At 41.3% G+C, this 120,176-nt stretch overlaps 8 protein-coding genes across 10 annotated transcripts; 2 read left to right on the top strand and 6 right to left on the bottom strand.

Annotated features, from left to right (window-relative positions):
- The first annotated feature begins 3,780 nt into the window (after nucleotides 1–3,780).
- rab3il1 (RAB3A interacting protein (rabin3)-like 1) lies at nucleotides 3,781–8,689 on the top strand. The gene is made up of 9 exons (XM_074678367.1): nucleotides 3,781–3,809; nucleotides 3,923–4,018; nucleotides 5,745–5,822; nucleotides 5,923–6,153; nucleotides 6,544–6,672; nucleotides 6,755–6,867; nucleotides 7,365–7,464; nucleotides 7,553–7,619; nucleotides 7,704–8,689. Exons 3-9 carry the CDS (start codon nucleotides 5,757–5,759, stop codon nucleotides 7,787–7,789), a joined length of 792 nt encoding a protein of 263 aa, XP_074534468.1. The 5' UTR covers nucleotides 3,781–3,809; nucleotides 3,923–4,018; nucleotides 5,745–5,756; the 3' UTR covers nucleotides 7,790–8,689.
- Nucleotides 8,690–8,719: 30 nt separating this feature from the next.
- On the bottom strand, nucleotides 8,720–15,854 carry epx (eosinophil peroxidase). The gene is made up of 17 exons (XM_074678377.1): nucleotides 15,711–15,854; nucleotides 15,544–15,628; nucleotides 14,585–14,675; nucleotides 14,330–14,505; nucleotides 14,067–14,199; nucleotides 13,774–13,903; nucleotides 13,488–13,694; nucleotides 12,984–13,350; nucleotides 12,752–12,912; nucleotides 12,423–12,681; nucleotides 12,168–12,338; nucleotides 11,821–12,058; nucleotides 11,532–11,743; nucleotides 11,298–11,462; nucleotides 11,063–11,146; nucleotides 9,482–9,578; nucleotides 8,720–9,352 (listed from the first exon to the last, which is right to left on the bottom strand). The coding sequence occupies exons 1-17, from the start codon at nucleotides 15,726–15,728 to the stop codon at nucleotides 9,295–9,297; spliced, it is 2,652 nt and encodes an 883-aa protein (XP_074534478.1). The 5' UTR covers nucleotides 15,729–15,854; the 3' UTR covers nucleotides 8,720–9,294.
- Nucleotides 15,855–16,906: 1,052 nt separating this feature from the next.
- Nucleotides 16,907–26,355, bottom strand: hps5 (HPS5 biogenesis of lysosomal organelles complex 2 subunit 2). 3 transcript variants are annotated; one of them, XM_074678331.1, is made up of 23 exons: nucleotides 26,158–26,355; nucleotides 25,021–25,150; nucleotides 24,828–24,938; nucleotides 24,675–24,739; nucleotides 24,380–24,572; nucleotides 23,623–23,753; nucleotides 23,307–23,525; nucleotides 23,140–23,211; nucleotides 22,960–23,048; nucleotides 22,617–22,795; nucleotides 22,191–22,349; nucleotides 21,771–21,930; nucleotides 20,737–20,854; nucleotides 20,191–20,337; nucleotides 20,034–20,102; nucleotides 19,364–19,953; nucleotides 19,100–19,220; nucleotides 18,863–19,012; nucleotides 18,654–18,773; nucleotides 18,369–18,482; nucleotides 18,180–18,286; nucleotides 17,810–18,101; nucleotides 16,907–17,300 (listed from the first exon to the last, which is right to left on the bottom strand). In XM_074678331.1, the coding sequence occupies exons 2-23, from the start codon at nucleotides 25,126–25,128 to the stop codon at nucleotides 17,240–17,242; spliced, it is 3,375 nt and encodes a 1,124-aa protein (XP_074534432.1). In that variant the 5' UTR covers nucleotides 25,129–25,150; nucleotides 26,158–26,355; the 3' UTR covers nucleotides 16,907–17,239. The 3 variants fall into 3 exon arrangements, with proteins under 3 accessions (XP_074534432.1, XP_074534431.1, XP_074534433.1); XM_074678330.1 differs by having other exon boundaries at nucleotides 26,184–26,355; XM_074678332.1 differs by lacking the exon at nucleotides 26,158–26,355 and adding an exon at nucleotides 25,647–25,876.
- A 616-nt stretch (nucleotides 26,356–26,971) lies between these two features.
- Nucleotides 26,972–32,021, bottom strand: gtf2h1 (general transcription factor IIH, polypeptide 1). The gene is made up of 15 exons (XM_074678351.1): nucleotides 31,831–32,021; nucleotides 31,322–31,490; nucleotides 31,027–31,219; nucleotides 30,442–30,607; nucleotides 30,227–30,320; nucleotides 29,953–30,102; nucleotides 29,760–29,839; nucleotides 29,497–29,630; nucleotides 29,332–29,419; nucleotides 29,155–29,243; nucleotides 28,716–28,833; nucleotides 28,422–28,512; nucleotides 28,107–28,222; nucleotides 27,721–27,813; nucleotides 26,972–27,638 (listed from the first exon to the last, which is right to left on the bottom strand). The coding sequence occupies exons 2-15, from the start codon at nucleotides 31,473–31,475 to the stop codon at nucleotides 27,552–27,554; spliced, it is 1,653 nt and encodes a 550-aa protein (XP_074534452.1). The 5' UTR covers nucleotides 31,476–31,490; nucleotides 31,831–32,021; the 3' UTR covers nucleotides 26,972–27,551.
- A 2,143-nt stretch (nucleotides 32,022–34,164) lies between these two features.
- Nucleotides 34,165–69,948, bottom strand: LOC141796253 (mucin-2-like). The gene is made up of 37 exons (XM_074677250.1): nucleotides 69,870–69,948; nucleotides 69,689–69,730; nucleotides 69,338–69,599; nucleotides 69,122–69,236; nucleotides 68,470–68,557; nucleotides 67,989–68,231; nucleotides 67,739–67,864; nucleotides 65,298–65,415; nucleotides 65,064–65,202; nucleotides 64,847–64,951; nucleotides 64,692–64,761; nucleotides 64,478–64,615; nucleotides 64,205–64,369; nucleotides 64,024–64,118; nucleotides 63,790–63,916; nucleotides 63,444–63,690; nucleotides 60,941–61,097; nucleotides 60,687–60,838; nucleotides 60,435–60,573; nucleotides 60,250–60,357; nucleotides 59,977–60,156; nucleotides 59,651–59,890; nucleotides 59,395–59,551; nucleotides 59,128–59,256; nucleotides 58,801–58,951; nucleotides 55,966–56,009; nucleotides 55,609–55,746; nucleotides 54,856–55,146; nucleotides 42,526–42,576; nucleotides 40,834–41,013; nucleotides 37,467–37,507; nucleotides 37,187–37,309; nucleotides 36,566–36,667; nucleotides 36,319–36,447; nucleotides 35,970–36,009; nucleotides 34,440–34,563; nucleotides 34,165–34,324 (listed from the first exon to the last, which is right to left on the bottom strand). Exons 1-37 carry the CDS (start codon nucleotides 69,946–69,948, stop codon nucleotides 34,165–34,167), a joined length of 4,995 nt encoding a protein of 1,664 aa, XP_074533351.1.
- Nucleotides 69,949–83,908: 13,960 nt separating this feature from the next.
- LOC141797009 (intestinal mucin-like protein) lies at nucleotides 83,909–88,333 on the bottom strand. Its single transcript, XM_074678378.1, has 19 exons — nucleotides 88,181–88,333; nucleotides 87,843–88,069; nucleotides 87,561–87,735; nucleotides 87,215–87,462; nucleotides 86,914–87,097; nucleotides 86,606–86,816; nucleotides 86,337–86,512; nucleotides 86,175–86,244; nucleotides 85,926–86,026; nucleotides 85,805–85,836; nucleotides 85,532–85,709; nucleotides 85,327–85,431; nucleotides 85,203–85,243; nucleotides 84,986–85,108; nucleotides 84,800–84,898; nucleotides 84,557–84,685; nucleotides 84,433–84,472; nucleotides 84,230–84,353; nucleotides 83,909–84,119 (listed from the first exon to the last, which is right to left on the bottom strand). The coding sequence occupies exons 1-19, from the start codon at nucleotides 88,218–88,220 to the stop codon at nucleotides 83,909–83,911; spliced, it is 2,514 nt and encodes an 837-aa protein (XP_074534479.1). The 5' UTR covers nucleotides 88,221–88,333.
- A 65-nt stretch (nucleotides 88,334–88,398) lies between these two features.
- On the bottom strand, nucleotides 88,399–102,668 carry muc2.1 (mucin 2.1). Its single transcript, XM_074677249.1, has 28 exons — nucleotides 102,593–102,668; nucleotides 102,255–102,510; nucleotides 102,056–102,170; nucleotides 101,376–101,466; nucleotides 101,152–101,279; nucleotides 100,849–101,065; nucleotides 100,399–100,524; nucleotides 100,198–100,312; nucleotides 99,964–100,114; nucleotides 99,773–99,886; nucleotides 99,615–99,684; nucleotides 99,377–99,514; nucleotides 98,663–98,827; nucleotides 98,456–98,550; nucleotides 98,240–98,366; nucleotides 97,897–98,152; nucleotides 97,752–97,804; nucleotides 97,559–97,656; nucleotides 96,872–97,023; nucleotides 96,607–96,745; nucleotides 95,694–95,804; nucleotides 95,429–95,608; nucleotides 94,925–95,164; nucleotides 94,677–94,833; nucleotides 94,322–94,450; nucleotides 93,908–94,135; nucleotides 88,556–93,667; nucleotides 88,399–88,436 (listed from the first exon to the last, which is right to left on the bottom strand). The coding sequence occupies exons 1-28, from the start codon at nucleotides 102,666–102,668 to the stop codon at nucleotides 88,399–88,401; spliced, it is 8,877 nt and encodes a 2,958-aa protein (XP_074533350.1).
- Nucleotides 102,669–107,987: 5,319 nt separating this feature from the next.
- Nucleotides 107,988–116,860, top strand: saal1 (serum amyloid A-like 1). The gene is made up of 13 exons (XM_074678357.1): nucleotides 107,988–108,145; nucleotides 108,593–108,774; nucleotides 109,545–109,646; nucleotides 109,961–110,044; nucleotides 110,141–110,220; nucleotides 110,292–110,351; nucleotides 110,429–110,544; nucleotides 111,827–111,995; nucleotides 112,141–112,223; nucleotides 112,327–112,512; nucleotides 112,995–113,152; nucleotides 114,034–114,126; nucleotides 115,394–116,860. Exons 1-13 carry the CDS (start codon nucleotides 108,142–108,144, stop codon nucleotides 115,469–115,471), a joined length of 1,395 nt encoding a protein of 464 aa, XP_074534458.1. The 5' UTR covers nucleotides 107,988–108,141; the 3' UTR covers nucleotides 115,472–116,860.
- Nucleotides 116,861–120,176: the final 3,316 nt, after the last annotated feature.

Below are 120,176 nucleotides of genomic sequence, written 5' to 3'. Positions count from 1 at the left end.
AACTTCAAATTGTCAGAAAAATCTGCAGTGAAACTACTTGAAAATCACCACAGAGGTAGTTGAGGTCATGTTGAACAAGAATCTGGTGGAATTTGTAAAAAAAAATATGATTTGATTTCAATTTTATATTAATTTTTTAGTTTGCAAAAAGAAGCATACATTACATTGTATACAGGGCTTGACTTTAACCTTAAACTGTCAGAAAAATCTGCAGTGAAACTACTTGAAAATCACCACAGAGGTAGGTGAGGTCATGTAGAACAAGAATCTGGTGGAATTTGCAGAAAACAATTTGATTTCTACTTTATATAATTTTTTTTAAATTCGCATAAAGAAGTGTCATTTACATTGTATACTGGGCCTGACTTTAACCTTAAACTGTCAGAAAAATCTGCAGTGAAACAACTTGAAAATCACCACAGAGGTAGTTGAGGTCATGTTGAACAAGAATCTGGTGGAATTTGCAGAAAACAATTTGATTTCTATTTTATATTATTTTTTAATTTCCTAATAGAAGCATACATTACATTGTATAATGGGCCTGACTTTAACCTAAAACTGTCAGTAAAATCTGCAGTGAAACTACTTGAAAATCACCACAGAGGTAGGTGAGGTCATGTAGAACAAGAATCTGGTGGAATTTGCAGAAAACAATTTGATTTCAATTTTATATTAATTTTTTAGTATGCATAAAGAAGCGTCATTTACATTGTATACTGGGCTTGACTTTAACCTAAAACTGTCAGAAAAATCTGCAGTGAAACTACTTGAAAATCACCACAGAGGTAGGTGGAGACATGTTCAAGAAGAATCTGGTGGAATTTGCAGAAAACAATTTGATTTCAATTTTATATTAATTTTTTAGTTTGCATAAAGAAGTGTCATTTACATTGTATACAGGGCTTGACTTTAACCTTAAACTGTCAGAAAAATCTGCAGTGAAACTACTTGAATATCACCACAGAGGTATTTGAGGTCATGTTGAACAAGAATCTGGTGGAATTTGCAGAAAACAATTTGATTTATATTTTATATTAATTTTTTAGTTTGCATAAAGAAGCATACATTACATTGTGTACTGGGCCTGACTTTAACCTAAAACTGTCAGAAAAATCTGCAGTAAAACTACTTGAAAATCACCACAGAGGTAGGTGGAGACATGTTCAAGAAGAATCTGGTGTAATTTGCAGAAAACAATTTGATTTCTATTTAATATTAATTTTTTAGTTTGCATAAAGAAGCATACATTATATTGTATACTGGGCCTGACTTTAACCTAAAACTGTCAGAAAAATCTGCAGTGAAACTACTTGAAAATCACCACAGAGGTAGTTGAGGTCATATAGAACAAGAATCTGGTGGAATTTGCAGAAAACGATTTGATTTCTATTTAATATAATTTTTTTTTAATTTGCATAAAGAAGTGTCATTTACATTGTATACAGGGCTTGGCTTTAACCTTAAACTGTCAGAAAAATCTGCAGTGAAACTACTTGAAAATCACCACAGAGGTAGTTGAGGTCATGTTGAACAAGAATCTGGTGGAATTTGCAGAAAACAATTTGATTTCTATTTTATATTAATTTTCTTAATTGGCCTATGGAAGTTACCTTGTATTGTATACAGGGCTTGGCTTTAACCTTAAACTGTCAGAAAAATCTGCAGTGAAACTACTTGAAAATCACCACAGAGGTAGTTGAGGTCATGTAGAACAAGAATCTGGTGGAAATTGCAGAAAACAATTTGATTTCTATTTTATATTAATTTTTTAGTTTGCATAAAGAAGCATACATTACATTGTATACAGGGCCTGACATTAACCTTAAACTGTCAGTAAAATCTGCAGTGAAACTACTTGAAAATCACCACAGAGGTAGGTGGAGACATGTTCAAGAAGAATCTGGTGTAATTTGCAGAAAACAATTTGATTTCTATTTTATATAATTTTTTAAATTTGCATAAAGAAGCGTCATTTACATTGTATACTGGGCTTGACTTTAACCTAAAACTGTCAGAAAAATCTGCAGTGAAACAACTTGAAAATCACCACAGAGGTAGGTGGAGACATGTTCAAGAAGATTCTGGTGTAATTTGCGGAAAACAATTTGATTTATATTTTATATTAATTTTTTCAAATTTGACTTCAAATTGTCAGAAAAATCTGCAGTAAAACAACTTGAAAATCACCACAAAGGTAGTTGAGGTCATGTAGAACAAGAATCTTGTGGAATTGGTAGAAAACAAAAAACAAAAAACAAACAAACACACAAACAATATATATATATATATATATATATATATATATATATATATATATATATATATATATATATATATATATATATATATATATATATATATATATATATATATATACACATATATATATATAAAGGTTTTTCTGACCAATTCAAAGAATGTTTTAATGACCAGTACATGTTTTCCAAAAAATGGTATAATAGCAAGTGAAACACATTTCTATACAGATTCCCACGTTTCCGAGATGTACTTGAATGCACCACAGAGCCACTGTAAAGCTTTACCGTACAAAGAGGTTCAAATGCGCACGCGAGTTTTACGCGTAGATAGCGCGACTGAGTGTTTCCAAAGCGCAGCTGGCGTGACCGCAGTATCAGACGACCGTTGGTGCTGCTGCTGCCGTTGTTGTCGGTTGACTACGTCAGCGTCCGCATTCCTCCGCCGTGATTTAAAACAGCTGAGATTACTTTAACAGAAACTAGCCGACGTAAGGTCAGTTGGTGCAACATTTGTCATCAAAAAGGACACAGGAGGGGTGAAACTGACAGACACCGACGGGGAGAGAGGTGTATCTGTTGTCCCGGACACTGACAGGGTAAGGGCGGATACAGCGGAGGGAAACCTCCTGTTAAAAGTTACTACTGAGAGCTAACAACAACTAGCCGTCTATGTTGACAGAAGGTGTTAGTATCAGTATGTTTAAAACGCTTTAGAAACATTCAGCGACATTTAGTGGACATCTAATGCTGCTTTCACAGAGACAGGGGGTCAGCATGAAGTGTTTTTCTGGTTATAGGGGTCAGTGAGGAAGATATGTTTAATATCTCAGTCTAAATTGATGGGTAGTTTATTGAATATAGTTTGATATATGGGGGGCTTAACAGTAATCTTCATGTTATGTGTTCTGTCCCATTAACTTTGTCATGACCTAGTTTGTAAAACTGATTCTCTTATTACAAATGTGAGACTTTGACTGTGAAACACATAGCTCCTTAAAGAGGTAAACTAGGTAAACACATATTTTTGACTTCATGATAACTCAGTGGATTCGTCCTGCTTATGATGAGAGTCACTTCCTGATTCCTACTAATACAAACACTTAAAACTCAAGGGTGCCAAGGTAATGGGCTGTGTCCAAGACAGATTTTCACATCTAAGATCTGCACTTGAGTTGTGCTTTAAACTTTTATATCTGTAAACTAAGATACCAACAAAACAAGGCATGCCGTGACCAGACATATTGCAGAACATTTTATTAACATCACACCCACCTGATATCTTAAACTGTCCAAATATGATCAAAATACTGGATGTGAAACCTCTGAGCCCAGAATAACAGCATTGATATATGTCTGCTTCTTTGAAGGTTGGTAGATCTGGATCCAGAACCAGACTCCAGAGTGGAGGGGGTAGGCCAGGTCCGTCCAACTTCAGGAAGAGACCATGGCAGCCTCTCCAGGCTCCGCAGCTCCTCGCTGGAGATCAAAGAGAAAGAAATCAGAGAAAAGGGCTCTGAGATCCTCAGGGAACAGCTGGATGCTGCAAAGAGGGTGTTGTAACCTACTTCATGCTGACAAAGAATTGTTTGACCTGAAAAAGAGTTGACAATGCAAAACTCATCGTTGCTGAATATGATTGAGACACTGTCTCCTTCACATTTCAGGAACTGAAACTAAAGGACAGAGAGTGTGAGCGTCTGTCTCAGGTCAGGAATCAGCTGGAGCAGGAGCTGGAGGAGCTGACGGCCAGTCTGTTTGAGGTAAGCAGTAATCATTGCTCTCTGATGAGTGTGCTGTAATTTTTGGCTCATGCCTGAAAACCTGATGATGAGAGAGGTGGCTTGGTGCTTTAAAGTCAGTATTTGCTTTGCACAGCAAACATTTGCCACACGCCAACACTGTAATGTATCACTGTCTTTGGGACAGGGAACCCAAAGATGTACAAGGAACTTTGGGAAACAGCAGCAGAAAAAGTAAAATCTGATTTTTTTTAATAATACATCAAACTACCAGTGGATCAATAATGATGCAAGAAGGAGTTGGAGTTACCACTGGCTGTAAAATTCCCCTCTAAACTCAACCCTGTGTTGCCTATTACTTTATATCCTGGACCCATATTTACAAAGGTTAATTTATAGGATATTATTTTACTGGTATATCAAAGTTTCTAAAAAACAATCTGTCATGATCTGCTGAATCAATGTACAACAACATACAAAGGCCCAAAACCTTCTGTGGTTGAGACTGAACTTTTATTCTTCGTTTCATAGCATAACATGCATTTCGTTTTCAAATGAAATATTCACGGTTGTATACTCACACACTGTAAGTTAAATATTCTTTCATTTACACACATTTTAAAGCTAATAAAAATCTGTTAATTGAAGGTCGGAAACTTTGAGCTTATAAATAGACTTTTTCTATTAACTGAGAACAAGACAGACATAATTTTACCAGACAAAAAATGAGGGAAAGGAAAGCCCGTTCTTTATAAATTGACATTTTTAGATATCAGTGTTTTTTTAATTGAATTTAAAACCAGGGAGGAGATGCTGAGGCAGTTTGATATATTCATTAAATAAAGCTGGTCAAAAATTACACATGCACAAATTGTGAAAAAAGGCCGCTACCCAAGCTTTTAATTATGTAAAAAAAAAAAAAATCTGATTATTTTATTTATTTGTTTATTTATTTATTTATTTTCAGTCGTGTTACAAGTGATAAGAGTTGATTTGCGTAAAAAAGTGCTAGTAGGGGTGCTGGCGCCTGGTGGTCTTCATTGTGGGAGGTAAGCCCTCGCGTGGGTGGCATGGATTTTACTCTAGCCTGTGGCACCTTTACTGCATGTCACTCCCCGCCTCATATCCACTGTCCCTTCCTCTCAGATTCAAGCATTGGCTGTATGATATATGTTAGTCTTTTCCTGATGCAGACTAATGAAGCCAATCATGGGTGGGGCCCATATTGGACATGCTGACTCGGGAGGCAGGCTCTAAGTACTAAGTCTCCATACTATCAGCTATAGGTCCATCACAGGAGCTGGACCTCTGATTGGACCAACTCGTCATCTTAATATCTACTAAACTGCTGAATTAGAAGAAAAATCACTCTGAACCTGAAAGGCTGAAAATAGGTTTTATGATGCTGTAAAAGGCTGCTTCTTTGGCTTCATGTAAATGTGGTTTACAGTCTCTCTGCAGTCATTTTTAAACGGGTGTTGCCCATTGGATTAAAGGCATGAAAAGCCCCCCAAAAAATCTTTATCACAAGTGACTTTTTTTTGCCAAATAGAAATGTTTTCTTACTCTTTCAGTTCTGATTATATTTATGTCGCTCTATTATAGTTAATTATTGTTTATATCAAGTTGGTTCTGACAATTCTGCTTTGTGAGTTCTGCCCCAAACTAGAAAGTAAGCCTATCAAAGTTATTGAAATGTAATCAACAGCTGTGGCTAATCTGACTTTTCTGACCCCTGTCACATCAGGAAGCTCACAAGATGGTGAATGAAGCCAATGTCAAACAAGCAGGAGCAGAGAAGCAGTTAAAAGAGGCTCAAGGAAAGGTGCGTGAGTTTTCACCTTCCTCTCTCCAGCACCATGAGGGATTTAGTGAATCTTTGTCTCATTTTTTTGTTTACTGTGATTCAACTTTCTCTGTGTCAGATTGATGTTCTACAAGCAGAGGTGACAGCGCTCAAGACTCTGGTGTTGACTTCAACACCCTCTTCACCAAACCGCCAGCTGCATCCACAGCTGCAGTCTCCAGGAACCAGAGGAGCGCACAAACATATAGGTCACATCCGTAATAAGAGTGCGAGCGGTGCCTTTCCCCCTTCACCAGGAAAACCTGACCCTTCAGTTTCTAACCAGCCTGGAGCCAAAGAGGACAGAGAGGTAACTGGGATGCAGTTTGCACATGAGTGTCCTTACTCCTTAAAGTGTGTTTCTCACGCTTGGTGCATTTCCTCTGCTCTAACTTTTCATCCCTGTTTGAATCTTTTGCCCTGACTCTCAGTACTAACTCCTCCTTGAGCTTTTCCTCCTGTCTGTCTTCTCTCAGCCTGCTGTTCCTGCTCTCCTCTCTCTGATACTCTGCCTGGTTCCTGGACAGTCTGTCAATGTGAACTTTGACTCTTACTGGCAGCAGCAGGGAGAGGGGCTAATTACAGACAGCAGACAGGTAACCAGGCCGGATATGTATCGAAATGAATCTGGGCAATAAAAAGAAAAATCACACATTAAATCATGAAGCAGTTAAATGATCTAAAATGTTTGTGTTTGCAGATGGACTCCATTCTGTATGCAGAGTTCTTGATGTGGAAGGAAAAGCCGAGTCTCGACCGCTCCTCTGCCTTCGTGAGTCGCATCTACAGGGAAGACATTTGCCCGTGCCTCTCCTTCACCAGATCTGAGGTCAGAATCTCCCTGCGTCCTCTGTGTCATGTGCTCATATTTCACAGTTTGTGTTCACATCACTGATTCGTGCCGTCCACAGCTTTCCCAGCTGGTGCAGAGTGCTGTGGAAAACAACTCTCTGACAATCGAGCCGGTGGCTATGTCGGCGTTACCCATGGTTAAAGCCTCAGCTGTAGAGTGTGGAGGCCCAAAGTGAGTCATCAAACTCTGTGCCAGCTCCTTGCTCATCATTCACTTTTCTGTTTTCTTCTTTGATGATTAATTTTTATTAAAACTAAGGGTTTCACTGTCTCACCACAAACCTGTGAGGGGTGTAATCAGTGGGCACATTTCTCATCACTGTCTTATTTCTAAATATTTTTTTCCAGTGGCTTTAGAGCAGCAATAGAGACGTAAGTCCTTACAGGAACCAATAACTTCTTAAGCTTTTTCACTAACATCAACACTGCTGCATGACACGAAGTCTACCTATCCAGACATGTGTAAACATACCCTCAATGTTGTGACTTCTGCATGTGTCTGGGTGTATTTAACTGAAAATGACTAACTTTCTCTGATTGTGATCGTACACCGTGCTTTTGTATGTCATTGTTTGGTCTTTGTCAAAGTCAGGACACAGATGTTTCATGGTGAACTCCTGGTGTTAGCTGCCGTCACACAGTAACCATGATTTTTTCTCCTGTCTGTAGAAAATGTGCATTGAGCGGCATGTCACGCCTCTGCCGACACCGCATCAAACTTGGAGACAAGGGGAGCTACTATTACATTTCTCCTTCTAGTCGAGCGCGGGTAAATCTCACTCTCGACTTATATCTGTTCTCTTCGTTAGATGCACTTCAGCTCCTGTCACAACCCTGTCTCTGCTCCTCCCATCCAGATCACAGCTGTTTGTAATTTCTTCACATATATCCGCTACATCCAGCAGGGCCTGGTGAGACATGATGGTGAGTTTCCTCTCACATTTTTCATTTTCTTAACGTGAGTTTCAGGTCAGGACAGTAATGTATCTCGTCTTGTTTCCTGTGCAGCGGAGCAGATGTTCTGGGAGGTGATGCGTCTTCGAAGGGAGATGACTGTGGCCAAGTTAGGTTTCTACCCCACAGACCAGGGCTAAAGAATCAGGGTAGTGTGAGCTGTGGTAAAACTGTGGTAAAAAAACAGATCTTGGAAGCTTTTTAGTAGAGGCTTGAACAGCATCAGCGCTGCAGCAGAGATCAGTCAACAAGGGAGGTAGATAAGGCCTGTTTTTTTCTTTTTGGTTTGTTTTGCAATAGGATAAAGAATTGATGGAGGTAACACTCAAAATGTTTGGGAATCCCACAACTTGTCATGGTTTAAACACACAATATTCAATGTATCATGTCCCTGGCATGGAGGAAAGATGAGGAAAACAAAGGAGGCACTCTTTAGAGATTTTATACCTCACATTTCACAGACTAAGTCACGGTGTAGCTCTGTTATAAGGTTGACAACATCCATGTTGCTTCATTTGAGTTGTTTTTGGATGTACATATTTTTATTTTTTATTCACAAGAGTTGACTTTTATTCAACATTTTGTTACAGTATGACCTTAACTTTATCTATGCACCTCCTACTCCAGATGCCTCGAATTAAAACAGAGGCTGAACACCATCATGTTACCCCATTGAATGCATGAACAATGAAAAAGCAATGACACCATACACATAAGAGAGTTACAATTTAAAAAAGCTTTAATATAACACAAGTGATTCAATACTCATAACTGTTATCAGGGTAGTTTTTTTAGAACAGTATGAATATTCACATCAAAAGCCATAAATGACTTAACATGAATGCAGTAAATAGCCATAATGATGCGTTTTGATTGTACCTCACAGTAAAGATCTTTTATCAAAAGGACAGTTTTAACAGAAAACTGTGTCTTGAAGATAAACAGAAAACTTTTGTTTCAGAAAGTGCAATATCAGCTTCTACGCCCCCTGTAGGGTCTTTGTGGTTCCTGATCTCAGAGTACTGGTGTAAACACTCCATTAAAGACAAGCCAGTCAGACTGTCTTTGTCACCTTTGTACTGTGTGCTTTATTGGCTCCCCTTTGAACTCAATCTGATAGCAGACGAAATAATCTGCTGGTTTTTCCTTCAGGTCTTTGTGGAACATAAATGACTTTGATTTGAGCGTGACCTTTCTCCCTCTGCACAACATTAATCCATCTAAGGTGAATCCAGGTCATCACCAAATGTTGACCAGCTGCCCTGACACAAAACGCTCCGATGGTTACCTCACAGATTCGTACGCAGGAATCAGGGCACTAAGATTACATCCTGCTCAGAGGAGCTTGAAGGTATAAAAATCTGTTTTTGGTTCCGACATTCCAGAAAGATTTTAGTTTCCGGATAGAGAGGTCTTATGTAAGGTTGCTATTCTTTTGTTATGCCCTCATCAGACTGATTACTTCCTTTAATATTACAGTTTGATGTAATGAATGAACACTCATTGTGATCAATGAGACAAAAATGTGTCAAGGGAGCCAGGATGTGCATTAAAAACAGTTACATGTTATTATCTTAAGAGGCAGAGACACCGATGACAGTGAGATGTTTTCATCAAGACACAACATCCAACAAACCCTGCCAAACTAACTTTTCCTCTGACAACATTGAGCATTAAGAAACTCTTCTTTCTTCGGGAAATATCTGCAAAAGAGACGTTTTATTATTCACACTTTAAAGACTTCAACACTTTTGTCACCTTCAGTATTTATAATGAAATTTTATGTTTGAGAACATGTAATTTATCAGACATTTACAGCTTTAGTGACTCACCTTCGATAACAGAGCATGATCACCAGCAGCATAGCCCCACCACCGATCACTACGACCACTGCAGTAACCACGGAGACAGTCGACAGTGAAGAGGGTTCTGGGGGTGTTCACAAAAGCAAAAAAAATGTGTGGTGCTTTAAAGCAAAGGTGCAAAACAGCAAATACCTGAAGAAATAATAACTATAATAAAATGATGATATTAATATTAATGATAGCTTTATCTATACAGAACTTTTAACCCTATGATACCAAATGTACCATATTTGATATCTGACTCTCAAAGACCTCAATCTCATCAGCATGATAACGTTTCCTAAAAAACTAGTTTTATAAAAATAAATACATGTTTTCTGCCCCCTTGAGGATCTTCATTCCACAACAGGCAGCTGAAGTTGTATTTGGGGGCTTTTAAAAATGGCTGCTCTCATAAAATCATCCAAATACTTCATTTTCACGAAGTCATTGCTAATTTTCAAGAAGTTGCAGTAAAAACAACAACTAAATTGTTACTTGTTGTTGTTATTTTTCAAATTGAGTATGTTTTACATTAAAAGAATGCATATTTACCAAAAGCTTAATAAAAAAATGCCAAAACTGTCAAATTTATCAAATGTAATTAAAAAAATATATCATAAATATAATTATATAGCAATGCTTTTTCTGTTAGTTTGTTTAAAGGGTTGAAAACATCTCAGCTCACTGCAATACATACACATACAAATATATAGTCAAGGAGGCCGATAACGGATATTTGAAGCCGATATTACTTTGCAGTCAAAGTAGAAATATTGGTGTCAAAATTTTGAACAATACAAACTCCAACACTTAACTTCATTCAAAAACCTTTAAGCATGAGTTAATTAAACAGCTCCAAGGCTTAGCAGCATGGTTTATAAAGTTAAATTTAAACAAAAAAAAAAAATAGCAAAAGTTTTCTACAGTAAATAAAGTTTTCCCAAGTTTCAATGTAACGCCAATAACTGTAATAACTGCACTGCTGATTGGCTGTTTCTCAAGCCATGGCTGTGCTTATAACCAATCAGACAGTACTGTGGGTGGGACAATACTGGAGACTGAGTAATGACTGCAGACAGCGGAGCAGCTGCATCAAAGCCGCAACAACATGGTTTTAAATTTGTTTCTTATCGGCCTTCAGATAAAAAACAAAGGCCGATGCCGATATAGAGAGCTGATATGCCTCAAAATGCCAAATATCGGACCTGATAATCGGTCTATCCCTACTTATGAATAAACAAATCAATATTTACTACCACATTAACACACAAATGTAACAAAAATTGGTACCGTTGAGCACGATACTGATTGCCAGGTACTGGGCATTGGTACCATATTGTTTCAAATGTGAAAAGTACCCATCCCTAATCAGGGACACACCCTCAGAATTTACAGTAAACACACAAAAACAATGGCAGGAGAGGAGAACCCAAGAAGCATAAGAATCCTACTTCATAGATTGAGACCACCAGGACCAGAGATAAGGAAGTAAAGAAGGAGATGGAAATGCTTAAAAAGATAAAAACATAAATGAAAAAGTAGATAAAAGAAATTATCTTAACCAACCTGAACAAATGAAGGAGCCTGGTGTGTTAAGACACTCCAGGTTTTGTGGGCAGACAGAACTTTGCTCCTCACATTCATTAATATCTGGGGTCAAAAAACAGCCAGCAGTGAGATTTTCATGTTTTAATCGACACATGAAGATGCAGAAAGAGAAGAAACCAGAAGTTTCATCTAAATGGAAACTTTGAGTCTTTAAAGTAGAAAGAGAGTCTCATCACCAGTTTAATCTTTGTACCTTGACATGTTGGAGGTCTTGGGTTCCACCCCAGGCTGTTTGGATCACACCTCACAGATGAAGAACCCAGCAGCTTGAATCCAGCGTGACACTGATACAAAACCTCAGAGCCACAGAGCAGAGAGTAGCCAGACTGGATCCTAGGAATGGCTCCACAGCTGGGATCTGGAAGAGGGAGGTCGATGGGTCAGTGTGACACACAATACAGACTCTGAGTCTTTTCATTTGACTCACCTGTGTCTGGTTCTTTCCAGGGGCTGAGGTCGAGGTGCGGGATGAGTGGGTGTGAACAGGCCAGCATGTCCTCTGGTGTCTCAGTGCGTGAAAAGGGGTCAGCGGGGACGTGGGTGATGTGGCTGTTGTCACAAATAACTCGGGCCAGAGAGACGGTGTGGAGGTGCATTCTCTGGGTGCTGGTGAACACTCCTTCCCTCTCCCACCAAAACCTCGGGAGACAGCGATTAGTTTAGATTCCTCTACAAAACCATAGTGATGATTTTACACTCAGAGTGTTTAGTCTTACCTGTCTCCGTCTCGCAGTGCTCTGAATTGTTTTGCCAGCAGACAGGACAGGAGCGGCCCGACTCGACCTCCAGGCAGAGCGGGTTCAGAGATGGCCCCCACCCACACGTCGATGTTGTGGGGTGTCCCGTAGAGGAGCTGGAGTTTATGAGCCAAAGTGGAGTTACCCAAAATTTCAGCTAGCTCAGAGGTAGTATTTGGGACAGATAGGTTGCAGAATTTTCTCCATGAGCTGTATCCTGTTTGGTTGAGATGGATCAGAAAACAAGAGATTAAATAAGCTACTGATTTGAGATACTCGTCACAAGATTTAATAGCAACATCTTTTAGAAGTGAGGCGACTCTTACCTGGCAGGCCGTGATCGCGGCCCCTCTGGAGGTTAAGGGCCCCAAGGTCCAGAGGCATCCCCCCCTGTGCCTGAAACAGCCTCTCCGTCAGCTCCTCCACCATCATCTGACCTGGAGTCTGAAGCTTGGCTGGAGACAGCAACAGTCCACGCAGCACCGGGTCGATACCACCTGACACACCAGGAGGAACAAAAAACACAAGTGAGTGATTCCTAAAGAGCTTTAATTCAATGCAGGACAGAAAACCTGTTTTACCTTCCTGTACAACCCTCCAAGAAGCAAACAGTGAGTGATGCAGAGGTAGTGGGGCATGCTGGGAGTCAGCAGTGTATCCTGGTCCCAGCCTGTTCACCACAGGCTGCACGGTGACGTGAGCAAAACGAAACGCAGCAGCTGCAAAAGCGTTAGCGATGCTGGGATCCACCTCAGGATTGTAACCTTTATACGGAGGTATCAGATGAGATGTGGTTTTCTCACCGAGGACCCGCGGCAGATAGTGCTCCCATGTTAAGATCTGGAACAAGAAAGAGAGCAGGTTCCAGAGCTGAGACAGCTCACAAAGCCAGAAAAGATCTGATGCATACCTGATGAATGGCTCCCATGATTTTGCGAGCCTCCTGATAGAGGGTGTCGGGGCTCCAGTGAGGGTTGAGGCGGTGCAGCTCTTTGACCAGCCGGTTGTGCTCTCTCAGAAACAGAGTGTGCAGGGCGATCATTCCCAGATGCTCATTGGCTCTTGAATCACCTGTGAGACATCAACCATGAACAACAAAACCAGAGACACCTGCACAGATTTCACTGCATTCACTTCCTCACCAGCATGAAAGCAGGATGTGGTGTTCTCCTGGTGCGCGGATCTGTCCCATGACCCTGAAGTGGTGGAGTTTCGGGGACCACATGGATCCAGATGGGCCTGCAGGCGTGGCATGAAGGGCATGTAAGCCAGCTCTTGGTCTGAGTGCTGGGAGTTGAGGGCCATCTCGCCCAGAAGAGAGGATTGGTTTCTCAGAGCTGAAGCCAGGTTGGTGGAGCTGCCATACACCATGCTGGCGTCCACAAAGGAGGTGATGGCGTTGAGCTGCTCTCGCTGCCGGTGAGACAAAACTCCAGAGACACAGCTGGGAGCTGAGCGGAAGAAAGGCATACAGCTCTGGACACCGTTGCGAGGATCTGACACAGGGATCTAAGAACACAGGAGTCTTTCAGCATTGAGGAAAATCAGTTTTTAAGTTTCACCAGTAAAATTAGTTTCTAAAGATTTGAAGTATTTCATGTAATAATCCCAAAACATGAATACATGAGTCTCTCAGGAATCTACACCTGTATGGGGAAGCAGGGTGTGTCTCGGCTGCAGGTGCGAGTACAGTCAGCTCCTGTCCTAAAGGCAGCTGTGCTGGGACTCTGCGGTGTCAGCACTAGGTCGTGGTCTATCCACTGCCCCCACTCCACCAGGAGGTGAGACAGAGTGGAGTCCAGAGAGATGTTGTCATTGTGGGTGAACAGAACTTCCTGAGACACCAGCCGCACCTGCGGACACCAAACAAATCCCTGGAGTTCCACATTTGACAGAGCAGAAGAGGAAAGAGTGCTGCTGCAGGAGTCTTACAGGAGGCAGAGAGGTGTTATGGTAGGTGTGATCTGGATCCCAGCCTCTTGGCATCCCCCATGGGTCCTCGTATTCTGGAGGAAGCCAGCGGGAGTATGGGATGTTTGCAGCTCCCCATCTAGGATGCCGTCTTGTCAGGAGAAGAAGACAACAGATTGAAAAGTAAAAAAAATCCACTTACATGTTTCTCAAAATGTGCAGACACTCACATTTGCCTGGTTTCATCTGGGATGTTATTTTCCTCACTGATCATGTTTGTAAGGGTAGTAATGTTGAGTGTGCTGAACACTCACCTGTTGTTACACTCTCCTGTGATGGATCTGTAGCGCTCGGACAGACAGCCAGACTCACAGCTGGGTGTTTGCAGCTCAACAGAGCAGCCGGTCGCCTGCAGCAGATTCTCTACATCTGCTTCACTGAGCAGCTCTGAGAGGAAATACATTCAAATACAGTGATCACATTAAAAAACAGCTAAATATAAACCATGAAACTAGAAAGAAGACAAAGGAATAAGTCTCCGCTGAGGAAAAAAGCATCATTGTTGAATAAATAGTACCATGTGGGCGGGGCTGCACCATGGTGTGAGTATACACCATCTCTCTGATCAGTTCCACTGTGTTGTCCAGCAGCTCTGCAGCCCAGATCTGTGCCCTGGTTCTGGTTTCTGTCTGCTTAAACTGAGCCAGCAGATCACTGGGTCTCAGTGCCCCCTCAGAGAGAGACTTCTTCACCCTGGAAAACATGAATCTTTATATTTATGTGGCCAATAAAATTTGTAATAAGCCTGAGTTATGTATCATCAGATTTACACCTTTCACTTGTGCGCCTGTAAGCAGCATCAGTCAGCTTGATGGCCCTCTGAAAAGCCTCCTCCATAAACACAGATCCTGGATATACAGCTCCTGAAAAAACCATGAACAGAAAAAAAACCTTCAAAGATTACTTTCTCAGTATCTTATGGAGGCCCTGAAGTGCAAAACACAACAAGAAAATAAGACAATCCAACAACAGAAAAAGAGACAACAAATATAAGGATACGATAATGAAAAGGAAATGCAAAAACAAAAAAGGAAAGATACAAAAAAAGAGATTGCAATGACAAAAAAGTGAACATGACAACCAAAAAGAGAAAACGACAACAAAGGGAATGTGAAATAAAGAAAAGAACTAAAAAAATGACGACATAGAAAAGAGAATATGAAAGAAAAAAGAAAACATAACAACCAAGAAAAGAACAAAAAAAAAAGAATTCAACAGCAAAAAAGGGACTTGAAAAAAAGAAAATACAGAAAAAGACAATACAGAAGAGAATAAGACTAAAAAGAAAACACCTCAGCAAAAGAGAAAACAAACCACAGTTCCCACAACGATAGAAAGAAAGCAAAAACAAAAAAGAGGATATGACAATAGAAGAGAGAATGCAATAACAAACAGAACGTGGCAAAAAAAAGAGAGAGAAAATACGACAAAAGAAAACATCACTACAAAAAGGAGAATGTAACAATAAATGAAAGAGCAGAAAAAAAGAACATACACAAACAAAAAAAAATTAGTGAAGCTTTTTCGTTCAGTCAAAAAAAAAAAAAAAAAAAATAGACAAAAATTATAGTCACCTGCAGGTGCCTACCTTTCCTTTTTTGTTTTTCTGGTTGCATTTTTATATTTTGTCTTCTTCTTTTTTAATACAAAAAACTCATTTTAACTCTTACTTCAGGGTTAGTGTAGTTCACAGTGCCTAGTCTAACCAGCATGATCAACATTTAATCCTACCTGAGGTGTTCTGGGAGGCTCCATCCAGTGAGGCATGCTCAGGGAAGGAGAGAAAGAGAGCCAGTCCAAACACAGAGACAGATACCTGAGACAGAAACACATCTTACTGAAGAAGACTGAACAAGTGATGTAAACGGATTGGAGTGAGCAGTGCAAATGTAACTCACCTTGAGTGTTGTGTCCATTTAGAGTATTAATACTGTCCGGTCTGTGAAGACGGAAATCACTCAAAGATCAAGAAAACAAAGTCACAATTTGAGCATCTTTCCAAAGCGCTGACCCTGGCTCATCTTGAGAGCCAACCTGGAGGGTGCATGTGTGTGTGTGTGTGTGAATTCAGACATGGAGGTGTCCATTTATACACAAGCAGCAAAGCCAACAGGTATGTGCAGAATCCTCTTATCTGTCCTTCTGGTGACAGGAGCTCTACATCAAACACTGGACTCACTGCCTCGACCTAATAACCTTTCAAATCAAATTTACTTCTGTCCTTTCAGCTCTGATGACAACCCTCTGTCAGGTCTGGGTCATTTCAGCTCAATTAAACTATTCTTCCCCACCGTGCAGCATGTATACACACAATATGCAACATCAAATGTCCAAAGGGCGATTCTATTAAGAGTGTTTGTCTTTGCCACAAGTTAGAAACTTGATCTGATCGTCCCTTTGCCAATGACACAGGGGGGGAAGGAGGGAGGGGATTTGGGGAAATGAGAAGAAGCAGGGATAAAGATAAAAGTAGGCCAGGATCCAACAGAAAGGTTTTAATTAAATCACAGTGACGTGTGCGATGACACTCCATGTTTATGTCCACTGTTATCCCAAATGTGAAGGTCTTTCCTCTGCCTGCTTCTCCCCCCTTTGATGCTCCAGGTGTGTGATAGCATCAAGTGAGTCATCAGTCCCATTTCAGTACGTTGTTATTAGTATTATCTCTGTTGTCCCACATTTTCCATCCATGGCCTGCTGTATGAGCTGAGCTGAAATGCAAAATGTTTTTTTTTTCCTCTCTGAAGAAAAGAGTTACAGGAACAAAGTGGGTCAGTTTGCCTTACTGCTTCCAGTCATTTATAATGGTCCCTCTGTACTAGGATTATTGTAGGTGGCTGTTATTGTTGGACTCTCATTTAAAAAATCTTTAACACCAAAAGTTTCCATGTGATTTTTGTGGAACATTGGAAAAATAAAGTAAAAAAGCTGAAACTCAGACGGTAAAGTGGCTTTAGGGGTGCTGGTTCAAGTTTGCAACACTTATAATAATGTGCAATAGTAATATATTTATCTGTTTTTTGTTCTTGAGAAACAACAACAAAAAAACAGTTTTAAAAACACAAACGTCCTTTATTCACATGTTATTACATAGTTAGAACATTTCACATTTCCTTTACACAGTTATCTTTTATTAGTTTTTCATTCATATGTTACTTGCTTTAGTTAATTTTTGCTTTAATGCACAAGAAGCCTTTATTTAATTATTAAAAACAGTGTTGTAGTAAAATTGGCAAATTAGAAAAAAATCTGTAAAGATTGTCGTAGACGCAAAGTAGAGTTGCATAAATAGTTATACTGCTTTACCAGAAGGTTAGAGCCTTCCTGTGGAGGCTCTCCCAAGGTTAGAGTTCATAAATGAAGTCACATCATCAGCAGCAGTTTCAGACTTACACACAGTGTTAGCTATCACACGCAGAGACCTTCATTAGGCATGCTGAGACCACAAGAAGCGATCGCAGCGCTCGAGCATCGTCTGGATCATTGCTCTAAAAAAGAAAAAAAAGAAAACAGTTAATAAAAAGAACTAGTGATGTCAGGCGATTTAAAAAAAAATCTAATTAATTACAGGATTTATGATTAACTAATTAATCATTCCAATTAATCGCAAATTAATCTCATATCTGCTTTAGGTCCCCAAATAAAGAATTTGAATTCTTGGACATTACCAAATTATGGTGCATAGCTAATCAAATGAAGAAGAAAAAGGAGAGAAGATTTGTAAATCCACATTCACAGGCCAATATTAAAATATCCATGTTTGCTGTCATTGATTGATAGATATCAATTTGATTACAACCTTTTACTGTTTCTGTAGAAGTAAATTGTGTTTTTCAACATGGGGGAGGCAGGGTCTGGCGGAGCTTGTCAATCAAAACCATGCTTGTAAACTACTGTGGGTGAGAGCAGTGAGCTCTTTGGATAAGAGCTCAGCATGGATATGAGGAGAAGATGTGAGATGACAGACCTAATTTGGCAGTCTGAAACCCCTACCCACCTCTGTCTCTTCTCAGCCACCCTCAGCAGCTCACAGACCAGTTTGGAGTGAGGAGAGAGGACCAGCTGCACCCCACACTCCTCCAGCACAGCCATGGCTTGGTCAGGTCCAGCTGTCCGAGCCAGCATCAGCGTCAGGCTCTCCGGGCTGATCCTTCCGCTGCAGTCGGCTGAGCCGTTGGACCAGCTGCCCCCGTTCATGCCTGTGACCTGCTCCGAGTCAACCACAGCCGTGCCCTGCTGACATAACTGGATCAGGAGCTTCCATTCATCCAAAGTCTGGGGCTCAACACCTGAAGAATGAGAAAGAGAGACTTTCTGTGTAAAAAAGGTCATCACGTCACAGCATTCAATTCTCTATGAAGCTTTACCGTCAGGCCCCTCCAGCAGACTGATGTCATCCAGCTTACAGATGGTGGAGAACGCCTCTGTGCGGCGCTGCAGCTCCCGGCAGAGATACACGTAGCCCATCCAGTATCTGCACACACATTGAAAGAAGGGGATTAGACTGTTTGTAAGTCCAAAACAAGTGATGGTGAGTCTGCAAAATAAGAAAGTACCCATGACTGCGGCAAGTCTCTGCCATCTTTTGCTTCGAGGAAAGATCAGCAGGCAAAGCAACAAGAAGAGACAGAAGACGTCCATAACCCCAGCTGAAACAATGAGAGCGCCATCTGCAGGAGAGGTACAATCATTTTAATTTAGAATTTATCTTTCAATTAACTATAAAACAAACTAAATGATACACTCTTTGTTGTCAGTCCTCCAGCTAAGTGTTCATATATTTTGATTCTTTTGACGCTTAGAGTGAATATTTTTAATCTCTAACTCGAACAGAGACAGACCTAGGCTGACCATCAGGAGTCAGGGTGTCACAATGTTGAGGGGCGTCATGAGTGAGTGCCAGCTCCAGCCAATCCTGTCTCAGAGATTCTGGTTCCAGGAGGGATTGCAAAAATGACGACCTGGAGGAGAACATAGAAGTCGTGAGATATAACAAAGTCTTTTTTCTCTTTTTTCCCGCTCTTTTACAAACAGGAAACTACAGATGTACCTGTGCTGCTCAGTTTGTGATTGGACCAGATTATCCAGATATGCCAGGAAGTGGCTCTGATGAGCCATGGTCATTACATCAGCAGGCGTTATTGTGGGATAGAACTGGGAAAAGGAGCGCACAGCAGCCTCTCCATGCTTCTCGTACAACCTGGATAAAACAGAAAACATACGTCACTGCATTGATCACAACTGTAGTTTCAATATTAATTTAAGAGAGAGAAGTTCTTGTGCTGACCTGTGAAAGTGAGCAAGGAGAGGAGGTGCACTCCAGGGCTGCAGCTCTCTCAAACTGCGCAGCGATCGCAGCAAATCCCCTCTCTGAATGACCTCAACCACTTTACTGGACTGAGTCAGAGCTGAGGAGGATAAAACAAATATTTCATGATGCATTTTTCTTTTCAAACACTTCCAGCTGCCATTTTAATTATTGATGAGCTGTCTTTTTTCATATTTCTCAGGCATATTTCGACATTAATGAATTTACTAAGTGGTGACTGACCTAGCATGGCCTCAGTGAAGGAGCTCTGCACCTCCGGCCGCTCCTGATGACACAACAGGCACATCCTCCTCACTCGCTCCTGGTCTAAGAGGAAGAAGTAGCGCCGCAGGAAAGTTGTGCATCCCAGCCCCTGTTGTTCATTCTCTTGTTTTCTAAAACAGCTCAGCTCTGTGTACAGAGTTGCCAGCTGTGTGAGGTTAGCCAGGAGATCTGGAGGTAAGGGCTCAGGAGCCATCACTCGCAGAGGCTCAGAGAGAGTGGCCCCGTTCAAAACCTCAGTCAGCTTCTCAGCAGAGTCACAAGAGTCCTCTTTTTCTTCAAGTGCGGGAGCATCCTCTTTCTCCTCTGTAACACTCTCTGGTGGTTCTCCTGATGAGGAGGGAGACCCCTCTTCCTCTTGTTGCTCTGAGCTTGTGTTCAGATAATCCCTCTCCCACTTCTCTTCCCCTGGTCCATCTGTGTTTGGCTCACCCACAGCAAAATCAAGCTCTACAGGTCCAAGTATTCGCTCCAGCACTGGCAGCCACTCCTGTAGTGTTTCTTCCAGGCAGACTGGATCCAGCAGCACCCAGGGATCTTGGATTTGAGATCTGGTGTTGGGAAAATGTAGGACACAAGTTAAAATTCAATTTCTACTAGTAAAATTGGGACAATGGCGTTTAAAACTTACATGGCTCGTTCTGTTGCAGATCTGAGTTCTTGCATGTCAGCTTCTGTGTTCGGCATGTCGTCATAAACTCTGTGACAACACATTATATTTACTGGTTTTGTCTGACTTGTAGTGGTGACAGAAAAAGAGGGTGTACATGCAGTAGGTTGTTACTTACTCATTGTCTATTTCCTCTGAGTAGGAGGCTGTGGTAGCTGACATGTCGGCTTGTCCGCCCTCTCTAAATTCAGGACGTTGCCAGAGCTCAGAGTTCATCTGGAGGGTGTTGATCTTCTCTGTTGTCTTCTTAACAAAACTGGAAACACTGAGAAAAATAAATAATAATATTAAAACAACCTCTGAGTTTTGAGATTGCAAAATATTTTAAATCTGAAAACCGGAGAGGCATATATCACTACGAACAGTGAAGGATGTGATGCTGGAAATGAAACCTGCCACATGTGTTCGACACAGATGATCATAGTGAATTTCAATAATAGATGTAGGTCTTCAGTGTAAAGAGGAAGTGTTGGCTCTAACAGCACAGCTGTGCATGGCTGAAAGTTTAAATTAGGAGTTTCAATCCTCTTGAGAAATAAAAATGAAGAAGTACAATCCACATGGTTTGTTTTGTTACTTGTTTTGTTCACTTCTTGTTACAGTTTTTCACATTTACAAAGAAAGATCTTAGCATGTTAGTCTGTTTTTCCCCCTAGATGTTCACCTGTCTTTGACAGCCTGCAGTGCGATGCGGGGGGGTTTAGGGCGGAATGAGAGGGGGAGATGGAACTGCAGGCCTTGCTCAGATCGCTCAGCCTCCAAACGCTCACTGCTCTGTGGATCTGAATAAAGATGGGAGCGAGAGCCAGAAAAACACAGATGGATGGAGCACTGAGGGAGAAGAATGATGGGCAGAGGGCAAAGTGCAAGCAGGTGGAGCTAAAATGCCAGACACCACTTCAAACAGACTGGAAATTAACACTGCATAGTGAATAATAACAAAAAATGGTGATATGTGTGGGACACAATGGAACAGACAGGACATGAAATATTAACAGTAAGATAGTATTTGCAAAGCTCTCAAGGCAAAATTCTGGACAACACTTTTGATTTAATGCTCATGCTTTCTTTTTTTCACATCAACATTCATTATTGTTGCAAACATTAAAGGCATAATTAAAAACATGTAAACACAGAATCATTATGACAAAGTTGAAGTCAAAGAGTAAAATTATTATCAAACATTTATTCTGAAAAGTCTTTCAGGTGTTTGGTAACCCCTCTGCCTTATTTGGTATTTTTCTTCAATTAGTTATTCTCTGATAAAGTATAACAAAATAATTTCACTCTTTTTTCACATTGAAATCAGGACAGGCAGAAAAGTAGTTTGATCCTGCTACACAAAACCACATAAGAAACAAAGGAGCAGGAAGAGCGCCAAAGGAGACAACAAATTGTGGTAATCATTTTGTGTTAATACTTTTTGTTTCTTGTTTACAGTTGTTGTGCTACTGTTAGCTTGCCTAGCATGCTGAAAAAACAATAATAACAATAATACAAAAGCAATTAAATAGTAATAATAAGACTTAAATTTGTGTTGTAAAGATAGTGTCCCTTTCTCGTATTTAAAGAGGTAAAATGTAGACTAGGACCGCAGTATTGGCACACAACAAAAACTTTCGCTGCATGTGAGTTTTTGATGCAATCTTTTGAAAAAGTATTTCTCTTTTGTTCATCTAGCAGCTGCTGATGTCTTACCATGATCCACCTGATCGTCCTCCTGAACAAAACTGAACTCTTTGAGTCGTTCCTCCTCAGATATGGAGGGATTGATAAGAGAGCTCGTCTCCTCATCTGACTGGCTTCCTCTGCGACTGATCACACGGTAGATCCCGCAGTCCAGGACGTTGAAACTCTCCTGGGAAGCGTCACATTTAACATGAGGACATCCAGTTATTTCATAGGTCTAAAATTACAAAATTGTTTTGTAAGTAAACTTGCGTTCACATGTTTAAGTTAACAGTTGAAAAAGGTTAATAAACCATGATGAATGTATCTGATATTAAAAAATGCTGCATGCTTTAATGTTCATCAACGCTGTGAGGAGTTATGAATTGAGTTTTAGGGAGATGCTTGCTCATTTGTAACAGCTTACACAGGTAAGTCCAAAATGCTTACATGTGAAGAGATGCTACTTCTCCGGCTGCTAGAGGCCGAGTCCAGAGGCTCCAGTTTTGAGATCACTTCCTCCAGCTGGCCAATCAGCTCGGGGTGTGTGCTGGGGCTGAGCTGAGACCTGAGATGTTCAAGGCGATCCATGGGAATTGATTTCCTGGCCTAAAATATAAATGAACTAGTGAGGAACAGCGAGGAGCTTTCAAATGTCAGATTTGGTTATTCTGTATGTAACAAGCCTGCCTAGCAGAGGGCATGTAGTGCAATTTCTTATCCAACACCAGTATATTAGTGTTTTTGTTATGCTCAAGCCTTATCCTGAGAAACCAAGCAAGTCGGAGTATCATATAAACATTCAAGGCCAGATAAGACTAATTCTGGTTGCAGTGTGCGTTATATTGAGGCGGAGCATGTTGGCAGCCATCTTACCCTGCTGGTGGTTATAATGTGCTGGAACATACAGCAGACCACAGCAGCCAAAGGCCAGGACTCCCTCCGAAGCAGCCGCTCAACACATCGCTCGACAGATAACAGGGAGAGGTGAGAGAGGCGTCCACTGCCATGGAGGCAGAAGAGCTCGTTGCGGTAGACGGCAACATCGACCAAGTCTGAAGAAAGACCCCAAAACTTTACAAGAAATGACGATAAATGCAAAAAAGATTGAATAAATCTATAATACTACATTTGTGGCTTGTGTTTTTACAGTTGAAATGTCCTCTAAAATACTTCAAAAATCTACTAGTTGTATTTTTTGAAAGAGCAATATAGGCACCTTTTACTTCAGTCCACAGAAGCACTTGCCCATTCTGAGGTGTGAAGATATAAATAGCTGAATCAGTCCAGGTCAGCAGGTTTTGGTCTCTACACAAAGAAATCAAGTGTCATAATTTGACAATGACAGGATGTCGCTTTCCCCTGGATACTAAGGCATATCAGTGTTATCAATTTTTACCCTAAATACAGCAGTTTAGGGTAGGCAATGGACTGTGGAGTCTTCTGTGCTGGGTTGTAATGTGGTTCATTTCTGTGGGTTAAAGAGGAAATGAAAGCAAGATCAGGAGTTTGGTCTAAGATTTTTTAAATGCACAATAAAAAAAACAAAGAAACAAAAAACTGTACCTATGTGTGATGAGAGGTAGAGGAGGACATGCCAGCAGCTGTTTGAACTGGTGGGTGCTCAGAACTTCACCATTAAAGTTGGCCTCCCATATTCGAGATCCAGGCCGGGCACAGTACAGCAGTGGGGGCTGCCCTACCAACAATCCCCTGTTCTGAGGGAAAAAGCAGGCTCCATACTCGCCATCCCGCTCTTTGTTTCCAACACGCCAGAACTTCTCCCTAAAGGTAAGACAGACAGATTGATGTTGAACACTGATCCAACAATCGATCCCCCTGGTGACAAATTTATCAGCGATGGAGCCGTGCTGACAGTCACCTCTCTGTGTCACAGAGGTAGCAGCGGCTCAGGGATGATACAGTCAGGCGGCCGTCTAGGTAACCAAGCTGTACCACTCTGGAGTCCACTGTTGTGACAGTCTGAACGGGGAAGATGACAAATGCCGACCCCTGGACACAAATATAAAACAGTATCATAAAAAAATCCTCATTATATTCAGACACAAATATGAAATGTGTTCAACAGGGAAGACTAAAACGCAGACACAAGTGAAATTTTGCCTGATGACACAAATCTAAAGGACAGAAATGATTGTTGAAAGGGGAATTCACATTAGATACAATAAAGACTTTTTAAAAAACTGGAAAAAAATAACAGAATTTTTTGTTTAGACTTTAACTTTGATAAATTTAAGTTATAAGTTTTTGGTTTTCTTGTGCAATCTGAATGTTTCATACCAAATTAGTTAATCTCAACTGGCATTCAAGTCTTGGGATTCCAAACAACAGTTGTACTGTTACTACTACTGAGTTAAAATTGCAGTTTTTTGATATCCTTTTGTCAAACTGAAAGATATCTGTGAGCTTGTGGACTCTTGAGCACAACCCTCAAAGAGACAAAAAAGGGTCAGACAATTCATAACCATGTCAGCAGGCTTGAATTAAGGCATACTGATTTGATTAAGTACAGTGATCTGCGACTGTATTCAGAACGAGTGTGAACATTCTTGAAGCTTTGGTGTCTTTTTCAACATTATAATATGAAACAGATTGTTCTCTTTGTCAACACACACTACCTTTCCCAGTCTGGAGGATCCAGCACGCAGAAAGGACACCTTGCCTCCTGCGTCCCCCACAAAAACCCGGAGTGTGCTTGTGTCCCAGCAGAGTGCAGTGATGGCCTGGCCTCTGTGCTCCCAGGATACACTGACCCTCTCTGGTGGACCTCGCCTCTCCAGCTGCAGCTCCCACACCACCACCAGACCCTGACTGGGTCAGAGAGGGAACCAGTGAAGGCAGCACCAGAGGACAAGTGTTGTTTCAGGAGGGAACAGTGTGACTCATCTCTGTATTTCATGGACATACTCTTACCTTGTTGCAACAGCAATGAAGTCTTCATCATGAGGGCAACATGCCACCTGAGTGATCCAACCCTCCTGTGGACAAGCCAAGACAGGTTTTGGGTCACAAATCAATGAACCTGATGTAAATCAAAACCACAACGAGTATTCAGTCACATATTACCTTGTGAGTGAGGATGAGCCTTTGTTTCCAGCCCTCTCTCTGAATTAGGTGCAACCCTCCTGCTGATGTTCCTAATGCAAGCCACTTCCTCGACACGGCTAAACATGTACACTATAAAACAAGACATTACTGAGTGAATGAGCGACAGCCCTGAAATCATAACATTAATTCATCAAGCAGTTGTGTAACCTACCTTGAGCCTACCAGAGTCTAATCTGAGAGCAGACAGAAGTGGGTCAAGGCAGTCAAACTCAGCCAGTACATGACTGTATGTCTCAGGTACAACTTGCACCAACGGCATCTTTGCTTGCAATCTTCAACAACTGGGAGGGAGTAAGTAAGACCATAAGCAAAGAGTTAAAGAAGACATAACACGGTCTTTCAAAGTTATTTCTCTATTTTGTTGCAAACTTTGGTCCTTAGCTGTTTGGCATCTGACCCTGACCCTCAACAGGAAGAGCAGTGAGAACTGCTGAGAAAATCAACATGAATCCAGTGCCCTCTCTGCAGAGCATCTGCCACTACAGAGTCCACAGGAGAGGTGCCTCTATTATAAATGACCCCACCTATCCCCAGCACGGACTATTAACATGTCTCTGAGAGTGAAATAAAGGATTTCCGGATTAAAAAACTCTTTCTGTCCCACTATGCCTTCAGTCTACGGACCACTATCTCTAAATAATTAGTTATTTAGAGATTAGTCCATTTAAAAAGAAAAGTAGATTTGTGCATTTTCACTTTCACTTCTTGTTTTAAGTGAATCTACAATCAAGAAAAGAAACTGTACAGAGTATAAAACGAAAACTAACAGTTTTATACGTGCGTGTGGCCAGTAATATGCACGTGATTAAATTAACTTCTGGGTCGTTGACACGGACTTTCTAATTAACGACTTAAGTTAGCAAGCACACGTTGACGTAAATAACTGTCAACTGGAGTTCCTGCTCATTTGTTAACTCTCGCTTTTGACTGAGACTCTGTAAAAGAACTAAAAGAAATCATGAATTTTATAGGCAAAGTAATCAAAGCGGTTACACTGAATTCAATCATAGCTCCCCACTACGGCAGCCTGCGTCACGAGACCCGTCTGCTGACACTAATGCTAACGTTCCTATTGAGTACGGGCTAATACAAAGCTAAAACAACCCAAGATGACATATTAGATTGCCTGTCTGGTTGATTTTACAACGTTCGACTTTTATTTAAATAAATAAAACATCGTGAGTTAGTTTAATACCCCAACTCATAGCACAGTCCGTTTTATGTTAGCATGCATGCTAACATGCAACACAGGGATGTCGCCTCGCGCACAACCGTTAGTCAAACTCACTCAAAGTGACTCGTCTTCTGTGTTACCTTTCGCAAATTTCCACTTCCACTGCTGTATTACACCATTGTTGTCTTCACCAGGAGGGAAAAGTCAGCGGTGATTGTCACACCAACACCGCGGCAGCCTGTCGAGATGAACTGCTTCATCCAGCTGCTATGAAGGCACTTCCTGATAGCAGCGAAAGGGTTTCTCCCAACAACTTCTCAGTGAAACCATGTCCACACGGCTGTACAACTGCCAAAAAATATGAACCCCATGGAACTACCTGGATTTTTGCATAGAAGTCATAAGGATAGACATATACAGACTGCTTTATGCTGCACAAACAACTATATGTTTTAATGTTTTTTTTTTCCATTTCACATACCATGTAAAAAAAAAATTACAGTGCATGGAGGGGGAAGTGTGGGAACTTTCGGGTTCAATAAATGGTTGACCCTCCTTGGCACAACAACCTCATAAAACGTTTCCTGTAGTTGCAGATCAGACCTGTACAACTAACAGGAGTTTTTGACCATTCCTCTCCCCATTCCTCCAAAGTGTTGCAGTTCAGCAATATTTGAACCATACACAGTTGAGTTAGAGTTGTTGGTAGACTGTGCCTTTTTTCCTCCACACATTCCAGAGGGTTCACATACGTTTTCTTGCAATTTAGCCAATTACATTAGCTGTGAGAGTTACGCTGTTAGTTATGCAGAAATAGCACTGAAAATGATTCTAAAAGACAGCATTATGAGGAATAAACTAGAAAGTAAATCATGAAACGCTTGAGTTCTATTAGACATAAGCAAAAGCTTTATTTCTCACTTTAAGTCAGAATAACATTTTTATCTTCAGTGCAGACAGAGGGTGTAGACATTACATACCAGTGACAGTGTGATTAGAACCACACACACTAATGCACTCGAATGTGAAATGTCTTTACAATATTGCTATGATCACTTCCCCTTGGTTCCTCGAATGGACCCAGTGTTCAAAAAAGACCCATTGTAAATCCAAGCACTTTTTCAGTTCACTGTGCAACACCGAAACAAATTTTGGTAGCTCTCTGTTCCAAAGCCTCTTGTCCTGAGTATCTTTTCTGATCTTCCATCCGAATTTTGGTCATATTACAACACTTTCAAGTCCCATTCAACTGGCAGCATCTCCTAACCGAAGAGAAAAAACAAACAAATAAGAAAGAAACTAATTACAGTTATCTGTTACTGAGATGCCGCTAAGTCTCTGTTGAACAGTTGGGGATGTAGCAGCATCGATCTATATCCACATTCAGCCCACTATGAACCGTGACTCTTCAGCTGTGGTCTCTCCACAGCAGTTTGGTGAGCGTTCACAGGCTAGATGTCCAAATACTGAAATGCCTTCCTTGTCCTTTCTTTGACAATACTCAGACCTCAGGTTTTCCTCATCATGCGGCGGGTTTGCCAGATGTGGAATTTGTTGTAGGCTGTCTGCAGCATCTCCTCCAAATGCCCTGTGAGCTGTGGGATTGTCAAAGAGAGTTCAGTACAAGTGTCACTGGGCATAAGCCTCTGTGTCATTATTAACAGCTTAGAGACTTACATTTGTACTTAAATACTGACGCTGAATCTTCTCCTGAAAAGGATGAAGCTTCGTCATCTGAAATCTCTCAAGGTTTGATTTCATCTTCATCACCTATTAAAAGAAAACAATTTAAGGGAATGTCATCAAACATTCAGAAATGAGTTATTAAGATTGAGGTTCAGGGATATGCTGAATGTGAATGAACATTGGCAAATGAGAAAGTTTGGTATGACATAAATGTTGGTATAAAACAAAATGCTTGGATGAGTATTAATATCATTTTTTAACCACAGAAATGTATGTGCTTGATTTTCATATGTGCAAGTATAAGAAGATCTCAAAGAAAAAACCACGAGAGACAATGATATTGTGTCGTCCTTTTAAAAGCAGAGGATATCAGACACCTTCTCTTCTAAAAACGGTGTGTTCACAGGAAAACAGGACCAGAAATGTCTCAATAACTCCCCAGCAGCCACATAAAGATGCTTTAGCTCTCCTTGGACATCAGTAGGTACTATCTCTGAAAGGAAAACCAAAGACAGTAAATTAAAAAAAATGAGCAGTTAAGAAAAGAATACCTCACTTTATTCTTTCACTGAATGTCATTCCTCGTGTTCTGCTCCTCACGTTTCTTGTCTTTCCTTGTTTTCATTCAATAAAGGCAAAAATGCCCTAAAACAGGACAGTTATACTGTTTAGACTTTTTAAGACACACTTACGATCTATGGCTTGTTGTGCTCCTGCCTGCATCAGGACGCCTCCTGGAGAAAGTGCTGCGATGGCAGACGTAGCTGCAGTGCTGGATAACACCTACGCAGAGTTTTCAACAGTTTCAGGGCATCATTCATAGTGAAAATACAACTGTTGAAACAATAATATTTTTCATAAAACAAAGACATATTTCAGTTTCAACACATGATGTGTTGTTTTGACATGGTTTCTGATGAATTAAAAGTATTGAAATTACTCGCAAACCATACATTTCTGTTGTTATTGGCATTTTATGATCATACCTGAGTGAGGTTGGGTTTGTAGCTGGCCATCTCATGTCGAATGTAGTTGACAGAATTGATGATATCCTGGCTTGTCGAATACTGATGCGACTGAAGTGGCACAGGACCATGAGCATATCTAAAATATAAAGTTAGAGGAATATTTACTGCATGTTACCATAGATGCAAATCACAATACATAAATAATATATGTATAACAGCACATGAAAGCTGTTACAAACAAAAATATTACAGCAAATGTGACACATGTTTAAATTAAGGACATCAAAATTAGAAAGCATCATTTCCCCTTCAGATTTCTCCTTTCGGAGTTCACTTCCTTATATGCTGACAAGCTGAAGCACCATTCAGGTAACAGCTTATGAGTCATGAATTCACTTTACAGCTTGAGTATCACCAAAGTGTTACTTAAACATAATTCATGGAGTACTAAACATACCTGTCTGACTTCTTGAGGTTTAACGCAACTGTTTTTGGTTTGTTCTCTGTTTGCAGATCTTCATATTCAATGGCTTCTTGTAACTTAACCTACAGCAGTTAAAGAAAATGTGATTTATAATGTTACAGGAACACTTTTATATTGAAAGGATTTTGTCAAAGTTAAACATTATCACACCTTCTTAGTTGGAGGCTGAAAGAAGTCAGAATCCCTCGAGTTTCCATCTGTACTGCTTGTCTCACTTGCTTGGTCGGTTGGTGTTTCCCTTTTATTTTGAGGCACAGTTAGCACAATTATCAATACACTGAGCAAGTGATTATATATTCAGAGAGAAATGTTTACCCTTTGCGTGAGCCGGCTGCTAGCACCATAGCGCTGTGATGGTTAAACCGCTTTATAATGGCAGCATTGCTGCTCTCCTTCACCGTCCTGTTTGCGGTGGAGGTTGTGGCTGCAGTTGTAGCAATGCCATAACCCTGTTTCACAGAATTAAAGAAGAAGGTGTTAAGGTGAAGGGACGTAGATCAAATAAAAAATAGAAAGCTTATAAAAGATAATTCTCTTTCAGGGAATAGTACATGACTGATAATCCCATCAAATCTCACCTCATCCAGAGTTTTATCCTCTAAAGACAGAAGGTCCACCAAAGGATTCTTAACCCCTTGAACCACCATGGACTTTAACCCTTAATAAGAAAAAATTTAGGCATTCATTTGAACTGATGGAAATTATGCATGCAATGAATAAAAGGCTAGAAAGACCAAGCATTTGCAGCTGAAATTAAACGTAAACCTCTACCTTTTTCATCCTGCTTTGCACACTCTGAGAAGATATCCTGCGTTCCTGTGTTGATCCGGTCTCTGTGGAAATAATGGGACTGGAAAAAGCGAGTCCAGAACTCCTTCTCTGTCAGATTATGAGGCACATTTTCGCTATACTTCTGTTTCACTGCAAATAGGACAAAAATTGGCAAAAGTGCATTCAGTCAACACCATAACGATTTTTTTAAGAAACGCCAGCCACACATGTGGTATTAGTGAAAGTGACTCCAACTTTGATATGTAGTGTTCACCTGCAGGATACGTCCTGAAGATTGATTCAATAATGTCAGCTGTGAGATTATATCTCAAACCATTGCAGCCATCTGTCTGCGGTCTGATGTCTGCCTGTATAGTATAAAGAAAGATTCTGTTAACTTTTGGTAGAACAGGGACGCCAGTGGAAGACTGTTGTAAATGTAAATACGAATGTACCAAAATAAGAACATGGCAGACTTCTTGTTCTCACCAAAAAGGCTCCAGAAATACCGACTTCTTGTTTGTTGCTGTTTGGTGCGAGGTCAGAATTATTCAAGTCTCCTAACCGATTGGCCCAGAATTCATCAGCAGTGATCACCTGGCTCACCACAAGATCTTTATATAACTGAAAAAGCACTGGATCTTCTTGAAGCATCCTAAAGTCAGAGATTCAAAGAGAAGTATTTAAAACACAAAAATCAAAATGTAGTCTGAATGACAGACACTTTGGCCTTTTTTTCTTAGAAAAATCAATAAATAAAACTCATGAATCTTGTATCATTTATTTATCAAAAATCTGATGCAGTTCTGGTCAAATTTACAATACACCCACGGACACTAATATATGAGATACAACAAACTCAAAATATTGCTGCATAGAAGTCCTGATTAAAAAACAAACAACCATACAAATGAACACTTTAAATACTTTCTTTTGAAAGAACACCACAATCTTGGTGTATGAGTAATAAGATGTTTTTATCACTGATGGAAAGAATATTTGGGTAATTTCATTTTTTGGTTTCCTGCTGTAAGGTTTATTTGTTACTATTTCAGAAAAAAATTGCAGGCATACCTGTTTTTCTCTTCCAATTCCTTGTTTGCTTTCTTCTTAAACTTGGGCAGTAACTGCTGCAGCAGTTCTTTTGCAGCCTCTCTGTCTTTGAGTGCTGTGCTCTCATTGGCAAAGTGGAATGTGGTGCTCTCACCGGTATGAAGAACCAGCTGAAGCTGTATCTTGGCTTTGCCATCAGGACTTATTTTTTGACCTGGACAGTAAACACACACATACAGACATAAATATCACTTGAGCACAATTTTTGTATGTATGTATTTATGTATACTTATATATAGTGTTCCTGAATACTCACAGCGAATATCTGCATATAAATGACTGACTGTAAAGCGGTCCTTGCCCTCTGGGCTCCAGGCTATACGTTCAGCCATCAGATAAAGTGTGCCATCCTGCTTCCTCTGGCGAACCTTTTTCACCACGAGCAGCACCTCCTCTGAGAGGGATGCCATGGCACAAACAAATGACTATGAAAGGATAAAACAGACACAGTTTACACAACGAATAAGCATGCACAGAAGCTATGATACAAACAATAGTTATTTGTCTTGCTGCTACAGAATTAGCATTTACACTGTAAACTTGAGAGTAAAGCGGAAAATGTTTAACAATGAGACACAAGCGTTAACTATGTCAACTGTTCAAGCAACGGCGTTAAGATTCCTACAATATCACTGCGTTTTATTCAGTTCTAGGACATAAACTTCAGCAGACCTCTGTTTTATTGACAGTTTTATGATAAAAACTTAGCTAGCTAACGTTAACAGTTCAGACAAGAGGAAGAAGTCTGAGATAAACTTACTTTACCTTAAAAATAAACCGATACTGAAACAAACACCTCACTTTTCGTTAGCACATATTTCCAAGTTCCGTTTCTTTTACAAACAAACTTAAAGTTCGAGTTATTTCAAACAGAAACTTGATTAATCTAACATTAGACCTCCTGACTTCAGCGCCGACATGACTGCGAAGCTGTGTTACTGGAAAAACTGACCGGGTGGATGTTTCGGTTTAGCCCATAGTTCCTCGAGGCTTTCAGCATCGAACTACTCACTGAGTATACGGTGGCGATCAGAATTACAAAATACGTTGATTTCTTTTCATAAAAAATGTGATAAGAAATTATGACTTAAATATACTTTTTGTGGCCATACCATTAGGCTGACCGTATTCTTAAAGTCCAAAAGGCGGCCACTTTACCCGACCTCTTTACTATGAGATACTGCAAAAAGAAGGCAAGGTAGCTACACGTGTTAAAAAAATCATTTTCTATTTGGGGTGAATCAATGCATCACAACATGCTTCAATAAAAAGATAAAAGGAAGTATCCCGTTGGCCAACAACATATCCATCCTGTGCATGATATAAATAATGTCTTAAATCCTTGTCAGAAAAAAAAGAAAAACAGAGTTATTCTAAGGTGTTTTTTCTATCTTTTATTTATTTATTTGTTATTTTATTTTATTTGGCTTTTTGTTTTGCTTTTCTAATACGAAAGACCTATGCGAAAGACGGATACTTTTCTGCTCTCTGTCTTATTAAATTTGAGAGTAGGAGGGGCCTTGGTCATGCATCATGACCTCATCACGCATGCGGCGTGCATGCTCAACTTAGCCTTTTTTGTTTTGTTGACTGGTGAGTACATCGTCGCCCAGTACAGCGTTGTTGTTGTTTTTTTATAAATTTATATCAGTGGTCTCTAGAACAATTTGAGTAAAACCGGACATTTTTAGGGAATTTCATAAAGTCCAAGTGGGCGCTATCGTTCGACCGAAAAGGAGGGCTAAAGAGGGCACCCACCATGCTACTACAACACATTTTTTAGAAAACACTTTCATGAAAATAAGAGAACTGCATTGACCGCAGCACAGAAAAAGTTTACAACTAGAATTTATGAATATTTAGCAGTCAATAGTTAGTGGGAAGCATGCAGGCCCCGTTTTGAACTTATTTGGAAACATGTAAAGAATAATCCCACCCACTGATGTATGCACATGACCAAATGGTGTCTTATTTCTTTCAACTGGTTTCCAGCCAACCAAATCAACCAGTTTTAAATGGACTGTTATATTTCTTCCAAAAAAGGAAATAAGAGATTTTTTATGCCATCTTTGTAGGTACAGTAAAGAACTTAAAAGAAATTTCCTAAAAATGTGAGGTGATAAGCAACAATTAGCCTTGCTCTTTTGAAGTACGTATTTTCAAAATGAAGTTTTTTTGTTCGTTTTAGTCTGTTCTTTTGTGTTTTTGCCTTATGCCATTTGTACTAGTACTTCTGAATTAAACTGTGTTTATTGATAGAGATAAATCTCCAAAAGACAGCTGCAACAAGAACTAAACAAAACATGTCATCGATGTATCATGTTTTTCACTATGCAGCTTTAGCAAGCAAGATAGATCTTTGAATATTTAATAGAGAGTTTTGTTTGTTTGATGCTCCAAAATAACAGATTATGCTTGATTTTTTAAATCTATTTCATTAGAAAGTAGATTTTTAGATTTTTAGTGTAGGGCAATAGTTGCAGTCATAAGGTGACTGAGTTTGTAACTTAAAGAAAATAATTTCTTAAATGGTATACATAATGTAAAAAAAATAATTTTAAGTGGTTGTGCTTTGCTTGAACAAGTAAAGTTATTTCACTTAAATGAAGAGACCAACATATGTGCATGAAATTACCAAAGGTAAATAAGACAAGGAAGAATGAGTATCACAAAACTTTTCAGTTTAATGACATTTTTCAATGCTCAGAAATGCAGAAGTTTTAGAGATCAGAGTCCTTTTAAGTAAACTGAAAGAAACATCCATTAAAGAACCCCCCACCATAAGTACAGTTACAAGGTCAACTCTTTAGAACTTATAAGAGAAAGTATGACAGAAATATGAGCTGTCATCAGGGGACATATATCTACCAGCTCCACTGACAGTAAATGAGAAAGTGATGACAAGTGTTGTCAGGGTGCAAACAAACAACATTAAGGTGTTGGAAATTTGAGAGCAGAACGCCCCAGAGATGTCTTGTGCTTCTCTTACTAATTTTGAAGAAGAAACATTTGTGAAGATTATTGGTCAGATTCTCCATGAAAGTTCACCAGATAATGTAGTTACGTTTACATTACCCCTCATTGTTTTTACGACGTTCATTAACATTTATCAGCCTTGCAACCACACTCATCAACTGAAATGTAGGTGGCTTTTTTGGTGTCGCCACCAGGACAGGTAACATCCACTTCTTTCTGGCTGGTAGACAGTTCATGACAGCAGGAGCATGTATGCATTATGCTGTTAGTCTCTGCAGAGTATCTGTAATGAGAGACAGATTCAGACTGAATCACGAGCTGTACAAGGTGATAAAAGGTTAATCTTAAATGCTGCTTTAAATGAGATAGTTTCTGCTGTTTGTCTTTTGGGTACTCACATTGAAGATGATGGTCCACAGGATCCAGAGCAAAATGTGAGTTCCACTGGATCAACCGTTGTGCAGCCGTCAATCTGAAGGTAGGTGCTGTTTGTCTGCTTTAGACAGCCTGCACGAGGGGTACCTGATGAAATACGATAAATGCGATCCATTTAGTGTGTAGAATGTGATATCTTGACCTTTGAGTTGTTAAAGATGAAATCTGTTTGGATTATCATTTTAAAAACTGACAGGTTTGTTAAACATATATAATTTCTGCATGCCGAGATGGGAATATTGTGGGAGGTGAGAGCTCGCATGGTGGCCCTATGAAACTGATGAAACCCCAGTGAGAGAGGAGCCCACTTGAAAAAAAAAGGCTTGTGATAAACTCCTTGGGCCATAGGGATGATTAGGTCTCACGTTGACAAAGTGTGAATATAAAAATGAAAGTGTAATAGGTTCCTTCACTGAGAGCTTATTCTTTTCTTTACAGCACAAATGCTTTGTGTTTATTTGATATCTCAAAAAAAGCCAAATGTTCGCTTGTTTTAGCTCCTCAAATGTCTGAATCTGCCCCCCTTGTTTAAAGTGTTGCCATTTTTTGTAAGGCCTGATGGAAGAAGGAATATGTCCCTGGATCAATATTAGAGCCCGACCGATTAATCGGACCTATTATGCCTGTCACTGATTAATCAACATCGGCCAAAATGTAGCTGATTATAAGAATTTTTGCTCCACATAGATTCTGTCACTCCTGCTCTTGTGTGTCTGTGTGTTAGGCTGCATGCTGCCCGAGTGCCTGTTTCTTCCGTCCACCATAATCTAATGTTAGACTATAGAATGACGTTTTAATGTCTAGAAAGTTGCTTTTTTGTGAGATAAACAGAGATAAATGCTACTGTTAATTCACACAAACACCATTATCTAATGTTACACTACGGCATTTTAACATTGTGTAAGTTGCTCATTGTGTGTTTACAGTTTGACTTTTTTTCTACTTACTGTGTTTAAAGTTTGACTTATTTATTTAAGGTGTTAACAGTTTAACATCTTTATTTATACTTGTGTTTACAGCTTGTTCTTATTTATCATCGGTTTACACTACAGTTCTGTTGACAGTTTTATAATTAAAGTTCCTTGTTTTATTTTAATAGTGTTCTGTCTCTGTCTTGAATCATATGGGTATTTTAATAATTTGTGTTCATATACAGTATATAATCTGTGTATATCAATGATTTTCATACATGTTTCAGCCAATATATCAGATATCGGTCGATATATTGGATATCGGCCGATATATTGGATATCGGCTTTTTTTTCCCCCCAGTATTGGCATCAGCCCCAAAAATCCCATATCGGTCTGGCTCTAATCCATGTAATGAAATCGGCTGGACTCAAATTACAAAATTTTTACACACTAATCATGGCTGAAAATTCTTTACAGTTTCTATTGTTTCTTTATAACTATGCCCAAGCTCCAATGATAAAATGTGTTGCTTTTTAACAACATGTTATGGCAAGAAACGTATGATAACAATTCATACTTACAGGTTCTGCAACAACCATTTGAGTCAGTTTGTTCAGAGCCCTGTGAAAATCAACAATAGAAGTAAATAAGCAGACAGATCTAATCTCACACATCATTTGTAAAACATGAAACTCTTCCTCACTAATACATTCAAAAATACACATTTTTATACTTTTAACCAACAGAGTTTGCTAATTTTTTTTCATTCTGTTCATTCATTTGTAACAGGTGCACATTTTGAAGCTTCAAACAGTTTGAGAAAATTTGGATGCAAAGCAGACAGTGAGAAAACTCAGCATTAGCTCAAAATCATTTACAATCTCTGAACTCCTAAAAGTAGTGATCATTTTATTCCTGGATTTTACTTACAGGTACACAGTTGTCTGGATCAAATGGTGGGCATGAGATTTGTGTTACAGTGTGCACAAACTCATCCTTCTCCTTTTTGCACTCATACTTTGTGCACTTGTCATTTTCTGGTGACCAAGATTCAGAAGGCTGTTTAAAAAAGAGAGAAGTAGTTTAACATGTAAACACAAACATTTCTCACCAATTTCAAAATTAACATAAGATAACAGATGGTTATCATGAAGATGTTTATAAAGCACTTTGTTACCTCAAGGTATTTTGGAGAAGGCAAGCCAGGGATCTTCAACACACATTTGGTCTTTTTACACAATTGACAACATTGCCCTGGTATGGTTTCAAATTCATATCCCTGGAAAACAGAATGAAAAGATCATTATGAAGATTATTTTGATAACAGGATACTTCCACCCTGAATAAAGTCTGTCCCCACTCACCCTTCCAGCTTTATGTCTGTGTATTTAGAGAGGACAGGACAGTGGATAGAGCAGGAAACAAGGTAAGGGTAGAAAGTGACATGAAGGAAAGGGACCTAACTGTGCACCCATGCCCCTGATTTAAAATTTTCAACATACAAAGAGTTAAAAAGTTTGATATTTGTCTAAGATTTCTAAAGCCAGACAACTTGGGGTGAGGTTTTTTGTTTTTCTTTTTTTTTTTTTAGCGAAAGTTCTTGTTGAGAGATTTAATAGTTGAATAGTCAATAGTATTGATTTTCAGTGAGGATGGCCCTCATAGACAACAGGTTGACTGATTTCATGTTCCTGCTACTGTATAACAGATCAGCAGTAAAATTATCAAGGTCTGCTGATAATTAACTCCAATAAATAATTCAGATTTACTCAGTTCTTTATAATTTATGCAAACGTACCTCTGGACACTTGGATAAACAAGACATCGTGGCACACTCGAATTCATTCAGTTTGGTGTTGGGGTCCTCTCTGTTTGTACAGATGCATGTTTCACATGGACCTTTGGAGAAAGTCGTACCAGGCTAAGAAGAAGAAAAAGGAACAGAGAAAAGTGAGACAAAGTTAACTACATACACACTGGCTTTTCTCCAGATCACAGAGTTTAAACTATACATTTAGAAGCAGCCCTGTCTGTGTCACACATGCAAAATGTGTCTAGCATACCGCATCAGCCCTTACCTTGTACTCAGTATTACTGAAGACGCAGACATGTTTGGGGACTGAAAATTCAAAAAAAGATTGCGTCCAAGGGTCAATAAAAGTACAAATACATTTACAGTGAATGAAACTTGCGAGTAATGCTTACCACACATGTAAGAGGGGCAGCAACTTGTGTTTGTAATTTGCACTTGGAACTGGAATCCCAGTGGGCACCTTGATGGTGGTGGTGGACAAAGGTTTTTTTTACATTCTGTTGATTTGAAAGAAAGAAGTTTTTTAGTTGGGTGAAAAATAACATGGCAATTGATTCGCGGAAAATGTCTGACTCAGCATTTTCACCCATAAGATGAGTTCCTGAAAAATAAGTTAAGTTGAGAAGGAGAAAATGAGCTTAAGAGCAAACAAGGTCTGTTGCAGCTGTAAAGTCCTAAACCATTTTTTTAAAATCAAAAACTGTAACATGTTGTATGGATAGGTTTGTGCTAGAGGGCTCTAATTTCGTGGCGCAGCGCAGGGGGCACAAGCCTGGCGCAGCCTAAGTAGTGCTAATTTCGTGCGGCGCACCACCATGCACTGCCAATTTGACAATTTGGTAGACCGTCTACGCAGAGATGGGTGTGACTGTGCGCCAGGGGGAGTTGACGGCGCACCAGGGGGAGGTGTCAGCAGATTCATGTTGGCGCAGTGACAATTTTGTGCCAAAAACGTGCGCTGAAAGCTCGCTAGCTCCAACCAGGTCTATCCTCGGTGCAAGGCGGAGCGCACCCTGCGCAGCTGTAATTTGATGACAGGCGCACATGTCATCAAAGCCTCAGAGGCAGGTTTCCAGAGTGTCAGGCACATTTTAATGCAATAAACAATCACAGTAATCACTATTTAATGTAACTGTCTGAACCAGTATATACATTTGTATCTATATTAATTGTCCCGTCACATCTGATGTCAGATTAAAGCTGTTTGTCATAATGGAAAGTTAACCTGACGGCAGATGGAAGTTTGATGCACATCTTACAATAAAACAATAAACAGCCTTAACATCTGATACTGAGTATATATCTGGTTTTCTCATTTCATTTAATTCAAAGAAAAGAGGGAGAGAAAAGACGAAGAAAAAAGAGACAAAATAAATGTGTCACTCAGGATTTACCCGTGATTTCCCATATTTCTCTGTTTTAGTCTTTATTTTTAACGTGATCTAAAAAGATGGAGTACATTATTGTAAGGAGGATGAGGCGGAGACACTGGGAGAGTATACAGTATATCACCAAAGGCTCTGCTATTTGGCGATGACAAACCAGGAGTGCAGGTGGATCAAAAGTATTCTGAATGGATAAGCCAGCTGTGTAACTGCCTCTTAATTTTTTACTCCGAATAAAGACAAAGGAACAGATTAAATCTGTCCCGGGAGCTGGCCCACACGGTGACGCGCTTCGTGTCCTCCGATGCGCCCTGCTATCCATTCTCCTGGTGCAGGGACAGCAGCTCTGACCGTCTCCGCCACCAGCACTGTTTCCACGATGCTCAGGATCACTCAGACCAATCAGACGCTGCGCCTCGGCCGCAGAGCATTTAAAGGCGAGGAGAGGCACTCATTTGATTGGTGAAAACAGCGCTCGGCTGTGTTAAACCCACTCATGGTTTTTCTCCTCCCTCTCTGCCATTTGCATGGAGGGAGGCGTGGACGCGCTCCTCTGCGCTCCATTGCGCTCCTCTGCGCCTTGACTGCGCCTTGACTGCGTCTCTCTTGGCACTGCAGGAAACTTGCAAAGTGTGCCGGTCACGCCCTGTGTGCACGGCGAAGGCACACAGGGCCGGCGCACCTCACCTCAAGTGTTTATTAAGCTGATTTGGCTGTCTGCTTATTTTGGAGGCCCACCTTGTTCTTTGTGATTTTCTGTTGTTCAATGTGGAGTAGTTTGTCACCACTGTCTGTGAATGGCACTTTATAAGTAACATGTACTTGTTTGGTTTATTTATTGATTTATTGCAGGTCAGCTGAACACCAGCTGCATGTTCTGTCAAGCGCATGGCAAGACTACCAGATAACTGGTGTTATGAGAGGGAGGACATGCCGTGCTTCCTACACCAATGATCAACCTCTTCTAATTCATGTTGGGCTTAAAAACCTGAAATGCTTTGATATATAGATACTATAAAGTGGTTACAAAATATTATAAAGTAGCTTCATGTGAGCCATGCGGATCTATCAAAGGTGAGCTCAGGTACTTCCTCAATAGTACTACTCCCCTATTGGATGAACCAGATACTTGAAGCCAAAGCTTTATGCACTGCTTGCAAATCAAGACCAGCAATCACTTTAACAACTGAAGTAAGAAAACTTAACATGATGCAAAGAACTGCCGTGGCAGGACACTTTCACAGTACAACAGTTGCTCTATATTTTTTGCAAACAAATAAATAAGTATGAGTTAACAGTGAAGCTGTGTGTGCATCATCTGCTCAGAAAATGTTTAAAGTCATAAGATGAAACAAGATATTTCATGTCTTCATTCGGTTTGTATTTTGAAAAGTGGATTAGGGACGCTGCATTTATGTAACCCAATGATTTGATTTACATCAAAACTGTGACATTTTAAAATGTTCATTGAGATATTCACAATTGTAAAACTAAGTATTTAATTTAAGATTCAATAATATTTGCATAATCAAAATACATTTTGTCAGTTCATAGTTTTAATTATTGAATTCTATTAGTTTTTTCTTTCACTGAAAGATTAGATATATATCATGCATTTGGTTAAAAGAGTATGTGTTCACATTTTTAGAGAGAGTTGGTGGTCATCATTTTTGTGTGCACAAAGTCTGAGGAGGCTCTAAATATGTTTGCAGAGTAAGAACAAAATCAAGTAATAAAATACGTTCACACACACAATTTAAGCGCAAATTTGTGCATACACACTGTTTGTGAATGAGGCCCAGTGTTGTTTTTTTGTTGCAGTCAAGTTAAATATGCTCTGGTTTTGAAATGTTTTGTTTTATTTTGGAAGTCACTGGGCGATTTTATGCATTTTCTGTGCATGACCTACTGTCCTGCTCGACCTGGTTTGTGCACATCGGCATGTCACTACTGAAGCATTCTGCAAAAATTGGGGGCTTGCCAGGGTTGAGATGCAGCCAGACTGCAAAGGAGCAGAGCTGGTGCGAGTTGAAACATTAATTTGGTTAGAAGTCTATCAGATCTCAAGCCAATCTCTATACTGGATGATCAGAGAATGCATTTGGTGTATTTTGGCTTTTCATTTTAAAAAGCTTCATTTGCCTAGCAACAAACTGGTGAAACTGTATTTTCAAGACAAAAAAGGTAAAAAATGTTTCCTAAATCAGTATTTTAGTAGGTGTAGGTTTGCTTCTTTAGAACACTTACCACATGGAACAGCAGATGTTGAGGTAGTCTGTGTTGTAGTACGGGGGCTTTCGGTGGTGTTAGTAGGTGAAGGAGTAGTAGAGTGGCATGGTACCACATGCTTTACAGCAATGCATGACAAATTGCAATATGAAGTGAAGCACGAACCTTGTCCATCAGTTACATTGTACATGTAGGTTCCTTCGTAAAAAAGAAAATAACAGGAAAACAACAGGACAGTAAAATCAGAGTAACAGGTTCTGTGGCAAAATGAGTTACCATCAGGCTACAGTTTAAAATTAATGCAACTAACATAAAAAAACAGATCACAGAAGTTTTTTGTTAAGTGCATATTTCTAAGTTATCTATGTTAAACTTGCTGTGAGGAGGATTCGTTTTAATCAGACTGCAGTGCAACTTTTTGGCCCACCCACACTGTTGTGAAGACGTGACTTTGATGTTCATTTTGAGAGATTGGATTAGAACAAATTTTCATTGTTCAAGACAGCTTTTACCGAATACAATATGCAGGGATAAGGTATTTATCAGTAGCTAAGTAGCGCTGTTTTTTATGTGTAATAACAAGCAAATGTAGTAAGTTTGTCCTGTAGTTCAGTAGCAGGCTATATGTACTGCTACTGACACTGCTCCCCAGTGTGCCGATGTATCCGTAGGATAATGTGACAACAAGCAAACTTTGTTAGTTTGTGCGATTAATTTGTAGCTGTCAATATTTAACACAACTGGCAACCAAGTGCTCTAACACAGTAATTCTTAAACAGGGGTACGTGAGGGCTCTCCAGGGGCTGTGCAAGATTCAAAAATGTACATTAAAAAAAGGGGGGAAAAATGAACCAAGCGAAATTCCTTTAACACAATATATTCAATCAGTATTTGAATCCAATTTAAGTATAAGTTCATAAAATTTATTAAAGTTAATAAACTGAAAATTATGTCCAATAGGCACTAATAGTACAGTGCTGTGTTTTATGTCTTTTTTTTTACTTTTTTGTTTTCAACTAAAGCTACTTTGCACTTGTGAGGGGGTACTTGGTAGAAGAAACATCTAACAGGGGGTACATCACTGAGAAAAAATTGAGAACCACAGCTCTAACATATGTCCATATTGTGTAATGCTAGTGGACCCTAGTTATGTCCTGCAAGTGCTCATCTACCAAGCAGAGCAAATATAACTTCACTCTTTCTTTTGTAGATAGACACAAGTTTAAGAAGACCACTGCAGTATAATAAAGGAAAGGCATGTGGGTTGGAATGTATACATGAATAAAAGTTTGACCCGTGTTCAAGCCTTGAGCTTGTGATCGTTCACTCTCCAAGTTTGCCTTCTTTGGCTCTTCTTTTTTCTGTCTGACAGTTAGTCTCCTGTGTCCATAATTACTAAAAAATGAGCACAAGAAATAGTTTTAAGCAGTGGTAAAACATAGATCTGTCTTCTTACTACTAAACTTTGACAGCCTGTGTGGTATTGACATACAGACTTGGACATACCAACAACCAATCCAGTCTTGCTCAACCTGATTAGAAAGCGAAGAGGTACCATTCAGGAACAACCTAAATTGGCACTGATAATGTCATTTTCAAGTGTGGATTAGAAAAGGGAATGCACCTGGAAGGAAGACTTTTTCAAATTCACTAAAAAATTCCTCACAGCAAATTTAGGTTGGGCAATATTAACCAAAGAAAGATGCTTACCAGGTGAGAAAATTTTGCCTTCAAACTTGCAGGAACAGATTGTTGTTGCTGCTTTGGAGGTGGTCCCTGGGATTGTTGTTGCTGTGGTAGTGGTAGGCTGTGGTGGGACTACTGTGGAGGTGGTCCCTGGGATTGTTGTTGCTGTGGTAGGAGTGGGCTGTGGTGGGACTACTGTGGAGGTTGTCCCTGGTATTGTTGTTGCTGTGGTAGTGGTGGGCTGTGGTGGGACTATCGTAGAGGTGGTCCCTGGGATTGTTGTTGCTGTGGGAGTAGTAGGCTGTGGTGGGACTACTGTGGAGGTGGTCCCTGGGATTGTTGTTGCTTTGGTAGTGGTAGGCTGTTTTGTGAATACTGAAGTAGTTGTTATTGACGCCACAAATCTGTTGGGTATTGCTTCGGTTATGGTAGTGGGCTGTTGTGTCACTTCAATGGAGGTGGTCCCTGGGATTGTTGTTGCTGTGATAGTGGTAGGCTGTGGTGGGACTACTGTGGAGGTTGTCCCTGGGATTGTTGTTGCTGTGGTTGTGGTAGGCTGTGGTGGGACTACTGTCGAGGTGGTCCCTGGGATTGTTGTTGCAGTTGTAGTGGTAGGCTGTGGTGGGACTACTGTGGAGGTTGTCCCTGGGATTGTTGTTGCCGTGGTAGTGGTGGGCTGTGGTGGGACTACTGTGGAGGTTGTCCCTGGGATTGTTGTTGCTGTGGTAGTGGTAGGCTGTGGTGGGACTACTGTGGAGGTGGTCCCTGGGATTGTTGTTGCTGTGGTAGTGGTAGGCTGTGGTGGGACTACTGTGGAGGTGGTCCCTGGGATTGTTGTTGCAGTTGAAGTGGTAGGCTGTGGTGGGACTACTGTGAAGGTTGTCCCTGGGATTGTTGTTGCTGTGGTAGTGGTAGGCTGTGGTGGGACTACTGTGGAGGTGGTCCCTGGGATTGTTGTTGCAGTTGTAGTGGTAGGCTGTGGTGGGACTACTGTGGAGGTTGTCCCTGGGATTGTTGTTGCTGTGGTAGTGGTGGGTTGTGGTGGGACTACTGTGGAGGTGGTCCCTGGGATTGTTGTTGCCGTGGTAGTGGTGGGCTGTGGTGGGACTACTGTGGAGGTGGTCCCTGGGATTGTTGTTGCTGTGGGAGTGGTAGGCTGTGGTGGGACTACTGTGGAGGTGGTCCCTGGGATTGTTGTTGCTGTGGTAGTGGTAGGCTGTGGTGGGACTACTGTGGAGGTGGTCCCTGGGATTGTTGTTGCAGTTGTAGTGGTAGGCTGTGGTGGGACTACTGTCGAGGTGGTCCCTGGGATTGTTGTTGCTGTGGTAGTGGTAGGCTGTGGTGGGACTACTGTGGAGGTGGTTCCTGGGATTGTGGTTGCTGTGGTAGTGGTAGGCTGTGGTGGGACTACTGTCGAGGTTGTCCCTGGGATTGTTATTGCTGTGGTAGTGGTAGGCTGTGGTGGGACTACTGTGGAGGTGGTCCCTGGGATTGTGGTTGCTGTGGTAGTGGTAGGCTGTGGTGGGACTACTGTGGAGGTTGTCCCTGGAATTGTTGTTGCTGTGGTAGTGGTAGGCTGTGGTGGGACTACTGTAGAGGTGGTCCCTGGGATTGTTGTTGCAGTTGTAGTGGAAGGCTGTGGTGGGACTACTGTGGAGGTGGTCCTTGGGATTGTTGTTGCTGTGGTAGTGGTAGGCTGTGGTGGGACTACTGTGGAGGTGGTCCCTGGGATTGTTGTTGCTGTGGGAGTGGTGGGCTGTGGTGGGACTACTGTGGAGGTGGTCCCTGGGATTGTTGTTGCTGTGGGAGTGGTGGGCTGTGGTGGGACTACTGTGGAGGTTGTCCCTGGGATTGTTGTTGCTGTGGTAGTGGTAGGCTGTGGTGGGACTACTGTGGAGGTGGTTCCTGGGATTGTGGTTGCTGTGGTAGTGGTAGGCTGTGGTGGGACTACTGTGGAGGTTGTCCCTGGGATTGTTGTTGCTGTGGTAGTGGTAGGCTGTGGTGGGACTACTGTGGAGGTTGTCCCTGGGATTGTGGTTGCTGTGGTAGTGGTAGGCTGTGGTGGGACTACTGTGGAGGTGGTCCCTGGGATTGTTGTTGCTGTGGGAGTGGTGGGCTGTGGTGGGACTACTGTGGAGGTTGTCCCTGGGATTGTTGTTGCTGTGGTAGTGGTAGGCTGTGGTGGGACTACTGTGGAGGTGGTCCCTGGGATTGTGGTTGCTGTGGTAGTGGTAGGCTGTGGTGGGACTACTGTGGAGGTTGTCCCTGGGATTGTTGTTGCTGTGGTAGTGGTAGGCTGTGGTGGGACTACTGTGGAGGTTGTCCCTGGGATTGTGGTTGCTGTGGTAGTGGTAGGCTGTGGTGGGACTACTGTGGAGGTGGTCCCTGGGATTGTTGTTGCTGTGGGAGTGGTGGGCTGTGGTGGGACTACTGTGGAGGTTGTCCCTGGGATTGTTGTTGCTGTGGTAGTGGTAGGCTGTGGTGGGACTACTGTGGAGGTAGTCCCTGGGATTGTGGTTGCTGTGGTAGTGGTAGGCTGTGGTGGGACTAATGTGGAGGTTGTCCCTGGGATTGTTGTTGCTGTGGTAGTGGTAGGCTGTGGTGGGACTACTGTGGAGGTGGTCCCTGGGATTGTTGTTGCAGTTGTAGTGGTAGGCTGTGGTGGGACTACTGTGGAGGTGGTCCCTGGGATTGTTGTTGCAGTTGTAGTGGTAGGCTGTGGTGGGACTACTGTGGAGGTTGTCCCTGGGATTGTTGTTGCTGTGGTAGTGGTAGGCTGTGGTGGGACTACTGTGGAGGTTGTCCCTGGGATTGTTGTTGCAGTTGTAGTGGTAGGCTGTGGTGGGACTACTGTGGAGGTGGTCCCTGGGATTGTTGTTGCTGTGGTAGTGGTAGGCTGTGGTGGGACTACTGTGGAGGTGGTTCCTGGGATTGTGGTTGCTGTGGTAGTGGTAGGCTGTGGTGGGACTACTGTGGAGGTTGTCCCTGGGATTGTTGTTGCTGTGGTAGTGGTAGGCTGTGGTGGGACTACTGTGGAGGTTGTCCCTGGGATTGTTGTTGCTGTGGTAGTGGTAGGCTGTGGTGGGACTACTGTGGAGGTGGTTCCTGGGATTGTGGTTGCTGTGGTAGTGGTAGGCTGTGGTGGGACTACTGTGGAGGTTGTCCCTGGGATTGTTGTTGCTGTGGTAGTGGTAGGCTGTGGTGGGACTACTGTAGAGGTGGTCCCTGGGATTGTTGTTGCTGTGGGAGTGGTGGGCTGTGGTGGGACTACTGTGGAGGTGGTCCCTGGGATTGTTGTTGCTGTGGTAGTGGTAGGCTGTGGTGGGACTACTGTGGAGGTGGTTCCTGGGATTGTGGTTGCTGTGGTAGTGGTAGGCTGTGGTGGGACTACTGTGGAGGTTGTCCCTGGGATTGTTGTTGCTGTGGTAGTGGTAGGCTGTGGTGGGACTACTGTAGAGGTGGTCCCTGGGATTGTTGTTGCTGTGGGAGTGGTGGGCTGTGGTGGGACTACTGTGGAGGTGGTCCCTGGGATTGTTGTTGCTGTGGTAGTGGTAGGCTGTGGTGGGACTACTGTGGAGGTGGTCCCTGGGATTGTTGTTGCTGTGGTAGTGGTAGGCTGTGGTGGGACTACTGTGGAGGTGGTCCCTGGGATTGTTGTTGCTGTGGTAGTGGTAGGCTGTGGTGGGACTACTGTGGAGGTGGTTCCTGGGATTGTGGTTGCTGTGGTAGTGGTAGGCTGTGGTGGGACTACTGTGGAGGTTGTCCCTGGGATTGTTGTTGCTGTGGTGGTGGTAGGCTGTGGTGGGACTACTGTAGAGGTGGTCCCTGGGATTGTTGTTGCTGTGGGAGTGGTGGGCTGTGGTGGGACTACTGTGGAGGTGGTCCCTGGGATTGTTGTTGCTGTGGTAGTGGTAGGCTGTGGTGGGACTACTGTGGAGGTGGTCCCTGGGATTGTTGTTGCTGTGGTAGTGGTGGGCTGTGGTGGGACTACTGTGGAGGTGGTCCCTGGGATTGTTGTTGCAGTTGTAGTGGTAGGCTGTGGTGGGACTACTGTGGAGGTTGTCCCTGGGATTGTTGTTGCTGTGGTGGTGGTGGGCTGTGGTGGGACTACTGTGGAGGTGGTCCCTGGGATTGTTGTTGCCGTGGTAGTGGTGGGCTGTGGTGGGACTACTGTGGAGGTGGTCCCTGGGATTGTGGTTGCTGTGGTAGTGGTAGGCTGTGGTGGGACTACTGTGGAGGTGGTCCCTTGGATTGTTGTTGCTGTGGTAGTGGTAGGCTGTGGTGGGACTACTGTGGAGGTGGTCCCTGGGATTGTTGTTGCTGTGGTAGTGGTAGGCTGTGGTGGGACTACTGTGGAGGTGGTCCCTGGGATTGTTGTTGCTGTGGTAGTGGTAGGCTGTGGTGGGACTACTGTGGAGGTTGTCCCTGGGATTGTTGTTGCTGTGGTAGTGGTAGGCTGTGGTGGGACTACTGTGGAGGTGGTCCCTGGGATTGTTGTTGCCGTGGCAGTGGTAGGCTGTGGTGGGACTACTGTGGAGGTTGTCCCTGGGATTGTTGTTGCTATGGAAGTGGTAGGCTGTGGTGGGACTACTGTGGAGGTGGTCCCTGGGATTGTTGTTGCAGTTGTAGTGGTAGGCTGTGGTGGGACTACTGTGGAGGTTGTCCCTGGGATTGTTGTTGCTGTGGTAGTGGTAGGCTGTGGTGGGACTACTGTGGAGGTTGTCCCTGGGATTGTTGTTGCTGTAGTAGTGGTAGGTTGTGGTGGGACTACTGTGGAGGTTGTCCCTGGGATTGTTGTTGCTGTGGTAGTGGTAGGCTGTTGTGGGACTACTGTGGAGGTGGTCCCTGGGATTGTTGTTGCAGTTGTAGTGGTAGGCTGTGGTGGGACTACTGTGGAGGTCGTCCTTGGGATTGTTGTTGCTGTGGTAGTGGTAGGCTGTGGTGGGACTACTGTGGAGGTGGTCCCTGGGATTGTTGTTGCTGTGGTAGTGGTAGGCTGTGGTGGGACTACTGTGGAGGTGGTTCCTGGGATTGTGGTTGCTGTGGTAGTGGTAGGCTGTGGTGGGACTACTGTGGAGGTTGTCCCTGGGATTGTTGTTGCTGTGGTAGTGGTAGGCTGTGGTGGGACTACTGTGGAGGTGGTCCCTGGGATTGTTGTTGCTGTGGTAGTGGTAGGCTGTGGTGGGACTACTGTGGAGGTGGTTCCTTGGATTGTGGTTGCTGTGGTAGTGGTAGGCTGTGGTGGGACTACTGTGGAGGTTGTCCCTGGAATTGTTGTTGCTGTGGTAGTGGTAGGCTGTGGTGGGACTACTGTGGAGGTGGTTCCTGGGATTGTTGTTGCTGTGGTAGTGGTAGGCTGTGGTGGGACTACTGTGGAGGTGGTCCCTGGGATTGTTGTTGCTGTGGTAGTGGTAGGCTGTGGTGGGACTACTGTGGAGGTGGTTCCTGGGATTGTGGTTGCTGTGGTAGTGGTAGGCTGTGGTGGGACTACTGTGGAGGTTGTCCCTGGGATTGTTGTTGCTGTGGTAGTGGTAGGCTGTGGTGGGACTACTGTGGAGGTGGTCCCTGGGATTGTTGTTGCTGTGGTAGTGGTAGGCTGTGGTGGGACTACTGTGGAGGTGGTTCCTGGGATTGTGGTTGCTGTGGTAGTGGTAGGCTGTGGTGGGACTACTGTGGAGGTTGTCCCTGGGATTGTTGTTGCTGTGGTAGTGGTGGGCTGTGGTGGGACTACTGTGGAGGTTGTCCCTGGGATTGTTGTTGCTGTGGGAGTGGTGGGCTGTGGTGGGACTACTGTGGAGGTGGTCCCTGGGATTGTTGTTGCTGTGGTAGTGGTAGGCTGTGGTGGGACTACTGTGGAGGTGGTCCCTGGGATTGTTGTTGCTGTGGTAGTGGTGGGCTGTGCGGGGACTACTGTGGAGGTGGTCCCTGGGATTGTTGTTGCAGTTGTAGTGGTAGGCTGTGGTGGGACTACTGTGGAGGTTGTCCCTGGGATTGTGGTTGCTGTGGTAGTGGTAGGCTGTGGTGGGACTACTGTGGAGGTTGTCCCTGGGATTGTTGTTGCCGTGGTAGTGGTGGGCTGTGGTGGGACTACTGTGGAGGTGGTCCCTGGGATTGTTGTTGCTATGGTAGTGGTAGGCTGTGGTGGGACTACTGTGGAGGTGGTCCCTGGGATTGTTGTTGCTGTGGTAGTGGTAGGCTGTGGTGGGACTACTGTGGAGGTGGTCCCTGGGATTGTAGTTGCTGTGGTAGTGGTAGGCTGTGGTGGGACTACTGTGGAGGTGGTCCCTGGGATTGTTGTTGCTGTGGTAGTGGTAGGCTGTGGTGGGACTACTGTGGAGGTTGTCCCTGGGATTGTTGTTGCTGTGGTAGTGGTAGGCTGTGGTGGGACTACTGTGGAGGTGGTCCCTGGGATTGTTGTTGCCGTGGCAGTGGTAGGCTGTGGTGGGACTACTGTGGAGGTTGTCCCTGGGATTGTTGTTGCTATGGAAGTGGTAGGCTGTGGTGGGACTACTGTGGAGGTGGTCCCTGGGATTGTTGTTGCAGTTGTAGTGGTAGGCTGTGGTGGGACTACTGTGGAGGTTGTCCCTGGGATTGTTGTTGCTGTGGTAGTGGTAGGCTGTGGTGGGACTACTGTGGAGGTTGTCCCTGGGATTGTTGTTGCTGTAGTAGTGGTAGGTTGTGGTGGGACTACTGTGGAGGTGGTCCCTGGGATTGTTGTTGCTGTGGTAGTGGTAGGCTGTGGTGGGACTACTGTGGAGGTGGTTCCTGGGATTGTGGTTGCTGTGGTAGTGGTGGGCTGTGGTGGGACTACTGTGGAGGTTGTCCCTGGGATTGTTGTTGCTGTGGTAGTGGTAGGCTGTGGTGGGACTACTGTAGAGGTGGTCCCTGGGATTGTTGTTGCAGTTGTAGTGGTAGGCTGTGGTGGGACTACTGTGGAGGTGGTCCTTGGGATTGTTGTTGCTATGGTAGTGGTAGGCTGTGGTGGGACTACTGTGGAGGTGGTCCCTGGGATTGTTGTTGCTGTGGGAGTGGTGGGCTGTGGTGGGACTACTGTGGAGGTTGTCCCTGGGATTGTTGTTGCCGTGGTAGTGGTAGGTTGTGGTGGGACTACTGTGGAGGTGGTCCCTGGGATTGTTGTTGCTGTGGAAGTGGTAGGCTGTGGTGGGACTACTGTAGAGGTGGTCTTTGGGATTGTTGTTGCTATGGTAGTGGTAGGCTGTGGTGGGACTACTGTGGAGGTGGTCCCTGGGATTGTTGTTGCTGTGGTAGTGGTAGGCTGTGGTGGGACTACTGTGGAGGTGGTCCCTGGGATTGTGGTTGCTGTGGTAGTGGTAGGCTGTGGTGGGACTACTGTGGAGGTGGTTCCTGGGATTGTGGTTGCTGTGGTAGTGGTAGGCTGTGGTGGGACTACTGTGGAGGTTGTCCCTGGGATTGTTGTTGCTGTGGTAGTGGTAGGCTGTGGTGGGACTTCTGTAGAGGTGGTCCCTGGGATTGTTGTTGCAGTTGTAGTGGAAGGCTGTGGTGGGACTACTGTGGAGGTGGTCCTTGGGATTGTTGTTGCTGTGGTAGTGGTAGGCTGTGGTGGGACTACTGTGGAGGTGGTCCCTGGGATTGTTGTTGCTGTGGGAGTGGTGGGCTGTGGTGGGACTACTGTGGAGGTGGTCCCTGGGATTGTGGTTGCTGTGGTAGTGGTAGGCTGTGGTGGGACTACTGTGGAGGTGGTTCCTGGGATTGTGGTTGCTGTGGTAGTGGTAGGCTGTGGTGGGACTACTGTGGAGGTTGTCCCTGGGATTGTTGTTGCTGTGGTAGTGGTAGGCTGTGGTGGGACTACTGTAGAGGTGGTCCCTGGGATTGTTGTTGCAGTTGTAGTGGAAGGCTGTGGTGGGACTACTGTGGAGGTGGTCCTTGGGATTGTTGTTGCTGTGGTAGTGGTAGGCTGTGGTGGGACTACTGTGGAGGTGGTCCCTGGGATTGTTGTTGCTGTGGGAGTGGTGGGCTGTGGTGGGACTACTGTGGAGGTGGTCCCTGGGATTGTTGTTGCTGTGGGAGTGGTGGGCTGTCGTGGGACTACTGTGGAGGTTGTCCCTGGGATTGTTGTTGCTGTGGTAGTGGTAGGCTGTGGTGGGACTACTGTGGAGGTTGTCCCTGGAATTGTGGTTGCTGTGGTAGTGGTAGGCTGTGGTGGGACTACTGTGGAGGTTGTCCCTGGGATTGTTGTTGCTGTGGTGGTGGTAGGCTGTGGTGGGACTACTGTGGAGGTGGTCCCTGGGATTGTTGTTGCTGTGGTAGTGGTAGGCTGTGGTGGGACTACTGTGGAGGTGGTTCCTGGGATTGTGGTTGCTGTGGTAGTGGTAGGCTGTGGTGGGACTACTGTGGAGGTTGTCCCTGGAATTGTTGTTGCTGTGGTAGTGGTAGGCTGTGGTGGGACTACTGTGGAGGTGGTCCCTGGGATTGTTGTTGCAGTTGTAGTGGAAGGCTGTGGTGGGACTACTGTGGAGGTGGTCCTTGGGATTGTTGTTGCTGTGGTAGTGGTAGGCTGTGGTGGGACTACTGTGGAGGTGGTCCCTGGGATTGTTGTTGCTGTGGGAGTGGTGGGCTGTGGTGGGACTACTGTGGAGGTTGTCCCTGGGATTGTTGTTGCTGTGGTAGTGGTAGGCTGTGGTGGGACTACTGTGGAGGTGGTCCCTGGGATTGTGGTTGCTGTGGTAGTGGTAGGCTGTGGTGGGACTACTGTGGAGGTTGTCCCTGGGATTGTTGTTGCTGTGGTAGTGGTAGGCTGTAGTGGGACTACTGTGGAGGTGGTCCCTGGGATTGTTGTTGCAGTTGTAGTGGTAGGCTGTGGTGGGACTACTGTGGAGGTTGTCCCTGGGATTGTGGTTGCTGTGGTAGTGGTAGGCTGTGGTGGGACTACTGTGGAGGTTGTCCCTGGGATTGTTGTTGCTGTGGTAGTGGTAGGCTGTGGTGGGACTACTGTGGAGGTGGTCCCTGGGATTGTTGTTGCAGTTGTAGTGGTAGGCTGTGGTGGGACTACTGTGGAGGTTGTCCCTGGGATTGTTGTTGCTGTGGTAGTGGTAGGCTGTGGTGGGACTACTGTGGAGGTGGTCCCTGGGATTGTTGTTGCTGTGGTAGTGGTAGGCTGTGGTGGGACTACTGTGGAGGTGGTTCCTGGGATTGTGGTTGCTGTGGTAGTGGTAGGCTGTGGTGGGACTACTGTGGAGGTTGTCCCTGGGATTGTTGTTGCTGTGGTAGTGGTGGGCTGTGGTGGGACTACTGTAGAGGTGGTCCCTGGGATTGTTGTTGCTGTGGGAGTGGTGGGCTGTGGTGGGACTACTGTGGAGGTGGTTTCTGGGATTGTGGTTGCTGTGGTAGTGGTAGGCTGTGGAGGGACTACTGTGGAGGTTGTCCCTGGAATTGTTGTTGCTGTGGTAGTGGTAGGCTGTGGTGGGACTACTGTAGAGGTGGTCCCTGGGATTGTTGTTGCAGTTGTAGTGGAAGGCTGTGGTGGGACTACTGTGGAGGTGGTCCTTGGGATTGTTGTTGCTGTGGTAGTGGTAGGCTGTGGTGGGACTACTGTGGAGGTGGTCCCTGGGATTGTTGTTGCTGTGGGAGTGGTGGGCTGTGGTGGGACTACTGTGGAGGTGGTCCCTGGGATTGTTGTTGCTGTGGTAGTGGTAGGCTGTGGTGGGACTACTGTGGAGGTGGTCCCTGGGATTGTGGTTGCTGTGGTAGTGGTAGGCTGTGGTGGGACTACTGTGGAGGTTGTCCCTGGGATTGTTGTTGCTGTGGTAGTGGTAGGCTGTGGTGGGACTACTGTGGAGGTGGTCCCTGGGATTGTTGTTGCAGTTGTAGTGGTAGGCTGTGGTGGGACTACTGTGGAGGTTGTCCCTGGGATTGTGGTTGCTGTGGTAGTGGTAGGCTGTGGTGGGACTACTGTGGAGGTTGTCCCTGGGATTGTTGTTGCAGTTGTAGTGGTAGGCTGTGGTGGGACTACTGTGGAGGTGGTCCCTGGGATTGTTGTTGCTGTGGTAGTGGTAGGCTGTGGTGGGACTACTGTGGAGGTGGTCCCTGGGATTGTGGTTGCTGTGGTAGTGGTAGGCTGTTTTGTGACAGCTGAAGTAGTTGTTATTGATGCCACAAATCTGTTGGGTATTGCTTCGTTTATGGTAGTGGGCTGTTGTGTCACTTCTGTGGAGGTGGTCCCTGAGATTGTTGTTGCCGTGGTAGTGGTAGGCTGTGGTGGGACTACTGTGGAGGTTGTCCCTGGGATTGTTGTTGCTGTGGTAGTGGTAGGCTGTGGTGGGACTACTGTGGAGGTGGTCCCTGGGATTGTTGTTGCAGTTGTAGTGGTAGGCTGTGGTGGGACTACTGTGGAGGTTGTCCCTGGGATTGTTGTTGCTGTGGTAGTGGTAGGCTGTGGTGGGACTACTGTGGAGGTGGTCCCTGGGATTGTTGTTGCTGTGGTAGTGGTAGGCTGTGGTGGGACTACTGTGGAGGTGGTTCCTGGGATTGTGGTTGCTGTGGTAGTGGTAGGCTGTGGTGGGACTACTGTGGAGGTTGTCCCTGGGATTGTTGTTGCTGTGGTAGTGGTGGGCTGTGGTGGGACTACTGTAGAGGTGGTCCCTGGGATTGTTGTTGCTGTGGGAGTGGTGGGCTGTGGTGGGACTACTGTGGAGGTGGTTTCTGGGATTGTGGTTGCTGTGGTAGTGGTAGGCTGTGGAGGGACTACTGTGGAGGTTGTCCCTGGAATTGTTGTTGCTGTGGTAGTGGTAGGCTGTGGTGGGACTACTGTAGAGGTGGTCCCTGGGATTGTTGTTGCTGTGGTAGTGGTAGGCTGTGGTGGGACTACTGTGGAGGTGGTCCCTGGGATTGTTGTTGCTGTGGGAGTGGTGGGCTGTGGTGGGACTACTGTGGAGGTGGTCCCTGGGATTGTTGTTGCTGTGGTAGTGGTAGGCTGTGGTGGGACTACTGTGGAGGTGGTCCCTGGGATTGTGGTTGCTGTGGTAGTGGTAGGCTGTGGTGGGACTACTGTGGAGGTTGTCCCTGGGATTGTTGTTGCTGTGGTAGTGGTAGGCTGTGGTGGGACTACTGTGGAGGTGGTCCCTGGGATTGTTGTTGCAGTTGTAGTGGTAGGCTGTGGTGGGACTACTGTGGAGGTTGTCCCTGGGATTGTGGTTGCTGTGGTAGTGGTAGGCTGTGGTGGGACTACTGTGGAGGTTGTCCCTGGGATTGTTGTTGCAGTTGTAGTGGTAGGCTGTGGTGGGACTACTGTGGAGGTGGTCCCTGGGATTGTTGTTGCTGTGGTAGTGGTAGGCTGTGGTGGGACTACTGTGGAGGTGGTCCCTGGGATTGTGGTTGCTGTGGTAGTGGTAGGCTGTTTTGTGACAGCTGAAGTAGTTGTTATTGATGCCACAAATCTGTTGGGTATTGCTTCGTTTATGGTAGTGGGCTGTTGTGTCACTTCTGTGGAGGTGGTCCCTGAGATTGTTGTTGCCGTGGTAGTGGTAGGCTGTGGTGGGACTACTGTGGAGGTTGTCCCTGGGATTGTTGTTGCTGTGGTAGTGGTAGGCTGTGGTGGGACTACTGTGGAGGTTGTCCCTGGGATTGTTGTTGCTGTGGTAGTGGTAGGCTGTGGTGGGACTACTGTGGAGGTGGTTCCTGGGATTGTGGTTGCTGTGGTAGTGGTAGGCTGTGGTGGGACTACTGTGGAGGTTGTCCCTGGGATTGTTGTTGCTGTGGTAGTGGTAGGCTGTGGTGGGACTACTGTGGAGGTGGTTCCTGGGATTGTTGTTGCTGTGGTGGTGATGGGCTGTGGTGGGACTATTGTTGAGGTGGTTCCTGGGATTGTTGTTCCTATGGTCGTGGTGGGCTGTGGTGGGACAACTGTGGAGGTGGTCCCTGGGATTGTTGTTGCTGTGGTAGTGGTAGGCTGTGGTGGGACTACTGTGGAGGTGGTCCCTTGGATTGTTGTTGCTGTTGTAGTGGTAGGCTGTGGTGGGACTACTGTGGAGGTTGTCCCTGGGATTGTTGTTGCTGTGGTGGTGGTGGGCTGTGGTGGGACTACTGTGGAGGTGGTCCCTGGGATTGTTGTTGCCGTGGTAGTGGTGGGCTGTGGTGGGACTACTGTGGAGGTGGTCCCTGGGATTGTTGTTGCCGTGGTAGTGGTAGGCTGTTTTGTGACAGCTGAAGTAGTTGTTATTGATGCCACAAATCTGTTGGGTATTGCTTCGTTTATGGTAGTGGGCTGTTGTGTCACTTCTGTGGAGGTGGTCCCTGAGATTGTTGTTGCCGTGGTAGTGGTAGGCTGTGGTGGGACTACTGTGGAGGTGGTTCCTGGGATTGTTGTCAGATTCACACATGTGTTTCTGCAACACTTAACTTGAATTTCAAAATCTTCACAGACTGGAACAGGGACCTGTTCATTTTTTTTACACAAAAGTCCAAGACTTTTATTACATACCACTTTTTGACCAAGGTTACTTAAAGGGGTATCTTTATGTTGTACAGCTCGGCAGTGGATGTCTTGTATTTCACTGCATGAACTAAGAGTTGTTTTTCTCATGTTTTCAATGAGTTCAGAGTCTCCATCGCTGTTCTCATCAGGGTAATTGCTGTTGATCCATTCTGTCCATTCACATCTATAGCAGTCTGCTTGTGTTGTTGAGGGCAGTAGTGGGATTTCTGTGGAGGTGGTCCCTGGGATTGTTGTTGCTGTGGTAGTGGTAGGCTGTGGTGGGACTACTGTGGAGGTGGTCCCTGGGATTGTTGTTGCTGTGGTAGTGGTAGGCTGTGGTGGGACTACTGTGGAGGTGGTCCCTGGGATTGTTGTTGCCGTGGTAGTGGTAGGCTGTTTTGTGACAGCTGAAGTAGTTGTTATTGATTCCACAAATCTGCTGGGTATTGCTTCGATTATGGTAGTGGGCTGTTGTGTCACTTCTGTGGAGGTGGTTCCTGGGATTTTAGATGCTGTGGTGTAGGAATTTTTAGAGTTTTATTGTTGAACAACTGCTTAATCAATATGACTCTCACTATAAGATTGCATTCAAGCTATTGTTTCACAGAAATTGTACTTCTTACTCAATTTTTCTGATTGACAAACTTTTTTCTCACCTGTTGTTGAAAAACTGAAGGTTGTGCTGGATGGTGGGCTTGTTGTAGAAGGGCATTTCTCGAACGCTATAGTTATGTTTCCATTTTCGCCACATGTAGCAGTAATACATGCGCCATCTCCATCATGTGTGTCATACACTACATCGCCATAATTATATTTGCGACTTCTGAACGTGCAATAGCAAGCTGTAATAAACATTATTGTAAGAAAATGTATGAATTTTTTTTCTTTTGGACACAAATTCTTTTTTTTCTCTTAAATGAACAGAATTTATTTTAAAGTAGATGTCTTGTTGACACCCCTACCAAGACAATTGAATAAAACAAAATAATTGGTTATGAAATGATGTAACTTACCCTTGACATCGTAGTTACACCTTTTCTCTGTTGACTGACAGTTGCTGAAATACAAATGAGAAATGAAAATGTGAAACTTTGCATTGCACAGATTTTAATTGGGATACTTTGGAATGGAATAACATTGCTCCCCTCCAGGGGACACCAAGATCAGTTTTAAGACTGATCTTGCTTGGTTTCAGTAGTAGTGCACAGCAGTAGTAGTGTATGCAGTTTGCTAGAATTTTTGGAGACAAAATGTGTCTGGTGCACTCATATAATTTCCTCCTACTTATTTTTGCTCATATTTGTTTTTTAATCCTTAAGTCTTTTACCGGAGCAAAGCTACATTAATCAAAAACACATATATAATTGATTGATCAACTGGTTACTTTTAGAAAGCAAGAACATATGTAATGTTACAATATGGTATTAAGATATTGCAAATAGGGATGCAACAATTAACTGGTTTTGTGATTAACCGCAACATCCAAACACCATTAGCATAATGGTCATTTAACCGTTATGCTCTGGTACACCATGTTTCTGTCCAAAAGTGGATATTATACTGGTACATTATTTTCAGCACAACCTGCACAGAACAAAAACAAAGTTATACCAGCAGTGCACCTGCTTAAAGTGTTCTGACTGTGATAAGACATGAAAGCTGCTACATCAGCTTAACAGGGCTCCACATTTTAACTGGCTCACTTGCCCAGATGTGCATCTAAAAGGCTCAGGGCCTACTGACTGTGCATTCCATTGGCCCTCTCTGCCAATTAAAGTACTGCCTTTAGAAATAAACACATAACCACATCATTTTTGTATGATTGCATAGCATTGTTTTGACAGTGATTAGTGTGAGATCATGGGGTTATTGACTGATTGTGTCGTGAGAGTGTTTCACGTCTGTCTCTTTGTACATGTTCCCATGCGTTAATGAAAGGCACCACTGCAGACAGCTCCACTGCTCTTTCCGCTTCCCCATCAATGCGCTACAAACAACAGATTAAACAACTGAACACAGATTGCGACGCAGGCTTTTACAAGTATATTTTACAAGTAACATGTTTTTAAACCTCTGGTTTCCAGTCAAAAGTTGGACAAGGTCCTTCCATAGTCTGTATAAAACATGGACATTGGCTATAGTGGCCATATTGGTAGCAGCAAGGGCTTCGCCTACAGCTAAAGGGCGCCTGTCGGTCACGTGACCCTCAGCTGTGCCTCTTCTTAGGGGAGCTCGCAATCTTAATATCCTCTGAACAGCTGAGTTAGAAAAAAATTCACCCCCCGTACAGTGGGTGCCGGTAGTAAAATTAGCGACTCAGACAGGAGACGTTTTTTGAACCAGACTGTAAATAGGTTAATTTCTGCTTTGAAAATGCCTTTTTTGGCTTGGTGTGTATGTGACTTCTGCTACTTTCAGAGCCAGCCTCAAGGGAACACTCGAGAAACAGCAGATTTAAGCACTTCTGCATTGTCTCATATTCCCAGACCAGAGGTTGCCGCTTGGGTCCTTCAAAATGTAAACAAAAGAAAATCAGCGTAACAGCTGAGGGAGAATGACAGAAATATGATACAAATTGTGAAAGCAAGAGACAGAGGAAGTTTGAGTCACTCTGGCGAGACTGCTGGAGCGAGCTGGGATATGATGCAGATAGTAATTAAGTCTTTTGCCAAATCTGCCTATCAGTGCAATCATGTGCAGACAAGTAGGTTGAGCACCTATAGAAAAAAGATGAAGTAGTGTAAGGCTAAACCTCAACAGCATTAACTTCAAACTTAATATAATCATGCTTGAGCAGTGCGTGGAGCACAAGACAACTTATGCAGCGTGTCGTGATGCCTTTAATGTAATTAACAAAGGAAAAATGCACATCAAACTAACGTGACACCTTTACATCACTGTCAAAACAATTTCACCCTGAGCAACCTTTAAGTGGCAAAGCAATATATGAAACACAAGTCTTTTGAACTTAATAAAATTAATCAATAATGAAAGGAAATTAGAATTAAATAAGCGCAATAATGTGACATGTTGTTTAAGAAAAAAATACAATTAAGAAAAGACATAATTTTCTCAACTATCTTCAAGCTTAATCCCTGGTATATTTGACACATATACAACACAGTGAGCAGGCTCATGTAATTGTGAACTGTTTGTAGTTTCAGAAAATAAGGCCCATGCCCCCACATCATATTAGTGTTTTTAAATATATTTTTCTTTGCAACTTCTATGAATTAGATACAATGAAATAGTGACACTTTTTGACATAGCATAGCAGCTTGGTTCAGTTTGTACAAAATTAGCCAAATTTGTTGAAACCAGGAAGAATGGTCTGTGTAAGCGACACGTCTGCAATAAACTGTTACAAAAGCTAACCAGTTGCTATTCCTGATGTCCTGGAATGCGTTAAAAATAACAGACATGACCACCAGGCATAAATAAAACAAAGTTGTTTTCTTCTTTTCTTAAATACTAGGGCTGAGACAATTTACTTTTCTCCCAATTTAATCTTTTATGATTTTGGGATACCAATTCAATACAAATTGTGATTTTTCTATATTTATGGTTTTTGAAATTCTTGTTTGCATTTTTAACACCAGGCCTAGTGAAAGAGTTAAATGATGATGATGATGTCTACAGACTATATCAGGAGCCATATTTTCTAGTATATTTTCTAGTATATTGCCTAGATTTTTTAGATGATGTAGACACTGTTTACTGGTTTTTTTTGGAGATTGGTAAATTAAATTAAAAAGACTATTTTTTCATATCAGTTTTCAGGGAAATGATAACATGGGTACCATTGATTTTGGCAAAAATCTCTAACAATTATGAGAAAACTGTCCTACCATATTTGACAGTTTTCAGTTGAAGGAATGGGATCCCCTTCATTGTAATGATTCCCGTCATCATCATAGCACCCACATTCTTCCTTTGAGACACATCTCATGGAAACTTCCTCCAAATATGATCGATCAGGTGGGCAACTTGGATAACAACCTTGAAAACAATGAAAAAGTCAGAAGCAAAACTAGTACAAAACAGCTCCAAGATGCCTAGCCTAAATCATTCAAAGTGAATAAAAGTTTATTCACGGAAATTCTTTATACCATCAAAGACTTCATTTTTTTTCTGCTCTGGGAATGAAAGTACAACCACCTTATTGTCAGTGTTACCTTCTAAAGGTTGAATATGATTGAAGCACTTTCCTGAGGGATTCCTGCAAGTTTTCATGCATGATTTTCCACATGGTTCATAATGCCATTCACATTCATCATCGGGGTTGTAGAAATCACAGAACATAGCTAGTGAAACAAAAAACGGGCAATTAATCAGTTACAAGAAATGATAACTTAATTCTGTGTGAATTTTTCCACAAAGATTACAAAGTTGTTACTGACAGATGGCAATGCTGAGGCTATCTTCTTACAAAGGGCACTTACGGCAGATAGTGGGTGTTCTCCATTTCACGCATGCCCCAACTTTATTACAAGCTGCTGCATAGTCTGCTACAGCGGAGCAGAAACAATCACAATCTCCACCTGCACTGCATGAACACGTGTCTCTCAAACAAGTAGCAAAAAAGTAATGAGGATCCACCTAAAAAGCATAGTTGTGAATGCAGTTTTTAGTTTAATTTCTTAAATGGAATCATTTTTGGCCACTAACTTAATCACATGACTTGTGTTTTATTTTTACCTTTGAATGACAAGGAGCAAATACTTGACTGTTGATGATACTGCAGTGTTTGAATGCCCATGCCTGTTTGTGTGAGTATAGAGTGCATAAATTGTCTTGGGGTTCTGAATCCGGGCAGGTTGGATCAACTCTCCAACTGTTTCCAAACCGAAATGCCTCAACCACAGCTTCTTTACCCCTGGTGATAAAGTCATTCTTGCTATTTCCGTCAAAATCCCCACACAATCCACAGACTTTTCTCTGAAATAAAATGAGAAGAGTCCGGTTTGTGATTAAGATGATCAGCTCATTAACTAATCTGGATGCCTGTTTATCTGTTTACCAACCTTGTATGCAGCGCTAACTTTGAGCATAACTGTTGTCTTCTTGTTCCAGGTAAGAACAAGACCATTCTTTGCTTCTACGGCAAGATATAAGCCTACAGGGAGGAATTTATATGGTATTTCCTTCCCTTTGCTTTGTTTAACAACTTTGACACCTTCCTCTGAAAGGATAATTTCCTTGTTCTGAAAGAAACACAACATACTCATTTATAATCTCACATATTTCATTCCAGTATCTTTAAAACTCTTCAAAAAGCTGGTCACAGTGTTTTGTACCCCTAAGTAGAGCTTGATCATAAGGGAGCAGGTGCTTTCAGTTGTTCCACATGGGACGTTCTCAACTACAACCCTAAAGCTGCCTTCCACATTGTCCCCACAGTGGTCCTGCAAGAAACGGTTGTCAGATTCTCAAAACATACCTTTAATAAATATCAAAGCTTCCTCATATGTTTGTTTTGTACCTGAGCTAAAATATAGCTACAGCCCCCTGTGAAAGAGAATTTCTTTTCATCAAAAGTGATGTAGCGTCCTTGGCCATGTAGGGTGCACATTCCACCACAGTGTTTGGTTGTGCAATTCCATGTTCTGCCCTTGCAAGTGCTACAATTTAAAACACAGGGTCATGTTAAATTAAGTACTTCCATTGAAAACACTGAACAGTAAGCCTTTAAGGTAATGTTATTCTGTGAAAAGGTTTAAAAAAAAAAGCTCACCAGGTGTTGCAGTCCACACTGACAGACTCTCCAGATTGATAAGTTTCTCCATTGTATGTGCAGGGACAGTTCTCCTCTGCAACACAGCCACCCTTGTCATCTGATAGCAGGCCATCTGGACACACACAGCCTGACATACACTGTTTGCTAACCTGTACAACATAAAACCAAAGTCTTTAACAAAATTCTCAGCTATTTAAAAAAACAAGTGTGTGATATGCACCAGCAGTTGTAAACAAAACTGTATTTCTTACGCATTCAGCTTCTGCTGTCTGGCAGCTTTTTTGGCATTCAGATCCCTTTTCACCAGGCTTTGCACTTGAGCAGTTGAAAAATACCATGGGACTCTTGCATGCTGTAGATAATAAGAATGTGTTACAAATAACACCAGTGCGTTTTGTGCTGCTCTTACTTTTATTTATAAGAAGGAATACTGTGATGAGCTGAGTGTTGTGTTCCTACATCCAGTAATGATGCCTCCTGTACAGCTGAATTTTCCATTACGACAGGAGCTGAAATGCACAGAAAGAGGGGTACATGAAAGTTACTATTATTTATAGATTGTCCCCCTTGACCATGTATCTGAAACAAAGTTAAGATTCTTTTGTCAAATGCACACACCTCCACAAAGAAAACTGAAAATGAAAGAAGACTTCACCTAGCTTTGGACAACAGTGTCTGTTAAGTGAAATTGTGAATTGTAAGAAACCCTTTCATAATAATAAGTGCTACTACACTTTTGAAATAATATCAAAATTATATTTAGACTAGGGCTGACAAAATCAAAGCATTAACGCAGATTAATCTCATCATGATTAATCAGATTAAGACACAGTTAACTCATCTGCTGCACAGAATGACTCAAAATAGCTGAAATGTTGCCGGCAATGCAATTTGGGCAGTTTGTCCAAGTAGATTTGAGCACCAAAAAATAAATAAATAAATAAATAAATTAATTAATTAATTAATGACAGAACAGTCGACCAACATAAAGAGTTATTCACACTCTGCAGGAAGAAGTTTTCTTTTCTGTTAGCACATCGGCTAATGGGTTGCCCAGCTTGCAACAAACCACGCTCTTGGAACCTCAGGGACTCAGTAAGTCTGCCTTGGACAAATTGACACAATTGCCAAATGAATCGCAACGAACTGAAGACCCAGTGATATCATCATGGACACAGGCTTTACTTTGCCTCTCAAGATGCACTGTTCAAGGATCCATCAAGAAGCACAAAGTTTTTTGTTGACGTGAACTGTAAAAGGTGTTTAATAAACACACTGAGTGCAAAAATATTTCCTCCTTTCTTGAGTCTGTTTGCTCATGCAAAATGAAACATGATTAATGTAGATTAAAGATTAATGATATTTAAATGATCTGAATTTTTAATCACTTGGCAGCACAAAACAAAATTCAAGTTAATTGTAGTATTTAAATATAAACGTTCTATCTATCTATCTACCTACAGACTTTATTAAGCCCAAGGAAAATGTGTGATCAATCATGATTAATTACAGAGTAGACGTGATTAACTTGATTACATTGATACTTGATATTACTAATTTAGACCAAAATGTGGGGAAACCTTGACCCCTTGACATCCTTCCCTTCCTCCACTTCTATTTGTCCTCCCCCTGCTTATCCCGTCCCAACAAAGCACATACTCAAAGTTTAGCATGTGCTAGTTAATCCTTTCCTACTTTGTTCCCTACTCTACCTTCTCGATCGACAGCCCAAGTCATCCCTCCTTATCTGGACCCCTACTCATCCTTCCCTACTAGGACCCCTACTCATCCTGCTCTACCTCGACACTAACTCAACTGTTCTTACTTTGACCACTCCCTATCCCCTTCCCTCAATCCCAATTATCCCTCCTTACTTTGAGCCCAACTCTCCCACAAATAGCTTTTTACTGAACTTCTGATTTTCTCACTTCCGGCGTGGCATAACGTTTGAATATTTGCAACTTTTTTGTGGCTTCTAGGTATCCAGGAAGCAACAGGTCAAGTTTTAGCTACTTTTGCTACTGCTGTTGTTTTGTACTATCAGGGGCCAAAAGTCTGCTGCTTTGGGAAACCAAGAAATGGTGGCTACAGCTTACAAATAAGGGTCTATTTACACGACAATGGTATTAGGGTGAAACACAAAAGTTTTGTTGCGTTTCTTCCCTGTGTTTACACTGAAATGGCGTTTAAGCCAACTTAAAATACAAACTTTTGAAAACGGCCTCCAAAATGGGATTTTTTTCTGAAACGCAGCCGACACAGTTGCCATGTAAACATTAAGCCGGCATTTTTAGCTGAAACGCTGATGTCACACTCCGCTTTGCACGAGTGCAAACAACAGGACAACAGTATCGTTGTCATGATCGTCGCAAACTACCGTGTTGTGCTTGTGCTGCTCAATCTGCTGTATATTCTGACTGTCTTTCAACAAAATGTGCATCTGTTTTTGTATTTGCTAATGCACCAGATGATCGGCTCAACTCTACTTGGGTGAAGATCTCCCAAAAGCAGCTTCTGGACAAGACAGTTATAGCGCCGACTACAGGCCTGGCATGCTCACTACAGCGTTTTTAGTCCCTCTGTGTTTCCATGTAAACCCAGATTTCTTTCACTGCATTTTAGCATTTTCAGATGAGACGTTGTTGTGTAAACGGGGCCTAAGCCTATCAAACACATATATAAATCAATGTTATCTCTGTTAAAAGTAAACAAGTGCGTTGTCGTTTAATTTTACAGAAGTATTCCAGTACTCACCAAGTTTGTCCTTGGATCTTTATAAGTTGTCCTGGGCTGACCTCTATGTCTTCCACAAAACAGGGGCATTTTGAGGCTATCTTACAACTTCCTTCATAGAAGTAAGTTCCTTCAGCACAGCCACAGCCATCAACAGGTGTGTGTTCAACCCCACATGTTAAGTCAGACTGGCTCAGGGAGCGACAGGTACGACCACAGCTTTCCATCTTGTAGTCAAACACAAGGTTGGAAGGGCATTGAGTTATCTCTTTGAAAGGAAAAAAAAAAAGTTTGAGGTTAGTTTAGAAAAGTTTGAATATTTTATAGTCAGATTTATTTTTCATAATTTCCTCTCCATTCCACTTACCGCAGGCAGTGTCCCTCCATTTACTCATAGAGACACCTTCAGCTTCGCATGCATGGACATAAGCAGAAAAAGCGCCACACATGCACTTCTCACTGTTGCCACAGACACAAGTGTCATACATACAATCCTATGAAGAGAAGAACCAAGAGTTGAAATGATAAGTAAATTGTTGAGTAAAACACATTCAGTAATTAAAAACACCTACGTGGGCTAAATATAGAGAAAACTTCTTACTTCTTCAAAATCTGCTGGGTCTACTACAGAATGGCATTTAGCGAAAAACCCTTTTGGATCCGTCAGCTTGGTGCACCAGTGTTCCCCATATTCCTCTACAAAATCAAATAAACATGTTTACTGACAGACTGTTGTGAGGACTGATCTCTTTTGAAAAAAAAAAAAAAAGTCTTTTATCTACCTTTGTCTACACTTGAGCTACAGGGGCTCTCAAGTCTGCAGATTGCAGCAGGACAATTTGGTTTGCTCCTCCATGAATCGGCATATAATGCAGCTGTTCCTTCGATCATTCCGTTTGTAGCTTTAAAATCATCCGCTTCCATGTCATTAAAATTTCCACAAAGACCTGGATTAAGAAAATGATTAGGACTTTATAAATAACTCAAAAAACACTCCCCTCAGAATAAAGATACTTGATTGAGTTTTAAAGCAGCGCTTCAGAAATGAAACATACCCTTGAGATTTCCTTTGTTGGACACACCGGATATGATGTGGACCTGCATAATGGGCTCTATTTGGATCTCAATATTAAGGTCATACCTGGTGCTGATGATAATGTAGGACATTGATGGTTTGAAAACAATAAAGTCATCTGAAAGTAAAAAAAAGCAGTGTTACATTTATGAAAACTTGGCATACATGTTTAATCTCTGCTGAAAACCACTTACCTGTGATGAATGGCAGTTGAGTGTTGAATTTGTTGAAAGACACCTTTCCATGAACATTAACTTCAAGCAGCTGCAGTGGAAGTAAATTGGCAAGTAAATATTAAAACACTTTGAACAAGTATATGTAACATAACAACTGTATATTGTAACCTCACCATTTGGTTTGACAGCAGAAGAGTGACTGCAGTCAGACAAGTTGATCTGGTTGATTTTATACATTTGGACAGCTCACCGAGAACAGAAAAACTCCCACTTGTTGCCTGAAGTTAGGAAGATATAGACAAACCTTGTTACAAACCTATGGCTTTCCTCTGAGTATTGTGGGTTTTTTATGAATTATACAAGGGATTCATTTAAGTTTAAATACCACACCTTGGAGAGAACATAAGCGCAATCTCCATGGAAAGTGTATCGCTTATCATCAAAGGTGGTAACATGGGATCCACCCAGGATGGAGCATATACCTGGACAATCCACTCGCTCACAGCTCCACGAACCCTTGACGCATTTGCTGTCAACAAAGTTCAGTTAGTTTATCTCGTAAAGCTAATCTCGAATGAAAATGTTGTTAAAGTAGACATTACATAAAACTGAGCAGAGATGTACCAATTTTCACAAGTCCTCGAGAATCCTTCTCCTTCGTGGTATGACTTGCCTTCGTGTAAGCAAGGACACTGGGTCACAGGAACGCACCCTGTCTGCGTGATGTCATCAAAGACGGTCCCTTTAACAAAACATAAAAGCAGGATTAGTATCAAGCCATAAGTAAACTGCACTGCACAAATTCCACGAAGCGTCACATGTGAATGATAGATAAGTCTATGTCACTTCTTGACTGTTTAATCAGTACTTTAAAGGTCAAAATGAATAACTGAAGAATTTGGGGGGAAAACGCAATGAAAAACTTTTAGCATCAGAACTTTCCTTTTAAATATGCAAAGTGAAGTAAATATAAATAACTAATATTAGCTTAAGTAACACCTGATGAATCATCGTTACAATGCAAGAAGAGTCTGAAGATAATAAAGGTTGGCTGATGCCTAGTCAGTCTTAAAATGAAGAATTGATTCAGTTTTATAAAAAGTTGTCACCAAACATAGCCTGCGATTTAAAAAAAAACAAAAAAAAACTGCCAGATTCTTTGATGTGTTGATCATGTTTTTCACACACAAACTAGAAAAGTCAACTGTACACAACAGTAAATACAAAGCAGTAGACACATGTTTGTCAGTTTAGAAAGAAAACAACACAGGTCTTCTGAACTTTTTATTAGACTGTTGGCTAAGGATTAGGGCCATGGCTTAAAATAAATATTTTTTTATTTATTTAGATAAGAGTGTAATTTAACAAGATGCTCCACGTTCCTTATACATGTCAGGGTGGTTTGGCTGTTATTTCTTTCTGTTCCTCCAAAAAAATGCAAAAGCTAAATGTGAATTAGTAAGGGTTAATGCAGTCGGTAAGTCGAAGCCAATTTATCTTGACATGTAATATGGATCTGGATATGGATGGAGCCTTCTCTCCATGCTCTGTGTTAATTTCGTCCGTATTTCTGCTTAAGCTCAAGCATACAACCCAGCGGAGCAGTACCATTGGACACTGTTGAGGCAGTATTGCTGTTACTACTTGATATGTAACGCCAGTGAGACACAAAGAAGAAACAACAACAGCAGAACTGTAGACTGTAAACAGATTTTTTCAGGGAATAAGCTATCACGGCCAAATTGGGAGTGACGGGCGTGAGCACAGGAATAGGGTGCCCGTCAGTCATGTGACCTGAGCTGTGCCTCTGATTGGACTACCTCGCGATATCACTATCCTCTGAGCTGCCAAGCTAGAAAAAAATTCACCCCTTGTACAGTGTGTGCCAGTAGTGAAATTAGCAATTAAGACAGGAGAGGTTTTTTTTAACAAGGCTGTAAATAGGTTCATTTCTGCTGCGAAAACAACTTTTTTGGCTTGGTGTGTATATGACTTCTGGTACTTTCGAAACCAGCCTCAAGCGGACATTTGAGAAACAGCAGATTGTAGCACTTGACCATTGTCTTATACTCTTAGACGGGAGGTTGCTTGGGCAGAACCAAAATGCAGCTGCAGGGACAGTACAAACCACGCCCCCCTCAAATTGACTTCATAACCTCTTCTGTGGTGTCTCCTGTCCCTCTTGTGGCACTCCCACTCAAAGCCTTCACTGACTGTCAACACTGTAGGAATTATGAACATCTGCACCGAACACATTTAAAAACAGTACAACTGTTACACTACACTACACACACAACACACACACACTCAACAGACTGTTTTTGAGCTTTTTTTTGTGTGGTTGAAGTAATCTGTTTTCACAGTAATAACATTACTGTTTCTGCAGGTAGAGTCAGGTGACTTAATAAAAAAAAAGACAAAAAAACCCAAAGTTAAGGGATTCAAATTAACATGAGAATTTAAAAAAAAGGGGAAGAGCCCTTTCTGAACTATTATCCCCACCCTCTTTCTGCTCCACATACACAGACACTTGTCCCAAGCATGATTTGTAGGGGCATTTTTGTACAGAGCATGTTTGTAGCGGCTGTGGCTGCAGCTGGATCCTACTCACACTTTTTGAGGAAAAACATTGCGAGTTAGAGGTACATTAGCAATAATTTCTCCACAGTTGCCATATTTGTTTTTGAGTTTGTTGTCATAAACTTTTGACTCTGGGCTGGGCTGGGTGGATGTATTGGTTCACACCAATGTCAGCATAAAGGATGTGTGGAAGCGTAGCAGTGAGCAATGGTGATAATATTGTTTGATAGGAATACATTTTTATATGTAAAGAGAGTATAAACAGGCTTTTAGATTGGACTTCTTTCTCATAAATGACATATTTATTCTCTTAGGCTTACAACTTTACTTCAACTTTAATCTCATCACATTAGGACTTAATCTTGACTCAAATCTTGGGACATTAAGCCGTCATTTTGACTTTTATCTTGTTTTTGTTTTTTTGTACCATAGCCCTAATTCTGGTCTTACAACTAGCACATTTGCTTAGCGTTTTGTAAACTTACCCTTGGGACAGAAGCATCCATCTACACAGTGATCCTCACACAACTGGCTTCTCTCGCGGTTGGTGCAGGTGTCGCTGCAGGGGATACCACATTCCTGATACTCCATGTTGAAAGGGCAAGTTTCCGCTATTGAACCAACATACGGACACATTTAAACTAAAATCAGTCAATCTGATATTAAAAAAAAAAAAACAGACAGAAATCAATGCTTACTCGGAATACATCTGTATATTTTGTGTGCTATTCTCACCACATAGTTGTTCAGTCTTCCACTTTTGTGGTGTCCCACCAAGATGAGCGCACTGGCGGGAGAACTCTGTCACAGTTGAACACATGCATGTGGTTTTGTCGGAACAGTCGCAAAGGTCCTTTCCACAGGCTTCGATGAAGGAATCTGTATCTACCAGGTCTTGGCAGCTGGTGAAAGCAGGTCCTAACAGCAATTTCTCACACATGTCCTTCTGTGGGTCGGTGGGAAGGATCCATTTAAATTCTGTCACCCTGATAATACACGTAGAATTATTCAAAGTAGTTTCAGTTTACATACCTTGTATCTTTCGTATTTACATTCTTTATCTTTCCCTTCGTCACAAGTATCAGAGCCACCAGTCTTCCATTTCTCTGCATAAACTTCAAGCTCTGTAGAGTCCTCTATGAGAGAAAGAAGGGAGATTTAGCAAACCTAAATACTGATCATGAGGAGACTGTGTTAGACTTGCTTTGTTATTTACCGGATATTGTGAATTCGTCATTTGGGATGCCATTAAAATCCCCACACAAGCCGCAAGTTTGGTTCTTGAATTTTGGGTGCAGCTCAATCTTAAAACGAGGGAAAGAGAAGATTAAATTGAAATGCAGAAGTAAGGATGAAATTGCCTAGCTTCAGATAAAATTGAGCAGTTTCAGCCTCTGTTTATGGTAGTCTAAGTTATATCTTTTCCTTTGTTTTTGAGGTAAAAGGTTAATTTTGAAAATCCATGAAGACTCTTTTACCTCTTTTTTTTGTTTGCGTTGATCCATGAATATTTTCTTTAACTGATCAAATAGTTCATGTTTGTACATGTTTTTTCATTTTTATTAACCCAAAGGATGTCAAAGACTGTCTCTGTCTTGTTTTTCCAAATGCACAAAGCAGTGTTGAAAAAAGCATCTCTAGTCCACTACTGTTCATAATAGAATTAGGTAATACTTCATCTGCGCCCAATCATCATTTAAGAAAGTTTTGTTTTTGTTTTTTTACACATCCATTGCACATGATCCTGGGGTAAATAAAGATTTTCTGTAAACCACACTGTGAATTGTCATAGCTTTGCATCTGTTTATATGTAAGTCACTAAAAAACTGATAAAAAAAGTTCATGGACACTAGTTATACTTTGCTTACCCATAAGGCGTTATCCTTAAACATCATAACAGACACCCCCAGCCTCGCTTCCACTTTAACATAAGAGGGAGTTTTTGTAACAGCAACGCCATGCTTGCTGTATGACTGCTTAACACTACAGAACAAAAAAGAAAGCATGATATTGAAAACATGAATCATTACTTCAACCACTTCATCAGTTAGTAGACATAGGCCAAACTATTATAGAAGACTTACACTTGATCTAGGACTTGAACTACATCCTGGTCAACTTTCACAGTAATTCCGTCCAGCTTCATCAAAATCTTTTTGATGCTGACGACACCTTGTTTTTTCTGCCGTTTGAGCTCAATGCTGAAGCTCTCATATTCATTCTTGCAGTCAGAAGCAAGGACATATTGGCACTTGAAGGGAAGCTGGAAGGAATCTCCATCAAAGTTACTGAAATGGAAGTTCCCCCATGTGCTGCAGAATTGGTCCAGGCGAGTAGATGCCACTTCTAGTTTGTGGGGGTAAATAACTCATTACGACACAGATCTGTTGTAGACTTTTTCTTTTTCTTTAACCTTGTGAAAAATAAAGACATACCTGTGATCTTTGGTGCACGTGCCAACTTCAGCTGGCTTGTGCCTTAAGAAGGAAAGGAATGCATACAGTTACAGCATGTAATTAACAATGACAGAATGTTTTTTTTCATACCTGATTTACTGAAATATTTGATTTTTAAATCTAATGTATCGACTCTCTTTGTCTTATGAAGCTGACATACCATCCTCGGCTGCAGATAGTGCCAGGCAGAGACCCAACCATGGTATCACCCACTCAAGTAGCATCCTGACCGCTCTCATGATCCTCGGTTAGACCGTTTTCTGACAGGGGTAAAAGAGCCAAATGGTCCTGCACCACTGATGGTGGAGTATTATAGTGCATTAGGTGTTTGCAGATTAGGAGGAGTTCAAGAGACATATTGGGTGTTAACTCTTGTGATTTCTGTCTCTACTTGGATCACACCCTCAAAGACGCTGCTTATGAAAACACTCCATCTCTTTTCCTCTGTGTCAAGAATAGGGATGTACGCATCAGGTTTTTTTGCCCCAGAGTCTGAGTTTGACTCATTTGATTTCAAGTATCTGCCGAAACCGAGTCCCGATCCAATATTTCTACTCTGCTACATAGCACTCTCAGCTTTAAGCTCCTGTCATGTTCTTTCATTGAACCAATAGTTACCGCAGCAAAGTGATGTCATGCTCTGCGTTGTTTCTGTATGAGTTGAGACCGTCTGACTCTATACCATCCATAGACTGTAGAATTAAAGGATGTAGTCTTCCCAACGGTTTCTGAAACAGATTTTTGAAGAAAATCTGCTATTATGGCCATAGTTGAAGTGACTGGGACTTTGAGTACAGCAGTGGTGATTGCTCTAAGGCTGCAAGGGAAGCTCAGCTTCCCCTAAAATGTCCCCAGAAAGTGGTGAAATTAACGTTTCAGACAGGAGATGTTTTTTGAACCAGGCTGTAAATAGGTGAATTTCTACTGTGAAAATGTATTTTTTGGCTTGGTGTGTATGTGACTTCCAGTACTTCCAAAGCCAGCCCCTAGTGGACAACCAAGAAACAGCAGATTTTAGCACTTGTGCAATGTCTCATATTCTCAGACCATAGGCTGCCGCTTGATACCACCACCAAACGATAGTAAATACTAAGCTGTTATTTTACACATTTTTTTTGAAATATTATAAATCTGATAAAGTTAATATGAATCTCCGATCCCTGATTGGAATGTAATGTTCAATCCTGATTGGGTCTGTAACCGAGTAATCAGCCCTGATTTCCGATCATGTGATCTGATCGGGACATCCCTGGCCAAGAGGCATCCTGTCAATCACTATGCTACTTCATTGAAAATCATATTTGATTGATCTTGATCTTTGAAAATCATATTTAGCAACACATTCCCCAATGAGAGGGAAAATCATACGTTGAAGAATCAGAAATGCTTTTAAAGCTTGTCTGTTCTGTTCTGTTATGTTGTGTTCTATTCTGTTGAAGTAAAATCTTAAAGCATGTATTACTGAAAAAATTGTCCAAAGAATGCTACAATATGTGTTTAGACCTCTGGACATATACTTTTAGATATCGTCCTCAAACGCTAGAAAACACCCTCTCTTTCCTTTCTCTTTCTCTTGACTTTGTTTACTTCAGTGGCGTCATATTTGCATCTCTTTGTTTTCAAATGAATCCAATCTTTCGGATTCAACAAAGCGTGACTGCAAACTCATGGTGAAGGGTGACGCTTTGAGCATGTGTTTCAGGAAACATCAGGTCAAGTCAAACATTTGATTGCTGCGGCCAGAGAATTAGAGTTGATTCAGGGTAATGGATGAAAGCATAGGTTGAATCGGTGAGAAGACTTCATTAAAACCTGAACTTTTTTTCTTTACATGGCAATAGATAGAAATAAAAACAATCCTATGGTGGGGCACAATCTCTGTCAGTATCACTAGAAGATGTAAGTGTCCTCTACCTAAAACCCAAAGAAAAAGTATTAATTCAATCAATCAATCAATAAAAACAAGATGTTTGAGGCTGTCATATTACAGTCTACTGAACCGGATTTAGTGGGGTCATAGCCAAAAGAGGTGTGGTAATTTAACACTGGGAGCTGTTAAGACAACAGTGCACATTTCAAAACATTTCCCACAGTTCATATGAATCAGGCCCTTCATATCCCGGAGAAACAGTCAGAGGTAAACATCCTTGTTGAACAAATAGACAGTCAAAACAGACGTGCAGCATTTTCAAACAGCGTTTGATAATGGTCAGAGACATAAAACATGTAACAGGGCACCAGTTATGATCTGCCACATGTACTAAGTCCTTAAAGAGGCAGCTTCAGGTCCAACTCAGACCCTTTTCACTTCCTTGTTTCAACTAGTCTCAATCAAAAGAAATGGGCAAAATAAGACAAAATCAGTCTTTTGAAAAGCTTTTAAAGATCAGGAAATATTAATACTGTGGCTTCATTGACTCACACACCAGCTTTTAATCCTGATACTGCCTTAGCCTCTTCTTCAGAAGAGTCTTCACTGCTATTGTTTGAGCATTACATGTTCCCAAGATCAGTGGAACTGATTTTTATGCTTTGTGTTTGACTTAATTCAAATTTAAATTTTAAAATTTGGTAAAACTGATGACTTATTTCAAAATAATCAGACATTCTTGTTTCCGACAGCAAAAAAATAAATAAATAAAAATAAATAAATAAATAAATAATTAATTAAATGAAAAGACAAGAAAAAATCATTTCAAGTGAGTAACCCAACACCATACAGCTGTTGAAAAAATAAACATTCATAAAGCCCACTTGCACAATAAACACGATCAGGATATCATGATTTCTCTGGAATTAGATAAAAAAGTAAAAAGTAAAAACTATAACACTAAACAGATAAACCATCCCCGTTGCCATGGTGACTTTATTGTCACATTCATTCAAACTTACAGTCCTTAAAGATTTTATCTCATACACGACATACTTAAGGTTACCCATATGAATACAATGAAACCACCAACATCCGAATAGCATCCCAGGGAAGTTCTGTTGTTTGTATGTCTCTTTTTTTTTTTGGCACTTCAAAATTGATCACATTATCTTGTTGCTCAGGATGTAGAAAAGCTACATCCTTGATCTCACCATCCTGTGTCTGCATTATCTCACCAGAGAAAGCTTCATATCGACAGACTCACAATGAACAGACTAAATTGTTTGAGCTGGGATTATGGGGGTAAGCCTTTGAGTAGTGGATCTCCTTTGGGTTGACAATGCAGTTCATTATCCCTCTTATTTACTCACACACCCTGAAGAATTGATGATCCCACGGCTTTTTTTAATGCCTGTGACCATTAAAACCTTCTATGTACTTCTGCTTTGGATCAATGTCATTCTATGTAGCGTAGAGCTGGGTAATAGCCAAAATACGTCTCCATTCTGGCAGCGTTATGTCACAGTGTGTCAACTCACACTAGATCCATTGTGTCACTGCTCCAGCAGGTTGCTTCAAATACAAAAGCCTCCTAAATTTGCTGGATGCAGGGGCTGTGGCACATCCATTTGAAAAGCTCCTTCTTTTGTTATTTTTAAACTTATTCAACCTAAAAGTTTTTCCCATACAAGGACATGACTTGGCTGACAGTCAGGCACCTTGTAGGTGTCTGCAAGGAGGCAAAAGTTCTACTTCTTTGTCTCATCCAAACTCAAACCAAGCTAGGTTGAGTTCAGCATTTCCAATATGACGCCCCTGAATCATCAGGGCTTCAAAACTCTGCATCTGAAACAAATAGGTGACATTAAGGAGACGGTGTCCGTATATTATACAGTTGTCTCCTCTTTGTATAATCTTGAAATATGGTAACTGCTGGCTAGGTGCAGCCCTGTTGGCTATGGCTGCCTTTTGCAGAAGCTCTCTCTTCTTTGTCCGTTTCTTGTAATTTTTTCGTCTCTTTTTCATAATCTTTGCATTTGGAGTGGATCATTACTTTGTATGGCTCATTTGTTGGTCATGGACACCAAACTTTTTGTGGCTTCAGTGATATTTTTACTACTTTTACTTCTGTGTTTGTCTGGCGATCCAACATGTAGCCATAGCTGCATTGTTTACATGTGAACTCAGCTGTTAGCAGCCTGTAGCAAGTCAGTGCTAACTGGTGTAAGGCCTGATGTCTTCCCACAAGGTGAGGAGAAGGAGGTGAGAACAACGTGCTGGTTCTCAGGTGTGAGCTAAGAAGTGACAACATCGACCTGTCCTTCTATCCATCGTTATAAGGAACGTAAGATCTCCAACAAGATGGACGAGCTAGCTGTGCTAACCCAGCAACAGAGGGAATACCAGAGGACAGAGTAGCATCATGCTATTCACAGACATGGCTAATGGAGCTAACATCAGACACCAACTCCACACTGGAAGAGCTTCACCTGCTGTGAGCAGACAGGATCCAGTAGACAGAGATGGAGCATGACTGAAGAAGCTCAGTCCTGGACCCTGTGGAGGTGGAGTCTGGCTGAACTGGAGAATGATGGACAAGCTGTCATCATCTATTTTCTTGCGGACCTTTTTGCACTTTCTGTACAGTTTCTACTTTTGTTTTCTTGATTGCTGCTGTGACTTCCATTTTGTTGTACTTGTTACAATGACAATAAAGTTCTATTCTTCTTATTCTATTCTCCTGAGCAGTGGCAACATTTTTCAGCCCCAGTTTGACGTGATACCCTTGAAGTTGCTGTGACAAGCAAGCAGAAAATGTACCATGACAGAAAACAGACAGTGACAGCACATTTCAACAAAGAAGTACAACCTCAATGTAGAGACAAAAGAGGGAATTGTGGAAGTGCTGAAAACTGCAGTTTGTCGAGTGTCCGCTTAAGGCTGGCTCTGGAAATGCTAGAAACCACATACACACCAAGTTAAACATGTTAACAGTCTGGTACAAACAATGCTTCTTGAGGTGCAGAGGGCCTAGCGTCCAGTAGGTTTGCCCTCAAGCGGGTGGCTGGGTTCAAGTCCACCCTGTAGCCTGTACCTGGCATTTTTGTTCCTCAATCTTGCCCCGTCTCCTGCTCTATCCACTGTCCTGTTCTCTCTGCTTGAAGGCATAAAAAGGCATAAAAATCCCCTAAAAAATAGACTTCAGTCTGAAAAGCTCACTTCTTCAATAGAACATTGTGTTAGAGGCTGATATATATATATATATATATATATATATATATATATATATATATATATATATATATATATATATATATATATATATATATATATATATATATATATATATATATATATATATATATATTTTTTTTTTTTTTTTTTACTAGATTTTCTGGTAATGAGTTGTGTACGGAAAAGAAAAAGGCATTTTTGATACACAAAACTGAACAACTTCCAATCATTCATTTATCCATTTTTCACACTCATTCACACTACAAGAACAAAAAGAACAGGACAATACATTCAATTGTCAAAGGGTATCAACAAGTAGACAAGTGGTATCGCAGAGAGGAAGAGAAAGAAAAGACGAAGGAAAAAAGGAAAAGAAGAAAAGATAAAAAGAAAGAAGAAATACAACTATATATCCAGTTATATCAGGGGCTGATTTTTCTCCTTAATCAGGAGTTTAGAAGATATTGAGACCACCGGTTTGCCCAATCAGAAGCACAGCTCATTTGACTAACAGGAGGCACTGTGTAGCTGAAAGTGAGGAGGGTCAAAGCCCGCCACATTTCAAGTGTAGCCCCTGCCAATGAATTACCTCAAAACTCTGCATCAAAAATAGACAGGTGAAGTTACAGAGAGTTTATCTGTTTATTTTTCAATCTATACTAAATGTTTATACTTTCAACCACATTTAACTGAAAAAACAGGTAGAGGGTTTACTGAGAGAAAGAATACTGACACATGTCAACTGAGCAATAAGATGTGCATCTCTTTCCACAGACTGACGGCAGTCTGAGGCCTTGTTTCCACGTGGCCAGGCATTTTCAAAACCCCGTCCCAGCCAGTCAGAGTGAATCCCTGTTACAAAGCTGTGATAGTTCAGAATGGAATACTCCCTTTCCTGGCGTATACATGAAACCTGATTTTTTCAAAATCTTCACTTGGGCCGTAGTTTTCGGAAAACATCATTTGTGGTGATATTAACCTGCGGTTTCGTACGGATGTCGGGCCTTAATGTGCAAAAATGTATGCAGTTTCCCAGCTGTACAGGGCGTGAGAGTTCCTCAGAGTAGCCTTCTGCTAATTGGAAATGAAAAAGAAGTCAGACTCAAACCAGACTCCTTGTTCACATCTGGGTGTGAGCTCAGTCTGATCAATACTTACTCATAAAAATCATAAAAAACATTTCTGGTGCATAAAAACCTCTGCTGCGTCATGCCTTTAAAGAACCGCTTGTTCTGTAATCACTCTCCTTGAAGCTTCATACTAATTAGGTTTATATAACCATCAGCGTCACAGTAGACACTGTCCTGCTGTGTTGTTACAGCTTATGGGATGTTGTCTTTGAATACTTCTAAGCATGCCAAAAGCTCTGGACTGTGACACAGCAAACAGAAAGCCGTGCCCTGACATTCAGCAAACAAGGACGCTTGCTTTGAATCAGCTGTTAATACTGTCGCATTAATGTCACCAATATGAATTACACGCATGAGAAAAATCCCATTTAATCAGGAGTAACCAGGGCGAGGCTTGCTGTTGAGTTAGCCTACAGAAATAAAAGGCTTGTGTTATAATCCCGTGAAGTGTGAGGGAGTTGTAGGCATGGGATTCTGTGTTAGAAAGACAGTAAAGCATCTTCAGGAAATCTGAAACTTCAGAAGAAGACTAACTGTTACAAGGGGATGGTGCTAATTCTCCCAACCATGCAACCATGCCCTCACCAAACCTGTCAATAGGCTTTATAAACTATGCATGCATTGCACCTTCTTTTGAAGGCTATGAGAACAAGTTCGCTCCACTCCTGTCACTCAGCAGAGATGGATGCTGATAAGAGAAACAAAAAATATAAATGTGGCTGTTGGGGTTTCTTTCTGCAGAAAATAGATAAGTGTCATCTGTTCCTGTAAGTTGTTACACAGGGACAGGACAGGTAACTTACTAGATTGCCCAAAAAGTCCCAGAGGGAAAAAAAAAAAAGGTCACATCACCCCACTTCTTTAAAACTCTGCACTGGCTCACATTTCTCTTTAGACAGTGGCGTGCACAAACAGAAAAAACACAAAACACTGAACCTGTGGCTGCCTACCTGTCCTGTCAACTGAGCACTGTACACGTAGTGTACAGCTGGTCATGTATGAACGGGGAAAGAGAGAAAACAGCGCTTTTTTATTTACTTTTCTCTTGTGATCTTGGAGCCTCCGACCACCAAAAAAGTTGCTAGATTTTTCGCTAGTCGCTTTTCTCTAATTTTCTCTCTGGAAGGTCCAGAGAGTCCATAAAGTCGCTAAGTTGGCAACACTGCACACGTGTTTGAGGGCACTTTAGTGAATTTGCCTCCCATGAGGGCAGTCCATCATGTTTGGACCAGCCAAGGGGGCTGTTTAGTGTGTTTTGCCAACCAGTAGGGCACTTAAAGGTGCTCTGAAGGGGATCTGTTTTTAATTGCACTCCCTCACCACCTCCTGGCCCGGAGTCTCCACACACTGCTGTAAATTACTTCTAGTGAGATATGTGTTTGTTTTGGAATTAAATGGAGACCAGATCCAAACAAATGTTCTTTGTTTAACACAACTTTTTACTTGATACAATGTGCTGAGGTAAGGTATTTATCAGTACAGTTACATAGCCCTATGGTTTAAAACGTGACATCAAGCAGATGTTGTAGCAGCTGGCTACATGTTAGCTACATCCACAGCCTGGTACTCCAACGTATCTGCAGACTAACATAACAAGTACACGCTGTCAGTTCGTGAGTAGTTTAGTAGCCATTTGTATTCAGCGCAGCTGGCTGCCTGGTTCTCTGAGACATGTCTGTAATGTATAACATTAGTGAATCCTGGTTAGCTATGTCCTGCCAGTCATCTACCAAGCAGAGCTAACGTAACCTCACTCTTCATTTTATTGATAGACTCTCAAGTTTGAAAAGACCACTGCAGAATAACTGCTGACTGTGGGTTGGAATCAACATTATCACAAACAGTTTAGCCCCTGTGTAATAGAGTGATACAGCCCAAGCTAAAGGGTAATTAGCCTTTAGCTCGAGCTGTATCACTCTCCCATTTAGTTTTCTTCTGCTCTTCTGTCCTTTTTCTGTCAGACAGTTAGGCTCCAGTGTCCACCACCACTACAAAATTAGTTATAGGAATCATTTTCAGAAAAACTCAGATTTCTGTGTTTTTTATTTCTTCTTGCTACTAAGCTTTGTCAGCTGTCATGGTGTTGTCATAGAGACCTAGACGTGCAAACCTTTTTCAAGATCACTTGTTCCTTTAAGCATGTGTTTTGGCTCCCAAAAAGGCACTTAAGTGTTTTTTTAGCAGTTGGGCTGAATAATTTTGAAGTCATTTGACTTATTTGAAAGGTCTACACGTCCCCAAATAGTTGTTTTTTAAACATTCCTTATGTGGGGCAAAGATGGCCTGGCAGTCTAGTCAGGGGGCAATATCTGGTTAAGAAACATTAAGCTTTTGCAGAAATGCTAAAATTTGCTGTTCATTGAGGGGTTGCTTGAGACTGGAGCCAGAAACCATGAACACACTTAGCCAAAAAAACAACAGACTTTTGCGGCATTAAAAAGCCTATTTACAGCCAGGTTCAAGAGACGCCTTAGGTCTGAAATACAAATTTTGCTATCGGCACACTGTAGTTGACATGGTGTAGAAGCTATTAGGGTCATGAGTTTGTCCAATCAGAGGTACAGCTCAGCTCATGTGACTGATGGGTGCTCTGTGAGAAAACTATAGCTTTTAGAAATGAAAGCTCAGAGCCTGTGTCATATCCAATATGCCCCCCACCAACAATCAGCTTCATTATCCTGCATCAGGGACAGATGAGTGTCGTAGCTGAGACTACATTTTATAGCCTATGGGTCGAGGTCTTGCTTCATGAGGTTCACCCTGGAGCAGGTGGCCCAGGTTTGAATCCAGCCTGCAGCCTGTTTCCTACATGTCATACCTCGCTCTTACCCTATTTCCTACTCTATCCACTGTTCTCTCCTCTCCTATCGAAACCAAGGCATGAAAAAGCCCCTTATGTGAATCACACAGACACTGGCCAGAAAGCTTTCTGTTTTTATGCACCAAAATATTGGAACTCTGTGCCTCTGGACTTTAAAGCTGTGAGCTTTCTGAGTGTTTTTAAAATTAAATCAAAGAGCTACTTTAAAAAAATCAAATAAAATTGGCATTTAATCTGGAGTAATTCCTTCCAGTCCTAGACTACATTATTACCATAATTTATTCAATCTTTTATAAACAATTTTACTGGTGTGTTTGGCATTTTATTTTTTGAGTATAGTACATCTGTTTATTTCCTTTATTTATCTGATCATACCACCTTTACATTAAGAAGTGTTTGACACATTTCTGTTTGCTTTTGGCCCAACCAATTTAATGACACACCACTTTTTGTCAGCTGTTCTCCTGATGTTGTGATTGCAGTCTGTTTGTGGAATGTCTACAAGTCTTGGAAGTCAAATAGTGTTATATCAATAGTTATAACAACATGCTGTAATTCTCTGAAGTCTAAACTGTTCTAGCACGGTGTAGTTAATTCATCACCTGGTTCAGGTCAACACCATGGTTACCAATACAGAGATATAAGGAGTCACCATCCTGCAGCCGTCTGACTGTAGGAGTGGTCTGAAGCCATGTTTGCCCTTGGCGGAGCTTGCACATGAGTAATTATTTGAGAACATGAAAAATAACACAATATTCTGTCCTCTAAACACACCAGATGAAACACACTTAGGCAAACAATATTTGAAGCTTGAGTGAAGATGGAAATGCTGCAGTTGGACAACACTTTGAGATCAGTCCACAAACAAGGGTGGACAACAACCTTCAACTAGACTCATGGTGTTTTCAGGGTGTGTGGAAGCCAGGCACATTTCTAGAGCAGAGCCTTATTACTCTGTAGATGAAATAAACAAAGCAGAAGAAATAAGGGAATTGTTGTTTGGCAGATTATTTCTTTGTTGTAACAATGCTTCTTGGTAATAAATCTTATACTGTTAGAAAGTCTATTCCCTTTTAAATGGTGCCACATTTGTAAGGATCTTGCATTTGTGGTATGAGCAGCAGAGCTGAGTTTGTGGGTTGTGCCCATGAAAATTTTGCCAACTCTTCTCTGCCAATTCGAAACAGCTTATTCTGCCATTAGTGCTTGTTCAGTGTTGGTTGATGGATTGGATGGTTGAGGCCAAAGAAACGTTACAATATAGCTGCTTTGTTGTTTGTTTTGGGTTTTTTGTTTTGTTTTGGAAAGCAGCTTGAAGTTTCTCTATCCCACAGGCCTACAACAGCAGGGACAATACCAACTAGATGAAAACCAGAGGCTTGGTTGTCAGCACCTGAGGGTACGAGTAGCCCAAAGTGAGAGCCAATAGCAGAAGCAGAACAAGCTGTTTGATACTGTAAGAGAAGATTTGCCAAAATTTTTATGGTTGTAACCCACGGACACAGCTCCCCACAAATGCAAGTTCCTCTCAAATACGGCATCATTAAAAAAAAACATTAACAGACTTTCCAGCAATGTTAGATCTATTTCCAAGAGACTAATCCCAACATAGAAATAATCTACCAAATATAAATTTCAAGGTGCTAAGCTTATAGATGAAAAATAATGTTTCTACAATGATAACACCTCCCATCAACCACTAACTGCTGCCTGGCTGATAGATCAACAGTGTTGAAGAACAGATGGACCCACCCTAAATTGGCCACCCTTTGGCGCAGGCACATGGCAAACATGTGGCTCCTTTTTAAAACTGTGAAACCACTTTGATACTTTACATAATGTGTACAGCTGTAAAACACACGGTTAGATGCTTTATGAGAAGTTTAATCGAGATGAGCCTCTCAGCATGATGGTGTTATGAGTATGAAAACAAAATGGGTGATGGCACTCCTGAAAAAACATTTAAATAGTGACTGACAGTGGATTTGCCCATGGATTAATCTGGTTTGCTCAGTGCACATGAGGACGTGACTAAATAATCATCTGTTGAATGCAGAATTTAGGAGAGTTGACCTTACCACATACTGAAAAAAAGCATACAGATATAATTGATAATGGCGCTGATAATCTTATTTTAAATTGTAGATTTTGAACAAACAAATAAACAAAAAAAAAGACTATTCCAACATAACATCTGAACTTCTTACTGGGCTTTAAATGGATCATCAATGAAAGGAGGCACCCACTTTATAACCCCTGTCATAGGCTGGCTCTCACCAACCATCTGTCTTGTTAATCTTAGAGGGGCATAAAGGTTGCATGTGGGCTACTAAACTAAAGGGCGCAGTGGTGTGGGTTTCCTCGCTGAGTGCCCATTCTTATTAACTGACAAGTTTGTGGCTCAAGTTATCAAGTATGGCTTGAATTTCTCTAACAGCTAATGCAAAAAGCTTTGTTAAAGTTGTTTTGTTTTGGCTCTTTGTTCCTGTATTTGGAGAGGACAAGACAGTGGATAGATGCAGACAACAAAGCAAGAGTGGGGAGCAAGGTTATAGTAGTTAACTAAAACGAAACTAAAAACGAAAACTGAAATTTAAAATACATTGCAGTTAACTCAAACTAATAAAAACCAGCAAAGAAAAGAAAAATGATAAGTAAACTATAACTGTATCTTGTGTTCATAAAACTAACTCAAACTAACTAAAATTATTGACAAAATTTCCTTAGTTATAGTTTCTGACAATATCAATAGCCGTAAGAATTTAAATTAATCCAACACATTTTCCCAACCAATTTTAAGACAGTTTTCAGCAGTTGTCAGTGCCGTACGGCACCATCATAGTGACGTACTGGGACGTGCTTGTTTACTGCACTGACTGTCGGTGCTGCGACAAAACATAGGGGAGCAATGAATCAGAGCATCTGTAATAGTTTCATTGCATGTGTGTCTGACTTTATTGTTACAGAGTCCAAGTTTCTAATTATTAAAGCTCATATTTCATTGTTTTACATAATTTATGTTTATATTTGTTTATTTAAGTTTATATTATTTTTTGTGTTGAAGGCAGCAGCCAACAGTTCAGTATCAGCATTGACTGAGCAGTGAGCACTATGATGGACTTGAAAATAAACAGCATTACAAAATATTTACTCTGACCTTTTTGAATCCTGCACCTGGTTAATAAGGTATGAAAAAAGTAAAACTAAACCGAAACTAAACTAAAACTAAGCCTTGTTGCAAAAATCAAAACTAAATAAAAACTAGAATGCCTGCTCTAAAACTAAGTAAAACTCAACTGTAATGGGAAAAAAATGTCAAAACTAACTAAAACTAAACTACCGTATAATGACAAATCCAAAACTATTTTAACCTTGGTGGGGAGTGACATGTGGGAAAGTGCTGCAGGATATATTCAAACTGGACATGCCACATGTGGGTTAGCCTCACGTGGCATGTAACTTGAAAGTTGAACCAAATGCAGTAAAAATTTGTTCATGACATATATCAAACTGGAACACGTTCCTGTGGCTGAGCAGTGACACTTGTACAAGTCTTCAAGTTTTTTTGTCTGTTGTTATCATGTGCTTCATGCTGAGGTGTTTTTTTTCTTGATCTCAAACTACGCCCCCTCTGGGACATAGCCTGAAATTGACCCTTTTTTCCCTCTTCTCTCCCAATGTTGTCATTCTTACCTATTGCAAAGGGGCGCTGCGTAGCTGGCAGCTCCTAGGTTTCATCTCATTTCTGTTTTTCCCCATGTTTGTTTTCTTATATGTCTTGAAAGGGATGTAACTGAAATGGAATTCCCCCCTCAGGGCATCAATAAAGTATTCTAAATCTGATTCTGATTCTATTACGTATGTCTACCAACTCAACAATGTGGATGCAAGAGAAGGAGCTACCCTTTCTATTTCAGCACCACAGACAGCTCTCAAGCATTTCCAAACGACATGAACATGATGGTTTAAAGACAGTTTAAAGATGCTATGAGGAGGATTACAACCCCACCTGTCTCATCTTGCCAGCAGTCCTTGTAAACTTTGCTGAAGCCCTTGTTGTACGGGTATGTTTGAAGGCTATGTAGGCTTATAGCCTTATTAGCTAACACAACTGCATACTTTCTATTCTTTGTGATGATCTGTAATGTTTAAGTTTCTGTTTAACTGATGATCTACAATTTAGACGGAAACTTAAACACCATCATCCCAGGTTGAATAATGTGTCCATAACTAACCACAACTAATCGCAGACATCTCTCAAAGTAGAAAGGGACTCTACAGATCGTATAGATTTAGGTAATTCTTTTACATTGCATGGTTCTTGTATTGCCTGGGTTCATATGGTTCGAAGTTTGTGTTCCATGTTTGATGCTTGCATTTGTTTTTATGTTCCGGCTGTTAAAGCACTTTGTCAACTTCTATTTTTAAAAAGTGCTATACAAATAAGGTTATTATGATAATGATGATGATGATGAGGATTCTTCTTCTTCTTCTTCTTCTTCTTCTTCTTCTTCTTCTTCTTCTTATTATTATTATTATTATTATTCCACCATTCGGGCACAACAGAGGAGAAGAGTTTGGCTCGAGATTCAGAGCCACGCTGGGAGCACCAGCCATTTTTCACAAGCAGAGCGTAGGGGGCGAAAAGGAGTGTAGGTAAGAAGTAAGAAGAGCTTTTAATTTGATTCAAACTGCCACTAGAAGCCAGTGAAGAGAGATTAACAGTGGGGTGACGTGCTGTTTTGTGCTGGTTAAAGACTAGAAATGCTGCTGCATTCTGGGTCATCTGCACAGGTTTAAATGTACAAGCAGGGAGGCCTGTTTGGAGTGAGTTGCAGTAGTTGATTAGTGGAATTACAAGAGCCTGTATCAGAGGCTGTGTGGCCTGTTGTGTCAGGCAGGGTCTGATCCCCCTGATGTTATAAAGGGCACATTGACAAGACTGAGCAATCAAGGTCACATGAACCTTAAAGGTCAGTGATAATTATTAGATATCAGATCAATAAACAATCAGAGACAAAGCTCAGTTGCAGTCTTGTTTAATTAACTGATAAATACTATCTCTACAATTTCAATGACATTATGTCAACAACATGGGTATTTTCATCCCATATAAATGATCAAGTGTTAACACTGTTGCATTACACCAGTGTGAAGCTTCTCCTCCTGCGAGCATGATGAGCAGCAGCTCTGACGCAGTCCGTAGAAGTACAGCCACACTCCTCCACGTGCATGTACGAGTACGGGACCACATCTCCATTCAGACAGTGCAAGTCAACGGTGCGGTTGCTGTAGCGTGTCTCCTTACAGCAAGAGCATGAATGCTGCATGACGGCTGCTGCTTCAGAGTATCTGATGAAAAGCGAGGCAGAATTCACACATCATTAAAAATGTAAAAAAAAATCATTTTATGAATCTATGACATTCCTCGTTATAAGAAGTAATAACAGTGTCATCCTTACTTGGTGAAAGTGTTGCAGGATCCTTCACAATATGGTATATCAACTTCCTGGTAAGACCGACAGCCGTTATGCATTACATGTGTTCTCGTGTAACCCAGTTTACAGGCTTTCTCCTTTTCCACACCTGTTTAAAAAAGACTCAAAGTTAGTCTGATTTCTTTCAAGAGCGTTCAACCCAAAAGTGAAGGAAATGTCATACTCACATATTTTACAACAGCCGTTTGCTGCAGTCTGAACTGTGTCCTAAGGAAGAAAACACAAAACCTCAATTCTAGCTGGTAATCTTAGAGTCAATTTTTACTCCATTGTACAAAACAAGCATCTTACTGGTTGGCAGTTGCTCAGCTCAAATGGTGGGCAGAGAACATGTGACCTTATTGTTGTCAAAATGCCATCGTTTTTCACGCAGCTGTAATGTTCACACTTATTCTCAGGTGGTGACCACGTTTGTCCTTCCTGGGGAACAAAGTGTGTAAAGACAAATATGTTTTATACACACAACCAAGACAGAATCCACACAGTTATCAGATAACTGACATACTTTCAGCTGAAGGAGATGATCCAACTCACCGCCAGAAGTGTCTTGGTGCCGTTCAGATTTAGAATACATTGTTTCTGCACACATTTCCCACAGCATTCGTCATAATCAGGTTCCTCATATTCATATCCCTGTGAGAAACAGGCAGATTCAGTTTTCATGCATTTCAGGTGTAGTGAAAACAATCTGCAGTAAATATGATATGCCATTGCTCTTACCAGGTCACAGTCTTCTTTACATTGTTCAAACTGGCAGGATATCTTGAATAGACCAGTTTTGGGGTCAACCTGGTTTGTACAGGTACATTCCTGACATACAGGCCCAGGAACTGCAGAACCAGGCTGGTAAACAGAGGAGAAACAGATTAATACCTGGACTTTCAGCAATGCAGAACAGTAAAAACACCTAACTATAACTTCATAACTTCTTATCTACCTGGTATTCCACTTCTCTGTGCACACAAACTCGTTTGGGCTCTACAAAACAGGAATGGAGATGATTAAAGTCAGAGCAATCTTTGGGTTATATATTTATTAAAATGTTGAGTATATGAGCTCACCACATGTATGCTCTGGACAACATTTTCCCTCAGGAACATTGATATTTGGCAAATATCCAACTGGACAGTTCCTGTTGATGGCTGGGCAAGTGTTACTGTGACATTCTGTTGAGAGCATAAATAATGATTGGTGAGTGGACACCCATCCGTGTTGCTTGTGTTTTTAATCCAGGAGACAAATTTTAATGGATGTAAAATGTCTTACCACAAGCGAAGACTGAACAGCAGTGGTCTAGTGGATTTGTTTTGTTAACAAGGACAAACCCAGGGAGGCTGCAGTTGGTGATAGATGGTGGTGGGCACACCTTTGGCTTGCATATCACAGTCTTGGTTGACTCATCACAGACACAGTTTTGGCATTTGTACTCAAAGACCTCATTAAACTGAAACGAAGAAAAAACAATGCCCCAGTTATTTTTTGCTTGAAAGCAGCACTGGTTTCAACTAAACAGTTAGACAATTGGATGACTTGACTCACCTCACGAGGATTACCCTCAGGATCGAGGCAACCTGTTGGGAAGCAAAATAATTTTTTTGGATGATATCAAACACATGATGAATTAAGCTCAATGACATGATAGGTTAGCCACCACACTCACCACACTTATCAACACATATGCCGGACTCTTTGTTGAAGAGTTTCATCCCATCAGGACAAAAGCAGCCCTCAGTAGTGTAGTTCATGGTTGGCTCAAGAGGACTGTAATGTTGAATCATCAAAAAAAAGCTGTTTTGTAGTCTCATTTTCTTATGCACTCAATGCTGCTATAACAACATTTTAACCAATACTACATCGAGAACTGGCAGTACACAGAAGAGGGCATCAGTGGTTAAATGTTGACACTTACTTATCATCACAGGTTGGCTGTTCTGCAGGACCACATGGCTTGTAAACTTTGTCTGCTGGGCAGTTACTGGCTGCAAGTAAAAAAAGACCAACTCAATCACAACATAACTGTAATATTACCTCTACATTGCTGATCACACTGATCAAAATATGGGACACTCACCACACAGTGTAGTATAGTTCCTCCAGTGAAGGCATACACCAGCCTGTGCACACGCAGCAGCATAAGTCTGCAAACTTGTGCATTCCACAACTGGGTTTGAAACATGGCAGCTATCAAAAACACAACCTTGGTAGAAATTGTCAGGTTTCACAAATGGATGGCACGCTTCGAAGAGACTGTGGGAGCAAAAAACATGCATGATCAAAAGACTTATGGCGTCAAGGTTGGAAGGGACGAATAGTGACAATCATGGATTAAATTTCCCACACCTGCCCTTAATGAGGTCACATATGGAATCTGGCTTGCATGGTGTTAAAGTTGGAGGAGGTTTGGGTAAGTCGGTGGGTACTACAGATGGTATTTGGCAGTTGGGTTGGTAAATGTGTCTTGCAGGCCAATAATCAGCCATCACTGCACAACTTTCAACCAGCTTGCCTCCAGGCAGCATACAGTCATCAGCCTGGTTGTTATTGCATGTTCCTGTGAGGAAAGTCCAAAGGAGTCAACTTTACAATGTAAGAACAAGTAAATGTTTTTATCCAATGAGTTCAAAGGAGAATGTGGAAAGTGCTCTTACCACAGTGACCCTGTGTGTTACTGCCAAAGTTTCTAAATGGAAGAGTCACGCTAAAGCCAGTTATTCCAAATGTAATGACAACACCCAGACGAGGGATCTCCAATATTAAGGCAAGGCCAGAAGTCATGACCTTAACACCTTGTTCTGAATAAGGTAGCTTTAACACCACTCTATCTTTGAGTGCCTGCAAGACAAACATATGAATACATCTCATCAGAGGACATACCCAGTTTAAAGTAATTGTTCTGGACTGACAAGTGTTTCAGGATCTATGACAATGCTTTCACAGGGCCATGTTTACCTCGAGCTCTGCTGCTCCAAGAAGGTTATGATTCATGAGAGTGATCACTTGTGTTCCATATGATACGATTATTGATCGTGGACAGGAAACATCCTCAGTTGGATCACAAAAGACGTTGTCGATATAAATCTTCAAGTTGTGCTTTGGTAGAATCTCTTCCATTAGGACATAAGTACAGTTTCCTTGATAACTGTAGTACAATCCATCAAAAGTGATGTAATGAGGATCCCCCCAACCTTCACATACACCTGAAAAACAGAGAAGGATATTTAAAATCTTATACTTAAGAGGCTTTGAAAAATCAAAGCAAAGCAAAGTGTTACACTATCAGCACTGAAAAGCTTACAGTCACAGGCGTAATGCTGGCAGCAGTAGTACTCATCATAAACCAGTACTGGTTTCTTTCCATTGGCACAAGTGATGTCTACAAGTGGAGGACATTCGTATGGAACAATTTCGATCGTGTTGTTTTCAATACATTTGGCCATGGTGCAGTTGCACAGTATAAATGTCTCATTTTGCTGAGGTGAAGAAAAAAATGTTAAAGTAAAAATGTTAAAAGACTGTTTAATGTGAAAGTACGCATTGCCATAGAATGTGTTCAAAACATAATTCTTCAGATCCTTACCACTACATCCCATTCAGGGCAGGTGGGCACATTAGGTTTTGTTGTTGTTGGCATTGATGTTGTTGTAGTTGGCATTGATGTGGTTGTTGTTGGCACTGATGGGGTTGTTGATGGCACTGATGTAGTTGTACAAATATCTGTCTTATTCTGAATCTCACAAATGTCAGAACATATCATTGTCAGACACACTCCTGATCCGATGTGCACCATGTCAAATATGACCTCCCCTAAAGATAGAAGAGACAGGATGGTAAAGATAACAGATCTTTTCTGAGGTGATAAAATCTTTCTAGATGTTGTTTCTGTTATTGCCTACAGTAACTTGTTGATTTCCTTACCTGGCAAATAAGGCTTGCCATTGAAAATACAGACACACATTGTAGTGGATATTATTGTGGTTGGTTCTTCTGTAGTCTTGGAAGTTGTACTTGTAGGTCTGGTTGTTTGAGTAGTTGTGGTTGAGACACCTTGGGAGCCAGATGGTGGGTATGGTGATGAAGATGGTGTTGGACCAGTTTCAGGTTTGATTGTTGTCTCTGCAGTTGTAGTTGTTGGTTTAGGTGTGGTTGTTGTAGCTTCTGTGGTTGTGGTTAGCTTTTCAGTTGTTGTTGTTGGTTTAGGTGTGGTTGTTGTGGGTGGCTCTGGGGTTGTTGTTGGTTTAGGTGTGGTTGTTGTGGGATGATGTGGGGTTGTAGTTGTAGTTGGTGGTGGACCTCCAGGTGTAGTTGTTGGTTTAGGTGTGGTTGTTGTGGGTGGCTGTGGGGTTGTTGTTGTTGGTTTAGGGGTAGTTGTAGCTTCTGTGGTTGTAGTTGTAGTTGGTGGTGGACCTCTTGGTGTAGTTGTTGGTTTAGGTGTGGTTGTTGTGGGTGGCTGTGGGGTTGAAGTTGTTGGTTTAGGGGTAGTTGTTGTAGCTTCTGTGGTTGTAGTTGTGGGTGGCTCTGGGGTTGTTGTTGGTTTAGGTGTGGTTGTTGTGGGATGATGTGGGGTTGTAGTTGTAGTTGGTGGTGGACCTCCAGGTGTAGTTGTTGGTTTAGGTGTGGTTGTTGTGGGTGGCTGTGGGGTTGTTGTTGTTGGTTTAGGGGTAGTTGTAGCTTCTGTGGTTGTAGTTGTAGTTGGTGGTGGACCTCTTGGTGTAGTTGTTGGTTTAGGTGTGGTTGTTGTGGGTGGCTGTGGGGTTGAAGTTGTTGGTTTAGGGGTAGTTGTTGTGGATTCTGTGGTTGTAGTTGTAGTTGGTGGTGGAACTCCAGGTGTAGTTGTTGGTTGAGATGTGGTTGTTGTGGGTGGCTGTGGGGTTGTAGTTGTTGGTTTGGGGGTAGTTGTTGTGGCTTCTGTGGTTGTAGTTGTAGTTGGTGGTGGACCTCCAGGTGTAGTTGTTGGTTTAGGTGTGGTTGTTGTTGTTGTTTTAGGGGTAGTTGTAGCTTCTGTGGTTGTAGTTGTAGTTGGTGGTGGACCTCTTGGTGTAGTTGTTGGTTGAGATGTGGTTGTTGTGGGTGGCTGTGGGGTTGTAGTTGTTGGTGGTACTTCAGGTGTAGTTGTTGTGGATTCTGTGGTTGTAGTTGTAGTTGGTGGTGGAACTCCAGGTGTAGTTGTTGGTTTAGGTGTGGTTGTTGTGGGTGGCTGTGGGGTTGTAGTTTTTGGTTCAGGGGTAGTTGTAGCTTCTGTGGTTGTAGTTGTAGTTGGTGGTGGAACTTCAGTTGTAGTTGTTGTGGGTGGCTCTGGGGTTGTTGTTGGTTTAGGTGTGGTTGTTGTTGGAGGATGTGGGGTTGTAGTTGTAGTTGGTGGTGGACCTCCAGGTGTAGTTGTTGGTTTAGGTGTGGTTGTTGTGGGTGGCTGTGGGGTTGTTGTTGTTGGTTTAGGGGTAGTTGTAGCTTCTGTGGTTGTAGTTGTAGTTGGTGGTGGACCTCTTGGTGTAGTTGTTGGTTTAGGTGTGGTTGTTGCGGGTGGCTGTGGGGTTGGAGTTGTTGGTTTAGGGGTAGTTGTTGTTGATTCTGTGGTTGTAGTTGTAGTTGGTGGTGGAACTCCAGGTGTAGTTGTTGGTTGAGATGTGGTTGTTGTGGGTGGCTGTGGGGTTGTAGTTGTTGGTGGTACTTCAGGTGTAGTTGTTGTGGATTCTGTGGTTGTAGTTGTAGTTGGTGGTGGACCTCCAGGTGTAGTTGTTGGTTTAGGTGTGGTTGTTGTGGGTGGCTGTGGGGTTGTAGTTTTTGGTTTAGGGGTAGTTGTCGTAGATTCTGTAGTTGTTGTTGGCTCTAGGGTTGTAGTTGTTGGTTTAGGGGTAGTTGTTGTGGTTGGCTCTGGGGTTGTAGTTGTAGTTGTTGTTTCAGGGGTAGTTGTTGTGGGTGGCTGTGGGGTTGTAGTTGTTGGTTCAGTGGTAGTTGTTGTAGATTCTGTGGTTGTTGTTGTTGTTGTAGTTGTCGTTAGCTCTGAAGTTGTAGTTGGTGGTTTAGGGGTAGTTGTTGTGGGTGGCTCTGGGGTTGTAGTTGTTTGTCTAGGGGTAGTTGTTGTAGATTCTGTAGTTGTTGTTGGCTCTAGGGTTGTTGTTGTTGGTTTAGGGGTAGTTGTTATGGTTGGCTCTGGGGTTGTAGTTGTAGTTGTTGTTTCAGGGGTAGTTGTTGTGGGTGGCTGTGGGGTTGTAGTTGTTGGTTCAGGGGTAGTTGTTGTAGATTCTGTAGTTGTCGTTGTCTCTGAAGTTGTAGTTGTTGGTTTAGGGGTAGTTGTTGTAGATTCTGTGGTTGTAGTTGTTGGTGGTATTCCAGGTGTAGTTGTTGGCTTTGGTGTGGTTGTTGTAGATGACGTTGTTGATGATGGTGGTGGTCCTGCAGGTGAAGTTGTTGGTTCAAGTGTAGTTGTAGTTTGTGTGCTTGTGGTTGGCACTGCAGGAGTAGTTGTTGGTCCTGGTGTGGTTGTTGTAGATGTTGTGGTTGGCCCTTCAGTTGTAGTCTGACATACCTCACAACAAACTCTGATCTCGTAGTTGAAGCATTTATATGGACGTTCTGTTTGGTCCTCTTTTTTACATATTAAACCGTAAGACAGATTACAAGAGACTTCTTGCTTCATTGAATTCTTGAACTCATCAAAGTCTATGTCTGGATAATCAGCTGCTCTACATTCAATCAACCAGCGATCTTTGCAAATAGATAAACCACTATCTGTAATGTTTTCATATGTTTCCCAGTCATTCTTGTCTTTTGAAGGGTCATGCACATCATACCAATCTGTCCATTCACAAGTTGGAATACATGTAGTTGTAGGAGTTCCAGGTGTCCAGGTAGTTGTTGTAGTTGTTGGTTGAGGTGTGGTTGTTGTAGTTGGTGGTGGTACGACAGGTGTAGTTGTTGTGGGTGGCTGTGGGGTTGTAGTTGTTGGCTTAGGGGTAGTTGTTGTAGATTCTGTGGTTGTAGTTGTAGTTGGTGGTGGTACTACAGGTGTAGTTGTTGTGGGTGGCTGTGGAGTTGTAGTTGTTGGTTTAGGGGTAGTTGTTGTAGATTCTGTGGTTGTAGTTGTAGTTGGTGGTGGTACTACAGGTGTAGTTGTTGTGGGTGGCTGTGGGGTTGTAGTTGTTGGCTTAGGGGTAGTTGTTGTAAATTCTGTGGTTGTAGTTGTAGTTGGTGGTGGTACTACAGGTGTAGTTGTTGTGGGTGGCTGTGGGGTTGTAGTTGTTGGTTTAGGGGTAGTTGTTGTAGATTCTGTGGTTGTAGTTGTAGTTGGTGGTGGTACTACAGTTGTAGTTGTTGTGGGTGGCTGTGGGGTTGCAGTTGTTGGTTTAGGGGTAGTTGTTGTAGATTCTGTGGTTGTAGTTGTAGTTGGTGGTGGTACTCCAGGTGTAGTTGTTGTGGGTGGCTGTGGGGTTGTAGTTGTTGGTTTAGGGGTAGTTGTTGTAGATTCTGTGGTTGTAGTTGTAGTTGGTGGTGGTACTACAGGTGTAGTTGTTGTGGGTGGCTGTGGGGTTGTAGTTGTTGGCTTAGGGGTAGTTGTTGTAGATTCTGTGGTTGTAGTTGTAGTTGGTGGTGGTACTACAGGTGTAGTTGTTGTGGGTGGCTGTGGGGTTGTAGTTGTTGGTTTAGGGGTAGTTGTTGTAGATTCTGTGGTTGTAGTTGTAGTTGGTGGTGGTACTACAGTTGTAGTTGTTGTGGGTGGCTGTGGGGTTGCAGTTGTTGGTTTAGGGGTAGTTGTTGTAGATTCTGTGGTTGTAGTTGTAGTTGGTGGTGGTACTCCAGGTGTAGTTGTTGTGGGTGGCTGTGGGGTTGTAGTTGTTGGTTTAGGGGTAGTTGTTGTAGATTCTGTGGTTGTAGTTGTAGTTGGTGGTGGTACTACAGGTGTAGTTGTTGTGGGTGGCTGTGGGGTTGTAGTTGATGGTTTAGGGGTAGTTGTTGTAGATTCTGTGGTTGTAGTTGTAGTTGGTGGTGGTACTACAGGTGTAGTTGTTGTGGGTGGCTGTCGGGTTGTAGTTGTTGGTTTAGGGGTAGTTGTAGCTTCTGTGGTTGTAGTTGTAGTTGGTGGTGGAACTCCAGGTGTAGTTGTTGGTTTAGGAGTAGTTGTTGTGGGTGGTTCTGGGGTTGTAGTTAGCTTAGGGGTAGTTGTAGATTCTGTGGTTGTAGTTGTAGTTGGTGGTGTAACTTCAGTTGTAGTTGTTGGTTTAGGTGTGGTTGTTGTGGGTGGCTCTGGGGTTGTTGTTGTTGGTTTAGGGGTAGTTGTAGCTTCTGTGGTTGTAGTTGTAGTTGGTGGTGGAACTCCAGGTGTAGTTGTTGGTTTAGATGTGGTTGTTGTGGATGGCTGTGGGGTTGTAGTTGTTGGTTTAGGGGTTGTTGTTGTGGGTGGCTGTGGGGTTGTAGTTGTTGTTGGTGGTGGTACTACAGGTGTAGTTGTTGGTTTAAATGTAGTTGTTGTGGTTGGCTGTTGTGTTGTAGTTGTTGGTTTAGGGGTAATTGTTGTAGATTCTGTGGTTGTAGTTGTAGTTGGTGGTGGAACTCCAGGTGTAGTTGTTGGTTTAGGGGTGGTTGTTTTAGATGTTGTTGTTGTTGATGATGGTGGTGGTCCTGCTGTTGAAGTTGTTGGTTCAGGTGTAGTTGTAGTTTGTGTGCTTGTGGTTGGCACTGCAGGAGTAGTTGTTGGTCCTGGTGTGGTTGTTGTAGATGTTGTGGTTGGCCCTTCAGTTGTAGTCTGACATACCTCACAACAAACTCTGATCTCGTAGTTGAAGCATTTATATGGACGTTCTGTTTGGTCCTCTTTTTTACATATTAAACCGTAAGACAGATTACAAGAGACTTCTTGCTTCATTGAATTCTTGAACTCATCAAAGTCTATGTCTGGATAATCAGCTGCTCTACATTCAATCAACCAGCGATCTTTGCAAATAGATAAACCACTATCTGTAATGTTTTCATATGTTTCCCAGTCATTCTTGTCTTTTGAAGGGTCATGCACATCATACCAATCTGTCCATTCACAAGTTGGAATACATGTAGTTGTAGGAGTTCCAGGTGTCCAGGTAGTTGTTGTTGTTGTTGGTTGAGGTGTGGTTGTTGTAGTTGGTGGTGGTACGACAGGTGTAGTTGTTGTGGGTGGCTGTGGGGTTGTAGTTGTTGGCTTAGGGGTAGTTGTTGTAGATTCTGTGGTTGTAGTTGTAGTTGGTGGTGGTACTACAGGTGTAGTTGTTGTGGGTGGCTGTGGGGTTGTAGTTGTTGGTTTAGGGGTAGTTGTAGATTCTGTGGTTGTAGTTGTAGTTGGTGGTGGTACTACAGGTGTAGTTGTTGTGGGTGGCTGTGGGGTTGTAGTTGTTGGTTTAGGGGTAGTTGTTGTAGATTCAGTGGTTGTAGTTGGCTCTGGGGTTATAGTTGTTGATTTAGGGGTAGTTGTTGTGGGTGGCTCTGGGGTTGTAGTTGTTGGTTTAGGGGTAGTTGAAGTTGTTGTTGGTGGTCCTTCAGGTGTTGTTGTTGGAGGAGTTCCAGGTGTCCAGGTTGTAGATCCTGGTGTAGACCCAGGTGTTGTAGTTGCTTCAGTCACAACTGTCGTTGGTGTGGTTGTTATCACTGGAGTAGTAGCGGTGGTTGTTGTGGGTCTGCTTGTTGTTGTTGGCATTGGAGAAGTTGTCGTGCAGGATTCATTTAGAAATATCACTGTTGCATTTATACATATCGCATAGTAGCACATTCCCATATTGTCCGACACATCATAAATGATGTCATTCTCTTTGTACCAGGTCCCATTGTAATAGCAACCACATGCCTCAACACACTCCCCGGTCTCCTCATCATATATAGGTTTATCTTCGGGGCATAAAGGGTAACAGCCTGTAAAGATCACAGGAGACAGTGTGGATTATTTTTTGTGAATGCAGTTATTTATGTTTTGTTTCTGCTGAACCCTCAAGAGAGAGAGGTGATTTGGGATCAATTTTTCCATATTTGTATATTTTCAAAGCACTCAGTTAAACTTGAGGTCCATCACAGATTTAGTGAGATAACGTGAGCACTTACCTTCCAGGTTGGGTAGGGGGGCGGTGCATATTCCTTCTGGATGTAAACAGGTCTTGTAACAATGTGTATGACAAGGGCTGTAATGCCATGTGCAATCCCCAGGGCTGTTATAGTATTCACAAAAGACAGCTGGGAAGAAAAAATATAGCATGTTGTGTTTTTAGTGGAGGAGCAGGTAAATATGACACTGACACCACATGATTGTTTTTATCATGAGGCCTGTGAAACACTTTTACTGTGAAGTACTTTGAAGGCTGTTGTTAACTCACAATGACAACAAGCTTCAAAACAGTTTTTAAAAAAGTGTTAAACATCTGGATCTAAAACCATGGTCTAAAAATGACTGACTACTTACGACAGAGTTCTGGAGTTCTCCATGCAACACAAATGTCAGCCTCATTACAAGCCTGGGCATAAGCCGCAACTGCTGTACAGAAGCACTCGCAGTCCCCCCCGGTGTCACAAGCACAAGAGTCTTTCACACAGTTTTCATAGAAGGGACGAGGAGCTACCTGTCCGGTTTTAAATAGATCGATTTTTAGATAACTTAAATAATTAAGACGAGAAAACAACGTGTGGATAGGTGGATAGTTGTGTCAATACCTTATCGTGGCAGTTTTTGAATGTTTCCCCTGTAATGATGCTGCACATCATTTTGGCCCAGTGATGTCGGTTTGGTGTGGCTGCGCAAGCGTCAACGCTTGCATTAGCATCAGGGCAGCTGCTTGACACTTTCCAGCTGTTTGCAAATTCTAACACATTGCTCACTACGAGCTGACCCTGGGTGGTAAAGTCATTCTGTCCATCACCGTCAAAGTTTCCACACAGACCACATACTTCACCCTATAACACAAAAAAGACAGATTATCCTTTTTACATGATGACAGTATTGTACAATAATACTTCTTGATGTTCCACAGACATAAAATAATGGTACTTTTATAACAATTATGTCATATTTTATAATATAAGGAACATCTCTATTACCCTAAAGATCAAATATTCAAGTAACACATGATCAGCAGTGATCCCTGGTATTAAACAAAGCAACACTTAAACTCTCAAGTCTTAATGCAGTAGGTATCATTCACAAATGATGTTACTCACGCTGTGTTCTGGGTTCAGGAGGGTGCGAACAGTTGTTTTGCGATCCCATATCACTTTTAGACCTATATCAGACTGTACCACCACAAACAGACCGACTGATGTGATGTTAAACCGAACTTGAGAGCCGTACCCCAGTTTCACCACATCCCATTTACCCTTTGAGAGCTTGATTTCCTTATCCTGCAATGTCAAGGAATAGATATAGAAACTTCATAAACGTGCTTTGATTTATATTATAAATGCAAAGCACAAAATGAGGTCTTACCCCGAGTTGGATTCTGACGGTTTTGGAGCATGTGGTACCAGTAGATCCACACGGCACATTTTCCGTGATAATGCCAAAATTTTCGTGTGTGGTTTTATTCCCACAATTGTTCTGGAAGAAGACAAGAATTGATTTTTTTTTACTGAAGTCAGAGACCGCTAATCATTTCAAACAAAAGCATGGCAACGAATTTACACAAAGTTGTTTATAAGGAAGACCACTGACATAAAAATACACAATTCAGCCTTAAAAGAGTGAGATCAGCTTAAGGGGTAACAGTTATTCTCTTAAAGTGGATAGAAGCTATTGAAAATATTATCATTTAGTTATGGAGAATAAAAAATAACATATAGACCCTTTAACATTCACTTTTTAAATGCAACGGATATACAGTGTATACTTTTTTAAGTCTTTAATGTTTATCCAAGAAAAAAAATGTAAACAAAAATCTTTAATGTTGTTGGAGCCCTTAGGTCAAAAACCACAAAAATCAGAAAAGTTATTTCAAGTTTTAGAGATAACCCAATCAGGTTTTACTCAATTTAACACATTTTCAATGAGATATAGTGACTCAAAAAGTGCTCTACCAAATGGTTAAGCAGCAAGTTAAAGGGTTAAATTTTGAAACTAAAGAAAAAAAAAATCACAAAAATCATATTCTTGTTTTAAGTTTTATGCCAGCAACATATTTCACAAAAAAAGGGGAGCATAATGCTTACCATTGTTTGGCAATAATTTTTTATGACATTAATCTGTAAACACTGGGACATTTTTAAATTTCTGGAAAACCAGTTCCTGAAGTTTACAGAATGAAATGATGCCAACAAGTTTTTGACCAAATTGAAATATCTCTGCTTGTTCCTCAGTGTGCACAGAAAGAAGTGAACAAGAAAGGTCATTGACATAACGCTACCTTGACAGCAACATAAGAACAGTGTCCTTGAAATCCATATGTTTGTTGATCAAAGGTGCTGTAGTGACCACTCCCATAAATAAGGCAGGTTCCTGGACATTTTTTCTTTGTGCACGCCCAAGTTCCACTTTTGCAGGTACTAAATGTTCAAAAAAATAATTACAAATAGTAATCTGTCAAACACTGCAATAGAGATTAACAACAGTGCAATAAAATTTGTTGGCTATGCTAATGCTGTACAATGTGACTGATAAAACCAACATACCAGGTGTTGCACTGGTTTGGAATTGTGGCTCCTTGGACATAGAAGTGCCCTGCGTGTCGACATGGACATTGGTCTTCTTTCACACAGGAACCTCTGCCATCATCGAGGAGGCCAGCTGGACACTGGCAGCCAGATTCACACTCGGTGGAGTCCTGGGGAGATTGTTCAGAAGAAGGGTTTAGTCTTTTTAGTGAAAACAAACAGTCACTACATCCTCAAAGAAAAATTCTGAAGACCTGGGATAAAATAACAAGGGTTTGCATTTTACATTGGTGGGTTGTAGGCAGGTTGTAAGTAGAGCTTCAAAATGCAAACAGAGGAAACAGGAGCAAGAAATGAAAGCAGGGAGTTGGTAATTTATTAAAGATTGACCTAAAGTCAAACAGGATGTTCATCAACTGATCATCAACTGAGACTATGGCCTTATAAAAATCAAAATCTGCACAAAAATCTTTCTTTCATGTCATTCTGATTCAGGTAACACAACAGTGACATGACCTCTTAATAGCAAAGGCAAAAAGGTCTTCTGGTTTTGGACATGGAAAGACTGTTAAGCTGCACAAGCAAGGCATCTTGGACACAGTAGGATAGTTATCTTAAATTTCTTTAAAGATCTTGAGGGCTTTAGGATGAAAAGAAGACACAACCTTAAGAAAAATACCAGGTCCAGCTGTAATAAAAACTCACACAATCATCATTGTCAAGGTTTGAGCATGTCCTAGCACACTGAAGCTCTCCTGAACCCGCTGCTGAGCAGTTGAAGAACACTTTTGGATGAGAGCACGCTGCAGCAGAAAGAAGAAGAAAATGATTCAGTTTATGCTTAGTCACTCACATGCTTCTGTATGGTTAAGAAAACAAACAAAATGAATGAACACACCAGAAGAGCGGGATCTCCAAGAATGGCAGTGAAGCACTCCATTTGTACACACGCTGGAAAAAGACACAAAACAAAAGTATTGAGGATCAGTGAAAGTGACTCTCTAAACCTTATCATTCTACCTCATTACAAAGAAATTCCTCACCAGTGTTCGTCTTTGACGCTGATGGACTTCCCTGGCTTGATGTGGACATCGTTATGGAAGCAGGGACACTTCTCCACGGGGACACAAATGCCGTCATCACTCAGGTAGAGACCCTCAGAGCAGGAGCAGCCGTCCACAGGCAAGAAGTCAGAAGTGCAGCTCTGCTCCCTCGAGCTGAGTGATCTGCAGGTCAACTGGCATCTCTGATGCTTGTAAGAGAAGGTCTGTGTTGCTGGGCAGCTCCTGGTGTATTTATCTGATGGGGGTATTACTTCCTGTTAGTTTAATGGTTCACAAACAGAATGGAAAATTTTACAGACAATTTAAGGAGAAAGTTTCTTACCACACACGTTGTCTCTCCAGTCGGTCAGAAACACTCCCTTTGATGCACAGGCTCGCGCATAGGAGGACATAACTGCACACAGGCAGTCTTCACTCTTCTCACAGTTGCAGCTAGCATAGATACATCTCTGCAGAGGACAGTAAACACTTCAGGGTTCTAGTTCCAAAAATATAACCATACAAAACAAACAAAAAATAGATCATGCTTTTATCATACCTTATGATATATCTCAGCATCCACCACTGAGTGACAACGAGCGAAGGAACCACTAGGGTCCAGCAGTAAGGCACACCAGTGTCTGGCATAGTCCTCTAAAAAATAACAGAAATTGAACTTTATTATATATTATATTTTGTATATTAAAAACCTACCAAAAAACTGCCAAATAGAGTAAAATGATTCAAATTATTATTTGTCTTCTACCGTTTTCCACACTGAGGGAACAGGGGTCGTCCAGTCTTTCTTCTCTGTCTTTGCACATCAGGTTAGTTTTCCACGAGTTGATAAAAGCGGCTGCTGTTCCTTCAACAATCCCCTGAGGAGTCTTCATGTCATCAGACAGGACCATGTTGTAGTTCCCACACAAACCTGAAGAAACCAAAAAATGTTTATTATTCATTTCACAATTTTATTGATCCTAATGTAAGGACAACAAGCTGACCAGAAAAAAAGAGAAAGAAGAATGTTAGACATCAATACATTTGTAGACACTGTAACACCGGTATAAAGTGATGCGAATTGTAACCATTAATGTTTTGATCATGTTCTGTATTCTAGCATTAAGTCTTTCTGATGCCAGTGCTTTCAAGCTCCTGTAGCATGTTTAGCTGGTTATGAAACAATTGGAAATAATACCAATTTTTCTTTTTAACCTACAGAAGTAAATAAAAACATCAGCTTGATCACTTCTAATCAGATATTTGTAATATGTAAAACTGCTGGCAGGGGGTTAGGTGTCAGGGAAATGGATTATCTGCTTGGTATTGACAATTTTTCACGGTAAGGATATGAGTGATACATTATGTAAACGACAGTGTGATGAGAGTGTTAAAAAAAGTACTAATGTTTTTGTTTCACCCATAGAGGGCGCCAGATATGACACAAAGGAGCTTGAAGAACAAAAAATGCAGAACTTGCCGCGTGTCTTTGCTCTGTAGCTCTGGTCCAGGCTGACATAGACTTGCATGAGAGGCACGTGCTGGATTTGAATTTGTAAACCGAAGCTGGTCTGGAGCAAGATGTGGAAGGATGACGCGTGGAATATGTTGATATCACCTTTGAATGAAGACAAAAAATATCAACACAGTATTTTTATTTTTTATTTTATTTGCTGATGTTGTTGCAGAAATTAAAGAAGAATAAGCATGTTACATACCTGAGTGGTATGGCAAACTGACTGTCTGCATATTCTGCTTCACTGTGCCATCAGAGGTGAACATCAACACCTAAATAAAGACACAGGTGGTGGTTTGAATGCTGCAGACATGAGGGTAAAATGATGATCACAGTTACGTTGGCTGACAGCTGACTCACATTGTTTCTGTCATTGTTGAGCAGGATCTTAAGGGTCTTCAGACACGTGTCCAACTTCTGGTTTGCACATGGGGCCAGCTGGGCCAGGATGGTAAACTTTGGACTTGCAGCATCCTGAAATGCATTGTTGTGAGTAAAAGTGCATACATTTTGTTGATGCATTTAATTATGATGAGGTTTGACCCATTCACCTTCCTTTCCACTTTAGCTAGGGTGTAGTAACAGTCTCCGTGGAAGGTGTAGGTTTTACCGTCAAAAGAAGTTACGTGTGAACCCTCTTCAACTGCACATGTGGATGGTCTTTGAAGGCTCTTACAAGACCATCTGCCCTCAGAACATGTACTAAAACAACCAAGATAACGTCAGTAATCAGAATCATTAAGCATGACAAATGATGTGTTGAGATTAGGAAATAATTGTCATACCATTCCTCTCTGTCCTGACGGTAAACCTCACCAGAGTCATAGATTCTGTCGTGTTTGCACTGACATTTAGATTGTGCGATGCAGCCTCTCAAGGAGATATTATCAAACACAGTTCCTGAAGAGACAAATTTCATATTAGCATGAACACAATCTTAACAAAGTCTTTGAGAGCATGGAGGAAACATGGTTAAGCACACAAACCAGGAGGACAGAAGCAGCCGTCCATCTTGTGATCCTCACACATTGAGCTTGTGTCATGATGCGTGCATGTGTCCATGCAAGGAGATCCACTCTCTTCATAAACCATGTTATATGGGCACTGTTTGTCTGTGAGGATATGATAAAAAATTAAGTGAATACCATTTTTTAATAGTTTATCAGGAGGGAAATCAGATCATCAGTGCCATAAAAAAACAGCTCTGACATGTTAACGTTTTACTGGCAGTAATACAGTTGAAAATGTTATTCTGAATACATTTTGAATGACATTTCATCAACATTTTTCTCATCAGAACAGGTGTAAATACACTACCCTGTCACAGCAAAGTCAGCCAAAGAAGCAGATACCCTTACCATTGAGCGGTCTTTAAACAAACTAAACCATTTTGTTAATATTATGGGATGAACAAGGAATAAAAGACCAGATCTTACGACAGAACTGAGCTGTCCTCCAGTTGGGAGGCTGCCCTCCAGCGTGCGAGCACTGCCGAGAGAACTCAGAGAGCGTGCTGCAAACACAGAAGTCATCAGATCTGTTGTTGCAGCCACACATGTCCTGCACACAGGCCTGGATGTAAGGTTCAGGGTTAATCTGAGAGGTGCAGGAGCTCCAGGAATCTGATCGCAGCAGCTGGGTGCAGGTGGTTTGCTGAATGGGGAAAGGAGACAAATTGTAAACCATAAGTTTCACACCCTCTGACACCTTTGCAGGGGAATATTGAATGATATACTTACAAACTCTTTGCATGACTCTGGCAGGTCCGCCAGTGATTCATCTTCCTCTTCGTACGGGTCTTCACAGTCGTCATTTGGACGATGGACTTTCTGATCGTTGCCAAACTCAATGGGGCTGATTTTACGTCCTGCATATGAACGTAATCAGAGTGGAAAACATAAAAGTTAGAGTGGATTATGTGCATAGTGCATGAAATAAGATAAAGCATCAAAATAACATCTACCATTGTGAATGAACTCATCTCGGACAGGTACGCCATTGAAGTCTCCACAAAGTCCACAAGTACGGTTTGCGTAATCAGCATCCAGCTCCACCTGAAACAAGCAGAGAGGTCACCATAAGTTTGATATAATGACTCTCAGATTAAATTTCTACAAACTGTCAAAGCAACTGTGAACTAACATGACTCAGTAGAATATCATTGTACCAGCACTTGTGATATGAATGTTTAAAGGTTTGGGGTTAAGTTTACAATTTCTCATTTTGATGTTAGTTTGGTTTACCTCAGTTGGATAGATAACTAATTTAAAGTGTGTGTTTAAATTATGTCTTCACAGGAAATATATATTTAGATATATAAAATAACTATACAAAAAATGAAATATCTACAAACTCATCATTGTGCTCTTTAGAACCATCATAAGGACATTTAGGTCATTTTCACTATAGAAATGAACACTGAAAATGAAGGACTGGTCTCCTCAAGTCTGGACCTCAAATCCATTCAGCAAATTCAGGGCAAGCTAGAAAACGAGGCAATACCAGCACACTTTCTTTGTGCCTTAAGAACATTAATAATATGAATAAAACTGCAGTAACTGCAGCGTTTTTGTTACATTCAGATCTTCTGACCTGATATCCTGCTAACAAACCTCTAAAAAAACATTCATCAGAGGATTTTACCATGACTGCATCATCACCGTTCCACATGACAACAATGCCAACTTTGGATTGGAGCTTAATGTAAACTGCGTTCTTTTCCACTTGTACCCCTGAGTTGTAATACGGCAGGTGGACACTGTAAAAGAAAAAAGACACATCATTAAACTCTCATACATCACAGGAAGGGTTTTCAGCTTCTTTCTCCCCACTAATCACTTACGGGACACTGTTGACGGTGACCAGTCTCTTGCTGAGGTGGAATGACAGATCATTGATGGTGACCACCACATAACTGACTGTAGGGTTCCCATCCGTCTCTGTCCTCTTTATGTGAACCGAGAACTCCTGGTAGGAGGCATGGCAGTCAGAGACCAGGTTGTACTCACACATGCCCGGGAACTGGAACATGTCCCCATCAAACGTCTTGAAGTGCTCCCTGCCCCATGTGCTGCAGATGCTGCTGACATGGTTTTGAACTGTTAAAAAGAAAAGATAATACAGTTACAATACAGTCCTGAGAAGTGTGGCACGTTTATCAAAAGCAGTTTCTACACTTACCCAGTCTGGCTTGAATATCAATGACAGAGGAAAGAGACAAAGCAACGAAACACAACCACCCGCAGCTCCACCTCATGGTTGCGGCTTTGGGGTTCTAGTCGCCAAAGCGAGTAATAGCTCGGTAGCACTTGACCACTATTTATATCAGGGGTGAATGAATTTTGCACACACCCACTTTCTCCAATAAGGAACTGAAGCTTTCTTGGAAACATTTGGCAAATATATGCTGAATGGGTGTTGAATCACGCCTTTCACATGTCTTGGTTATCACTCGGACATCCTTATCTTTTTAATGACCAAATAGGTTTGCTCTTCACTTCAGATTGTTGTCATTGACATCAATAAAAGAGTTTGCAGACACTTTGTCCATCTGTGATAGGAGCCTGAGTGTCATAGAAATTAAAGTGTTGAAATACTGACAATAACATCCAACAGCTGAAGTCAAAATCTGAAGGATGTAAGATTTTAACCAACATAAACAGACACCAATGGCCTGGAAGCACTGATTATTGAATAAAACTGAACAGACATTATAGATCTTATGAGTGTGTCTTGGTGTTGACCTTCGATGACCTCAAACCTTGACTGTGCATAAAGTTATGTTTAACAAAGCACTCACGTCACCCTACTTGCCATCTGCTTTACATCTGAATGGCTGGTAGATTATTAACGAACCCTTAACACTACATTTTTAAAATACTCAACGAATAAGAACAGGGATCAACAATACCACAAAGAATGTGGTTCTTTTTAAGTTAGTAATGTAGGTCAATCACACAATAACATCAGGTTTTTCAGTGTGAACTCTTAAAACAGCTAACAAGCTTTGTTTGTTTTGGGATCACGGTTAATTTCCTCCTATTTTTGTGTTCTTATCCTTTTCAAGGCTAAACTCTGAATCCGTGAGACAAACTTGGATTTGTAACAGAAATGAGGTCAAAAACACAACACAATGAGTTCAGTACAAACAATTCACAGGTTTTTTTCCACTGTTTTGGTTTTCAGGGATGATTGTTAAACCTGTTGTAAAGAATGTTACAATCTGTTATGCTACAGGGTACAGAGGGAATCTTCATCCTCTATCTTTAACACTTATGGGAACTGGTTCAATCATTCCAATATTACCTTCTTCATATTTAATAAAGACACATATCTCAAAAATAATCAAGTTCTTTACCAGGAATCTATTCAACCATTGTTCTTAAGATTTTGCACTTTGACATTGTTTCAAACACTTTGCCTTTAAAGAACAAACATAACATACAGATGTGTTTCAGTTTTGGGTGTCAATATAGTTTCATAGTTAATGTAAGTTAAATAGTAATGGGGTTTAAGTTTGAAGTTAAAAAAGCTTTAAACTTAGACTTATTGGAAAATTGGAGATTTGGCTTTTGGTAACATCTGAAATTTTACAGGACAGGCAGAAATAAACTTTGTGCTTCAGCCTTTTTTTTTCATTTTAGTCTTTGCTATGAATTTCTATTGTGTGAACATGTAAAATTGCGTTGTTTACATTCTTCACACAAACTCTATGTTTCTGTTCTGCTGAAATAAATAACCAAATTAGATATTACTCCATATTCATTAAACATATAAGAGGTAATGCGTGACTTCTTTTCCTATGAGACTTTGACGTTTTAGGAGCATGTTTATGGCCTGTAGGTAAAGCTCAAAGACACTTTCAAAACATACATAAAAAATCAAATTCAAAGGAGAATTCATCTTATAAGTTAGTTCAGTTTCAAGGATAGAAACACACACACACACACACACACACACACACACACACACACACACACACACACACACACACACACACACACACACACACACTGTCATAACTTAATGTAAACACAAGGTCCTCCTCTGAGACAGCATTATCTTAATTGTATCTGCACAGGATGTGCAATAGAAATGACACAATGAGCACTAGATCCTTGATTATGTTCATAACCTGCCTGCAGTGTCACATTTGTACACAAAGACTTGGCATCGTATCAGATGTAAAGTTTCCATGCTGCGTGCTGTGACTGGAGGACTCTGTAGTGACTGGAGTCACCTAATTAAAAACCCTTTGAACTGGTTGGAAACTCTTTGAAAGAGAGGGGAAACTTTATTTCCTCCAAGTTCATTAAAAGTTTAGTCAACACCAGAGGAACTTAAATAATGTTCTTGAACAGATACTGGAACCGAGGAACTAATGAACTGGCTTTACAAAGTAGAACTGTGAGCCCAAAAACATTAAGATATTGTATGAAATTATATTAGACTTGTAGAATTTGGTATTTTGTTAATTGTGGAAAATAAAGGGTCGTAATAAATCTCCTGTCGGGATTTTTTAGCTGGTTATGAATCAAACTTTAATTAAAACTCAAGTCATTTTATGACTTACAAAAGCCAATAGGACCATCAGGCAGAAAAAAAAAGAATATGTTAATGTATTTTTATGTATCGTCTGAAACAATCGTGGTGGGTAGGTGTCAGAAAAAGTGAATACAAGAATGCTGTCAAAACCACCTTCACAATATAAAGATTATTACTTGATGATACATTAGACTGTTTGAAAAGAGTAGGGTCACATTTCTGTGTTAAAAAAACAAACAAAAAACTTTCACACAAACTGGGTGAGATCCGTGACTGTTCTGATCCTTACATGAGCTTTAATACTGTTTCCTGCTACACATTTCAAAGAAGTTGAGACAGGACATATCCTGTATTTAGGTTCATTACAATATGAGGGGTTATAAGAGAGGGTTCCAGAGGGGCTGAGTCTCTCTGGAGAGACAATATAAAGAGGTTTAGCACTCTGGGAGAAGCTGCATGGGCACAAAGTGTAATATTGTTCTTCAATATTGATATTGTTGTTCAGTGTAAAGTTGCAGATTATTTGAGGATTTCTGAATCTACTGGATAAAGTAAGAAAATAATTTACAGACTGGTGAAAAATCCATTTACAAAAGGAACAATGCTTTACAGTCCTACAGTTTAACAGTTTCATTTAGCAGACACTTTTGTTCAAAGCAACGTACAACACAAGCAGAAATTTTGACAAAAGAGAAAACCTTAGTTAGTGCGACAATGTACTACAAGTTTTATTGGCTCAAAGTGCTGCCATTGAGTGCAAGAATTTTTTCCCATGTAGGACAATGTATCCATAACTAACCACAACTAATCGCTGCAACAATATAGTACATCCGTCAACAACATTGCTGGGTCTGAGACCCCCTGACTCAATCTAACCCTGAGGACAAAGAGGAAAGGGGCTGGTTTAGGATCCTCAAGTGTTCCCTGAACAGATGAGTCTCAGACATCTTTTAAAAATAAAAAGGGACTCTGTGGATCATAAAGAGTTAGATAATTCATTCCACCATGTGGGCACAACATAGGAGGAGAGTCTGGCTAGAGATTTAGAGCCGCGCTTGGCTGGCAGCACCAGGTGTCTTTCACAAGCAGAGCCTAGTGGGCAAGGAGTGTAGACCTGGATGAGGGATCCCAGGTAGGCAGGAGCCATTCTTGTCAATGTTTTTTAAACCAAAAGAAGAGCTCTGAATTTGATTCAAGCTGTCACTGGAAGCCAGTGAAGAGAGGTTAACAATGGGGTGACGTGCCGTTTAGGGCTGGTTGAAGATCAGACGTGCTGCTGCATTCTGGATCATCTGCAGAGGTTTAAATGTACACGCAGGGAGGACACGCTGGAAGGACAATGTGCTCAGTTTGAGACAAATTTAGCTGAAGGTGGCATTCCTCCATCAATGTGGAGATATCAGCCAGACACGCTGATATCCAAGCTGAGACAGTTGTGTTGTCAGGTGGAAAAGACAGGAAAAGCTGAGTGTCGTCAGCATAACAGTGGTAGGAGAAGCCATGGGAGTGGGCCACTGCACCAAGTGAGGTGGTGTACAAGTAGAATATTAGGGGACAGGAGCGTAGCTGAAAAGAATTACTTGGCTGTGATCTTGAATAGTAGTTGCTAGCTTGACTTTGAACACAGCTGTACACATTTAGCCTGTTGTCATTGTTCGCGGTTTATTTAACACAGAGTTAAGACAGGATTCTCCAACAACCAGCAGATGGTGTAAAATAAACAAATGGTTGGAAGATTTGCCTCATTTAATGTCCACAAAGTCAACAGTATTCCTTTGAGCAATTTAATCCATGGTCGAAATAATGGTTATGCTGTTTCTTAGAAACAATCACAATGATGCACTTTTTCAAAGCTCCTCTTTTACACTCCTCCAAGTGCAAACAAGGCTTAGACTACTCCCAAAGGGGGACAGCTGCATGATGGGGAAGGTGAATTGTTGTTCCTGTCTGACAGCTTTAACTATGTTGATTAAGGGAGGACAATAAACTTGCAAAATTAGCTACAGGCAGTTTTGATAAGAGGCGGGTTTATTCAAGATTTAGTAATCTCAGTTGACATTGTACTGTTTAATATCTCTGTCATTGCCTCCCATTAGACACACTTACATATCACTTAACCATACAGTAAGCCTTATTATAAGATAAACTCATTGACGTATCAATGATCAAATATTTGATTTGCTTCATTGGATTCAATTCTAAACTATCTTCTCTTCCTGACTTTTTGACAAAGGTTTAATGTGTTTATATCTATAATCAATCAGGGGAAAAAAATTGGAAACCAGTGGAAAGGAATGAATTATATTTCACCAAGTTACGGTAATATGACTTTGACTCCTTTGCGGTGGCTCCTTGTAGCTTTAATTTTTTAAAGCTAATATTTAATATTTATTTAATATTACCAAAAAAAATATTCCTTTGTTGCTAAATAAAATTAAGATTTAGCATTTTATTGAACTAAATATGTACAACATCTTGCAATAGAGCCTGCCATAACTCTACTTCACCTCCTTTAACATCAACAGCCCACCAACTTTCCATGCACCTGTGGCTAAAAGTTTTGAACCTCTAGTAAGACAACTAAATTTACAAAAAGACAAAACTGAAAGAAAATACAGAATTTGTTTCTGTGTAGATTCATTCATTTAACTGCTAATGTACCAGTTCAAAAAAATAAATGAATAAATAAAAATGAAAGAAAAAAAAAAAGATAAGTTGAGCAACATTTATGTCTTCTGTTTGTAGCTCTACAATTTTATATATCTTTTTAAAAACTTCTTGTTTGGATAGTTATACTATATATATTGACTGCGTGTTGAATTTTATACACTGCATTGTCTTCGCTGTAAAGGTAAAACAGATTTTGTGGCACCAAAACGGCTTTAACGCAGGTGAGATAACGGGAAACGGCTCCTTCGATAGCAAAGGTTGTACATCACTGCCATAGACTGTATCAAACAGCTCATTCCCCGTTCTAACGGCAGATGGCAGCATGAATCTAAACTGTTGCAATGCGGCTTATTGAGCACACGAAGAAGATTTACGTTCTGCAAGCACGCATGCGCATCAAGACCCTGTACCAAATGGAGGCTATTTGAAATGTTTACTGAGACAAATGTTGAAAATATGGAATAACATTACTTCCTCCTAGTTCTCAGTGAGTTGTCTTGTAGAGTGCGGGCACAATGGGTGAGTTATAATGTAATAAGTAATTTTAATGAGTACGACAAGCAGTCAGTGAAGCAAACAACTGTTAATAACTGACAAGCTTAGCTGCTCTTGTTGGTAATCGCTAAACCTCCAAACCTGTGCACATTTCTCAACACAACAGAAAACGTGCATCATTTTACCACCTTACATAGAACAGCAAAGAGAGTAGGGGAGTTCATATTATGCAGGAATCTGAGAGCAAATAAACAATCATAGAATATAACTCGAGTGAATTTGTACAGTACAGTACATTGTCTTTTGTTCTATTATGCTCTCTGTGTGAAACTTGTTATGCTGCTGCTTTGGCCAAGATATGAATATTCCTTGTAGAATAAAGGTTAAACACATAAATAGATTAACAAAATAGTTATATCGATCAGTTCTCATGTTATATTGTTGCTTTTGTTTCTTCTTCTCTTTTGCCAGACTGCAGCAGGGAAACAGAGACATCTTCATCTCCTTCAGGAAAAGAGTCGCCTGACTTGGACCGTAACCCATCACCACCACGGGATACAGCCGATGGAGAGGAGGGGGAAGATGTGGATGCTATTGGTGAAACCGTTTACAGCAAGCACTGGCTTTTTAGCACCCTGACACGTCTCATCAATGTAAGCACTGGGATTAAGATTTGATGTATTAAGGTTTAAAGCATTATATTTTTAGAAGTGACACTGTTTTTGTTTGTTGTCGTTTTTTCTTTTTAGTCCTTCTGTTTTTTTTTGTTTTTTTTTTCTCACTATTTAGTCCATCCTCTTTTATTTACTTCTTCTATGTTATGTTAACATATTAATGTAGTAATTTGCTTTTATTCAGATTTTATCTAATCCATGACTCACCTTTGTTTCACTTTTAATCTTTTCATTGATAGCCCTTTAGGCCCTCTCATTGTTTAATCTTTTACTCATGTGTGTTATTCTACTTTATCCTTGCTTTAATTTTATTATTACTTTATTATTTTTTTATCATTATTATAATTTCATCTTTTCAGATTTATTGTCCTGCTTTTTGTTTATAAGCGCCTTTTATTGCCTTCTTTCTTTTCCTTACTGAGTTTATGTTTATAGGTTTTATTTCAGTCTTCATGGTCTCATTTTATGTTGCATGGTTCTTGTATTGTCTGGGTTTCTATGACATTTGCTCCTTGCTGGGAGGCTTTAAGCCTTGTTTCCTTCTGTAAGAGTATTATTATTATTATTATTATTATTATTATTATTATTATTATTATATGGTACCATTGAAAATACCAACCAAGCATGAAATTATTTTCAACAATGTCAAAGTTATTTCATTTTTTTTAAATCTTCCCATTGTACAGAAGTATCTATTGAGTCAGGCAGTATTTTATTAATGTCTTTAAAATTGTCTGTTGATGTTATAGATGGTCACTGAGTATTTGGAGGGGGACTCTGAAGGTGAAATGGAGCTCCCTGAAGATGACGAGGAAGATCTGTGTCGAGTGTGGGATATGGCCATGGATAAGGTAGAGTATGTGTGTCCTTCAGGAAGTGAAATCATATTTTCATTTATGAATACAGCTATCAAAGCTGAGTCTTTGTAGCCAAACTACCCTGCGATTCATAATACCTGCCTGAAAGTTATAATGCTCTGTTCTTTTTAATCCATCCATCCAAACTACTGAGTATAGTATATAACATTCTAGCCTTTGGGAAGGTAAGATTAATTGTGTCATTGGTTTGAGAACTCAACGCACAAGCAATGGAGTGTATGCAGCAGCTGAGGAGATTATGCAAAGGCTCGGATTACTCATAAGTTGTTTTTGCCAACCTCTTGTAGGACGTGGCTGGTTTTCTGCAGGAATTCAAAGCTACAGACATCCTTCTGGGGGTGATTGCCAAATCCCGCTGTCCACGACTCACAGTGAGTAAATTCTTCAAGGTTCATTCATTTTGGATCAGAGTAAAATCCTGTACTTTTCAGCTTAAAAATTAAGATATTTTTCTTTTACTGTTCCAGGAAATTTGTGTGGGAATCCTTGGGAACATTGCTTGTTTCCCAGAAACGTGTCTGACTCTCAGCCAAAATGAAGACCTCGGGTAAATAGAAGTCATTATCTCTAACAGTTTTTGTTCTCAACAAACTGATGTAACTCTCTGTGTGTCCACAGGGCTGTGCTGTTGCTTCTTCTTGGAGATACAGATCCTCCTACCCTACTAGAAACTAGCAGGTAAAATTTTTGTTATCTGATGGTGTGGGGGTAAAAAACTGAGAGTGAGTATTAATCCTTCCTGATGCTGATTGCAGGTTGCTTCTGACCTGTGTGTCTCAGAAAGACGTCTGTTCAACGTGGCTTCAACGGATACGACAGCAGACGTCTGTGCTTACCAACCTCTGTTTTATCATGTCCAGTTCCACAAACAGTATGTCAATTTCATTATTTTTTCATTTTTTATTTACATAATTATTTTATAACCTATCATTTTACTTGTCTTTGTAGTCCTGAGTATGACATTTCTTTATATTCCACTGATTTAGAGGTAAGAGTTGCACAGCAAGCAATGCAATGCTGAAACGGAGACGGCATGAAGTTAACTTTGGGCAACTAAACATTTACTTAAACAATGCTGGATTTAAAGTACCTGTATTTAAGATTAAATTTGCTTTGAAATTTTTTTGGGGGGTGAAGATGTTACTATAGACAAACCATTCTGTTGCTGATAACTGTAGTAGTACTAAAATGCATAAGACTTATGAAAAAAAACAATGTACAGTAATAGCAGAAAGTCCCAAAAGCAACTTGGTTTTTAACTCTTAAAACCAAAAGTTAAACTCATCTTAAATTCTTAGCTGGTCTGGGGTTTTTGAGAATTTTCTAATAAAAACATCAATTTATTGTCTTTTAATCTTGTCTCGTCTGTAACTGAGGTCTGTTTTACACAATTCTCCAGTGTATTTGATGGGGTTTTTTTTGTTTGTTTTTTTTTCAGATATTTTTATTGAATTTTTATGGTTATTAGGAGGGTACAGAAAGAAAAAAGGACATTTTAAATGCACAACTGGTATTCTATATTTTAAACCCAAAGCTGCCATGAGAAAAGGCGAGAATGGCTGTGGTCGCCGAACATATGGTTTAAGTAAAAAAACAGACAAAGCGCCGTGAAAGAAAATGGTGTGGTTATAAGACAGATTAGACTTAAGAACTAGAAAGAAAAGAATTTTCCTCTTATTCCACATTGTTTGCTCTCTGAGAAAAATATATTAACACTTTGCAATTCTTGGAATTCTACAAAGTCCTCCCTGGTGTGTGGCTCTCTGCTCTGCCTTCCATCACAGAAACTTCATCACTAACTTTCAGCATTTAGCAAGTAAAGCACCTGGCAAAGCCATTTTGGCATCTTGGTATAGATACATGTATTACAGACAGCATAACAAACTTCCTCTGTTTTTCATTTAATTTAGAGGAAATGTTTTGTTTTGGGTCTACATGTCCCTCCTCAGGAAAATCTTGTTTATTGTGACTTAATTTAAATTTGTTCAAAACAAAAATTAATAGAAAAAAAAAATCATTTTCATCATTTTGTTGTAGTGGTATCTATACAGGTATCAATAATGTTTGACTTGTACCTGTATGGTATCAGAACAACCACCTGTGTTTCCTGTTTAACTCTTCAGTCCATCTTTAACATTTCATGTGTTTCACAGCTGACCTGCTTGAGAAGGTTGGAGAGCTGGTTGACAAACTCTTTGACCTTGATGAAGATCTGATGAAGAGTTGGATCACAGCTCAGCCCAGTGAGGAGACAGAGGAGGAGGATGGTGAGAAGCATCTGGATGTGGCTTCATGTCTCCTTGAGGCAGCCAAGCAGCTCAGGTGTGCAAAAGAAACTCTGGATAATATTTGGAAATAATTGTTAGTAGAGTTAAGATTTTTAAAACCTGAAATATTTTCGTTGAGATCATCTGTGTTTACTTTTAAATTTGATGTATAGATCATTGTTGTTACATTGTTTTCACAGATCAGACTGTCCTAATGGCTTAGAGGTTTACCTTCATGCCTTCCAACTCCTCACCACCATTGACGAGGGCCTTCAGACTTTTGGTAAGAACACAGGTTTTACAGAGATTAACCCTGTGTATAAAATACAACACAAGACTGAAGTGACCTCTCAACAAATAACATGTTGTGTAACGTTTCCTCCAAGCTGCCCCCGACGGACCTGGCAAAGAAGTGTGGGATTTTGTCTGTGACGTTGTGTGTGAGGATCTCTGCCAGTCAGATGATCTTTCAGTCGTCTTGCTTGAGCAGAAAAGTGTTTTGGTTCAGGCGTTTGCTGTGCTGCAGGCACTTTACAGATGCCAGGATCAGTGGCGCAACAGAGGTGATGCAAGTAAGTTTCGCAACAGTTCCATTGTTAGTTTTGTGCGCGATTGACCCCGGATTAGGTCACCCCGGGTTCACCCTTTTCCAGAATTAAAGATCTGTTTACTTAGTGATTTTTCCAATCTGTGATGACAGGAACAGTTCATTTCTGTTTTATGGTAAATGATGTAAAGTGAAAAGGACTGGAAATCAACACATTTGTTGATTGTCATTCAAGTAAATTGAATTTTTAATCGTAGTGGAGAAAAACACAGCATGAAATTCTGGAATGCTCATTTCTCTTACATTTTTAGCAAATGTGGTTTTAAAATTCGACTGGAAAGGTTTAAAAGCAATCTCTGACTGGTTTTCTTTTTTAAGGACTTTGTTGCCAAGGTGTTTACAATTCAGTGGCACAATACAGAAAATGTGGCAGCATAAACTCACACTGTAGGAATTCGGATACTCATGGCAGATGTTTGCCGCACATGCATTGTCTTTTTCTCTCAGGTCTTCCCCTTATTGGGACAGTTTTGCAAGTTCTTCAGTACCACAGTGAGAGAAAAACTGATGAAACCAACACAGAGGGCACAAAAGATGAACAGCTCCAGACTCTGGCAGAGGTCACAGCTGAGTTTCTAGCCGACATCTGCGAACAGATTCCCAAGGTATGACTATCAAAGAGACTGTGAAGACTTTCTGAGTGATCCTTAAAAGGTCTCTCTTCTAGACATAAACATGATTAAGAGCCACACTTTAAAACAAGACTATTAGCAGCAATAAAGGTTATTTCTAAATGCTATTTCTTAGCTTCCTGATCAGGTTGGACAGGACCCGGGTTTATTAAAGTATTTAAGACAACACCACACAAACTGACGGAGTTTAGTGGTAAAAAGAGCTCCTGTTTTTCTCTGCTGAAAATGATTTAACTTTGTAGTAATGGTGGACACTGGAGCTGAACTGTCAGACAGAAAAAGTACAGAAGAGCAGAAGAAAGCGAAAGGGCAGAGTGATAGAGCACAAGCTGAAGGCTAAAACCTGAGCTTGTACCGCTACTGTACTGTAGTGGTCTGTTCAAACTTGAGAGTCTATCAACAAAATTAAGAGCGAGGTTACGTTTGCTCTGTTTGGTGAGGTTGGAGCTGGTAGATGAGCACTAGTAGGACATGACAAGGATTCGCTAACATTACACATTGCGGACATGTCTCAACATGTCGTAATATAGCTGGCTGATAAACTACGGTACAAACTGACAAAGTTTGTTGTGGTCACATTTCAAACAACAGGGCTAAATAACTAGTAAAAATTTGTCTTGAACAAAGAAAAGTAGGTGTTAAAAAGCAGATCCGATCTCCATTTCCAAAACAAAAACAGGCCTTGGTAAGAGTCAGTGACGGTGTGTGTGCAACTCTGTGCGAAAGGTGTCGCTGCAGTCCGTTTTAAACAGATAGTCCTCGCAGTCTCTTTCGTCAAGTTTTTACACAACATTTTAAGTGATAAAAAGTACAGAATTTTTTTCTTTTCTCAACTGTGCTTTTTGTGTTTTTAGGAAACTGTGGCAGATTTGATTAAGGAAGGTTATCTGACAGAGAAGACTTCTCTCACAGCAGCCAGCAGTTTGGTTCACGACTACAAGACTGCAGTAAGTTTTTCCAAAGAAGAGGACCCAATTCTGAACGAGTTAGCTCTAAACTGAAAGTGATGCCTTAAAGAAGATTTCAGGAATTTAGCGTAAAGCTCCTGTGACACGGCCCCCCAAAGTAGAAACTCTTATCTTATCATGTATCTGCCTGAATTATGTTTTCCGACAATATAGTGTGACATCCTTTTCCTCAAAAACAAGCTTTTCTTTACTCTGCTGTTCATTGCCTCGCTTGACACCTACCCCATCGCAGTAGTTACAGCTTTTGAAAATCATGATATAGAAAATTTTAATCTTGCTAACAGTCTAATTTGATTTAATAATTCTTCAAGAGGCATTGTCGGCAGTGTCTCGCTGGAGCTCAGGTGGGCAAGGGGAAGGGGGCAGCTGATATATCTAATGATCAAATCTATTGTCTAGTATCTATCTAAAATTGGTGTGTATGAATGAAGATGGCAGTTTAAGGAGCTTATACTGATGTAGTTGAGAAGAAGGGAGGTAAACATCAGTTTAGCACAATGAGCAGATCATGGCCTTCCATCCTTGAGATCAGTGTCAGTGGTCAGGCCAACAAACGCCTTTTTTAACCAAAATAACTCCACTGTACTGTGGATCCATAGAGGTTTATCATTATCTCGTAAAGCTGCACATTGGAATGCACCATTACTGTTTTCTGACCCATGTTAAATTCCATTCTAAATGGTCATTTTTATGCCTGGAACTGCTGTAAGGGTGTCATAATTAACAGCACACCAACATAATCCAGCTTTCCTTACATTTTAAAAAGCAGAGATAAACAATGAGTAACTCACATGACCGTTAAAAGAAAGCATTATGAGACTCTGTCTGGAAGAAATACCCTGGGATGTCCAGGATAATGTTAGAACAATTGTTAAAGCGTGTGTGTGTATGTGTCCACAGGAGGTGCCAAAATCAACACAAACCCAAAAATCTGTGCAGGAGCTTTAAGTTTTGGGCCAGTGTGAAGTTGACAGCTCAAGTTGTTTGTTACAACTTCTCCAATTTGATTAAGTTTACACATTTTTTAACTCAACAACAGTTTTTGAGTCTCCAAACTTTTTCAGTGATTATCCATTACATGTGTGCATGTGTATGTGTGTGTGTGTGCGTGCAGTCATTAAGTGTTCGGGCTTAATTTTAGAGCTTGTGTCATGCTAAGACATGTGATGGGCTGCTGATAAACACCACAATCTCCTGTGGAAAATAAACACCATATTTCCATCCTTCCCCTCTTCCTCTTGTTCAGTTTCAGCACCTGCAGTCCGTGCTGTCAGAGGCTGATCCCCGACTGGCAGACATTGTGAGGAAACAGTTTCCTGTGTGAGGCGCACGACGAGTGTTCACCTCTCATCCAGGGTTTCACCTCGGCTTTTTATAGACACGCGGCTATTTCCTCCCCAAGGATCGTGCCTCAAGTCATTGTGTTTGGATTTCCATCGGAAAGACTTAACGAGGATGTCACACTATCACACACTGTAGATGGAGCGACAAAGGCTATTTACATTTTCCTTTTATGATGTTAATGTTATTTTTGTATTAAACAATGTAACTTTTGTAAAACATATTTCTTCTGGACATGTTTTCTGAGAAGCTTTAACTTTTTATCATTATGTCTTAGCAAAAACTGGGTTCCATTTTTTCAGAAAGCATCTACTTTGTGTGGAAGTCACTAATTATATCATAGTGGAAGAATTTTGACAACTCAGAAGAGAAATTCAGTTCATATTTGACTAAAAACAACTTTAATACACATGGGAAGTTTTTAACCTTAATGATTTGATACAAGTTTTCTAGCTTTGTGTGAGAAAACCCACAAATTTAGGAGCTGAATGTGCTTCTGAAAAATCCTCGATCCTGTCAATAAGAGTAAGTTAAAGCTACTGGGAGGAGTAATTAACCTGTTAAAGTCTATGAACCGATCTTGATGAAATTTTCAGGAAATGTTCAAAACAGAATAAGGAAGAAGTTGTTACATTTTGGTGGTGATCCAGATCACAGTCTGGATCCAGGACTTTTTTAAATGATTTTTTATCATTTTGAGATAGGGCTATTTTCACCATATGTGTCTATAACTCCACGATAAATAGTTGGATTGCTTTAAAAAACAATACAAGACAAGGTCACCATAATTTCTGACAGATGTAAAAGTACGATCCAGATCCTGGCAATATTCTGGGTACCAAGATCTGTAATATAAAATATGTACTGGGTCAACATAATTTTTAACTCTGTCAGGTAACAAATTGTCGTACAAACCTGCAACTAACACCAACTTGTAGCAGACAATCTGCTGAAGGGAATTACAACATTACAAGTAGGACTAAAGTGTTGGTGACAATCACAATATGCTTGGCGGAGGTCTGCGCGCTCTGAGCTGGGGCTGCTTTTCTTGTTGAAAAATGCATTTACACTCAAACAGGATGTTGGTCAGCTGATGAAAAGATGAAGATAAAACTTGACAAAAATATATCACGTCCAGCTGAAAACAGCAAGGTGATACTAAAACACTGAAGTGTTCACTAAAACCAGTAAAGAGATGGAAGTCCTGCTTTGTACAGAGGAGAAGCCAAAATGGACATAAACAAAGGTTTCGTGGCAGATGGTCCCACTAATTGCCACAACCTTTAGCCGCCTGTCTGACCCTTCCTGTCCGCCTTAAAATAGTGGGAATAGTGAAATCACACAACAGCACTGACTTCTTAAAACAAGGGGCAGACTTCTTTGATTTAGCTGAACAAATGATTGTATTGTCATCAAAAAACAAACGATCAAATAACATTTTCAGATGTTGCATTCTCTTATGTAAGCTAGATAATAAAACTCAGTATTTCACATTAAATTACTTTTCTGATGTGTTCTCATGTGAATAATCCATTTCATATTTAGTGATGGTTTATTTTATTTGTTCTTTTCTTTACGAAGAGAGAATCTGTCTCTTTGTCAGGGTTATTGAGTGTGTATTCAGTCACCTTTCTAAGCATATGAGTAATGGTACAAATACTGATGACAACATCAAGTGTTTACCAGAGGGTGACAGTCACTCGGTAACGACAATGAAATTAGATGAAAGGCTCCAGCCTGGCAACAATGATCTCATTTGGTTTCCAAATGCACCATTTCGCCCACTCACCGAGAAGAGCAGGACAACCTGCGCATTTTCAGTAAGCCTCCGTAGGCTCTGTGAATATAGCAGCTTTTTAATTAAAGCTTGGATTGATATGTAGAACACTCTTTCTAATGGAAATCCCGAGATGGTCAGAGTGCGTGCAAGACAGAGATCACCTTATGGGAAAAAAGAGCCTCTGTTTAAGCCGGCTATCTCCAGAGACATGACGTGAACCTTGACTAGACTCGTGATGAACATAGGTGGCCGGTGTCTCGATCTGCGAGTCATGTCCTGTTTGTGTTGTAAATGGCTAGAATTATTGAGGCGCACTCATGCTTGGCCTTTCAAGATCGCTTGTGGCCACTGACTTGCTGGGTGCTGGGTGCTGGGTGCTGCGACTCCAGGCCTCGCTTTCAGACACGGACTGTCACAGAGATCAGGATGAAGCCCACATGTTCCCTGCTGCCCTGCCAAACCTCATCGTCAGTCAGCCGGTTTTCCCAACAGCTTGATATGATCTGACTTCATGCACACAACACGGCAGGCTGCAGTCAGAGCGCCTGGCACATAGCACACGTCACAGACACTGAGGCATGTGTGGTGTGTCTGATGCTGATGCTTGATGTCAGATACTTCTGTTTACCTTTGCCCACACAGCTGTGTTCTTTTAAATGAACTGACATTTTGCCCTGCAGTGAAGTGTTTGCTATTTTTGTCTCACATTTGTATGTAACAATGTACATCCGTACTTGTAAGGATGAGTAATACTACTTTCACGTGGTGAAGCTGGAGATGTAATAAAAAGTTGAACTAGGGTTCACAAAAGGATTCTGGGTTCATGACCAGCTCTTCTGTCACATGAAAACAGTTGAATTCAGGAGGATGAGCTAAGCTGCCTTTGTATTTTAACTCAAACACAAACCTAAAGAATATGAATTTTAACTTTTATGGATCATTGAGGCATGATTTACAGAAAGAGATCAGCTTGCGAGCTCTCCTGAGAACCTGATGGAGTACCTGTTGCCGGGTGAGGAGAGGGGATAATGAAGGGATGAAGAATGCATGTGCAGTGTCACGTTCCCACTCCTTTGGTTCCAAGGCCCAGTCTTTTCACAACCACCTGTTCAAGGCATGTTAATAAAGACTGACGATGCCATTGGCTGCATTCAAAGCCCCTCTTTCAGCTCATTTCCTGAGTTGGCTGCTCGTCTATCTCTCGTCAAACAGGATCACAATGAAGCTTTCCCCCTCCGTGGTACCTGAATATCAAAGATGCTGACGTGCTGTGCTGCAGTGACAGTGATGTTTGCCTTTTGTCTTAACTGGCCGTTCTGCTTCTTAAACCAGTTCACCTGGAAAGATACTGTATTGTTAATCTTAACGACAAGGACTGTGCTACAGGTGAACGGATGGGCAAGATATCAACGGGTTAGGTGTAAATCAACAAAGCACACACTTGTTTACCATCTTAAAACAACAGACAATATTTCGGAAATCTATACCTGAACTCATGGCTGAAAGAAATGGTTGATTTTCCTTTGTAACTCTGTGTCACAAGATCTTGTGCGTCAAACAGATTCTTTGTCTCCAGACTGAGAACAGCACAAAGGATGAATATAACGTTGGAGTACATTTCTATCTTATACATTTTGATCTGAGCAGGAGTCTTTTCAACCCAAATTTAAAGAATATAAAACACCTACCGCTGTTGAATTGTGAATTGAATCAAAATGGTTTATTTTCAATGTGTAAATGACATTTACAATTAATATCTCTATTTAAAGATTATTTTTTGGTTTCATTTGCTGACTAAATTTCTGCAATGCATTTTACAGATATAGAATAAATATTTTTCTTATTAGCACAAAAGTTTTAGCAGTGTTAAGTACACGTTTTTGTACACTTATGTCCAGACACACATGCCGCTAAACATATCTAAATATATTAATGTTAAAAAGTAAAAATATAAATATAAATTTAAACAACCTATGATTGACCATTGATGGTTCTGTATCTGTTTTTCTTCATTTTAATGTGATTTGTAAATAATTATAATGAAAAAAATAAAACCACGTCATCATCATTACTATCATGTGTACTTTTTAAGACTACTCTGTTGATTGTTTATTCTGTCGTCTTACTGAGTTCCTTCCTCTCTTTGTTTGTCAATCACTTTGTAAACATCTTTTTTATAGGTGCCATATAAATAAATGATTATATATAATATGATGGCATAATATGATGTTGCATTCAGTAAATTAAGATGTTAAGAATATTTTTTAAGAGAGCGTAAGATTGAAGTGAAATGTGAAGTAACTGCCCTCCTCTGTCTTAAATTGATAAATAAACCATGTTGGGAAAGCTCTCCAGATTAATTGCATGATACTTTCAGTGACCCTTTGATTTCATCGCTTTCCTCTTTTCTGGCTCACGTAGAGAGCTTCTATTTTAAAGGCGGCAGGTGTTTACGGGTGCAGCTCCGTCCTGTCCTGTCCTTGTGTATGCTGACGCCTGTCACCGAGTGGCATATGCTGCTGTTTGTTCTGCAATGAAAGAATCGGAGCTAATTAAGGAGGCGCAGTCCTACCGCAGGAAGTGTGCGTAAGCAAGCCATTCACTGTTCTGATTAGTTAGTTGTTCAAACAGGGCTCAGGATCAGGTGAAAGACTGGAATCCCGGTGATGAAGTGCTATTAGAAGACCTTGGATTCTCTGGAAATTCAAATAACACCAGTGTTAAAGCCAGGAGCGGAAAGAGAGACAACTAACTTAAGACTGATAAAATCAAATAAAGTGCAGATCTCATTACACTCATGGTGGTTTTAGAAAAACTAACAATTCTTGCAATAAAACTACAAATTAAAAAGTCAGCTTAAGATTAGATTAGATTAGATGCAAAAATTGCTGTCAGGAATATTTTTTCC

This window comes from Halichoeres trimaculatus, unplaced genomic scaffold (genome assembly GCF_033239565.1).
Source record: "Halichoeres trimaculatus isolate MK-OKI-2021-1 unplaced genomic scaffold, fHalTri1.1 fHalTri1_scaffold_10, whole genome shotgun sequence".
Classification (NCBI taxonomy): domain Eukaryota; kingdom Metazoa; phylum Chordata; class Actinopteri; order Labriformes; family Labridae; genus Halichoeres; species Halichoeres trimaculatus.
This window is presented reverse-complemented; position numbering and strand designations above follow the sequence as displayed.

What these genes read in the sequence shown, in the direction of transcription:
- rab3il1 (XM_074678367.1), top strand. Translation starts at nt 5,757, where the DNA reads ATGGTGAATGAAGCCAATGTCAAACAAGCAGGAGCAGAGAAGCAGTTA. An exon ending in GAGCCAAAGAGGACAGAGAG is followed by an intron (nt 6,154 to 6,543) that starts GTAACTGGGATG and finishes TTGTGTTTGCAG; the next exon opens with ATGGACTCCATTCTGTATGC. An exon ending in GTAGAGTGTGGAGGCCCAAA is followed by an intron (nt 6,868 to 7,364) that starts GTGAGTCATCAA and finishes TCCTGTCTGTAG; the next exon opens with AAAATGTGCATTGAGCGGCA.
- epx (XM_074678377.1), bottom strand. An exon ending in TACAGGCGCACAAGTGAAAG is followed by an intron (nt 14,506 to 14,584) that starts GTGTAAATCTGA and finishes CATGTTTTCCAG; the next exon opens with GGTGAAGAAGTCTCTCTCTG. An exon ending in ACAGGAGAGTGTAACAACAG is followed by an intron (nt 13,904 to 14,066) that starts GTGAGTGTTCAG and finishes TCTCCTGACAAG; the next exon opens with ACGGCATCCTAGATGGGGAG.
- hps5 (XM_074678331.1), bottom strand. Translation starts at nt 25,128, where the DNA reads ATGCCGTTGGTGCAAGTTGTACCTGAGACATACAGTCATGTACTGGCT. An exon ending in CTTCACTGAGGCCATGCTAG is followed by an intron (nt 19,221 to 19,363) that starts GTCAGTCACCAC and finishes TATCCTCCTCAG; the next exon opens with CTCTGACTCAGTCCAGTAAA. An exon ending in TCACAAACTGAGCAGCACAG is followed by an intron (nt 18,774 to 18,862) that starts GTACATCTGTAG and finishes GTTCTCCTCCAG; the next exon opens with GTCGTCATTTTTGCAATCCC.
- gtf2h1 (XM_074678351.1), bottom strand. Translation starts at nt 31,475, where the DNA reads ATGGCATCCCTCTCAGAGGAGGTGCTGCTCGTGGTGAAAAAGGTTCGC. An exon ending in CTTCAGGACGTATCCTGCAG is followed by an intron (nt 30,103 to 30,226) that starts GTGAACACTACA and finishes TCCTATTTGCAG; the next exon opens with TGAAACAGAAGTATAGCGAA. An exon ending in GTCAGTATTTAAGTACAAAT is followed by an intron (nt 27,639 to 27,720) that starts GTAAGTCTCTAA and finishes ACAATCCCACAG; the next exon opens with CTCACAGGGCATTTGGAGGA.
- LOC141796253 (XM_074677250.1), bottom strand. Translation starts at nt 69,948, where the DNA reads ATGAGAGCGGTCAGGATGCTACTTGAGTGGGTGATACCATGGTTGGGT. An exon ending in AGACAGCAGAAGCTGAATGC is followed by an intron (nt 60,839 to 60,940) that starts GTAAGAAATACA and finishes TATGTTGTACAG; the next exon opens with GTTAGCAAACAGTGTATGTC. An exon ending in GAGAACACCCACTATCTGCC is followed by an intron (nt 59,257 to 59,394) that starts GTAAGTGCCCTT and finishes TTGTTTCACTAG; the next exon opens with CTATGTTCTGTGATTTCTAC.
- LOC141797009 (XM_074678378.1), bottom strand. Translation starts at nt 88,220, where the DNA reads ATGTGTGTCTGTATTTTCAATGGCAAGCCTTATTTGCCAG. An exon ending in TAACACACAGGGTCACTGTG is followed by an intron (nt 86,817 to 86,913) that starts GTAAGAGCACTT and finishes CTTTCCTCACAG; the next exon opens with GAACATGCAATAACAACCAG. An exon ending in GCACCAAGACACTTCTGGCG is followed by an intron (nt 84,686 to 84,799) that starts GTGAGTTGGATC and finishes TTTGTTCCCCAG; the next exon opens with GAAGGACAAACGTGGTCACC.
- muc2.1 (XM_074677249.1), bottom strand. Translation starts at nt 102,668, where the DNA reads ATGAGGTGGAGCTGCGGGTGGTTGTGTTTCGTTGCTTTGTCTCTTTCC. An exon ending in CTGGAGAGACAACGTGTGTG is followed by an intron (nt 98,153 to 98,239) that starts GTAAGAAACTTT and finishes TACCCCCATCAG; the next exon opens with ATAAATACACCAGGAGCTGC. An exon ending in TCCTGAACCCAGAACACAGC is followed by an intron (nt 95,165 to 95,428) that starts GTGAGTAACATC and finishes TTTGTGTTATAG; the next exon opens with GGTGAAGTATGTGGTCTGTG.
- saal1 (XM_074678357.1), top strand. An exon ending in CCCTGACACGTCTCATCAAT is followed by an intron (nt 108,775 to 109,544) that starts GTAAGCACTGGG and finishes TTGATGTTATAG; the next exon opens with ATGGTCACTGAGTATTTGGA. An exon ending in AGCCAAAATGAAGACCTCGG is followed by an intron (nt 110,221 to 110,291) that starts GTAAATAGAAGT and finishes GTGTGTCCACAG; the next exon opens with GGCTGTGCTGTTGCTTCTTC.